The sequence below is a fragment of the Salmo trutta genome, chromosome 20 (assembly GCF_901001165.1).
Source record: "Salmo trutta chromosome 20, fSalTru1.1, whole genome shotgun sequence".
In the NCBI taxonomy this organism is placed as follows: Eukaryota; Metazoa; Chordata; class Actinopteri; order Salmoniformes; family Salmonidae; genus Salmo; species Salmo trutta.
This window is the reverse complement of record NC_042976.1, coordinates 25,568,329-25,712,507: the sequence shown is the minus strand read 5'-3', so window position 1 is coordinate 25,712,507 and position 144,179 is coordinate 25,568,329. Positions and strand designations below refer to the sequence as shown.

Here is a 144,179-nt window from a genome sequence, read left to right as displayed (position 1 = left end):
CTCAATGCAGTCGGAAATGAATCGTCACGCTTTAAAAATGACTGAATTAATGGGGTCTGTTTAGCCAACGCTGGGTTAGGAATTAATTTACCAGAGTTTAAAGTAAGATTTGATGTGAATCGATAGCACTTGGGAGATTAATTAGTACATGATGTCCCACTCGGATTAGATTAACCTAATTTAATATGGAGTAACATTCCTTATTTACAAATTCAGATCGTTTCCAAGGAAAATTCTGACATGTTTTAAATGTTACATGTTACACTTTTTAAATGTTACATCGTATATCGAAGGAGCTGAAGCACTGCAGTTAAAGTATATCTTTCAGTTTTCACCTTAAACATTATAAATTAATGTCTTTATAGGAGTCACATGAATGACACTAATTTGAGAGGGAGACCTGAATGACACTAATTAGTGTGAGACATCTGAATGACACTAATTAGAGTGAGACCTGAATGACACTAATTAGTGTGAAACCTGAATGACTGTGAATGATTGTCATGTCTGATTCTTTGTGTGCAGAACCTGAATGACTGAAGACATTTTCAGTCACCTGAATGCCACTTTATTATTTTTGTTGTACTGTGCGGTTTGCGTGGGTCACCCGTATGACAGCGATCATTTTGTTGTGCTGTGCAGTAGTGCCAACGCGGTGGTTTTATGACCGCGCTCTCTGTCTGGAACCTAAGTGTCATTGTAAACAGGTAGCGGTGCTGAAGGGGAGATGGACGCTGACGAAGCCTTGAGCTTTATGAGTTCTCACCACCGTCCTTCAGAGGGGGAGCACGACACGGCCGGGGGGCCTCAAAACACCCCCTTTAACACATCTCCCCTCCCTGGTCTTCCCCCTTCTCCACTCTCCCCGGGTGACAGTTGGATTAACAGCCCGTTGAGGTTGAGGTTATTACATAGGGAATCAGGCTGTGCTTGTGGTAGAACTTGGAAAGGTGCTCTCTGTATTAGTCTGACATGAATTTGGTGTTACAGCCTTGGTCTGAATGGTAGGCTATTTGAATTCAGGAATGTGTGCCATTACACACTCTTAGTGTTTGGTATTACTGTGCAAGATATCTGATGTGGTTTTGGCACAAGGCTGCTCTGGCAGTTCTGTGCAGTGTCTTTCTTTTTTTCGATCTCTCACTTTCTCTCTTTCTCTGGCTGATTCTCCCCTCTGTTTCTTCAGAACGCTGAGGTGTCTGTCTTCGAGGTCAACATCCGCTTCATCGGAGGACTGCTGGCCACCTACTACCTCTCTGGACAGGAGGTATCTGCTTGTCTGTCTGTCTGTCTGTCTGTCTGTCTGTCTGTCTGTCTGTCTGTCTGTCTGTCTGTCTGTCTGTCTGTCTGTGTCGAAGCTGACCTCATTTAGTTAACTGGTGGATTGTTTGGTCGACCGAGATTTCTTTAGTCGAGCAGTCGTAAATGGATTTTTCATGGTGCACAAGACACCGTTCTGATTGGCGCCTCTCTGTGGACTAATCCATTGTGGAGGCCACCGGAATGGCACAGTCCATCACTCTAAGACATGCTACTGTAATTGTATATGGTTATATTATGTAAGAATAATGGTGCAACACTAATAATTATAATATAATTTTATTACAAATGCGCTTTCTCCTGCGTTTGATAGCGGTCGCTGTCTGCTGTCCTGAAACATAATCTACAGTGCTGTTGAATTGGCGCCTTTCCCTATATGTTGCTATGTGCATAATAACAAAGTTAACCAGCATATTGGTGTTGAGAACAATGCAGCTGAGGCAGCTTTTTCTTTTACACGGCGTGGCCATCACGCTCCCTCTTGAGTCATTTGTGTCTCAATGATTTAATTAAACAGTGCGCTTAAAACACGTGTCAAACTCATTCCACAGAGAGCCGAGCGTCTGCAGGTTTTCACTAAACCGTTGTACTTGTTTGATGAATTAAGGTCACTAATTAGTAAGGAATTCTCCTCACCTAAGGAAAACTACCACGAATCTCTCTCTCTCTCTCTCTCTCTCTCTCTCTCTCTCTCTCTCTCTCTCTCTCTGTCAGTCTCTCTGTCTCTTTCTCTCTGTCTCTCTGTCTCTCTCTCTCTCTCTCTCTCTCTCTCTCTGTCACTCTCTCTGTCACTCTCTGTCACTCTTTCTCTCTGTCTCTCTCTCTCTCTCTGTCTCTCTCTCGAGCTCCCCTGCCATGCGGTATCAGTCATCCCCCTCTTCCTGCTCCTATTAAAGGAGTGTGAGTGGTGGAATTGAGCTCCAGACATGCGTCTCTGCCGGTCCCAGACTACTCAGCTGATGGGAGCAGATCCCTGGCCACGCTCCCTCTTAATGATCATCCCCCCCTTCTTCTCACTCTCACCGCCTCTCCCTCTCTCCCCCTCTGAATAAATGGTGATAATTCTGCAGAGGCTGGAGGAGTCGTGGGATAGAGAATCAGAAAGATGTTGAGTGGGGAATGGGAGGGGTGATATCGTTTGTGAGAGAGCTTTATTCCGTGTTCCCAGTAGAGGTCGACCGATTAATCGACATGTCCGATACATTAGGGCCGATTTCAAGTTTTCATAACAATCAGTAATCGGCATTTTTGGATGCCGATTATGGCCGATTACATTGCGCTGCACGAGGGGACTGCGTAGCAGGCTGACCACCTGTTACACGAGTGCAGCAAGGAGCCAAGGTAAGTTGTTAGCTATCATTAAACGTATCTTATAAAAAACAATCAATCTTCACATAATCACTAGTTAGCTATACATGGGTGATGATATTGCTAGTTTAACTAGCTTGTCCTGCGTTGCATAAAGTCAATGTGGTGGCTGTTAATTTATCATCGAATCACAGCCTACTTCAACTTCGCCAAACGGGTGATGATTTAACAAAAGCGCATTGCCGAAAAAAGCACAATCTTTGCACAAATGTACCTAAAATCCATTTAATCCATTAATCAAAATGGATTAAATAGATTTTTTTCTCACGCCAATCTACACAAAATACAAAAGTGACAAAGTGAAAACATGTTTTATGAAATGTTTACAAAGTTATAGAAAATTAAATGCTTAAATATCTCATTTACATAAGTATTCACACCCCTGAGTCAATACACGTTAGAATCCTTTTCAGCTGAGTCTTTCTGCGTAAGTCTCTAAGATCTTTGCACACCTAGATTGTATAATATTTGCACCTTATTCTGTTTAGAATTCTTCAAGTTGCTTGTTGATCATTGCCAAATAGCCATTTTCAAGCCAATTTAAGTCAAAACTGTAACTAGGCCATCCAGGAACATTGAATGTCATCTTATATTCAAATACTCACTGGTCTTTGCCGAAGACAAGCATACCCATAACATGATGCAGCCACCACCATGCTTGAAAATGTACTCCGTGATGTGTTGATGGATTTGCCCCAAATAACACTTTTATATTCGTAGCATAGTTATTTTTTTTGCCAAATTATTTTCATTCTGTCATTTAGGTTAGTATTTTGGAGTAACTACTCAGTTTTCTCCTATTACAGCCTTTACTCTGGACCCTGATCTCTCTTTTGACGAACATATCAAGAATATTTCAAGGGTAGCTTTTTTCCATCTTTGTAACATTGCAAAAACCAAACTTTTTGTCCAAAAATTAAGTTAGTACTAAACACATATTACTCCAGTGGTAGCCTCTCTACACTGTCTTTCTGTTAAGGATAGGGCTGATTTCAAGGTTTTACTGCTAACCTACAAAGCATTACATGGACTTGCTCCAACCTATCTCTCCGATTTGGTCCTGCTGTACGTACCTACGGGTTCGCTACGGTCACAAGACGCAGTCCTCCTAATTGTCCCTAGAATTTCAAAGCAAACAGCAGGAGGCAGGGCTTTCTCCTATGGAGCAAAATTTTTATGGAATGGTCTGCTTATCCATGTGGGAGACGCAGACTCGGTCTCGACCTTTAAGTCTTTATTGAAGACTCATCTCTTCAGTAGGTCCTATAGTTGAGTATAGTCTGCCCCAGGGGTGCAAAGGTGAACGGCAAGGCACTGGAGCGACGGACCACCCTGGCTCTCTCTGCCTGGTCTTTGTGGTTGAATATGTGTTTGAAATTCACTGCTCGACTGAGGGACCCTATAGATAATTGTACAGAGATGAGGTAGTCATTCAAAAATCATGTAAAACACTATTATTGCACACAGAGTGAGTTCATGCAACTTATTATGTGACTTATTAAGCAAATGTTTACTCCAGAACTTATTTAGCCTTGCCATAGCAAAGGGGTTGAATACTTTTCATGTTTTATTAATTTGAAAATAATAATTTAAAAAAATATCCACTTTGACATTATGAAGTATTGTGCGTAGGCCAGTGACACAATCTCAATTGAATCACTTCAGGCTGTAACACAACAAAATGTGTCAAAAGTCAAGGGGTGTGAGTACTTTCTGAAGGAAATGTAGAGTTTAGGTAAAAGGTGCTCATTTCTCTGGGATATGTAGTTGAGGTGAAATCAGCTTGCGCTCTGTCAACAGACTTTGTGCATAGTAATAACCTCTCCGCAGGGGGAGAGAGAACTAGGGAGGGAGAGAGAGGGAGAGACTGGGAGAGGGCGAGAGAGATAAACGAAGAGAGAGAGAAACACAGCCAGCTGATTGCAAAGAGAGGCTTGTAATGTAAGATAATGAGCTGAGAGTTAAAGAAAACTGCAGACACTGACAGCTAGACATGGCCTGCTGGAGTCACCCTCTTGAGGTAGGCAGATGGAGGGAGTAAGGGATGTTGTGATACACAGCAAAAGACCTAGACCGCTGTACAATTATTTTTGCTTCTCTCTAACCTGTCTCTGCGATACATGTTTTTCCTCCCTCCCTCCAGCTTCCTACTTTGCTATCCGTCTTTCAGTGAGTTGCTGTGAGCTGAGGCTATGGATCTGTCTGATTTGCTGGGGAGCGCTTGACTCCTTCTCATATTGTCAAACATGGAGCCCATCAAAGGCAGAACACGGCTTCCTCTGTCACACTTACTGACTGGCTGCAACTGCACCTGCAGGCGGGGGGGGGGTGTAATTGTGGGAGGTGAGTGAGGGAAGAGCGTGCAACATGGAAGGGTGCAAAGGAGGGGGTTGAGAGAGAAGGGGAGAGCAAGAGATGTGATTGCTACACTGCAGATGAACAGTATCCATGAATATGGACGTGAGAGATTCAACTATGTCTTACAGGCCATATAGACGATAATCATGCAATGACTGGCTGAGCTGGAGGGCCTACAATCCTCTTGTTTGGAAAGAATGGCCTGAGCCCAGGTAAAACCGCTGCTTAAATCCCCAAGAACACAGTCCCATGGATTTCCAAGCTTGTTTCAGTAAAGCACTTCGGACTGATACAATAGAATATAAAAGAGGACAAATAATAAAGGAACAACAAGTTAAACGATGAATAACTAGCATGATGAAGAACAAACGTAATAAGCCCCATGAAGGACGGACAGCGTTTGTTGACTTAATCCTGTCTCTTCCTGGGGTCCTTGAGGGCCTTTTTTTCCAAAACAGGCTCATTCACCAGATTTCACAGTATACCTTCTGATCCTTTTATGGGACTCCTTTACATGTACACAGTGACATCCTCCCCCGGAGAGAGAGATATGAGAGTGTGTGTGTGTGTGTGTGTGTGTGTGTGTGCGCGCGCGCCTCTGTATGTGTGTGTTCTCTCTGGCAGGACGAGTGGTCATGGGGTTCTATCTCAGGGAGAGCAAGGCTCATATCCTCCTATGTGTAATAACAGGATCCGCTCCTGAGTTAGAGGATCGGTTGGAGCAGCTGATTCCAGGCAGAACTACGACCAGCCAGCGCTACAAATCTGCAGTCTGGGAATACTGCCGACCTGGCCTCACAGCTAATCCTGATGGAGAGAGGGAGAGAGCTTGTTCAGCCCCAAATTGCCCTTGTTCCACGTTCGCCTGGTCTATGGGACTGAAAGGGACGGAGAGAGAGAAAGAGAGCAAGGGCGTTCAAGCGAAGGGGCATTGAGAGGGAGATAGTGGGTGCTCTCTCATTCAACTCAAACTCTGCCCTCGCCCCTTTATTTGGTCGGATACAGGTCAGGGCTAAAAGAGGCACTGAGAGAGAAAACATTGTTCAACCCAAGCTCTTCTCTCAGAGGCACATTAAAGAAAGGCACACTCAGGTAGGGCCTCCATTTTCAAAACATCTCTTTCAGATGAGTGAAGAGAGGGGAATGTTTGTGTGAAGTTGGTGCGTGTTGTGAGTGAATCAATAAGTGTGTGAGATGGAATAGCCTATATCCCTAAGTCATTGATTGGCGTGTGGCTACACGCCAATCGGAGGATTTGGGCGAGGAGAAAAGGTCTCTAGTTCTCCACTCTGGCCTACCCCTGTATTCATAGTACTATTTTCCTCCCTCGAGCTGGATGGCAGCTCACCACTTCGTCCATTGATACCACTGAGAAAATGGAGAACAAACTGTTTGCCAAAAACCTGTTCTAAAATGGTGTGTTAGTCAAGCACATAACCACTTATTTCATAGTTGGCGCCTTAACTAAAGCATCATTACGACGAAGGTAGCAACAGTGTTCTTCCGCCATTGCTGCGTGGTTGGAAACTAAAATAGCAGAGAGAGCTGTTCCGCTAATACCGTCCTTTACAGAAATATGTTCAACTGTTAAAGATTAGTAGGCCTATGTTAATTAATCAGTTGTTGATCTGCCCTCTTGGTATAGCTGTAGGCCTATGTTAATTAATCAGTTGTTGATCTGCCCTCTTGGTATAGCTGTAGGCCTATGTTAATTAATCAGTTGTTGATCTGCCCTCTTGGTATAGCTGTAGGCCTATGTTCATTAATCAGTTGTTGATCTGCCCTCTTGGTATAGCTGTAGGCCTATGTTAATTAATCAGTTGTTGATCTGCCCTCTTGGTATAGCTGTAGGCCTATGTTCATTAATCAGTTGTTGATCTGCCCTCTTGGTATAGCTGTAGGCCTATGTTAATTAATCAGTTGTTGATCTGCCCTCTTGGTATAGCTGTAGGCCTATGTTAATTAATCAGTTGTTGATCTGCCCTCTTGGTATAGCTGTAGGCCTATGTTCATTAATCAGTTGTTGATCTGCCCTCTTGGTATAGCTGTAGGCCTATGTTAATTAATCAGTTGTTGATCTGCCCTCTTGGTATAGCTGTAGGCCTATGTTCATTAATCAGTTGTTGATCTGCCCTCTTGGTATAGCTGTAGGCCTATGTTAATTAATCAGTTGTTGATCTGCCCTCTTGGTATAGCTGTAGGCCTATGTTAATTAATCAGTTGTTGATCTGCCCTCTTGGTATAGCTGTAGGCCTATGTTCATTAATCAGTTGTTGATCTGCCCTCTTGGTATAGCTGTAGGCCTATGTTCATTAATCAGTTGTTGATCTGCCCTCTTGGTATAGCTGTAGGCCTATGTCAACAGCAGGCTGCTGATGATGTGATAATAGTCAGTTCACCAATGACAACTAGGCATGTTGAATGAATGGTAGCTTAGTAAGACCTAACTTGATGGATTAGGTCAGTGATGGAGATGTGAAACAAGCTCCTAGAGGCCTAGTTTAGTTTCATATTCCAAATAGCCTACAGTAAGCTAGACTACTACAACATTAAGAAGCCAGTTTACATTTTCACTAGACTATCCACATAAAGACACATTAATTAGAATAATCATTACCCCTAAATTGAACATAGTGTCATTGAGACGACCTCAATTTAATTTAGGATCAAACATAAGACTTTTGTGTTGGCTACATTGTTTGATATAATTTAAGACTCTAGGTTTCAGGAAATTGCTGTTAAATGCTCTAACTTCCTGTGGGGGATTTTGGTGGGAGTGAAATGGGCTGCTGGGAGAGGAAAATGGTGTCCCTTGAGAGGGCAAGAACAAGATGTACAGTACCAGTCAAAAGTTTTGACACACCTACTCATTTCAGGGTTTTTCTTTATTTTTTACTATTTTCTACATTGTAGAATAATAGTGAAGACATCAACTATGAAATAACACATAATGCAATCATGTAGTAACCAAAAAAAGTGTTAAACAAATCAAAATATATTTTATATTTGAGATTCTTCAAACTCATCAAGGCGAAGGGTGGTTACTTAGAATAAATATAAAATATATTTTGATTTGTTTAACACTTTTTTTGGTTACTACATGATTGGGAGAGGAAGGTTGAGGGTTTCTAGGGTTAGAGTAGTGCAGAAGTTATCATATGCTGAGGCAGTGAAGAAAGTAGAGAAAGATGGGTCAAGGGGGAGGGATCCTGAGAGGAGTGATGTGGGTAGTAGATCTGTACCAGTAGAGGGATAGGCCAACAAGTGATACATGCTTCAGTAAGATTGGATTTTTAGCATTTATATCAATGGTTATCAACTGTACTGCAGGGATGGAATGTAAGTCCATGCTGACTGCAGGAATGTCCACCAGAGCTGTTGCCAGAGAACTGAATGTTAATTTCTCTACCATAACCCACCTCCAACGTCGTTTTAGAGAATTTGGTAGTACGTCCAACCGGTCTCACAACCGCAGACCACGTATAACCACGCCAGCCCAGGACCTCCACATCCGGCTTTTTCACTTGCGGGATCGTCTGAGACCAGCCACACAGACAGCTGATGAAACTGAGGAGTATTTCTGTCTGTAATAAAGCCCTTTTGTGGGGAAAAAAATAATTCTAATTGGCTGGGCCTGGCTCCTCAGTGGGGGGGCTTGGCTTCCAAGTGGGTGGGCCTGTGCCCTCACAGTGCACAGTCATGTGAAATCCATAGATTAGGGCCTATAAAATGTATTTATATTTAATTTGAAGTGTATGACGTTGACACTCGCAGCCCGTCTTTCTCTCATTCACTGCTGTGCTTTCTAATTCCAGCGTGTACACGCTCGTTCACGTGAGTTAAAAAAAATGCTTTTCATTTTATTTGGGTGTTACTCTGTGGGTAAGGGGCAGTAAGGGACACTAGCTTCTTACTGTAGGTTTCCATCCAATTGGCGACAGATTTTCATGCGAATATTCTAAAATCGCCATAAAAAAACAATATTCAAACTTTCCCACCAGAGATGTTTCCATCAAATTGCCTTGTTGCGGGTAAAAGGCTGTGCGTGACTTTCAACTCTACTGAAGGTTTGTCACAAAACAATGTGCATTATATGGTGAATGTGCTCACTCCGGTCTTGGCATGTGCGCTCTAGCAATCAGCTTGCAGATACAGTGCAGGTATAGCCTACATTACCAGATTATTATGGACAAAAGACCGAGATGTTAACTTTTATTTGTCAAACGGCAGCCAAGCATCGATCATCATGTCACCAGAATACGACCCTCAATATTTTTGGAAAGGATCATCAAGATCATCACCTTGCACTTTCATCCCTCTGTGAAGTTCATGATAGTTTATTAAATCTGTAGCCTAATAAACCTCATACTTTCCCGAGTCGTAGTAGGAGGACCACATGCGTCATCGCGTGACTCCAAGTTTACGATATGATGATTATTATATCAATATTTGCGCATGAAAGCATTTCCACCGACATTTCTCGCATAATTAATTTTACAGATACAAAAAGATCCCACCTTTTCTAGCGCATTTCTTTTTGTCGACATGTGGAACGTTTTTTCCCCCCGACGTGTACTTGACTTGCATAAAAAGGTTGGATGGAAACCTGGTTACTGACAGGTGTCTGGAGTATTGAATATTTTGTTTCAGTAACCTACCTCCTGAAATGAAGAGAGAAACCCAGTTTAGACTGTTGGGATGTGCGGGCTAATGTCCCACACCTCTTGATGACAGTGTGATAAAACAGTGTAGTCTATTATTTATTGCAGCTGTCAGACAGGCTTGGAATCAATGGATGCTGTATACACTGAGTGTACAAAACATTAAGAACACCTTCCTAATATTGAGTTGCACCCCCTCATGGACTCTACAAGGTGTCGAAAGCATTCCACAGGGATGCTGGCCCATGTTGACTAATGCTTCCCACAGTTGTCAACTTGGCTGGATGTCCTTTGGGTGGTGGATCATTCTTGATACACACGGGGAACTGTTGAGTATGAAAAACCCAGCAGCGTTGCAGTTCTTGACACAAACCGGTGCGCCTCATTCAAAGGCACTTAAATCTTTTTTCTTGCCCATTCACCCTCTCAATAGCACACACATACAATCCATGTCTCAATTGTCTCAAGACTTAAAAACCCTTCTTTAACCTGTCTCCTGCCCTTCATCTACACTGATTGAGGTGGATTTAACAAGTGATATCAATAAGGGATCATAGTTTTCACCTGGTCAGTCGATGTCATAAAAAGAGCAGGTTTCCTTTTAATGCTTTGTACACTCACTGTATATACACATTGACACACACCTGGGAAAGTGTGACTGTGTACTTGAGTGTGTGTACTCTGTTATGCTAATGTCGTTCAACTGTTATTCTAGTGGTCTTTGAAGGGGACTTTTGCCCTCCACCTCCGCAATATTCTCAGCCTCTCCTGTAAACCAGTTCAGATGCTTTGTCATGTTCATTTGGCCACTGTTTCTCTGTCCCGTGTAAACTCTTACCGTTTTTTTCGGCTGACTTGTTAAGTCTCTTGTAAAAAATATGTTCTCCATCACTGAAGCTTTTTCTCAGCTTTTCCTATAAAGCTTTCATTCATTCACTCTCTCTCTCTCTCCTCTCTCCTCTCTCTTCTCTCTCTCTCTGTCGATAGGTGTTTAAGGTGAAGGCGGTCCAGTTGGCTGAGAAGCTGCTCCCAGCCTTCAACACTCCCACAGGCATCCCCTGGGCCATGGTCAACCTCAAGAGGTCAGTCTCAGACCACAACGCAGCCATAGATTTACATCTGACCACAACCTAACCCTAGATCTACATCCATAACTGCAACAATGGCATGTCAGCAAGATTCTCTACTCAATGATTGAAAGTGAATCCTTTCTCCCTCCCTGTGTGTAGTGGAGTGGGTCGTAACTGGGGCTGGGCGTCAGCAGGGAGTAGTATCCTGGCAGAGTTTGGAACACTACACATGGAGTTTGTCCACCTCACTTACCTCACCGGGAACCCTGCCTACTACCAGAAGGTGAGACACCTCATTAGTACTGGTGTCTAAGTCTGTGTTCCCCTGGGTGAGAGATATATCCATGTCTCCTCTAACCCTGTTAGGTAATGCACATACGGAAGCTGCTGGCCAAAATGGACCGACCCAACGGGCTCTATCCCAACTATCTGAACCCTCGCACCGGTCGCTGGGGCCAACGTAAGTACCTCTCGTTTCTCTCAACTTCAGAGAATAACACTGACGTGTGTGTGGGTTGAGCTCAATTCTGAATTTTGGAATTGACTCCCATTCAGCTCATGAGTTGAAATTTGAATTGAATTGGCCACACCCCACAGGATGTAGAATTTGAGTGACAGGAAGTAGAATTTAATTCAGTGCAATTCAAAGAAATTCCACTCAGCCATAGAACATGAGAGTTTCATTGAATCAGACCGGTCACACTTCCAGCTACCAAAACATATATAACTTTTCTCTAGAAACAATGTTCATATACTTTTTTAACTTTGTGCTTAGAATAGCCAATTATATTTCCACCAACCTTTTCATTTGGCCTGAGGGTGAACTTGAGGTTTAAACTATTGCATTAATGGGGAATGTAGTATTTTCCCCATGTTGAACAATATGTATTAACTTATAATATTTGCATATAGGTTTTCATTTTTAAGAGATGGTCCTGAAAATAATTAGTTTAAACAATATTTTATATGCATGTATATAACAACATGTTTTATGTACAAGATGTATATTTGTATAGACTACACCTAATATAAAATAGAAGTGTTTGAATTTCATTTAAGTTTACTGAATTCAATTCTATTTCCTTTCATTCAAATGCAGGTGCAATGGGTGCTAGGTTATGTAAATGAATGTGTGTGAGTAGTGTGTTGTTTTTTTCTTTAATAAATATGTATAATTAGAAGCTGTTGGCAGGCGGCCTCTTAACTAACTCTGTTTATTATCCTGAATGAGAGAGAGGTTTAATTACTGTCTCTGCCTCTCACTGCTCAACCTGACCCCCCCCCCCCCCCCCCCCCCACACACACACACACACACACACACACACAGAGCCCTACAGTGTCTACCCCTCTCCAATGTTGTTTGCGTCGTTTTTTGTTATTTCTCTCAATCTCTCCATCCCTCCATATGAGAATGAATTATTCATTGCAACTTCTCTCTCTCTTTTGCCAGGGGAATGCCAATTTTGCATAGAAAACATTTGACTTTGTGTCTGTGAGTCTCTTCAGCTCATATCTCTCTCTCTCTCTGCACACTTTACTGTGAGTGTGTGTCTTTGCAGGAGACGGAAGGAGGATTGTCAGTCAAAGTAATGAGCAGTGTGTGACTATGGAAAATCCCTAAGTAATCGTGTGCCATAAATCTATACCTCTGTGTGTGAGACATGTGAATGTATGCGTTGTAGCCATATAGAAAGTGCCAGTGTAATATCAAAGAGATGTCTGTAGGTATTTGAAACCGACCCATAGAGTGACAGACATAAAGACAGACATACGAGTAGTGTTATCGTCATAAAGTCCCAGCTGTCAACTACTATAAAACTGTCTGTTCCAGCTGCACATTTGTTAGCATTAGCTCTCCCCTGACTAACATAACACACCGCTGAAACATCTGCTGAAGAGATGCCCATCTCACCACTACACGCCTCTCCCCAGTGCTGGACATGCTACAAGCCCAGCCAGCACATTTCACACAGCATTCATTTACCATTAGCCATAAGCATTTAGGCGTTAGCACAAGCACTAGCTGTGGACTAGGACCGCTAATGGCTCTAGCCCCACTGCTCTCAATGACTCCCTCAGCATTGGTTAGCATCGTTAGCTTCACTGTTGGTTAACACTGCTGAGTCATAAGCTGGCTAGCTCTGTTAGCATCAGAGCATGGCTTTAGCCAGAGGGAGGCAACTACACAATAGTAAGTCATTGCTGGCTAACAAATGAAGCTAAACAGGGTCAGGCCTCATGGGGAAAACACAATAGTCCTTCTGAGTGTCTTTACTCGACTTAAACTCTACCACATTGTTTTATACTGCGGATTCATGACTCGGTAGTCTGTGAGAGATTGTGCGTGCGTGCGTTTCGTGCGCGCGTGCCTACCCATCTGTGTCCTCTCACTGAGTGAGAGTTGGCACAGCCTCCAGCTCACTGTAATGTGGTGTCACTGTAACTAGGCCAGCTATAAAGGCTGAATCAACTTCTACTGGGACATTGGGGACATTAAGAAGGAGTACATCAGAGAGAGAGTAAACAACCACAATCTTCTCTGCATCACACTGTAAGGGGGACAAAGCGTCTCCATGTCGTTTTTTTTCTGTAAATGAAAAACCCCTCTGAAGAATAGTGCTGGCTCTGGTTAGGGTTTGGAAGAAAACATCCAATGAATAAATTATCATCTTCCCCCTTTTTGGCCCTCCAACTTTATTATATTTCTCTCCCTCACTTTGTCCCTTTTTTCCCACCCTCTCATCTTTCTCCCGCATCCCTCTCTTTCTCCTCTCTCTCTCTCCCCCCTTGTAGACCATACATCAGTAGGAGGTCTGGGGGACAGTTTCTATGAGTACCTGCTGAAGGCCTGGCTCATGTCAGACAAGACAGACACAGAGGCCCGCAAGACCTACGACGACGCCATTGAGGTACGCACCACCCTTACCTGGTCTCCATGGAGACAAGCCACCTTTTAACTGGTCTCCATGGAGATGGATCACCTTTACCTGGTCTCCATTAAGATGGCTTTGATTGACATACACACAGCTGTGTTTCAACTATTCTACCCTGAATTAGCAACTACCTTGCTCTATATCCTTATGACCAGATAGTTAGGATTGCTCCTCAACTCCTCAAAGTACTTTAACTGCAGTGTACTGGGCTCCATCTTTGCATTTTAATCAGTGGGCGATTTAGCAGGAAGTAGATGCCTGGACTCTGTTGCCAGTTATTGACGTTGATTGATCAAGTACATTATGTGCCAGGGAAGAGGATGGATAGAAGATTCTGCTGCTGCTCTCAAGGACTGAATCTGAGGACACTTAAACAGCTTTGTTCCTGTTCCCTCTACTGTGACAGGGACTAACTACCTGTCCTCTATCTCTCTCCTCCCTAAACCTACACACACCTACTCCTTCTACCATCACCACCACCCACACACCCTGCTCCCTAAACCCACACACACCTACTCCTTCTACCATCACCACCACCCACACACCCTGCTCCCTAAACCCACACACACCTACTCCTTCTACCATCACCACCACCCACACACCCTGCTCCCTAAACCCACACACACCTACTCCTTCTACCATCACCACCACCCACACACCCTGCTCCCTAAACCCACACAAACCTACTCCTTCTACCATCACCACCACCCACACACCCTGCTCCCTAAACCCACACACACCTACTCCTTCTACCATCACCACCACCCACACACCCTGCTCCCTAAACCCACACACACCTACTCCTTCTACCATCACCACCACCCACACACCCTGCTCCCTAAACCCACACACACCTACTCCTTCTACCATCACCACCACCCCACACACCCTGCTCCCTAAACTCACACACACCTACTCCTTCTACCATCACCACCACCCACACACCCTGCTCCCTAAACCCACACACACCTACTCCTTCTACCATCACCACCACCCACACACCCTGCTCCCTAAACTCACACACACCTACTCCTTCTACCATCACCACCACCCACACACCCTGCTCCCTAAACCCACACACACCTACTCCTTCTACCATCACCACCACCCACACACCCTGCTCCCTAAACCCACACACACCTACTCCTTCTACCATCACCACCACCCACACACCCTGCTCCCTAAACCCACACACACCTACTCCTTCTACCATCACCACCACCCACACACCCTGCTCCCTAAACCCACACAAACCTACTCCTTCTACCATCACCACCACCCACACACCCTGCTCCCTAAACCCACACACACCTACTCCTTCTACCATCACCACCACCCACACACCCTGCTCCCTAAACTCACACACACCTACTCCTTCTACCATCACCACCACCCACACACCCTGCTCCCTAAACCCACACACACCTACTCCTTCTACCATCACCACCACCCACACACCCTGCTCCCTAAACCCACACACACCTACTCCTTCTACCATCACCACCCATATCCTTTCCGCATCTCCTTCCAGGCCATCGAGCGCCACCTGATCCGTAAGTCCAACGGCGGCCTGACGTTCATCGGGGAGTGGAAGAATGGCCACCTGGAGAGGAAGATGGGTCACCTGACCTGCTTCGCCGGGGGGATGTTCGCTCTGGGGGCCGACGGCTCACCTGACGACAAGGCTGGACACTACCTACAGCTGGGGGCTGAGATCGCACACACCTGCCACGAGTCCTACGACCGCACTGGTGAGATGGAGAAACTCACACCTAAACTTATAGGGATATCAAATGAAGTTTAGGGATAAATGGTAACTTATTATAGGGTGGTTTGGTTGCCATGGATTTTAGTTGTCGCCAAATGAATATAAGCATGATGGTGAATCAGATTTTGTGAGCTTAAAATAATGATGTTGTTTTTTTTTAAGCAAGGTTACCATGGGAACTGGCTGATCTTCCTGAAAGTGAAGTTTTAAAGTGATGATATTTCCTAGTTTTATCCGGCAGTCTCTTTTTATGAACTTGTGTTCTGTTCCCACACACAGTGACAAGGCGTGCAGAACAAATCTGTCTGCTTCTTGATCATCGAAATCGCTTCCTATTACATTCTAACTCCAAACATTTCATTGGCAGGAAATGTGTTGTGTACTTATTGCTCAACCAGGAAAATCAATGGATATGGAATCTATTTTGTATATATATCTATCCATCTCCCTCCCTCCCTCTCTCCATAGTGTTGAAGCTGGGCCCAGAGGCCTTTAAGTTTGACAGTGGTCTTGAAGCAGTGGCGGTGCGTCAGAATGAGAAATACTACATCCTGAGGCCAGAGGTCATCGAGACCTACTGGTACATGTGGAGGTTCACCCACGACCCCAAGTACAGGCAGTGGGGCTGGGAGGCAGCACAGGTGAGCCACTGGAAAATCACTCACTAGCAATTACTACTACCATATGTGACCGACCGGCTTGATCCAGTCTTATATAGCAAAATTTGAAATGGTGTTTTTTACATTGAATAAAAGTAGAGACTCAGAGCTAGAAAATGAAATAGCATACACTACAGTTGAGGAACACTGGTAAAGTCATTCTGCTTTGGAAGTTGATTAACTTGTAACCTCACTTTTGAGCAAATGGTCCTTGAATATTTTGGTTAATCTACTGGAATGCTCTTCTTTGTCTTCACCCATTCAGAATCGTTCACACCCTCTTAAGCCTTATCCCCACCCATCTCTTTAAGGATTCACATGTGAGGCCATGTACTAAACAACCAAAGATTTCAAGACTAAAGACTGGTTTATACTACATCTATCGACAGTTGTCGCAGTGACATCATGAACATTCTATTGTCTTCCAACATCAAACTTGTCGTTATGAAAAAGAATGAACACAAAAACTACAGGCTGCATGACATCAGCAGCCTGGTGGTCCAAAACAGCATAACTAGTGTATTTTAACACCAATAAACCATCACACCTCCTCCTTCGTGCTTCACGGTGGGAACCACACATGCGGAGATCATCTGTTCACCTACTCCGCATCTCACAAAGACACAGCGGTTGGAACCAAAAATCTCGATTTTGAACTCAGACCAAAGGACAGATTTCCACTGGTCTAATGTCCATTGCTCGTGTTTCTTGGCCCAAGCAAGTCTCTTCTTATTATTGGTCCTTTAGGAGTTGTTTCTTTGCAGCAATTCGACCATGAATGCCTAATTCACGCAGTCTCCTCTGAACAGTTGATGTTGAGATGTTACTTGAACTCTGTGAAGCATTTATTTGGGCTGCAATTTCTGAGGCTGGTAACTCTAATGAACTTATCCTCTGCAGCAGAGGTAACTCTGGGTCTTCCTTTTCTTGTGGCGGTCCTCATGAGAGCCAGTTTCATCATAGCACTTGATGGTTTTTGCGACTGCACTTGAAGGAACTTTCAAAGTTCTTTACATTTTCCAGATTGACTGACCTTCATGTCTTAAAGTAATGATGGACTGTCGTTTCTCTTTGCTTATTTGAGCTGTTCTTGACATAATATGGACTTGGTCTTTTACCAAATAGGGCTATCTTCTGTATACCAACCCTATCTTGTCACAACACAACTGATTGGCTCAAACGCATGAAGAAGGAAAGAAATTCCACAAATTAACTTTTAACAACACAAACCTGTTAATTTAAATGCATTCCAGGTGACTACCTCATGTAGCTGGTTGAGTGTGCAAAGCTGTCATCAAGGCAAAGGGTGGCTACTTTGAAGAATCTCAAATCTATTTTGATTTGTTTTACACTTTTTTAGGTTATTACATTATTTCATAGTTTTTATGTCTTCACTATTCTTCTACAATGTAGAAAATTGTTTTTAAAAAATAAGAAAAACCCTTGAATGAGTAGGTGTGCACAAACTTTTGACTAGTACTGGATTTCAGTCTAGCAAACCAGGCAACTAAAAGCAACTTTCTAAACAATTTTTTGGTTAGTTTCTAGCTTGTTAGCTAGCTAGCTAATGTTAAGTGAGCTGGCTAGCCAGTTCAAATAATGACCATATCATATAGCTGACAATGTCTTCACTTTAGCTCATTTGTCTTCATTATTACAGGAAAATAAACTCACAACAAGATCATTATTTACAAGTTAATGGCGAGCCAATTATAGAAACTAACTTACGGTTGTGAGTGTGATGTAATAAAAGCAGGGCGTTCTTATGTAGAATTTTAGAACTTGGACACTGTCTCATTGGCCTAACGTTATATCCTAACTTGACTTTAGTGCAGGTCACGTTCCTTCACATTACCATCTCTGGTAAACACATACTATATCAAATAAAATCAAAGTTAACTTGTCACATGCACAGGATACAGAAGGTGTAGTGAAATGGTTACTTGCACAGTGGAGTCTTTTGTTTAGAGATGTAGCTAGCTAGCTAGCTAAACCATAATCCCACCGCATAACGTTACTACCCTGCATGAATCTGCAGGTAGCTAACCAACCAGGTTCAATGTTAGCTAGCTAGCTAACATTAGGCTATAAATAGCAATGCAAATGGCTCTGAGATTCAAATAATATTACTACACAGATTATACACGTGACGTTAGCTAGCGAGCCAGTCAGCTAAAGTTAGCTAGCGAGCCAGCAGGCTAAGCAGAAACTTAGTCTAGCTAGCTACATTTTCAGATATTCTGTCTTACCCATATATATGGATGGACACTTCTCCCTCTCTGTCACGGATGCCATGGTTGCCCTTAGTTTGAAGATGTAATCTGGAGACAGGTGTTTTATATAACAGCCTTCTGTGTGTTCTCTTTTCGACTCCCTCTTCATATTTGCAATCAAACAGCAGAATTTTCTCCATCTCTTTTGCTATTGTACTCTACTGCCACCGGGTATTCCACTGATTTGAAAACTCGATCCTCCAGAAAGTGGAGAGCAACACTTTTGCAGTTCTCCTACGTGATATCTTTCAAAAAAGCCGCGTTAGAAAGGATTACCTACACATACTGACCAGCTCATGTTATAGACAGACGCATGCTACATGGCAGACCAATCCAAACTCATCGTCTTTTTCTGTGGCTAAATCAACTAGACTCGAAATGTAACAATTGTATTTGTATTTACAGATGGCATACAAGTTTGTTATTAAGGCACATGAAAGTTCACATGTTCCAGAAGGCCTTTCTAGCCAAAAAAACACCTTTTGATTTAAAAAAAAATCTTACGTTCAAATGCCTCTCCTGTGAGGTAGTCACGTGCAACATACGCCTAGTTTCCTGAAACGAGTCACATGTTTCCATTATGCGTTTACCTATCCATCCATGCCCAATCCCTTATGAACCCGTAACACCTAGCAGTACCTTCTCTGCTTGTCAGACGACTCAAACTGAATACTTCCGCTGCTCTATGTTCGCTACATACTTCAGTCTGAGACTGCCATCGTTGAAGTCGTTTGTGGTAATGTCAAAATTAGGGGTGTTGTACAAACAAAAGTTAACAGCAACTGGATCATCTCTAACCAATCAGAGTAATCCAAGCCAATGACACATTTTGAAAAGGCCACTTTACCCACGTGTGTTCTGGCTCTGGCCCAACCCATCGGTTTCTAGGACCAATCATAATGGTTAGAATGTGTTTGTGTTCTAGAACTTGTCGGGGAGATACTCAGATCCAGACTAATTGCAGAGAAGAAACTAACGTCCGTGGGCCTGGCGTAACGTTTGGCCAGAGCAAGGAGTTTGGGTAGCCAGGCAACTTCTCTGCATCAGTGTAGATCTGAAAGAATTGGATAAGTGCGTCGACCCATTGCAACTGTAAAAGGAGAGCGGATCAGTGTGTGATCACACAACAGACTAATGCTACTTGAGAAAGGAGCATTTACTGTTCTCATCTTTTTTCTCTCTCAGTTATCATCCTGTTTTTGTCATATCTGTTCCCTACTGAGGCTTTTATTTTCAAAGGTCAGATTGAAACACTCTTCTGCCTCCTTTCTCTCAATCCTCCTCTCAACCACTTTCACTCTGCTCTCTAGGTCTCTCTTTCTCTGGCTTCCCTCCACTCCCCCTCTCCCCCTCCTTGCCACCACTCACCCATCGCATCTCTCTCCCTCTTTTCTTCTGTCCCTCTTTCTTCCCTTCTCCTTATCTCCTCCTTTTCCTCCTCTCTCTATCTATTCCTGTGTGTGGAGTGTGTGCGCTGCCCTCTGGCTTTTGGTAATGTGTGTTTGTGTTGGTGCTCTTGAGAGCTGTTGTGGGTCTGAATGCAGCCTCCCTCAGCCTGAGTGATTGAGTGGAGATAGAGGGAGTGCACTTCTTAATTCTTCCACTACTGCTCCTCTGTACCACACACTCCTCTTCCTTCGCTCTCCTCCTCTCTCTTACTCTTTCATTTTCACTTGCTCTCATTTTCTATTTGCTCTGTCTCTCTTTCTGCCTTCTTCTTTCTCTCTTTTGAACAGAACCTTAGCTTTGCTTTTCTTTGTGTCTATGGCACTCTCTCCCTCGCGCTCTGTTGCTTTCACCCTCTGTCATGCCCCTTTCTCTCCTTCTCTACCTCTCATAAAAAGCACCAGACAGGTTCTACACAGATTTTGATCTCCCTACCTTTCTCTTGTGCTACACTCTGCTCCTGGACGATCAGCTCATGTTTGATCACACACACACACACACACACACACACACACACACACACACATTTTCCGTAAGTACATGGAGTAGAAAACCTGGGCATGCCCCCTGGGATTTTTTGTTGTTGCAGAATGAGCTCTATTTTGGTGGCCTCTAGTACCTTCTAATGCCTTGATTCCATCCAAAATACACAGTTAAATTATTGAATACTTTACCTCCCAGATTGGTAATATTGCGTAGAAAGACATGACTTTACAATTAAAATTACTGAAAATGTATGAATTCAGTGTTTTAGTTTTGCATATTGTTGTGGCATAGGCCTATATAATCAGGACTATTTTCTCAGTAAGATAAACTTTTTTAACATTAAACCTCTCTTCTCTTTAGATTAAAGTCATATTTACAGTTTTGCTGCAAGATATAAATTGCCACATTGATGTTTGTTATTCAAATTATGCTCTGTGGACACTTAGGGTAAAGAAACCAATGTGTAATTTTGTAATTTGGGTGAATTATCCCTTTAACAGTTTGGCCTGTCAATCAATCACTGTGGGTAGGGTTGTCAGAGGAGGGGGCAGGATGTTTGTGAGTCACAGAGTTGGTAGGGTTTCAGACCTGTCAATCAAACACTGTGGGTGGGAATTTGAAGGAAGGCAGTAGATTAGTAATCTAGTCAGAAAAACGAGTCTAATCTACTAGCGGTGTAACGGTGCAGGTATATGTACCAAACTGTTTGGTATGGGGACCTCGGTTCGGTCCACACACTGAGCCCAAAATAATACAATACATAAATGTTAGAATAATTTGCATGTGTTAGAATATTGACTAAAGTGTTCCGTTGTGAAATGTTTGAGAATCATGAGAAGATAAAACCAAGATGTGGGTAGATCTGTTAGTATTGTAATACTATGATGTTATATCCTTTAGTAGGGATGTAAACAGAGTGAAGTTGTAGAGTAGATAATAGAAAATCATTAGAGGGTTTCAAACCAAGAGGGTCCCAACGGGGGAGGGGAGGTGAAAGCCTTGAAGTATGTGACAACATTTATTGTTCTTTGTGGTTAGTTTGTTTGAGCAGGGAGTGGTCTAAAGATAGGAATGTGTGTGTGTATGTTAAAAGGACTGGGTCCTCATTTTAGACTTTAGAGCTCTCATGAATAAAGATCTGTGAACCTTTTTTTATAAAATCTGAGACTTTGCCCAGTTATTAGTGAACCCAGGGTCTTACAAACCTCGGTGAATTGGTTAAAGATTAAATGCATTATTGGAATTGAAAATTCCCTTAACAAATATTTACAAAATAAAAACACTACACCTATATGCTATGTATTCGCTGCCTTATAGGCCTATGCCTCTTGAGTAAATCTGGGATGATGAAAAAAATAAAAAATAATTCTGCCTATTCCGTTAAAACAACTCGAGTCTATGCACATGTTGTAATCAAAATTCTAATCTTATTTGGTGCATTTCAAACTGTCCTTTTGTGAGGCGCAACCAGGAACTAGTTCTGTACGATGGCGAGTGGTGGATAAACCAGAATTGGAGGATCCTCCATCATTGTTTAAATCTCCAATTTGGGAACATTTTGGCTTCCAACTAGATTACAACGGCGATGGACAGAGTTGTGGATAAAACGTTAACATTATGTCTCCACACTCAACGAGAATAGCCTATGCAGCTGCCAACACCTCAAATATTTTGACACATTTACACTAACATCACCCCAGTATACTGGAGCAAGATGGAAATGCAAAGAAACAACACCACAACATCGCCTCTCCTCTGCATTTAAGCAGCCTTAGGCAACTGATTCTAACCAGGGCAAAGAAATTATGAAAGCGATAGGTAGGCTATCTTTATATATACAGTACCGATCAAACGTTTGGACACACCTACTCATTCAAGGGTTTTTCTTTATTTGTACTATTTTCTACATTGTAGAATAATAGTGAAGACATCAAAACTATGAAATAACACGCATAGAATCATGTAGTAACCAAAAAAGTGTTTAACAAATCAAATATATATTTTGATTCTTCGAAGTAGCCACCCTTTGCCTTGATGACAGCGTTGCACACTCTTGGCATTCTCTCAACCAGCTTCACCTGGAATGCTTTTCCAACAGTCTTGAAGGAGTTCCCACATATTCTAAGCACTTGTCGGCTTTTTCTTCACTCTGCGGTCCATCTCAATTGGGTTGAGGTCGGGTGATTGTGGAGGTCGGGTGATTGTGGAGGTCGGGTGATTGTGGAGGTCGGGTGATTGTGGAGGTCGGGTGATTGTGGAGGTCGGGTGATTGTGGAGGTCGGGTGATTGTGGTCTGAATACTTTCCGTGTGTGTGTATATATATATATATATATATATATATATATATATATATATATATTAGTCAGCAGCAGGTCACAGTGAAATCAATATCAGGCACTGAGCAGGCTGTTTCTGAGTGGGTGGGGAGGGTGAGGGCTGGAGAGTGAGTAGTGGGGAGGGCCGGAGGGGTTGGGTTTGTGTTGAGAGCACTAGTTGAGAGAGCTCTGCAGGGGGCTGCTAAGTCTCGTGAGTGCGAGGGGAGAGCAGCACAAGCACACATCGTGACAACTTTTTACCAGTTGTAGGTAGGCTATTTAGATTGTCATTATAGAGACATCTATTTCCAACCATTTTTCTATAAAACATATTAATGCATTAGAACTGATGCACATCAAGAAATGACGGAGACAAAGCACTGGAAACCTACTTTAGGTGCACTAGAGCACTTTAGATATATTTGCTTGGGGGTGGTTTTAAGTAAAAGGTATTCTAATGTCGACTTTGATTATGGCAAACCATATCAAGCGAAGGGTTTTACGCATGCTCAGTTCTTGGGTCTCGAGCTCTGCGTGAGAGGAAATTTGAAATGAAAAGTTATGGATATCCCTCGTGTGCTTCTGTTATGGGGGGAAAGTCCACAATGAAACTGACATTAAATGTGGAGAATGATACATTTGCATCTGTTGGCTATCAAGTAGCCTATTAATTTCTTTGCCATTGTAGGCTTCTGTAGCCTACCATTTGATACACTAAATATGTTGAAATTACAATATCGCTGGAGTCGTTGCATATCAGTTTGTGCCACTTGTGTAGGCTACCTGTAACTGGCAAGTGGATTTAATAAATAGCCTAGAACTTCTGTTTATTGTTGTTGAAGCCTTGTCTTAGTATGCTATTATTAATGGCCATGTTTAGTTAATTAAATTGGAAGTTATCAATTGTGATCATGGTCACAGCTCTATCACAAATGTATCATTCTCCACATTTAATGTCAGTTTCGTTGTGGACTTTTCCCTGAAAAGAGATTTAGGCCTATCAGGGGCTATTTAAGCTACCTGCATCTAGCTCAGAAAAGTTGAATTACAATCATAAACCCAGATTGTAGTCAGTAGCCTATGCCTTTTGAAATGACAAGTCAATCTTGCAAATAGGCCATTTATAATGGTTTTAGTCTTGATATCTGGCACATAATAACAGCACAATTGCCAGAAAATAGGCTAACATTTGTCAGTGTTTCTTGAACAGATATTTCGAGATCCTCTGTCCAACTTTAATCACTCAAACTATCCTATCGGATTTATTTATAGTTATGCAAATGCACAAACATTTTATTTACAATCATTGGAGAGTTTAATAAGGGCAAATATATATTTTCTCTTGCTACATATTCAAATTCCTTTAACCAGTGGTGTATTGTACTTAAGAAAAAATACTTTTTGGTACTACTTACGTAGTTTTTTGGGTTATCTGTACTTTACTATGTATATTTTTGTCAACTTTGACTTTTACTTCACTACATTCCTAAAGAAAATAATGTACTTTTTACTCCATACATTTTCCCTGACACCTAAAAGTACTCGTTACATTTTGAATGCTTAGCAGGACATGAAAATGGTCCAATTCACACACTTATCAAGAGAACATCCCTGGTCATCCTTACTGCCTCTGATCGGGCGGACTCACTAAACACACATGCTTCATTTGTAAATGATGTCTGAGTGCTGGAGTGTGCCTCTGGCTTGCCGTAAATGAAATAAAAACAAGAAAATGGTGCCATCTGGTTTGCTTAATATAAGGAATTTGATATGATTTGTAATTTGACTTTTGATGTTTAAGTATATTTTTGCTATTACATTTACTTTTGATACTTAAGTATATTTAAAACCAATACTTTTAGACTTTTTTACTCAGTAGAATTTTAAATTGGTGACTTTCACTTTTACTTGAGTCATTTTCTATTAAGGTATCTTTACTTTTACTCAAGATTGACAATTGGGTACTTTTTTCACCACTGCCTTTAACCTCACGTTAAGCTCGCAATAATTTATATTTTTATGGAAAACCGAATTTTGCCTCTACGTCATTACAAGCTAGGATGATATTCCCTCGATAATGTTATGGAAAAATGGTTTATTGGATAAATGTGGCAACTCCTTGCTTGCTGCGCACCCCAAAAAATTGGGCTAGTTTTCAGGCTTTGTGGACAGGTTTTGAATGGTCATTGGACTAGAAATTTCAGCTAGACCTGGCAACCCTGCTGACAAGTCACTTTAGCGGTCACTGGGAAGTCTCAACATGGGCTTTGAATCTTAGGAAAGTAAAAACAATATGTTTGGACATATAACTAGATTTATGAATAGCAAAGGGATATAGGAGATTGACTTTATTAAGTCAGTTTGACACCTTTTGTAAACTGGTCAACACTGCTGTTCGGTCATCAATCAAACCACAGTAAATAGCCGATGTGCACCGGCTCCGCAGCTGGCTATAGCATAAGCCTATGAAACATATGAAAGAAAATAAATGAATGTGCCACAGAACAATAATTATGTTGATTTCATCTCATCTTTACCACTTACATGGAATAAGTAAATTCACTCACAGGAGACGATGAAGAAGCATTATGCTCACCTTCTTCTGTGAAAAGAAATTTGATTGCAGCCAACCACAGCGCACAAAAATAAGAGGTACCGGGAGGTGGGACAGACAGCAGACTGACCAACCAGCATTGTTTCCTTGTCATCCCTCACTTTGTGACTGACAGGCGCATGTCTTATCAAATCAAAAGTGTATTTGTCACATGCACCGAATACAACAAGTTTAGACCTTACATTGAGATGCTTACTTACAAGCTCTTAACCAACAAAGCAGTTTTAAGAAACATAAATGTTAAGTAAAAATAGATAAGTAAAAAAAACTATAATAATTAAAGAGCAGCAGTAAAATAACAGTAGCGGGGCTATATACTGGGGGTACAGAGTCGATGTGCGGGGGCACCGGTTAGTCGAGATAATATGTACATGTAGGTAGAGTTAAAGTGATTATGCTTAGATAATAAACCGAGAGTAAGCCGTGTAAAAGAGGGGGGCAATGCAAATGGTCTGGGTAGCCATTTGATTAGCTGTTCAGGAGTCCTATGGCTTGGGGGTAGAAGCTGTTAAGAAGCCTTTTAGACCTAGACTTGAAGCTCCGGTACCGCTTCCCGTGCGGTAGTTGAGAGTAGCTGGAGTATTTGACAATTTTTAGGGCCTTCCTCTAACAACGCCTGTTATAGAGGTCCTGGATGGCAGGAAGCTTGGCCCCAGTGATGTACTGGGCCGTACGCACTACCCTCTGTAGTGCCTTGCGGTCAGAGGCCGAGCAGTTGCTATACCAGGCAGTGATGCAACCCGTCAGGATGCTCTCGATGGTGCAGCTTTGGAACTTTTTGAGGATCTGAGGACCCATGCAAAATCTTTTCAGTCTCCTGAGGGGGAATAGGCTTTGTTGTGCCCTCTTCACGACTGTCTTGGTGTGTTTGGACCATGAGTTTGGTGATGTGAACACCAAGGAACTTGAAGCTCTCAACCTGCTCCACTACAGCCCCGTCGATGAGAATGGGGGCGTGCTCTGTCCTCCTTTTCCTGTAGTTTACAATCATCTCCTTTGTTTTGATCACGTTGAGGGAGAGGTTATCTTGGCACCACACGGCCAGGTCTCTGACCTCCTCCCTATAGTCTGTCTCGTTGTTGGTGATCAGGCCTACCACTGTTGTGTCATCGGCAAACTTGATGATGGTGTTGGAGTCGTACCTGGCCATGCAGTCATGAGTGAACAGGGAGTACAGGAGGGGACTGAGCACGCACCCCTGAGGGGCCCCCGTGTTGAGGATCAGTGCAGCGGATGTGTTGTTACCTACCCTTACCACCTGGGGGCGGCCCATCAGGAAGTCCAGAATCCAGTTGCAGAGGGAGGTGTTTAATCCCAGGGTCCTTAGCTTAGTGATCACTAGAAGATGCATATTGTTCGTTCTAGCAGGAGACACCTATGTGGACTTTTATGACTAGCGAATGAAACCGTGAAACGTAAATGAAAAGAAGCCTAGTTCATTTATGAAATGAAAAAAGTAGTCGGATGACAATTAGTCTGTTATCGGCTGTCTAGCCGACAGACGGCGCTCATGGAAAACACTGACGCACACACATACACACATACTCTTTTACCTTAGACTCTGGGTAGTAGCTCCTAGGCACCTTACCTTTCTAATTCCTAAACTTGACCATTAGTGAAATAAAATCTTAGATCAGTGTCTAGGGGCTCCTTCATCCAACTTCCTATGAGCGTGTGTGAGTCATTTGTTTTGAGGTTAGTTGTGCCCAGCTGTTGTAGTGCACAGCCCTCAGAAATGAGCCCAGCAGAGAGAAGCTGTATACACACACACACACACACACACACATAGCCTTCTTCTCCAGGTAGAAGAGAAACCGACACAAACAATGCTTTATTAGCCCAGATGGTACTAGGAGTGGAGTCTAGTTCAGGTGTGCGTGTATGGATGGATAATTTTGGTGTGTGTGTGTATAGGTGGTCTAGCCCAGTCCTGAAGTACAGATGGAGGTCTGGGACGCTGCAGTGTGTCTTCAGGACACACACATCGGATGCAGTGTTCCATGAAAAATATAAGAGTTCCAACCAATGTTCCTTCGAAGATGCGCGCGGGTGCGCAGCTCCCCTGAAGCACAAGATTAAACTTCACTCAACGTGGGAACTGTGGGAATTGTGATCGAATCAACGCAATATTAGCCACTTTCACTGCAACATACAAACAAAACTAACGATGCAAGAGATTTTGTTGTAGGCAGAACGCATCAGAGTAGGATTCTATTGCATTGCCAGGCACGACTCTACACAGACCGGTAGGCCTATATGCAAATAGACCATTGCCACATATGGATATGTGCCATTCACTTTGAACTGGACTGTGTTTACAGCATGAGCGGTCGTGAGTAGATGTGCTTGTTTTGAGATCAAAGCGAGAGCTGCATGTAGTGACTTGTGCACATTTGTTAATATGCTTTACTAGTTAGTGAGTTATTAGTCCAGTTATAGCTCATTTGTAGTCAGCAATAGGGGAGATTTGCTTCCTACAAGAGCACACAGCGTTAACATTTCTAGCCATCTTTGAAAAGCAAGTCAGGTAAAGAGCTTTTTTTTGTCTTGAAGGGGCAGTGTTGAATTTTGAGACGGTCTTGAATAAGCTAAGTAGCCAATAGGCAGAGGGTAGCATCATTTGTCTCATTCTCTGTAATAATAGTATGGGAATAATAATGCATTTTATTTTGTAAAGTGGTTTCTTGCATCAAAAATCGGCCAGCTCCTTGTCTGAAGGACAAGTGGATAAACAGGTTAATGGCATGTTTTTTTCAATTGAAATGTAGGCCTACATTGAACACCACACATTTGCTGCTGCTGTAGGCTCAATGATAGAACAGCTACTTCAATGTAAAAATGTTATAGGATGCATTTTCTCCATTGTTTTGAATGGTAGGCCTACATTATCATTTAATAGCCACAGTAGCCTACTTGATCACTGTTAAAACTAACTCAAAGCAGTACAGCCTGTGTTCACAGTAAACACGCGCCGGAAGTTACAGAGTATTTTCACAACGCTCAAGTTTGCGCTCAGCAGACCTGAAAGTTGCTCAGTAATTAAAAACATTTGTGGGAACATTGGTTCCTACTCTTTCAGAGGGATTCTGCTGACAGCTACTGACTAATAGAGGGACATTTAATAGAGAACGAGACAAGGACAGATTCAGAGTGAGAGAGAGGAGCAAACTCATCGTACTCTGTTTTGATCCACCATATTTTACACTTCCTTGAATTAAGTGATAAGACGCAGCGGCGTGAAGAACAAGAGATTAAAAAGAAGATCGATAAAATCTGTCTGGCCACTTTAAAATAGAAATACCCGGTGCCTTGTAAAATCACAGCGCGTAATGCTTTGACTGAGGTCACAGACCCAGACATTAACTTAAAATCTAAATTAAAGGCATTGATTATATAGACTGGCATGGTGATGGATAGAAAATGTCTCCTCCAACCTTCCCTTAAACAAAAAACGGCAATGGAATAAACATCTACCCATATCCTGACTTAACTCTTTAAACTTGTGCTATTGGCCTATATGGGTAGGATTAAATTGAAATGTTTCTTACAGAAGAAATATGAAAGGCATATGCATAATCATGGTAGCAATTAAAAGGGAGCAGTTTGGATATTATGGAAAAAAATATTAGAATAAAGGTGGACACAACCGTTCACCTGACACAATCCTAACATTACACTGTTGATTGGATGTGCTTTTTACATTTACTGTACTTTTCGCCCCATTTGTTGACAATGAAATCTGTAAATACTCTGGATACATTCGTAAAATGATAGGGGCAGGTGAAACATTTTTTATTTAAAATTGGATTTCACCTTTATTTAATTTAACCAGGTAGGCCAGTTGAGAACAAGTTCTCATTTACAAATGCGACCTGGCCAAGATAAAGCAAAGCAGTGCAGATGATGATGTGCAAGTAGAAATACTGGGGTGCAAAAGAGCAAGAGGATAAGTAACAATATGGGGATGAGGTAGTTGGGTGTGATATCTACAGATTGGCTGTGTACAGGTACAGTGATCGGTAAGCTGCTCTGACAGCTGATGCTTAAAGTTAGAGAGGGAGATATAAGACTCCAGCTTCAGTGATTTTTGTAATTCGTTCCAGTCATTGGCAGCAGAGAACTGGAAGGAAAGGCGGTGAAATATACCTTCTGGAGCGCTTGCTACGGGTGGGTGTTGCTATGGTGACCAGTGAGCTGAGATAAGGCAGGGCTTTACCTAGAAAAGACTTATAGATGACCTGGAGCCAGTGGGTTTGGCGACGAATATGTAGTGAAGGCCAGCCAACAAGAGCATACAGGTCGCAGTGGTGGGTAGTATATGGGGCTTTGGTAACCAAACGGATGGCACTGGGTAGAGTGTTGGAGGCTATATTGTAAATGACATCTCCGAAGTCAAGGATCGGTAGGATAGTCAGTTTTACGAGGGTATGTTTGGCAGCATGAGTGAAGGAGGCTTTGTTGCGAAATTCGGAAGCCGATTCTAGATTTAAATTTGGATTGGAGATGCTTAATGTGAGTCTGGAAAGAGAGTTTACAGTCTAGAAACGTAGGTATTTGTAGTTGTCCACATATTCTAAGTCAGAACCGTCCAGAGTAGTGATGCTTGTCGGGCAGGAGGGTGCAGGCAGCAATCGGTTGAAGAGCATGCACTTAATTTTACTAGCATTTAAAAGCAGTTGGAGGCCACGGAAGGAGTGTTGTAGGGCATTGAAGCTCGTTTGGAGGTTTGTTAGCACAGTGTCCAAAGAAGGGCCAAATGTATACAGAATGGTGTTGTCTGCGTAGAGGTGGATCAGAGAATCACCAGCAGGAAGAGCGACATCATTGATATATACAGAGAAAAGAGTCGGCCCGAAAATTTAACCCTGTAGCACCCCCATAGAGACTGCCAGAGGTACGCACAACAGGCCCTCCGATTTGACACACTGAACTCTGTCTGAGAAGTAGTTGGTGAACCAGGCGAGGCAGTCATTTGAGAAGCCAAGGCTTTTGAATCTGCCGATAAGAATGCGGTGATTGACAGCCTTGGCCAGGTTGATGAAGACGGCTGCACAGTACTCTTTTATCGATGGCGGTTATGATATCGTTTAGGACCTTGAGCGTGGCTGAGGTGCACCCATGACCAGCTCGGAAACCAGATTGCATAGTGGAGAAGGTACGGTTGGATTCGAAATGGTCGATGATCTGTTTGTTAGCTTGGCTTTCGAAGATTTTAGAAAGGCAGGGCAGGATGGATATAGGTCTATAACAGTTTGGGTCTAGAGTGTCTCCCCCTTTTGAAGAGGGGGATGACCGCGGCAGCTTTCCAATTTTTGGGGATCTCAGACGATAGGAAAGAAAGGTTGAATAGGCTAGTAATAGGGGTTTCAACAATTTTGGCGGATAATTTTAGAAAGAGAAGGTCCAGATTGTCTAGCCCAGGTGATTTGTAGGGATCCAGATTTTGCAGCTCCTTCAGAACATCAGCTGTCTGGATTTGGGTGAAGGAGAAGCGTGGGTGGGGCTTGGGCATGTTGCTGCAGGGGGTGCTGAGATTTTGGCTGGGGTAGGAGTAGCCTGGTGGAAAGCATGGCCAGCCGTAGAAAAATGCTTATTGAAATGATCGATTATCGTAGATTTATCGGTGATGACAGTGTTTCCTATCCTCAGTGCAGTGGGCAGCTGGGAGGAGGTGCTCTTATTCTCCATGGACTTTACAGTGTCCCAAAACTTAATGGAATTACTGCTACAGGATGCAAATTTCTGTAGCAATATGCTGACTGAGTATAATGGTTCCTGACTTCCCTGAAAAGTTGCATATCGCGGGGGCTATACGATGCTAATGCAGAACGCCACAGGATGTTTTTGTGCTGGTCAAGAGCAGTCAAGTCTGGGGTGAACTAAGGCTATATCTGTTCTTCGTTCTACATGTTTTGAATGGGGCATGCTTATTTAAGATGGTGAGGAAAGCACTTTTAAAGAGTAACCAAGCATCCTCTACTGACGGAATGAGGTCAATATCCTTCCAGGATATCCGGGCCAGGTCGATTAGAAAGGCCTGCTCGCTGAAGTGTTTTAGGGAGCGTTTGACAGTGATGAGGGGTGGTCGTTTGACCGCGGACCCATGCAATGAGGTAGTGATCGCTAAGATCCTGGTTGAAGACAGCAGAGGCGTATTTAGTGGGCAAGTTGGTCAAGATGATATCTAAGAGGGTGCCCATGGTTACGGATTTAGGGTTGTACCTGGTAGGTTCCTTGATAATTTGTGTGAGATTGAGGGCATCTAGCTTAGATTCTAGGACGGCCGGGGTGTTAAGCATGTCCCAGTTTAGGTCACTTAACAGTATGAACTCTGAAGATAGATGGGGGCAATCAATTCACATATGGTGTCCAGGTCACAACTGGGGGCTGAAGGGGGTCTATAACAAGCGGCAACGGTGAGAGACTTTTTAAAAGTAGATGCTCGAATTGTTTGGGCACAGACCTGGATAGTATGACAGAACGCTGCAGGCTATCTCTGCAGTAGATTGCAACTCCACCCCCTTTGGCAGTTCTATCTTGTCGAAAAATGTTATAGTTAGCGCATGGGAATTTCAGGATTTTTGGTGGCCTTCCTAAGCCAGGATTCAGACACGGCTAGGACATCCGGGTTGGCCGAGTGTGCTAAAGCAGTGAATAAAACAAACTTAGGGAGGAGACTTCTAATGTTAACATGCACGAAACCAAGGCTTTTACGGTTACGGAAGTCAACAAATGAGAGCGCCTGGGGAATGGGAGTGGTGCTGGGGGCAGCGTGGGTTAACCTCTACATCACCAGAAGAACAGAGTAGGATAAGGGTTCGGCTTAAAGCTATAGGAACTGGTCATCTAGTGCATTCGGAACAGAGAGTAAAAGGAGCAGATTTCTGGGCGCGGAAGAATAGATTCAAGGCATAATGTACAGACAAGGGTATGGTAAGATGTGAGTACAGTGGATGTAAACCTAGGCATTGAGTGACGATGAGAGAGGTTTTGTCTCTAGAGACATTTAAACCAGGTGATGTCATCGCATGTGTGGGGGGGTGGAACAAAAGGGCTAGCTAAGGCATATTGAGCAGGGCTGGAGGATCTACAGTGAAATAAGACAGTCACTAACCAAAACAGCAATAGACAAGGCATATTGACATTAGGGAGAGGCATGTGTAGCCGAGTGATCATAGGGTCCAGTGAGTAGCTAGGCGAGCTGGAGATACGGCAATTCAGACAACTAGCAGGCCGGAGCTAGCAGGATAGCAGATGGGCCTCCTGGGGACGTCGCAACGGAAGAGCCTTTTATGTCGGCAGACCAGTCGTGATGGATCGGCGGGGCTCCGTGTCAGCAGTAAAAGGGTCCAGGCCAATTGGCAAAATAGGTATTGTAGCCCAAGAATTGGCTGATGGACCTCTTCAGCTAGCTGGGAGATGGGCTTAGCTCCAGGCTAGCTCCAGGCTAACTGGTGCTTGCTTCGGGACAGAGATGTTAGCCAGGAGTAGCCACTCGGATAGCAGCTAGCTAGCTGCAATGATCTGGTGTAAAGGTTCAGAGCTTGCGGTGGGAATTCGGAGATATGGTAGAGAAAAATCAGTCCGATATGCTCTGGGGTTATATTGCGCTGTGCAGACTGGCAGGTATTGACCGGGTTGAGGCTGGCTGATGTCCTAGTTAATGGTGACCGCTAGCTGTGGCTAACTGACTACTAGCTAGTAGCTAGTTAGCTGGCTTGCTTCTGATGGGGGTTCCGGTTCTAAAGTGTAGAAAATAGCAGATCCGTACCACATTGGGTGAGGCGGGTTGCAGGAGAGTTTGTTCAGTCCGTAGAAGGAAATTGAAATAAAAAATATATACGAAGAAAACGATATGTACACGGGATGGGACAAGACAAAACAGACGTCTGACTGCTACGCCATCTTGGAACATAAGACCGAGTTTGAGTCAGTGGACTAACTGGTGTCTCCAAGTGGCCACACACCTGTCCAAAGTGGGCACAGTTCCTAAGTCATTTCATTGCACTTTTATGACTCAAAGAAGAGTACAGTCTTTGTGTTTTCACAAGGCAATTCAGAGAAATTGTAGTTTTGGTGCCCATAGAAAGGAGTCAACAGTGCATTCAGGTACATGTTCCACAGCTAATTTTCTTCACAATAGACAAACATTAGGCTCATTCTGTTCAGAACAACCCAGGGTATGACGCCATGTTATCTTTTAACTGTGCATCAAACATAGCGATCATAAACGTTGACACTGTTTCTGACATAAGTTTTATGGTTTTATGATATGGAAATGTGAAATGCACATTTGGACCCATGAGTTCATGGCTTGCTTATATGACATCAAAGCGGTATTTATTATAAAAAAATCTAAATACATAGTCATCTTAATTTACAGCGTTTCCCTCACTCAGACAACAAAACATGTGCAAATGCTGCCCAATTAGCTGCAGGGATGGGGGCAACTTCTTGTCGTGTGCGGTGCTCAAGTTCAGAACGTTTGTCAGTCAAAACCCATACAGCGCTGTGAAGCACAGAGCCTGATGTAATTTATAGCATGTTACTGTACAGCCATTGTGTTCCAATTTAGGCACTTATCAGTGCCAAATCTGCCATTTTTAACCCATATATAGGTTAGAGTGTAAAGGGCTAATGTATGGTGATTAACAGTGCTGCTCTCTGTCACCCCCTCCAGGCTATAGATAAGTACTGCAGGGTCAGCGGGGGGTTCTCCGGGGTCAAGGACGTCTACTCATCCAACCCAACCTACGACGATGTTCAGCAGAGCTTCTTCCTGGCCGAGACGCTCAAGTAAGTCCTCAGCCATTTTGAATCAAGACTGCCCACCCAATAGCTCTCGGGTTGGCCAGCCCCTGTTCTAGGGTGATATTACACTGGTTGTTGTTTTAGGATGAGGTGGAGTGGATGGGGCAGGTCCCCTGTGTCCTGTTCATTCACTTCCAATTAGTTTGAGATGGGGATGCACTGGAACTGTGTGCTCTACTACCCTCTGCTGGTGACTGTTTATTGCTGTTCACATTGTCTCACCTGTACCATACAAATAGCACTGATGAACAGAATACAGCAGCTGAATATTGTCTGCTCTCTCCCTCCTCCTTGTCTTTCTACCTCGCCCTCCCTCTATCTTGTCCAGGTATCTGTACCTGTTGTTCTCCAGTGATGACCTGATGCCTTTGGAGAGCTGGGTGTTCAACACGGAGGCCCACCCTCTGCCGGTACTGCACCTGGCCAACCTCACCCTCCCAGGGAGCCAGGCCCAGCGGTAGAGACCAAGGGTCCTCCAGGGGACCAATGCCTCCCTGCCTCCATCTCTCCCTCTCACTACTACAGACTGCAGAAGGAGAGAGCTCAGACCATTGTAGAGTGGAGGGGACTGGAACAATAGCCTCTCTCTCGCTCCCTTTCTTATTCTTTAATTCTCTCGCTCTCACTTTCTATAGCTCTCTCTGGCTCTCTGCTGATCAGAAGGACGGTGGGTGCGTTCAGCTTTTGTGGTTGCCCTCGTAATGTGACTTTTTTGTCAGGAGGCTTGATTTGTTTTGACCAAACTGTCTCATAACGGACGCACACAGGGGCGAGAGAGGGTGTATGGAGTCTGAACGAACAAACAGACAGACTCTTCTCTGAAGGGATATGTAGATCCCAGACAGAGTCAGACTGACAGTAAAACTGAAGACTATGCGATCAGTGGGGTTTGTTGATTATTTTTTTCTTTCATTCTATCTTTTGGACGCTGATTGGCGGGGACACAACAATGTGACCCTCTTGGTCCGTCTGCCATTTTCTGTTTACTGTCTTGACCTGGAACTGTATCAGTGTTGCTTTGTGGATAGGAGCAACGGCTTAATGCGTCCCCCTCTGGCACCTTTCTAAAGTGGGCCGGTGAAATGGAATTGATATCCCTTGCGTTCTCTATGCTACATTCTGCCATTTCTGTTCTTTCTCTCTGTTTATCATTCTCTCTTTCCATCTCTCATCATTAGCAGGTGACATACTGTAGCTTAGCCTGGCCTCAAATCATTTTGTTGCTGCTATTCAACCGATGCTGCTTCTCTCTCTCCTCTCAACCTTGTCTTATCACTCCATTCCACCTCCATCTTCTCTTTCTTGTCATATTTCTTCACTTCTCCAGTCACTCCTCTCGCCTGGTCAATTTCTGTTCCTGTCTTTCCATAAATCACTAACACTCCACAGGCAAATTGGACAGGTCTTGATTTGGCCGTGATTCTTGTCTGCTGATAAAATGGCCCCCGTGGATAAATTGTTATGCACTTTGTTGTTTGGATTACCGAGAGGGAAAAGGGAGTGGAGTTACAGCACTGTAGGAGCTGAAGACACAAAGCCCTCCATTTATTATCTCTGTGTCTTTGACTCCTTTTTACTGACATGGAGCCATATTGTTGCTCTAACACTACTATAGCCTGGAGTTTTTCCTGTTCAGGAACAACTCCCCACCCTACTGATAGGGTTCTACCTAAACATATTATGACTTGGGCTCCATCACCTGTGCAGTGAGTATGTTGAATGTTATGCCATTCATTCTCTATGGGCTGTGTTCTTAATGGACCTTTTGTGTTTCATATGAATGTTGTTTCTGCAACAGTAGATGGAACAGAAGGAACTCTGCTGTGTTCAGTGAGGAATCTGTGATTGGTGCATTGGAGTGGATGGGGATATACTTTAGGTTTAGGAAACTGAAGGTAACACTGGGAAATAGAAATGTACCCTGGAAGAAATACCATTTTTGTTGGAAGTATCAATTCATTTAAAGCCTTATCAAGTGTTGCTATGTGTGATGCCTTTGGCCAATACTTTTTTTATTTATTTTTATTTTAAAAAATGTTATTCATACACAAGCTCATACACCACAAGCTCATACACCACAAGCTCATACACCAGTCTGCTAGAAACCCAGCTGTCGCTCTAGCAAACCCATGATGATGAAGGAATAGTGATGATGATAATGTTGGGGTTGGGCTGATTACAGAACCACTCACCTTGCCAATCCATAAAGCCATACTATATTTGTGTTGCTGCTTAGCTAATTGGTTGGTTTCAGTCACAATTTCTCATGTCTTGAATGAGTACCACCTCCTGTACAACACTTGTCTCACTCTATTCCTTTTTCCTCTGTCACACCCTTTCTACTCATTCCTATCCCTCCAGCTTCTATTCCTCTCTTTCTCCCCTGCTATTGCTCCCTCTGTCCCCATCTGTCAGCAGCTCAGTGTCTCCCTCCTCGTGGTGGTGGCAGTAGCAGCAGCCTACTGGTGTAGAATGGTATGAAGTATGTTTATCACCTCCACCTCACTCTCTGACATCCTCACTCTGACATCATCACTGCTTCCTGTCTGAGGAGAAAGCCCAGGCGTTCTTTGGCACTGTCAGTCGCCGGGAGGATGTTGATTTTGAAAAAAGTGTTCCGTATTTGTATTTTTACTGAACAAAAAAAGACCTGTAAATATGTTTAAAATGAGACAATAAAGATGTTATGAAAAGTGAACAGAATAACTAAAATGGTGTCTTGGTAATGTGTGTTTCCTGTTGTTCACTCTGTTTCCTTATCTAATGCATTTACTTGCAGGATTTAGCTTGCGGTGCTCAGCACCTTTTTACTATACCTTTTTATAGAATGTTTATAGAAGGTGAAGTCATCTTCTCTTTCAGCTCCTGACCTGAGGGGGGCAGTCTTGCTTAATATCCAAAATACAAACATCAATTCAACAGCTAGTAAGGCTTAACAATAACGTTTCATTGATTTTAAGATTCTATTCGAGACTTTGAACACCCAAACTGTGATCGGACACTTGGCAGGGATGATTTGTGTTATAATCCCAGTATCTAAAGACTAAAGTTTACTGTGCTGTCCCTCATATGTGGTACTGCCTGGGATGGGAATTACCGGAATTGCAAAGAGAACTCCTGCGCACTTTATCTTTGCATGTGTCGTTGATTGTCTGTTTACGTTTCAATCTAGGACCTTTATGCCCCAGTCAGTCTGCTGTGCCCTGCTCTCCATAATGTTATCTGAGTATGAAGCCGTTAACAGTTACAGGGAGCAGCAGGTCATAGTCCTGGCATGGAGCTTCTGCCCACAACACCACAGCATGGCACACTACGCTCTCTCCCTGTCATAACGCTGTTAATAGAAGACAAAACAGCATGTCAGTGCAGAGATATTCTTTTTTCACAGTTTTGTTTTTTGTTTCTGTTCATCTAAGTGATTTGATCAGTTCAGTAATGTTTCTTCCATCTGTCCAAATTGGGATGGCGGCCTCTCCTGCTCGCATCCACCCCTCATTTCTCAGTCTGTCATCAGTTGGCGTGACAATGGGCTGACAGGTCAGGATGGATAGGCAGAGAGCAGGGCCTGACCCTTGGACATCCATCTGACCTGAGGAGAACCCTTGTGTCATATGGTTTCCAGATAACGATCTTCAGACGTACAGGCCGCATCTTAATAGTCTAAAATGGTTTCCTCTTCATCTGCACGGATCTGAAAGCACAGGATAGGTGAAAGCACTCTGGTGTTTGCATACTGGTGATTTTCTTCCACCTGTCCAGGTCTTTCAGATCACTGCAGTTCAAGGAAAATAGATAAATAGAAGAAACAAGCCACTTGAGATGCACTGATGTACTGGTCCAGATGGCCAGAAAGAGAACTGGCAATAATGCAGCATAGCAAAACACATGAGTAAATTTAAGCCTTGTCTGTTTCTAGAAAGCCTTTCAATTACATTATAAGGATATATCTGACTGTGCTCTTGTAGAAGGGACTAGTTGGATGTGGGTAATAAAGAAGCTTAGGAAAATATTTGGGCATAGATTTCTATCGCTGGTTATGTGTGCACTGGTTGCTCCTCTAAATGTCATTATTAGTTGACTTCAAAAGTTGATGTTGTCTATGAACTGGCAAAATGTCCTGTTCCTGTTGGCTCATTCATCTGCACACACCCTGGAGTGGAACAGAGTTGAGTGTATATGTGTGTGTAGAGGAACAGGACAGGTGTGTCGAAGATGCAACTCTGCCAAGGTTACAGTGATCTGAATGGGTAAATACAGACTTGATGTCCCAAGCAAATAACTCTTTCACTTTTCACATACACAGTACCAAGGATTCGAGGCTCTTAGCTAGACAATGAAGCCTTGAAATAATGATGAAGATCCCTACTATCCCGGCCCTTATGGAGTGGCAGCACAAGAGCTGATTTCCGTACCTTTGGAATATTTCTTGGTAACAATGTTAAATAAAAAATGTGGGTTATTGAGCCAACAATAATGGGCGCTGCACGCGTAAGCAGACTAGGATCCAATTGGTCGGCCCCTGTGGATTTCTTGTCTATTGCTAGCACAGCATCCAGGACTTATTTTTATGTAAATAGCCTAAAAGAAAAGCTTAGACTATAATTTCTCTGATCATTCAGCACGTTTCCCCTATCATTATCCAGCCCAATATCATTGTGAATAGACTTAGAAGCATTTCACTGTAAGGTCTACACCTGTTGTATTCGGCGCATGTGACAAATAAAATTTGACTTGATTTGAAGTTATTTCAAAGAGATAGCCCGCTGAAATAAAATGGTGATTAAATGCATCAATGATATCATTTTTTTCCGTAATGAGGTCAGTGTCTGAATTAATTTGTCGTGGCAGAGAGGAGGAAGTAGAACCCTTCAGGGATCAGGGATAGCTGAAATACAATCCAAGGTCACAAAAATAAAGATAATGTCAAAAAGCCTGTTCACTGAAGTTCCTCTGTGATGACACGAGGCTTAGATTTTTGTATTCTCACATCTCTAACACAAACATCTGGGCAATGGTCACTCATGTCATGGGCAAATACACCAGCAGAAACTGGTGTATTCGTTAAAATAAGATCAATCAGATTTGACTTTGAAGGATCTCTAGGGTTGGGCCGTGTAGGCTTAGTCACCAGCTGGGTTAGATTTAGATCATTACACATGTTTTTTAGATTGTCTGAAGCCTGCATTTCCCAATCATAATTTAGGTCACCCAGGATAAATTCTGATTTAGTAAAAGAAGACAAACTAGTTAACTCCTAGAGTGCACCAAGGTTAGCTGAGGGAAGACAGTAGACCCCTATAACAGTTATGGTACATTTTTCCCCAGACAAAGTCTTAAAGATAGTAGCTCAAATTCTTTGTCAAGGGAAATGGATTTCAGTAAAGAGACAGAGAAATATTTTTGTATAAAAATGGCCATTCCACCACCTCTACCCTGTCTGTCAGCTCTGAACACATGATAACCCTCAATATTAATATCAGAGTACAGAATGATTCAAGCTTCAGTCAATACCAGAATAGCCAGATTTGTCTACATAGCCCAGATCTTGATGTAATCCAGTTTAGGAAGTAAGCTCCTAATGTTCAGATGAATCAACCAATTTTTTTTACGATTTTTAAAGTCACATGGAAACTCCAACTCAAACAAGCTACGTTCAATAGGTGGTTGCAGGCCCTGTCTGATGATTGATATAGTTGGTATGGCTATAAGATTGCATAGAACTGCACCATTTGGTCTATCCTTATTAGCAATAGAGGAAGGATAAGAAATTGGAATTACTTTTCCAAGGTTATCACCATAGGGCCTGAGGCCGCAGCCAATGTCAAAATTAGGAACACTCAGAGTAACCAATGATGGAATGATATAAACTGACTTACATGGGCTATCATGCAACAGCCCAAGCCCTCTCCGTGCTTTGAAACCGAGGGGATATTCAAGTTTAAGGAATTCATATTTGAACTAAAAGCACTGTGTGAGCAGACCACAGTGGGCTTCTCTTTTGAGCTAACAACAGGATATCTAAGGGTGCAGTTCAAACGAATGGGTACAAGGTTACAACTGACAACACCCCTGGCAGTATAGACAACAGTACGACGATAACACTTAGAGTGGATGGGAGATATTACCTGAGTAGGACATGGTCTGTCTCTGAGCCAATATCTTAACGCAGCCTTGAAATATGAAGAGAGGGTCCAGGCTCCTAGATGGTTTGGGTGGAGTCCATCATCTCTGTAGAGCATCTTTTGTTTCCAAAAAGTGTCTAAATTGTCAATAAAAGTTATGCCAATAGAGTGGCAGTAGTCTTTAAGCCAGATATGATGTGCTAAGAGCCTGCTGAACCTTTTGCAGCCGCAACCCATTGACCCCTTTCATTCTAATATTGTGTGTTTGGGGCATCTAAGCCCTGAACGCTGCCTATCAGGGCAGCCGTGTCTCCAAGTCTGTGTGCCACCCCCAAGACCACAGCCAATCACATGCAAGCAACTAACAAGACTACCTAGCTAACTAGCTAGCTCAAAAAACTAGCCAAGTTAGCTGCATTGTTCCTTGCATGCGATTGGCTGTAAGGGCGGCACACAGCCTGGGAGACAGTGCTGTCAGGCATCATTCAGGGCTTAAATGCCCCGCATACACTTTAGATGATGTTTCAATACACCCAGTCACTACAAAGACACAGGTGTCCTTCCTAACTCAGTTGCCAGGGAGAGGAAGGAAACCGCACAGGGATTTCAACATGAGGCCAATGGTGACTTTAAAACTGTTCCAGAGTTTATTGGCTGTGATAGGAGAAAATTTAGGATGGATCAAGAACATTGTAGTTACTGCACAATAATAACCCAATTGACAGAGTGAAAATAAGGAAGCTTGTACAGAATAAAAATATTCCAAAAATATGCTATGCAAATAAGCATTTTGTCCTGAATATAAAGTGTTACGTTTGTGGCAAATCCAATACAACACATTACTGAGTATCACTCTGCATATTTTCAAGCATAGTGGTGGCTGCATAATTTTATGGATATGCCTGTAATTGTTAAAACCTCTCTGGGATAGGTGGGACGCTAGCGGGACACACTATTCAACAGCCAGTGAAATAGCATGGCGCGAAATACAAAACAGCAAAAATCTCTTAATTTAATTTTCTCAAACAATCAACTATTTTACACCATTTTAAAGATACGACTCTCGTTAATCTAACCACATTGTCCGATTTCAAAAAGGCTTTACTGCGAAAGCATAAAATTACATTATGTTGGGACATAAACTTCACAAGAAAAACCACACAGCCATTTTCCGAGCAAAGACATGCATCACAAAAACCAAAAGTACAGCTAAAATATTCACTAACCTTTGATGATCTTCATCAGATGGCACTCATAGGACTTCATGTTATAAAATACATGTATGTTTTGCTCGATAAAGTTCATATTTATATCCAAAAACAGCATTTTACATTGGCGCGTGATGTTCAGAAAATGTATTCCCACCAAAACCCCTGGTGAATGAGCACATCAATTTACAAAAATACTCATCATAAACGTTGATAAAATTTACAACAGTTATTGAAAGAATTATAAATATACTTCTCCTTAATGCAACTGCTGTGTCAGATTTTAAAATAGCTTTACGGAGAAAGCACATTTTTCAATATTCTGAGTACAGACCTCAGCCATCAAAGCAAGCTATACAGATACCCGTCAAGTTCTGGGATCAACTAAACTCAGAATTAGTATTATAAATATTCTCTTATCTTTGCTGATCTTCGTCAGAATGCACTCCGAGGACTCCTACTTCCACAAGAAATGTTTGTTTTGTTCGAAATACTCCATATTTATGTCCAAATTCCTCCGTTTTGTTCGTGCGTTCAGTTCACTATCCAAAGGCATAACGCGCGAGCGTAAATCAGGACACGAAAAGTCAAAATGTTCCATTACCGGTCGTAGAAACATGTCAAACGTTTTTTACAATCAATCCTTAGGGTCTTTTTAACATAAATGTTGATAATATTCCAACCGGACAATAGCGTATTCATTCAAGAAGAAAAAGAAGGCACGGTGCACTCACAGGCTCGCTCGCGCATACCCAAGCCCTTTGTCCATAGGCAGTCCACTCATTGACTGAGCTACTATTCTCTGCCGTGTAACAGGAGAAGGAGGAAACAAGTTTCTAAAGGCTGTTGACAGCCTTAGGAAGTGCAACGTGACCCCACAGACACTGTAGTTTCGATAGGGATTCAAAAGAAGAACTACAATTCTCAGATTTCCCACTTCCTGGTTGGATTTTTCTCCAGTTTTTGCCTGCCATATGAGTTCTGTTATACTCACAGACATCATTCAAACAGTTTTAGAAACTTCAGAGTGTTTTCTAATATGCAAATATTTGACTCTGGGCCCGAGTATTAGGTAGTTTACTCTGGGCATGCTTTTCATCCGAAATCGAAAATACTGCCCCCTATACCCTAAAAAGTTAAGGACTCAGGAGTTTTTCAGGATCTAAAAGAAACGGAATGGAGCTAAGCACAGGCAAAATCCTAGAGGAAAACCTGGTTCAGTCTGCTTTCCACCAGACACTGGGAGATGAATTCCCCTTTCAGCAGGATAATAACCTAAAACACAAGGCCAAATCTACACTGGAGTTGCTTACCAAGAAGACAGTGAATGTTCCTGAGTAGCCAAGTTACTGTTTTCACTTAAATTTACTTGAAAATATATGGCAAAACCTGAAAAGGGTTGTCTAGCAATGAACAACAACCAATTTGACAGAGCTTGAAGAATTGTGAAAATAATAATGGTAAAATGTGCACAATCCAGGTGTGGAAAGCTCTCAGAAACCCAGAAACACTCACAGCTGTAATTGCTCCTAAAAGTGCTTCTACAAAATATTGACTATGCGGTTTGAATACTTAAGTTTGAATACAAAGGTTTGTACACACCTACTCATTCCAGAGTTTTTCTTTATTTTTACTATGTTCTACATTGTAGAGTAAAAATGAAGACATCAAAACTATGAAATAATAATATGGAATCATGTAGTAACCAAAAAAGTACTTAACCTCTCTAGGGTAGGTGGCACCAAATCGTCCCACCTACGTAACAGCCAGTTGAATCCTGTGGCGTGATATTCAAATACCTTAGAAATGCTATTACTTCAATTTCTCAAACATATGACTATTTTACAGCATTTTAAAGACAAGACTCTCGTTAATCTAACCACACTGTCCGATTTCAAAAAGGCTTTACAACGAAAGCAAAACATTAGATTATGTCAGCAGAGTACCCAGCCAGAAATAATCAGACACCCATTTTTCAAGCTAGCATATAATGTCACAAAAACCCAGAAGACAGCTAAATGCAGCACTAACCTTTGATGATCTTCATCAGATGACACACCTAGGACATTATGTTATACAATACATGCATGTTTTGTTCAATCAAGTTCATATTTATATCAAAAAACAGCTTTTTACATTAGCATGTGATGTTCAGAACTAGCATACCCCCCGCAAACTTCCGGCGAATTTACTAACAATTTACTAAATTACTCACGATAAACGTTCACAAAAAGCATAACAATTATTTTAAGAATTATAGATACAGAACTCCTCTATGCACTCGATATGTCCGATTTTAAAATAGCTTTTCGGTGAAAGCACATTTTGCAATATTCTAAGTAGATAGCCCGGCATCACAGGGCTAGCTATTTAGACACCCAGCAAGTTTAGCCTTCACCAAACTCCGATTTACTATTAGAAAAGTTTGATTACCTTTGGCGTTCTTCGTCAGAATGCACTCCCAGGACTTCTACTTCAATAACAAATGTTGGTTTGGTTCAAAATAATCCATAGTTATGTTCCAACAGCGGCGTTTTGTTCGTGCGTTCAAGACACTATCCGAATGGTAAATAAGGGTCACGAGCACGGCGCATTTCGTGACAAAAGATTTCTAAATATTTCATTACCGTACTTCGAAGCATGTCAACCGCTGTTTAAAATCAATTTTTATGCCATTTTTCTTGTAAAAAAGCGATAATATTCCGACCTGGAATCTGCAATTAGGTAAACAGACGAAAGAAAATAAAGCACGGGCTCAACTCGGGCACGCGCCTAAGCCCTTTGTCCTCTGATCGGCCACTTGTCAAAGGCGATAATGTGTTTCAGCCAGGGGCTGCCTCGATATCGTTCAGCTTTTTCCCGGGCTCTGAGAGCCTATGGGAGCCGTAGGAAGTGTCACGTTACAGCTAAGATCCTTAGTCTTCAATAAACAGAGGCAAGAACAACAACACCTTGTCAGACAGGCCACTTCCTGCATGAAATCTTCTCAGGTTTTCGCCTGCCATATGAGTTCTGTTATACTCACAGACACCATTCAAACAGTTTTAGAAACTTTAGGGTGTTTTCTATCCAAAGCCAATAATTATATGCATATTCTAGTTACTGGGCAGGAGTAGTAACCAGATTAAATCGGGTACGTTTTTTATCCGGCCGTGTAAATACTGCCCCCTAGCCCTAACAGGTTAAAAGTGTTAAACTTTTATATTTTAGATTCTTCAAAGTAGCCACCCTTTGCCTTGATAGCATTGCACACTCTTGGCATTCTCTCAACCAGCTTCATGAGGTAGTCACATGGAATGCATTTCAATTAACAGGTGTGGAATTTCTTTCCTTCTTATTGTGTTTGAGCCAATCAGTTGTGTTGTGACAAGGTAGGGTTGGTATACAGAAGATAGCCCTATTTTGTAAAAGACCAAATACTGTATGTAAATGATATGTTTCTGTATTTTCACCTTCTAAAAACATATTTTCACCTTGTCATTATGGGGTATTGTGTGTAGATAGGTGAAAGAAAACATCAATTTAATCAATTTTGAATTTGGGCTGTAACACAACAAAATGTGGAACAAGTCAAGGGGTTTGAATACTTTCTGAAGGCACTGTACGCCTTTAGTTTTCCATGTGGACCAATTCATCAGTGTATTCTGAAACGCTATCCAATGATTGTTCAATAGTGTTGTGTTTTTTGGGAGTGACATTGGTTCTTGTAGAATCTGTTTCATTTTCCTTCATATTGATATACTTTTCTGAACTATCAAGTTCTTAATGTTCTTAGCTTTACAGTATCCTTTGAAAAAAGACACATGAAAAGATTCTAGCGGTGAGCATGTACATCTTCAATATTTACCCATAGATCCACTTTAGTTCATTTAACACTATGTCTCAAGTAAAAGCCTTGGGTGGCAAGTTGATACAATTTAAAGTCTTGGAGTTTAAACTCACCTTCAGACTTAAGGAGATATAAAACTTCCCTTTTTATTTTGTGAGTTTTATTTGCCCATATAAAGTCTGTTATGGCAGAGTGTACCTTTTAAAGAATGTCTTCAGTGGGGTAATTGGTACTACCGAGAATAAATACAAAAACTTTGGGAGCCATGCCATTCTGAAGAGGTTTATTCTACCTGTAAGATTTATGGGAAGACAGTACCATTTAAATAGATCTGCTTTCATATTGTTGAGTAATGGGATAAAGTTATCTTTATATGTTTGTTGTCACTTATTAAGCTTCCTAAGTATTTGATATTTTTTTGTGGTCCACTTAAAGGATTTCTGTAGATCATTAATATTATTTTTATTTTTCCTATTGCCATTTCTGCATTTTTTTGTTGCAAGGGTGGCATTGAGTTTTCAATATTGGTCAGGATTATCAGGAGATCATCTGCAATTAAGTTTATATTTGTATTAAATGTATTATTTCAGCTGGAAAGTTGAAGGCGTCCAAAGTTTTGAATTGGAAAGGCCATTCAAGACGGTCGAAAGCCTTTTCGGAAACTACAGGCATTATTTATAAAACTATATTGTGTTTTTTTAGCGTATTGTATTATACTGAAACATGTTATTTTATTTGTTTGTAAATGTCTATTTTTAATAACCTTTGTTTGGTTCATATGTATTAAGACTTGTTAAATAAAATTCTATGGGAAAGCTATCTGTACCTGCTGTTTTTCTCACCATAAATGTTTTAACAGTGTCTAATATTTCTTTGGGTGATTTCCATTTTTAGTGATGATTTATTTTGTCTGCTGATAGTTGCTTCAGGGTTGTTGAGTCTAAGAAGACTGTAGGATCAGTACAACTGTTTAATTGATATCGATTTTCATAGAAGCTTGAAAAATAGTCATTAATAACGTTGTTATTTCTAATTAAAGCATTTGTATCTTTATCTTTTAAAATTATAACTGGTTTGGCGTGTAAGGGCTGCGAGATGTTTACCAGGTTTATTTGCCATTAAATAGTATGCTTTATTTGAGTTTAACCTGTAGTTGTTGGCTCTCTTAAAAGTAAAAGATCATATTCCTGCTAAAGTTCAGACATTTTATAGCTTGTAAAGACTTTTTACAGGCTTTTTCTAAGATAGTGATTTATTTATTTATTTATATTTCAAATTCAAATGTAATTTTTGACCGAGTATGAGATGATAATTTCCTTAATGTCCGCCTTAAATGCATCAAAAATTATGTCTGGGCTGGCTTTTCTCTGTCTACATTTGTAATGGTAAAGGTTGTTATTTGCGTACAATGCATTTGGAAAGTATTCAAACCCCTTGACTTTTTCCACATTTGAACTACAGCCTTATTCTAAAATGGATGAAAAGTTTTTGTTCCCTCAATCTACACACAATACCCCATAAAGACAAAGCAAAAACAGGCTTTTAGACATTTTTTCTAATGTATTACAAATAAAAAACTGAAATATTACATATTCATAAGTATTCAAACCCTTTAGTCAGTACCTTGTTGAAGCACCTTTGGCAGCGATTTCAGCCTTGAGTCTATTTGGGGAGTTTCTCCCATTCTTCTCTGCAGATCCTCTCAAGTTCTGTCAGGTTGGACGAGGAGCTTTGCTGCACAGCTATTTTCAGGTCTGTCCAGAGATGTTCGATTGGGTTCAAGTCCGGGCTCTGGTTGGGCCACTCAAGGACATTCAGAGACTTGTCCCGAAGCCACTCCTGCATTGTCTTGGCTGTGTGCTTAGGGTCATTGTCCTGTTGGAAGGTGAACCTTCGCCCCAGTCTGAGGTCCATGAGAAGGTTTTCATCAAGGATCTCTCTGTACTTTGCTCTGTTCATCTTTCCCTCGATCCTGACTAATCTCCCTGCCGCTGAAAAACATCCCCACAGCATGATGCTGCCACCACCATGCTTCACCGTAGGGATGGTGCCAGGTTTCCTCCAGACGTGACACTTGACATTCAGGCCAAATAGTTCAATCTTGGTTTCATCAGACCAGAGAATCTTGTTTCTCATGGTCTGAAAGTCTTTAGGTGCCTTTTGGCAAACTTCAAGCGGGCTGTCATGTGCCTTTTAATGAGGAGTGGTTTCCGTCTGGCCACTCTACCATAAAGGCCTGATTGGTGGAGTGTTGCAGAGATGGTTGTCCTTCTGGAAGGTTCTCCCATCTCCACAGATGAACTCTGGAGCTCTATCAGAGTGACCATCAGGTTCTTGGTCACCTCCTTGATCAAGTCCCTTCTCCCCCGGTTGCTCAGTTTGGACGGGCGGACAGTTCTAGGAAGAGTTTTAGTGGTTCTAAACTTCTTCCATTTACGAATGATGGAGCCCACTGTGTTCTTAGGGACATTCAATGCTCCAGAAAAGTACCCTTCTCCAGATCTGTGCCTCGACACAATCCTGTCTCGGAGTTCTACAGACAATTTCTTCGACCTCATGGCTTGGTTTTTGCTCTGACATGCACTGTCAACTGTGGGACCTTATATAGACAGGTGTGCGCCTTTCCAAATCATGTCCAATCAATTGAATTTACCACAGGTAGACCCCAATCAAGTTGTAGATCAATGGAAACAGGATGCACCTGAGCTTAATTTTGAGTCTCATAGCAAAGGTTCTGAATACTTATATAAATAAGTTATTTCTGTTTTTTTATTTTAATACATTTACAAAAAAATCTAAAAAACAGTTTTCACTTTGTCTTTATGGGGTATTGCGTTCAGATTGTTTAGATTTTTTTAATCAATTTAAGAATAAGGCTGTACTGTAACAAAATGTGGAAAAAGGGAAGGGGTCTGATACTTTCCTAATGCACTGTATATAATACATTTAGGGTATTCTGTCACTAAGTGCATTTTCTGTTGGTGTAATTAAGCATGATACAGGAGAATGATCCGATATCACTATGTCCTAGATTTTTTTAACCTAGTAAATTGTTGAGTGCATTTTTGGAAATAAAAATGTAGACAATTATTGAATAGCTTTTCTTACTTTGAGAAAAAAAGGAGTAGTCTTTTGTAGTTGGGAATAGTAATCTCCAGGTTTCTTGTAAATTATTTGCTTCTTTGGAGGCTCCTTGAATTTGCCTTTTTTTAATACTATGTCTGTCTAACTTGTCGAATGTGTGATTTAGGTTGCCTGCTAAAATAATAGTTCCTGTCTGGATTTGATCTAATATAGCTTGAATTATATCTAAAAACACCAAAATTGCCCCTGGGGCGATATCCAATGAAATCAATTTGTATTTTTGCATTATGTAAATTACAATTTAACATTAGAAAACTGCATTTTTGGTCTGTGTGCTGGGCTATAAGGGAAAAGGTGTATTGTTATTTATCAGGATACCTACCCGTCTGCTGTTACTACAGTAGTTAGCAGCATAGGCCTCTCCAAACCAGTTCTTCTTTAAATATTCAATTTCTCCTTTTTTGAAATGTAACTCTTGCAGGAAACCACATCTGCTGACAATCTCTTTAAATGTTCAAGAACAGTATGTTTTCTTTTGACATCATGGAGCCTGTGCACATTCCATGTAATTGGATTTTGTTGGTCTTTACTTGTATAGAATCTAATTTAACCTTGTCTGTTCCATCTATTGTTGAAGAACCAGATAAAACATTTTAGCAGACATGTCATATAAGACTGTGGGCGTTCCATGTAATGGGAGAGTCATAGTATTGTTCATATATTTTTTTAAGATCACACTGACTATCACCTGTTTCACTCAATGCAATGCCCCCAGCTTGTTCAGAGGATGGAGGATAGTGCTACTCTCTCTGTTGCAATACCACTGAATGGAAAACATACTATTGCGCTACATCAAGTATGTGCAACTCCAGTCCTTGGGGGCCTGATTGGTGTCACACTTTTGCCTCAGACACAGCTAACACACCTGACTCCAATAATCAACTAATCATGATCTTAATTTTAGACCGCAATTAGTTGAATCAGCTGTACTTGCTAGGGATGGGGAAAAGTGTGACACCAGTCCAGCCCCCGAGGACTAAAGTTGCCCATCCCTGTGCTATATGATGGACAACTACCAAGCTGATTTGTATGAAAAGTTCAGTAACGATTTGCTCTTCTGCTGCGCTGTTACTGTATAGACATGTTTACAATTAATATTATTCATGCCTAGTAATGTCTTCCATCCTTAACATGTGGGCTGTCTAAAACATGTTAAGTGTTTTAGTGTCTGAGAGATATTTGGGAAACACTGATGGATTGGGCATGTAGTTCCTGCTGTGTTTATGTTATTAGTCATCCTAGTGTTTCATCTGGCCTCAGTCTCCTACAAAAACGTCTGGTTATGTTAGGAAAGGGGATCCAAAATGAAGGAGAGCAGGAGGGAGAGAGGGATATAGTGAGAAAATGTGGTAGAAAAGAACAGGGATAAGATGGATGGGAGATGGAGGCAAAGGGTATATGGGCAGGGAGAAAGAAACGGAAGGGATAAAGATCAAGGATGGAGCATCTTTCTCTCATGTGGAAAAACGGACCCTCTCTCTTTTAAACAGCTTGGTGAGGTTACTGGAAAACGAGATAATCCAATAGGTCTAGTAACACACAGACGCGTCCTCATAAAGTTGTTAACACTCAAATGAAGTCCCCATAAAGTTGGTAACACTCAAATGAAGTCCCCATAAAGTTGGTAACACTCAAATGAAGTCCCCATAAAGGTGGTAACACTCAAATGAAGTCCCCATAAAGGTGGTAACACTCAAATGAAGTCCCCATAAAATTGGTAACACTCAAATGAAGTCCCCATAAAGTTGGTAACACTCAAATGAAGTCCCCATAAAGGTGGTAACACTCAAATGAAGTCCCCATAAAGTTGGTAACACTCAAATGAAGTCCCCATAAAATTGGTAACACTCAAATGAAGTCCCCATAAAGTTGGTAACACTCAAATGAAGTCCCCATAAAGGTGGTAACACTCAAATTAAGTCCCCATAAAGGTGGTAACACTCAAATGAAGTCCCCATAAAATTGGTAACACTCAAATGAAGTCCCCATAAAGTTGGTAACACTCAAATGAAGTCCCCATAAAGGTGGTAACACTCAAATGAAGTCCCCATAAAATTGGTAACACTCAAATGAAGTCCCCATAAAATTGGTAACACTCAAATGAAGTCCCCATAAAGTTGGTAACACTCAAATGAAGTCCCCATAAAATTGGTAACACTCAAATGAAGTCCCCATAAAGTTGGTAACACTCAAATGAAGTCCCCATAAAGTTGGTAACACTCAAATGAAGTCCCCATAAGGCAAAAGTTTATGGGACCATGTTTGCTTTGTGATTATCATTTAGAAAGTGTCAACCTCTGCTCTCCCAAATGAAGAGTCGGGACTGGGGACTGATCCCTTTTCAGTTGTGGCTTAAGTTAGGTTAAAACGGGTTTTGCTAGAAAGTCTGATTTTCTTTACGTCATGGGTCAGAAAAATAACTTCAAAATATTTACATGGGTCCCTCCCAATGCAACGGGGATTGGAAACCACTGTCATCGCAGACAAATGAACATTGAGGCTCGCGTTAGGTGACTTTTCACACCAGTGATAACAAGAGGATCCTTTCAGTAAAAGACAACATTCACCCACAAACGGATGCACCACTTTCAAGTCAGCCCCTTCCCAACAGACCAATGCACCTCTTTCAACTCAGACCCCTCACTTTCATTCAACACCCCATTAAGTTCAGTTCAGGGGGAAGCCTTACAGCCTACACTCAGCTCAGCCCTGCAATTGCACAGCACTGTAAGTATGTTGACCACTGGATTACCTCATGGCTCTGTAACCTCAGCCTCTGCACTTTCTTAACTTGGCTCCGTCTTCATGGAGAGTGACAGACACATTTATTTTCAGCTGTGCTCTATTAAACAGTAATTGCTGAGCAAGGAGAGGGTCTATAGCAGTCAGAAGGCACTTCAGCGGAGCCTGATGAACATGTTGTCTCTGACCTAGTCAGTGTTAAATGTCACTGAGGGATCCCACTACAGAATGTCCTATACTGTATGTTCCATTAGAAAACCAAGAGAGTAGTATTATTAACACATAGAATTAGTTAGTTCCAGAATCCAGATCAACTAATTCAAAATACAGCACTTCTTCTCAGGTCAAGCTTTATTTGAAAGCACTTTATCTCAATGCACTGTACTTAGAGAAGATGAAAGTGAAAATTCCTGCCCTCTTCAACAAGACCCGTTCTGAATCCGTAGCCCATAACCCGCCGGCTTTAGATCTGAAACGCGGCCCAGGGCTTTTTCCATTATGCAGATTGGAGTCCTCAGGAAGAGGCTCCCTGCGTCACGCCTGTGTGTCTGTGGGAGGATCCTCTCCAGAGGGCTACCTGAAGATGTTTTTTTTTTTTACTGCCACTGAGAATCAATAGGACCTGGGGGTTGCTGATGATGTCAGAGGAAGTGCTGAGTTATCAATGTGATACTGCATGAGTCATGCTGCAGAGAGAGACAACATTTGCATGGACATCGGCAAACGTACTGGAGTGTTTAATGTGTTAATGGCAGGTGTGTGTGTGTGTGTGTGTGTGTGTGTGTGTGTGTGTGTGTGTGTGTGTGTGTGTGTGTGTGTGTGTGTGTGTGTGTGTGTGTGTGTGTGTGTGTGTGTGTGTGTGTGTGTGTGTGTGTGTGTGTGTGTGTGTGTGTGTGTGTATACTTACTGGTTTGATTCCCACCGTAATAAACAGTGTGTGTACTGTGCAGCAGAGTGTTTGTGTGGGTTTAATTGCTGCTGTGCGTGTCTGTTCATGTGTGTACATGCGTGCGTGTGTTTAATGTGTTAATGGCCCCTGCCTACCCATCCGTGGCATGGACAGTGAGTCACATCCCCTTGGCACAGGACCCAACAGCAGCAGGTGGCACTGCTTCTACCTCTCAACACTGTTTCTATCTCTCAGAACTGTTTCTACCTCTCAGCACTGTTTCTATCTCTCAGAACTGTTTCTACCTCTCAGCACTGTTTCTATCTCTCAGCACTGTTTCTATCTCTCAGCACTGTTTCTATCTCTCAGCACTGTTTCTATCTCTCAGCACTGTTTCTATCTCTCAGCACTATTTCTATCTCTCAAGACTGTTTCTACCTCTCAGCACTGTTTCTACCTCTCAGCACTGTTTCTACCTCTCAGCACTGCTTCTACCTCTCAACACTGTTTCTATCTCTCAGCACTGTTTCTATCTCTCAACACTGTTTCTACCTCTCAGCACTGTTTCTACCTCTCAGCACTGTTTCTACCTCTCAGCACTGTGTCTACCTCTCAGCACTGTTTCTGCCTCTCAGCACTGTTTCTATCTCTCAGCACTGTTTCTACCTCTCAGCACTGTATCTATCTCTCAGCACTGTGTCTACCTCTCAGCACTGTTTCTATCTCTCAGCACTGTTTCTATCTCTCAGCACTGTTTCTACCTCTCAGCACTGTATCTATCTCTCAGCACTGTTTCTACCTCTCAGCACTGTTTCTACCTCTCAGCACTGTTTCTACCTCTCAACACTGTTTCTATCTCTCAGCACTGTTTCTATCTCTCAACACTGTTTCTACCTCTCAGCACTGTTTCTACCTCTCAGCACTGTTTCTACCTCTCAGCACTGTTTCTATCTCTCTGCACTGTATCTATCTCTCAGCACTGTTTCTATCTCTCAGCACTGTTTCTACCTCTCAGCACTGTTTCTATCTCTCAGCACTGTTTCTATCTCTCAGCACTGTTCTACCTCTCAGCACTGTTTCTATCTCTCAGCACTGTATCTATCTCTCAGCACTGTTTCTACCTCTCACCACTGTTTCTATCTCTCAGCACTGTTTCTATCTCTCAGCACTGTTTCTACCTCTCAGCACTGTTTCTACCTCTCAGCACTGTTTCTATCTCTCAGCACTGTTTCTACCTCTCAGCACTGTTTCTAACTCTCAGCACTGTTTCTATCTCTCAGCACTGTTTCTACCTCTCACCACTGTTTCTATCTCTCAGCACTGTTTCTATCTCTCAGCACTGTTTCTACCTCTCAGCACTGTTTCTACCTCTCAGCACTGTTTCTATCTCTCAGCACTGCTTCTACCTCTCAGCACTGTTTCTATCTCTCAGCACTGCTTCTATCTCTCAGCACTGTTTCTACCTCTCAGCACTGTTTCTATCTCTCAGCACTGTTTCTACCTCTCAGCACTGTTTCTACCTCTCAGCACTGTTTCTACCTCTCAGCACTGTTTCTATCTCAGCACTGTTTCTACCTCTCAGCACTGTTTCTACCTCAACACACACTCACGTCTCTTGCCCCACACAAACCTCTTGCTATACACACAATCCTCTCGTCACACACTCCTGCTACATACACTCCTCATGCCATACACACACATTCATCCTGCTACACACACTCCTGCGCTGCTTGTGTGTGTATATGTAGGGCTCCCAATTGGGGCAGCGGTCTAAGGCACTGTGCTAGAGGCGTCACTACAGACCCTGGTTCGATTCCAGGCTGAATCACAACCAGCCGTGGTTGGGAGTCCCATAGGGCGGCGCACAATTGTCCCAGCGTTGTCTGGGTTAGGCCGTCATTGTAAATAAGAATTTGTTCTTAACTGACTTTCCTAGTTAAATAAAGGTGTGTGTGTGTGTGAGTGTGTGTGTGTGAGTGTGAGTGTGAGTGTGTGTGTGTGTGAGTGTGAGTGTGAGTGTGTGTGTGTGTGTGTGTGTGTGTGTGTGTGTGTGTGTGTGTGTGTGTGTGTGTGTGTGTGTGTCTGTGTGTGTTTGTGGTCCCAAGTGAAAAGAACCCGGTGCAAAATTGATGTCGAACTCCAGAGAGAAAAGAAACACAAATCTTAAGCTGCGGGGAACAACACTGTTACTTACAGCACCTCACCCTCAAGCTGCTGCACAATGTGAAGATCCTGCTTCAGAGAAACTACACTTTAAGAAACCACTTAGCACTGCCAGTACCTGCAGAGAAAGTGTGTAGATGTAGGCCTACTGTATAGTAGAATTCATTTTCCTATTGGGCAACAATTCAAATCAAATGGTAAGAAGATAAGAAAGAAAAACAGAGGAATAGACAGTAGGATATCTTATTAGTCACTTTGTGTTACCACTTTTTCCAGTAACAAAGAGATAAATGCGTCAGTGTGTGTGCAACCCATGCATTACTGAAATGTACTGTAGTCATACCATAGACGAGTAATGATAGTGTACATCTATTTTTGTATTTTTTCAGTTGAGTCTTTCCCTTAGTCTTTCCTTCAGTTGAGTCTTTCCTTTAGTCTTTCCTTCAGTTGAGTCTTTCCCTTAGTCTTTCCTTCAGTTGAGTCTTTCCCTTAGTCTTTCCTTCAGTTGAGTCTTTCCCTTAGTCTTTCCTTCAGTTGAGTCTTTCCCTTAGTCTTTCCTTCAGTTGAGTCTTTCTCTTAGTCTTTCCTTCAGTTGAGTCTTTCCCTTAGTCTTTCCTTCAGTTGAGTCTTTCTCTTAGTCGTTCCTTCAGTTGAGTCTTTCCCTTAGTCTTTCCTTCAGTTGAGTCTTTCCCTTAGTCTTTCCTTCAGTTGAGTCTTTCCCTTAGTCTTTCCTTCAGTTGAGTCTTTCCCTTAGTCTTTCCTTCAGTTGAGTCTTTCTCTTAGTCTTTCCTTCAGTTGAGTCTTTCCCTTAGTCTTTCCTTCAGTTGAGTCTTTCCCTTAGTCTTTCCTTCAGTTGAGTCTCTCTCTTAGTCTTTCCTTCAGTTGAGTCTTTCTCTTAGTCTTTCCTCAGTTGAGTCTTTCCCTTAGTCTTTCCTTCAGTTGAGTCTTTCTCTTAGTCTTTCCTTCAGTTGAGTCTTTCCCTTAGTCTTTCCTTCAGTTGAGTCTTTCCCTTAGTCGTTCCTTCAGTTGAGTCTTTCCCTTAGTCTTTCCTTCAGTTGAGTCTTTCCCTTAGTCTTTCCTTCAGTTGAGTCTTTCTCTTAGTCTTTCCTTCAGTTGAGTCTTTCCCTTAGTCTTTCCTTCAGTTGAGTCTTTCCCTTAGTCTTTCCTTCAGTTGAGTCTTTCCCTTAGTCTTTCCTTCAGTTGAGTTTTTCTCTTAGTCTTTCCTTCAGTTGAGTCTTTCTCTTAGTCTTTCCTCAGTTGAGTCTTTTCCTTAAATGTTTTTGTACAGCTCATGTGCCACGTTTGACTGTGTGTAATAGCTCTGTTCTGTTCTGTCGTGAGTCACTCCTACTGTCAAACAGATTTCAGTATAATATCAAGCGTGGCTGTGAGCCCTTGGCTGCCGTCTTCAGCACATAATCGCCTCATTCGCTTTCTTTGGAAGTTTCTCTCAGTTGTAACATTAATGCTTTGGTAAAATGTACTCAATGTTTGTCTCTTCTCTCTCTCTTCCTCTATCTGTCTCTCTCTATATATATTTTCTCTCATTCCCTCTGTCCCCCCTGAAACTCCTTGTAAGAGAGAGGAAAAGAGAGGAAGAGAGAGCAAGAGCGAGAGCGAGAGAGAGAGAGAGAGAGAGAGAGAGAGAGAGAGAGAGAGAGAGACGGGAATTCCCCTGGTTTCACATCTCATGGCCCATCAGTTCTCCTTCTGACTGTTGGCTGTGAGTCTGCAGATTCACCAGATGAGGGGGACTGTTCTACTCCATTGACTAATGTTCTACTCCGTTTCCCACCCCGAAGGTTAACCCCTGCATTAGCCCAATCTCACCCACACACACACACACACAACTGAAAACCAAGTTTATCATTTGTTTCCTTACGTTGAATTTCCCCTCCCCTGTCACACATTATGATGTATCAAAACCAAAAGTTCTATGGAAAGTGCATCATGAGAGGAGTATGTTAAGTTGGAACCTACCCTGAAGCAGGCTCCTACATACAGCTTTTCTCAGAGGTCTTTCTATTGACCTAGAAGGGCCAATAGCTATCCAGCTGCAGCTTGAGGTCACGTTTCCTGCAAAACACAACAGGCTGTTCTTTGTGGCTTAAAGTTGAACCTGCCCTTTTCACAGGATTCCAACTCTTCCATGAAAAATTAAAGGATGCAGCTGTTAATTTTTTTGATACATGCTGTTTTCAAAATACATAGTTACCAGTTATGAAAAAGTAAGTTTGGTGGCTAGGCTTGCAGCGTTGGGGGGGTAGATTATGCAGAAGAACAAGCTATATTTGAAAGCCCATACAGAGCTTTCGGAAAGTATTTAGACTCCTTGACTTTTTCCACATGTTGTTGCGTTACAGCCTTATTCTAATGTGGATTCAAATGTTTTGTTTTTTTCTCATAATTTTTCTGATCTACACACTATACCCCATAATGGCAGAGAAAAAACTGTTTTTGTGGAAATGTTTGCAAATGTATTCCAAATAAAAAAACTTAAATACACATTTACATAAGAATTAATACTTTGTTGAAGCACCTTTGGCAGCGATTACAGCCTCCAGTCTTCTTGGGTATGACGCTACAAGCTTGGCACACCTGTATTTGGGGAGTTTCTTTCATTCTTCTCTGCAGATCCTCTCAAGCTCTGTCAGGTTGGATGGGGAGCATTGCTGCTATTTTCAGGTCTCTCCAGAGATGTTCGCTATAGGGTTCAAGTCCGGGCTCTGGCTGGGCCCCTCAGGGACATTCAGAAACTTGTCCAGAAGACACTCCTGTGTTGTCTTGGCTGTGTGCTTAGGGTCGTTGTCCCTTTGGAAGGTGAACCTTCGCCGCAGTCTGAGGTCTTGAGCGCTCTGGAGCAGGTTTTCATCAAGGATCTCTCTGTACTTTGCTCCATTCATCTTTCCCTCAATCTTGACTAGTCTCCCAGTCCCTGCCGCTGAAAAACATCCCCACAGCATGATGCTGCCACCACCATGCTTCACCGTAGGGATGGTGCCAGGTTTCCTCCAGACGTGACGCTTGGCATCCGGCTAAAGAGTTCAATCTTGGATTCATCAGACCAGAGACTCTTGTTTCTCATGGTTTGAGAGTCCTTTAGGTGCCTTTTGGCAAACTCCAAGCGGGCTGTCATGTGCATTTTACTGAGGAGTGTCTTCTGTCTGGCCACTCTACCATAAAGGCCTGATTGGTGGAGTGCTGCAGAGATGGTTGTCCTTCTGGAAGGTTCTCCCATCTGTACAGAGGAACTCTGGAGCTCTGTCAGAGTGACCATTGGGTTCTTGGTCACCTCCCTGACCAAGGACCTTCTCCCCGATTCCTCAGCTTGGCCGGGCAGCCAGCTCTAGGAAGAGTTGTACACACATGAACGTCTTCCATTTAAGAATGATGGAGGCCACTGTGTTTTTGGGGACCTTTAATGCTGCATACATTTTTTGGTACCCTACCCCAGATCTGTGCCTCAACACAATCCTGTCTCGGTGCTCTACGGACAATTCCTTTGACCTCATGGCTTGGTTTTTGCTCTGACATACACTGCCAACTGTGGGACCTTATATAGACAGATGTATGCCTTTCCAAATCATGTCCAATCTATTGAATTTACCACAGGTGGACTCCAATCAAGTTGTAGAAACGTCTCAAGGATGATCAATGGAAACAGGATGAACCTGAGCTCAATTTCGAGTCGCATAGCAAAGGGTCTGAATACTTATGTAAATAAGGTATTTCTAAAAACCTGTTTTCGCTTTGTCATTATGGGATATTGTGTGTAGATTGATGAGGAAAACGATGTATTTAATCCATTTTAGTATAAGGCTGTAACTTTTCAAATAGATTGCCAACGCAACAAGGTTTGAGAGTCTTCACTAATTGCAAATCCATGCCCTGCTAATCATTTCCGTAAAACATAACAGTTCAAAAAGCAAAAACTTAGTTGTGTTTAGGAGATTAGATTGCAGCAAAAGTATCACATCTCTGCTAAATGTGTTAAATTTGTTTGTCAACCGGGAAACCACATCATCCAACCACAGCATTCGAATGAAGGCAGGCAGCAGACGCTTCTGGTAACCTGGCAACACAAAAACCTCTCTAGCCAATCAATGGCTTCGCTCAGCGCATTAATATAATGAAATAGAAAGACTAGCTATCTAGTTGTTAGAAAATTCCAAGTCTGTCAGTGCTGTAGAATTAAGAAGTTCGATTAAAGGTAAATATTTTGTATTCACATTTTTATTGACTCATCTGAATCTCGTTAGGTTTTTGTGAATAGAGAACGTGTTTTCAAGTGCTGGGCTGGGGATGGTGTAGTGCGACGTGGAGGGCTGTTCAGCCAGTTGCTCTTCGGCATATAAGAAGGCGTTTGTTCTAGTAGATGCGCACTTACAGGCACTGACATTTTAGTGTAAGTCTCACGAGTGGATTTATGGCTGTGTCTGCACGTTTCCTCCGCTAACATTTTCTAATTGTGCAATTTGAATGCCTTGAGAGGATACCTTCATAACCGTATGTATAATTTTCATATCAGCTCATTCTGTGTGCACTTTTGACTACAACCCTTTTCATCTAGGTAGTTGATGCGATTTACCAAACGTTTTGATTTGCCTGTTTGTGAGATGTAAACTTTAGCTAGGCTCGCCAGCAGTTCACTTCTTACCTGTTTAAAAAAAGCAAGCAAACAAAAAAACAATTTTGGTTTAGGTATCAATTTTACACGCTGTAGTTTCCTATCTTGTGTAACCCTTTCGCGTCGTTTGCTGTGGCCATCTAACGAATTGGTGAAGTGCTTTTTAGAAATAGTTACTGTACTTGCACGAACTTGTTCTGTCGGCTTCCACATTCAACCAGTTACACGGGCACGTGCTGTAAAATGTGGAATTAGCCAGTTAGCTAGGCCGATTTAATTGAAGTGTTGCTGTTATTCATGCCTGTGTTATTTCCCCAAATGTAAATGTTTCACACATGTATAACAAAAAAATCATCTTCCCCCTTGAAATGTTAAGTTGTTAGGTAGCTAGTTAAAATCTCTTTTTTTTTAAGTATTGTTTGATTAGGAAAAAAATAAAAAATTTAGAGCACGATGTTTGACATCCAAATGATTGCTCTCGAGCGCCTTTCTATTTTACTCTGCTGCTTAGTTCTCGATTGAAAACGTTCTCACTCTGTTCTAGAAGTTCAGGAGGCATCATAGTAGCTAGTCATCAAAGGCTGGAATTCCAGTGCATTCTGTTTTGGCATCTCCTCACAGACATGCCATGCATGTTCTGTGGGGTCAGAAACGACTGTTATTTTTGGTACTCATAAACTAATATTTAATTTGTTTCTGTCCTAGTTAATTTGAAAGACAATTAGAAGATGGCTAACAAGGCAGAGTCCACAATGAGCACTACCACTAGTGAGAGTGTGTCCCACAGTGTGCTGAGCTGGGACCAGGTGAGCCGTCTCAATGAGGTCCTGACAGCAGTGGTGCCGGTCCACGGCCGAGGGAACTTCCCAACCCTGGAGGTGCGGCTGAAAGACATTGTTCAGATGGTGCGCACCCGTCTGGAGCTAAGGGGAATTAAAGTGAAAGACGTTCGTCTGAACGGCTCTACAGCCAGCCATGTGCTGGTGCAGGACATTGGCTGGAGCTACAAGGACCTGGACATCATCTTCAGGGTGGACCTGCCCCTGGAGTCAGGGTTCCAGTTGGTCAAAGATGTGGTGCTGGGCACTCTGCTAGACTTCCTCCCTGAGGGGGTGAACAAGGAGAAGATCACCCCCATGACCCTAAAGGAGGTTTATGTTCAGAAGCTGGTCAAGGTGTATACAGAGCAGGACCGCTGGAGCCTCATCTCCCTCTCCAACAACAACGGGCGCAATGTGGAGCTGAAGTTTGTGGACTCTATCCGCCGGCAGTTTGAGTTCAGCGTGGATTCGTTCCAGATCGTGTTGGACTCGCTGCTCTCCTTTTACGACTTCTCGCCGGAGAACCCTATGTCTAGCCACTTCCACCCCACCGTGGTGGGTGAGAGCGTGTACGGGGACTTTGGCGCGTCTCTGGACCACCTCATGAACAAACTGATTGCCACCAAGCGGCCGGAGGAGATCCGTGGCGGTGGCCTTCTCAAGTACTGCAACCTACTGGTGAGAGACTTCCGACCCACCTCGGAGGAGGAGTTCAAGGGCCTGGAGCGTTATATGTGCTCCCGCTTCTTCATCGACTTCCCCGATATTGGTGAGCAGCAACGGAAGCTGGAGGCCTACCTGCAGAGCCACTTTGTGGGTGAGGAAAAGAGCAAGTATGACTACCTCATGATCCTGCGGCGCGTGGTCAACGAGAGCACGGTGTGCCTCATGGGCCACGAGAGGCGGCAGACCCTCAACCTCATCTCGCTGACTGCCTTCAGGGTGCTGGCTGAGCAGAACGCCATCCCAGACGCCTCCAGTGTCACCTGCTACTACCAGCCGGCGCCCTACGTCCGAGACCACAACTTCAGCAACTACTACGTTGCCTCGTGTAACCAGAATATTCCAACATGGCTGCCATGTAACTGAGAGACCCATATAACACGAAGACTGCTGCTTTGAGAAAAGGGGGGGAAGTCAGATGTGCCAAAAAAATAGAAATTAGGCCATAACTGGCATTTCGCTCTGTAGTCATAAAGGATATATTTAAATGGCCAAGTGTTTTAGTTTTGATTTTGGTCTCCTTTCTCATTCCTTATCTACAGAGGTGTCAAGATCATTGGATCCAAAGTGATATTTTTTTAAGTGTTTATTTTCATTATATTTTTTTGCCTTTTCTCAGATTGTAACGTTTTTGTTTGTTTCCCCTAATGAGAAAATTGGTTTCAAATTAACGTCCTGATTCAAGAATGAGTTCTACTTGGTGCCCACATGTTAAGTGTATTTGGTCCATCTTCAAAGAAAGGGAAACAAATATTTAGAAGTTTATTTGGGTTTTGCTCCTGTGTGTATTGAAGGAAAAAAAAAAAAAAAAAACGTAGACAATTGTCGTTAAAAAAAAGATATAAAAAGTGTGTAAAAATAAAAAATATGGTTAACTAAAGAGATGTGAAGCACAAGGTGTAAAAGGTAATCCTGAGATGACATAAATGTTTAGTTCACTGATGAGCAGTATGGGTTTGCTCATCAGTGTTTTGAGGAATTTTCTATTAGTGAGATGAGATGACTGTCCCCATCTTTAGAAGGCATCCAAGTTAAAAGGGAGGCAGAGGAATGGCTCATTTTGTTTTTAAATCAAAGGTGTAAAAAAGGAAAGGTAATCTGACCGACTATCACTAGCACAGTGCTGCCAGAGTGCCTGTGCTGTGTAGACTTTGTAGAGAAAAATGTGTTTTATTTTCTGCTGTGACTAGCCTCCTTCCTAAATCTGTTCAGCCAATACTATGTATAAACAATTGTTCATACTATGTAGGGTGCATCTCAATAGTGTTGAGTGGCTTCCTCTCCTTAGTATCCTCTCCTCCATGCAACAGGTCAAATAGAAATGTAGACTGCCTATCCAAACCTTTCACCTGTTTGTGGTAATGCTTGAAAGGAGCCTAGCAAAGGAAGCCATGAACGAGTATTGAAACGCGCACCATACAGTAACTCTTTGGGCCTTTTTGCTCACCGATCGTGGCTAATGTATGTTGTGGGGAGTTGCTTTTCTTTTAAACCTCTTCCAAAACATTGGTGCAGCAGTGACCACTCAGATGTCAGAGTTTACAGTCCATGTGGTGGGGTCTGTACTGTAAGCTCATTCGGAGAACAGGACAGGGCCTTCACCTCCCTCTTTCTGGAGTCTAGTCTGAGAGTCAGGGAGAGACTGTCCTTTCCCTTAAAAGGAGCCCCACTTGGCGAGGCCCTGGAACCCCTTGCAGGCCTTCCTTTGCAGGCAGTGGCCTGAAATGGGATCCCAGTCTGGTGCAGGCCAGCCAATGATTAAAGTGGGGAGGGAGTGTTAAGGTAGAGGGTGGCGGGGTTGTGCCAGTGTGTGACGGCAACCTTATGCGTGGGGGCTGACTCACTTCCCTCTCCACCACCCCCTAAGGGTTTGCAGGGGGCAGATGTGAACCCTTTTCTGGTCATGGGAGGCTAGGGGAGCACTGCTGCCTGCCTGGCACATTCAACGAAATGTAAGTGTCTGGAATTCCGTTCCCATTTTGGACCTCACGTGTCTTGATTTACGTGGCAGAAGTTGTACTCTGATCTATGACAGGCATCCGAGTACCCCCTCCCACCCTAATTTAAACTTTTTAAAACCCATTTAGAAATTGCACCCCCCATCTCCCTTTCTACTGACCTGACAATTTTAATTTCCAGTCTAGTGAGCCAACTGTTCGCCTTAAGTATTTCTGTCCAACCAAACCCAGGGACTTTTATTTTTGGACCTAGAAGGCAACACGGCTTTCACTGATGGATGAGCAGCAGTGACTCAACCGTTTGCCCTCCTGCCCCCCCCCCCCCCCCCCCCCAAGTGGGGTTGGCTCTCCAACACAGAAATGCTAAATTGCTCTTGAACTCCCTGTGTAAGTGCCAGCAGCCTGCTCCCTGTCCCTCTACTCTGCTTACACTCCCTAGGTGCCAGCTGCTGCTCGATCAACTTGTGCAAACTAACATGCACATCCAGATAAGAGCTAGGATGTGGTTATCTGCCCCGTTCACAGGCCTGGGGGGGGAGGGGGGTCGGCATGGTCTCTTGAGCGGGTCACACCCATGGGTCGGGGCACGTTGAGCTGGCTCAGCAGCCCAAACTAAACGTGGACACTGCTTTTAGTCCAAGGGCCACCCACTAATAAAGGCTTCAGAAAAGGCATTATGTGACCCAGGAAACAAAACTGCTAAGTTTCAACATCATCATGTAGACAATTATATGAACACATTCATTAAATATTATAAATCAATGGTACAATTTCAATCAGCTCATTATGATTAATTTCCCCTAGCAACAGAGGTTGCCATGTTAGTAGTTACATACTTTCTGTTGCTTGCAGAAAGCAATGTACGGACCTGAGGAATCACAAAATAATACGAGAAACTCTTCTAAGGTGTTTAAATTGCTTTATGTAGCTGTTGGGACCTTGAATGTTTTGAGAGCTGTGTTGGCTTGCAAATGTGCTGTCTTTAGTTTGGCAGGCAGGCAAAAACAATGATGGCCCTTGTAAGCTGTACATCTTACATTAACTGAGAACCACTGTACATGGTTAAAACACATTTCCTAGTTTTGGGGTTCATCTGGATCAGTGAAGGACCGGTAACATGTTGCTTGAGCCTATGCAAGGACAAACACTGAACTCATGAATAGTTCTGTGTGCCAGTGTGCAACAAAAGTAACCAACGTGCTTTTTATTTTATTTTTTATAAATAAATGAATGCAAGTTTTGAACCGGTGTTCATATTCATAACATTATCTACGTAATGGTTTTTTTTTCGCCATCTTGTGTGCTGGGTCACGGAACAGCAATTTATTTTGTGGGTGGCAATGGGACAATTTTAACCTGGGTTAGCTTCAGCTTAGCCACCATGTGGGCACATTCGGTGTGGACCAAAGTCTGAACCAGCAACTAAGCACTTAAGTGCCTTTACATTTGGTGGGATATTTTTTTTTTTGTGGGTGGGAGAGAAGAGAGAATAAGTTAAGAGCTGAATAGTTGCTACTAGTTACCCTCATTGTTTGTCATTTGCGTTTGGTTGAATTCTATATTGCGTTTATGGTTTGAGACACCGCCATTAAATTATGTATGTAGACTTTTTTTTTTTTTTTGGTGTGTGTTTTCCTTCCTAAGCCCAACCCCAAACCATACTTTGAAACTTAGCTGTCTAGTCATTCCAGTAATTATTTGTCATGCTCTGTCTGCATTTCTTTATTTTTTTGCCCCCACCTCCCTCCCCTTCAATTTATCCAAACCAAAGCCACACCCGCAGCTAGTGCAATGACAAGCCATACCTAATAACTGTCTGACGTCAAATGACTTGTACACCCCACTCAATGGAAGCACTTTAGAGGCCTTGTCTTACTCCATACCCAGTTAGCGGAGAGTGTACATGTACATAAGCTATGGAGGAGACTATGTTGGAGGTGAGCTGGTTCTCAGGGAGGTTAAATGTGTTGAAGGGCTGTTTCAGACTTTTGAAGGCTGGGGTGTAAACTTTTTGAACCTTGGAACGTTTTTGTTTTTGAATTGTGCTCCCATCTTGGCCACCAGATTCCTATACTTGGTATTTGTCTCCCTCTCTGGTGTATGTTAGAGAAGACTTCTCATCTGTCTCTGCGCTGAGACCATTTCCGAGACCATTTTTAATTTGTGAACTTAACTTGTTGCGTTTGGAGCCCATGGTCTTTAATCTTGGTTCTGATGAGTCACTTTTTTCCCCCACAGCATTACTTCATAATTCAGGTGAATTATTCAGGTGGAGAGAAGCTGTCAGTCATTCCCACAAATGTTTACCACCATGCAAAGTGATGACTCAATTGAGCTTTGAGCCAGAACCAGCAGCTCAGTAGCTCTCCAGAACCAGGGTTGTAGACCCACTGATATTGAATTTGTGTAAATTCTGTGTCTTTGTGTCCCTTACCCTGCCTGAATGTGTTATGGTTTTTGTGGTCTCTATCCTAACTGGGAATGTGTGCCTATTTATCAATTGTAAACAGAGATGAGTGTTATGTATGATCCCCTAGATAAGAATGGGTGTGACCAGGCTTGGCTATATGATATATCGCTGCCCGTATTTGGGGTCGTATGTTTCATGGATGGTGCAAGTGATGTTTCCCCCATTTTTTTTATTTTTTTTTATTTTTTATTTGTCCTATTTTTGCCCCTCTTTTGTCTGCTGTAATTCCATGTGATTTTGTGTTATGGTCCCCTCCATTGTCAATTGTCTGGATTTCGGGGGGGTTTGGGTGGTTTTTTGTTGTTGTTTTTTTTCCCAAAAGAGCAAGTCTTTTTGGAAAGTGACGATCCCTTTTTGAAGCTCTTTGCTATTTTTGCATTAAGAGTTGTGGAATTTTACAGCAGATATGGTTTTTTGTGTGTACGAGGATGCCTGTGTGGATGTGAGTTAAGTTAAAAATATGAAATTCTTGCACATTTTATTTTTTGAAATGGTTAATGGCAAAGAGCTGTCAGCGTTCTGATTATGACATTGACGATATCATTATACTATTTCATTTCAGCACTTTTTACCTTTTTAGTTTTCCTTTTGGATAGAAATGTACATCAGGAAAATGTGTTTGAAGAGGGAAAAACAACATTTAAATAAAGTATTGAATCCCAAATGTTGTCAAGAGTAATGGTGTTGCTATTCTGTTAATTCTTACCATTTTTAAATGTGTTTAGGTTTTAAAACATTTGGCTGCAGGTGTGTCAGTGGGTACTTTGTGTGCATGGCTTTGCCTTAGTGAGCACTAGTACAATAGTTAAGCTAATTTGTTCCTCAACTTAATGTGTAGTAAATCTGTCTTTAAAAAAAAGTTTAGACTAAAGCAACTTGGTCAATAACCTCAAGCCTGTTTTTTTTTTTATTATTTCGATCACAATAAGGAAATGGTTACAAACACTCGGTTCAGCAATTACAGGCTTAGGTCTTATTCCCAACTCATTTTGATGCGGTCTGTTCCATGTAATGAAAATATTGACCCTGCCAAGTGTTCTAATGGGTGGTACATTGTTTTCCCAACATGCTGCATTGGACCACTTGGAAGCATCGGGGCCTACCTAGGGTCCAATGGTTAACTATCCATTAGAATTCACTTCACTGTTCTCTCTGAGCAGATCAGCCAAAAATCTGGATGCTGGTGAGATTTTGGTATTCTAGTGCTTTCATATCTTGAAGTGTAAACCTGATCAATCACACACTTACCTTTTTTTTTGAGGTTGAAGAACTGGGTAAAAAGTGTTCTATCTATCCATACGTAATGCTGGAAACCTCAAGCATAGACACTGAATCACACCCTGCTGCCATTAATAAAAAGGTGACTTATCTGCTGGGAATTACTCATGGTGTAACTTAAGGGATGCTGCTGTGTCCCCCGCACAATCTCTTAACCACTTTTTCCACCTCCGTCAATGTGCAGTCATTGCTGTTAACCCAAGGCACTCACACTGTCTTTCTGTATAATTTAAACTGTCTTCCTCTGACTTTATTGAATTGATGGCATAACCGTCTCCCGTACATCATTCAAGTCTAGGTTGAAAACGAAAGGTGACCGGGAATCTGCCATTCGGGCTCCTAGACTTTAGAATGGTCAGCCAGAGGACATCATGCTTGCAGATTCAGTGCCTCTTAATTCCCTGCTGGACACTTTTTTTTTTTTTTTTATATATAAATATGCTTTTAATGTATGATCTTAATTACTAATCTTTTTATTCTCCCACCTGTCTTTGCTTCTTTATAATGTGATGCGCTTTGTTACTTGTATTGAAAGCTCTATGCAAATAGTTAAATGTAACTCAGACTCCACTTGCATATGATATCTATCAATATGCTGATGGCACTGTGTCATCCCTGCCGTGCGATCTGAGCAATACAGAATAGTCTTACTTAGCCATTAAAGCCATGTGGGGGACCGATTTTAAATGGCCTCTACTGTCACTGAATTCCAAAGCACACTTCTGTCAGATGTGGCCCTTTCTGGGTGTAGATCGTGGCTTCTCACTCTCTCCTACACCCAGGTACTGTTATCTCAGGTTGTAAATTCCTGGCAGAGACTCTCCCCCTTTTCATGCAGAGAGAGCGACCACAGAGTGAACAAGGGATTTCACTTGGCTCCTAAATCCCCAAAATGGGAGTTTTAAACTATGTCCACCTTTGAGTGTGTGGGAAAGGTCCGTGGACACTTAAGGGACAGTTATGTTGAGTGTTTCATTTTGTGACCACATGAAGGACAGGAAACACACAACTATATCTCTGAATGTGTACATTTCTCAATTTTGCATCTAATTCTTGTATAAAATGAATGAGTAAAGATGAAAATATTTGTTAAATAATGTGATCTTAACCTTTAATTTTGAGAGAATTATATTCCCTGTAAAGTTTAACTAGTCAGCGGCCACGCCCCCAGACATGATCTGGCGTCATAGAACCGCCTTTTCTATTGTTATGAATAAAACCCCCTCCTGAGGAAATCCTCTTCAGACCACGCATACCTCGGTGTAAGCTGAGGTGGCACAGATTTTAGTACCAAGACTAATGAAACCCACAGCGGGAGCTGTGATTGCAAATAGTTGAGTACCAAAACTATACCACGTGGAGCATTGGCTACACGGCTGGAAATGGTTAAACTCTGAGACTATCAATCCCTACAGCATAAGAGCAAATCTTAGATATGAAGTATTAGTCTGCAGCTAGAAATTACGTAAATCGAGGACGAGAATACAGACAACCGCCGAAACATCTATTCTATGAGAACATTTCTGAATGGTACTCTGAAGTATCCATTCTAACCACGAAATACTTTGATCTTCAGGGAAACAGAAAGACAGACTCGAACTGACTCTCCAGCAGACGGACTGACAATTCCAACAGAAAAGACAATATATGGGCGTAAATATATTGATTGCAATTATTCCCGAATGAGTGAGCGTTCATGTGCAAAGGATTAGCATTTCAATGAATATAATTATCCACTGTGTAGTGAAGCCATTTTGTCTTTCCCACTTCTTTCTCAGTCCACACCCCCTTCCCTTTATCCACCAAGCCGTAATATTGGTTTAGCCCACTAGGGGATCTTCCCTATCATTGTTAGTAACCAATATATACTGTTTGTTTGTTTATGCATTACTGTGATTATTTAGTTAGTAAATAAATGATTAAGCCAATTGGTGTACGGATGATTTATAGTAAAGTCTGGGTTTGTGCAGATAACCAACAGTTTACGACGTTCAGATGAGACTGACGTGAAGTAAAGAATAATTCATTAATAAAAGACCAATTGATTAGATATTAAAATATCTGAAGTTTTATATTTGGAAAATTATAACTTTGTAATCTGAAGATTTTCCGTGGTGCCCCGACTTCCTAGTTAATTAAATTTACATGATTAGTTTAATCACATAATAATTACAGAGAATTGATTTGGTAAAATAACAGTCTTCACCTTTAATGATGCCAAAGACACGACACTTCACTCTGTCGGTGTCCTCAGTATAACAGCATGCTCTAAAGGCTTCCTCGGCTACAGGATGGTAAATCTCTCGTTTCCTGTGGGCATCAGTGGCCACATGGAGGGTGGGCACAATGCATCCCTCCCAGGTCCCTGTCCAGCCCAATAGACAATCACCATCTGAAACCCACACACAAAAACAGCCCAGTGTATGGCCAGGCCAAACAATGCTTGATTTCTGGAATACTGCAGATAGAAATATGCAGAGAGACAATGAAAATGCAGCATGCAGCAGAATGCTTAGAGAGGGAGGAAAGGGGTGAGAGAGAGACCCCATCGGGACAAGGCCACAATGAACCCGACTGTCCTCTCTCGCACACACATACCGTTGTGGTAATTTATCCTAAAAGATACAGAAGGGTTCCCCAACTGGTGTCCGGTGGGTGGTTTTATTTGGCCACCCCAAATTTTCGGAACAAAAAATACACAAAATGTTTTCAAATATTACAATTTTACTGTTGAACATAAGACTTTAAAAACACCAGGAAATCAGTTTCAAATTATTTTAATTTTAGAAATCTGTCCCCAAGTATTCCCATAAAGATGTGATCGTATACAAATATAAGCAAATTTTGAAATTAATGTTTTAGTCAAATATCAGTTCGGGCTTCTGTGGTCAATTTGACTTTTTAAAATTATGTTCCGTCCCCCAGACCATCCGCTCAAGAAAATCGGCCCACAGCTGAATCAAGTTGATCTCTACAATATCTCCCCCTTCTCTGCTCTACTTGGTTTGTATCTGAGGTCTCTGGGCCAAATGCCACTAATTAGCTCTGTGGTTGATTAAGGTTGATGTAACTCACATGTACAACCCAAAAATGTGTTGATCAAGGTGATCTATAGCACCGATCACATCTGTTTTAAAGGGTGTGATGACATGACTGATTGTGTGTTTGTTGTGCTTGATACAGACTGGGACCACATGTTAGTGAACCCTCCACTCCTGGGCCTGTCCACGTAGTAGGCTCAAAGTCAGGAGAAGTTCAGAGAAGGGGGAAGAGTTTCTGGGTAACACAGCTTCAGCTCCACAAGCAGGGCTGGGGGCAATGTAATAACTAGTCAATTGTACAACTGAATGCATTCAACTGAAATGTGTTGTCTTCTCTATAAAGCAGTGTAAAACAGAGATCCACTCAGTGTTTTAGTCTGTGTAAAACGGGGAAGAAATAAAGCGTGACACCTCATTGCAATGAGTCCTGGGTCAGCATGACTGCAACACCCTGAGGCATCCTCCTGACTCTGCAGGCCTGAGTCGTGGCATGTGGCACTAACTTCTGAGAAATGTAGCAGTTTGAGCAAACTGTCCCTCCCGCTCAGGAAATAGATAAGCTGCACAAACATCCCCCATTTCCCCCCAGCAACAGCCCTAAAGCAAGGAGTGCCATTTATAACAGGAGACATACTCAAGGTCCTGAGAAAGAGGTGTGGGGAGGGGGGGTTCGCCGGAGGCAGATACCAATGTGGTTGAAACGGAGAGAGCAAGACAGAGAGTGAGAGAATAGAGTGGCCTGCATGCACTACTGCATGTTTCCGGTGGAGGCATTTCTCAGAAGCACCTCTATATCACCATTTCACCCCCTTCCCTAACTTCCAGTTATGTGTGTGAACTTCCAGTTATGAAATATTGAAGTCAGATTAGATACTTTTGAAAAACTAGATATTACTTATTGGATTACTTTGAAATCCAGAAAAGATGTAAAAAATACATTGACACCTTTGTGTTTTCTCAATGGAATTCAATTCAGCATTGAAAAAGGTGCAAGTTTAAGTTTGTTCCACCTGAGTGAGTCTGACCACAAGACAGAGACCACTGATAACACACCAAATGCTTTTGATGGATCCTTTATGTCTTCTAATGCCACTTAAGGGAAAAGTCATCCAAAAGTAACAAAGTAATCAGATTACATTACTGAGTTTGGATAATCCAAAAGTTACATTTTTGGACAGGTAACTAGTAACTGTAATGGATTACATTTAGAAAGTAACCTACCCAACCCTGAAACTCAGCATATGTCAGCTCAATCGGAAATGACTTAAAAATATCTATTGCCCAATCTGTAACACTTCAGCGATACAGATTGAATAGAGCCCTAAAACCATAATAATTTGGAGAGACTGTATTAATAATGTAGGCATTAGCTGTGCAGCTCCCAGAGGCCAATTCTAGAAGACTCCAGGATTGACCCTTTTGACTCATAACATACTGTTTTCATCTGCTGTTGCAGATTTATCCCTACCTATAGTATGAGTACATATCTACCTCAATTACTTCGTACCTCTGCACATCGCCTCGGTACTGGTACCCAGTGTAGCCTTAGGCTACATGTTTTACAATCACATGCAGGGTCACTCGTAGGTCTTATGTGTTCTGTGTACTAAAGAAGTGTGGTTTGATGGTGATCTGTTCAGACTATTTTCCTAAGTGTGTGTAACTGTAAGTAATTACTGATATGGACAGTATATATATATATATATATATATATATATATACTGCTCAAAAAAATAAAGGGAACACTTAAACAACACAATGTAACTCCAAGTCAATCACACTTCTGTGAAATCAAACTGTCCACTTAGGAAGCAACACTGATTGACAATAAATTTCACATGCTGTTGTGCAAATGGAATAGACAACAGGTGGAAATTATAGGCAATAAGCATGACACCCCCAATAAAGGAGTGGTTCTACAGGTGGAGACCACAGACCACTTCTCAGTTCCTATGCTTCCTGGCTGATGTTTTGGTCACTTTTGAATGCTGGCGGTGCTTTCACTCTAGTGGTAGCATGAGACGGAGTCTACAACCCACACAAGTGGCTCAGGTAGTGCAGCTCATCCAGGATGGCACATCAATGCGAGCTGTGGCAAGAAGGTTTGCTGTGTCTGTCAGTGTAGTGTCCAGAGCATGGAGGCGCTACCAGGAGACAGGCCAGTACATCAGGAGACGTGGAGGAGGCCGTAGGAGGGCAACAACCCAGTAGCAGGACCGCTACCTCCGCCTTTGTGCAAGGAGGAGCAGGAGGAGCACTGCCAGAGCCCTGCAAAATGACCTCCAGCAGGCCACAAATGTGCATGTGTCTACTCAAACGGTCAGAAACAGACTCCATGAGGGTGGTATGAGGGCCCAACGTCCACAGGTGGGGGTTGTTCTTACAGCCCAACACCGTGCAGGACGTTTGGCACTTGCCAGAGAACACCAAGATTGGCAAATTCGCCACTGGCGCCCTGTGCTCTTCACAGATGAAAGCAGGTTCACACTGAGCACGTGACAGAGTCTGGAGACGCCATGGAGAACGTTCTGCTGCCTGCAACATCCTCCAGCATGACCGGTTTGGCGGTGGGTCAGTCATGGTGTGGGGTGGCATTTCTTTGGGGGGCCGCACAGCCCTCCATGTGCTCACCAGAGGTAGCCTGACTGCCATTAGGTACCGAGATGAGATCCTCAGACCCCTTGTGAGACCATATGCTGGTGTGGTTGGCCCTGGGCTCCTCCTAATGCAAGACAATGCTTGACCTCATATGGCTGGAGTGTGTCAGCAGTTCCTGCAAGAGGAAGGCATTGATGCTATGGACTGGCCCGCCCGTTCCCCAGACCTGAATCCAATTGAGCACATCTGGGACATCATGTCTTGCTCCATCCACCAACGCCACGTTGCACCACAGACTGTCCAGGAGTTGGCGGATGCTTTAGTCCAGGTCCAGGTCTGGGAGGAGATCCCTCAGGAGACCATCCGCCACCTCATCAGGAGCATGCCCAGGCGTTGTAGGGAGGTCATACAGGCACGTGGAGGCCACACACACTACTGAGCCTCATTTTGACTTGTTTTAAGGACATTACATCAAAGTTGGATCAGCCTGAAGTGTGTTTTTCCACTTTAATTTTGAGTGTGACTCCAAATCCAGACCTCCATGGGTTGATAAATTGGATTTCCATTGATTATTTTTGTGTGATTTTGTTGTCAGCACATTCAACTATGTAAAGAAAAAAGTATTAAATAAGATTATTTCTTTCATTCAGATCTAGGATGTGTTGTTTAAGTGTTCCCTTTATTTTTTTGAGCAGTGTATATCATCTGGAAGTCAGGTTTCTGTGGAGGAGTCCTCATTAATTCCACACCAAAGGAAGAGATGTAAGATGTATTGAACTCAAGCACATGGTGATCATTGACAACCTTGAAATCATCCACATAAGAGAGTGCCCATTGGGACTGAAGTCCTTTACTACTCAACAGCTACATAGAAAATGAAATGGGCAGCACTCCAAAGGACGCCTTCTTCAACCTCCAGTGTATCAAAATCAGTGGAACTGAAAGCCAGAAACAGAACACACTAAAAGAGCGTGTCTCTCTTAATTGCTGTTAGTGTAACAGTGTTGATCCTTCTGCCTAACCTCTTTCTCACCCATTCCTCTGTGGAGAGCAGAGCGAAAGGTGGCCAGGTGTGTGTGTTGCTTTGTCCACCACACCATTGTACCCAACTAATCCCTCCTTCACAACAGGAAGTCCGTGAATGATGGATTTACCCCGCTCTTCATCCCATCCCATCCCTCGCTCATTTCAGCTTTGTCCAGAGTTTTAATCCGGCTTTGATTAATAAATGGATAACAAAAAAAAAGACAAGATAAAGGTGATGGATGGATGGAGGGTTAGGGACAGGGCAGGTGGAGGGAAAGGGGAAAGGGAGAAAAGAGGAAAATAGAGTAGCACAGACAGGTTTGAGTCAGTGAGACCACTTCACAGCTTCCTGGAAGAGATGGCTCTTCTGTGGAAGACAAGTGTAATGGAAAAAACGATTCTGTGTGAAACACCTGCTGTTTATCCCTCCACTGCTTATCTGTTGTTTTCTCCCGCCCTTACAGTAATGTTGGGCCATGGCACAGATGTTTCCATATGTTCAACGTGGACTTTAATCATTACAATTCATATATTAGAGTACAGTATGTTCATACATGTACATATTCTCAAACTGGATTAGACGAAACAACAATCCTACACTGAAAAAACAATCATGGCAAAGTCTTTTGAATTTTCCTTATGATTAATGTGATTTGTTAGTGAGCTTACAAGTTAGGGTGAGATAAGAAGTGGTAATAAAAGTTCACAAAAACAATGTAAAACAAAAACACACCCTCACAATATCGGTAAGCAGCAGATACAATTTCAAACAGCACAAGATCAGCATAAATCAGAATGGTACGACTGTTTATTTGCATGTCTACCTCAAAATGAAAAACTCTACATCATTAACATGGCACGGAATGTATTGGGATGCAGCTCAAATCTCTGATTACATCTTCTCTCTAATAGACCACTAAAACAACACTAACTACAGCTGATACATGTCTCAGGAAAGCTTGTGCGGTAATTGACAGAAGAGCAAGGCTGGCATACAGTGAAAACAATCACAACGTAATAGAGGAGGTAACAAAGGAGAAATCAAGTTAAACACACTTATAAACTGACCGCATGGTAAAGTTAAACATACTTAAAGAAACTGACCACATGGTAAAGTTAAACATACTTATGAAGAAACTGACCACATGGTGAACACAATCATTAGTTCATTTTGGTATTCAGAAATCCAAAATCATGCATTGACGTCACTAGGAGATTTGTGCAAAATAAATTCTAGATACAAGATGTTTAAAGGTAGGATGCTGCACTATTATTGCATTCCTAACATCTGACGTATAACTTTAACTGATAATGAGGATTGGAAGATGCAGCATCCCATGGTATAAATTCAATGTAAAGAAAAATAGGAACCGTTTGGTTCTTCATGAAAAAAACATTCTTACACACAGTACTGCGCTAAGTACACTCCAGAAACAAACTATCTGCCTGTGTTTTCAAAAGAATGCTAGTATTTCATATTTTATCAAACGCTCTTAATCAGTTCAACAATTAACTTCTATGGTATTTAATGAATGTTCTTTGACAGAAGCAGTTGAACTGTGTTTATGGTTTCATTGTTTCAAGTGACACACACACCCCTCTGCCATTAACACATTAAACACTACAGTACGTTTACCTAAAAACAGATTCACATTTAAACAGCTTGTGAACATATCCAAACTCCAAAACCTACCACTCGGTGAAGTTTTGCAAAAATAAAAAATGTGAAACATAACATGAGCGATATCACTCTCACGCACACAGGAGGGCAGGTTTTTAAGATAGGCCAGCGGAGTGTCCTGGGATAGGTTGGCGAGTTCACACAGGCTTCGTCACAAAGAGATCCATCCTTCTATCCGTCTGTCATCTGATTGCATCACACTGCTAAAAAAACACAATCTTAGGTTCATCAGTATCCAGGTTTTTCAGTGTCAGCATCCAGTATACTGTCCTTGTGAGGTCCCAGACAAAGCCCACTAAGGCCCTGGGTGGCTTATAGTCTGGTCAGGGAGCTAAACCACAGAGGTCCTGCTGGTCAGAACATGGAAGTGGAGCCAGTCATGTGACTGTAGATGTAGTTATGCTGCGTTCATAACCAAGTGTGAAAGTGTTAATTACCAGTTGGATGCACTCACATGCTTTGAACTCAAGTCTTATTAATGAATATATTCTTTCTACAGCTTATCAGTGTACACCCCATATATTCACCTTGTTGATGATGCTTATTATGCATCATGGTTGACCAAAAGATTACATGTAACAAACATTTCATTAAAATTGGAAACAATTAAATATATACAGTACCAGTCAAGAATTTGGACACACCTACTCATTCAAGGGTTTTTCTACATTTGTACTATTTTCTACATAGTAGAATAATAGTGAAGACAAACTATGAAATAACAAATGGAATCGGGTAGTAACCAAAGAAAGTGTTAAACAAATCAAAACAGATGCTATTTTAGATTCTTCAAAATAGCCACCCTTTGCCTTGATAACAACTTTGCACACTTTTGGCATTCTTTCAACCAGCTTCACCTGGAATGCTTTTCCAACAGTCTTGAAGGAGTTCCCACATATGCTGAGCACTTGTTGGCTGCTTTTCCTTCACTCTGCAGTCCAACTCATCCCAAACCATCTCAATTGGGTTGAGGTCGGGTGATTGTGGAGGCCAGGTCGTCTGATGCAGCACACCATCACTCCCCTTGGTCAAATAGCCCTTACACAGCCTGGAGGTGTGTTGGGTCATTGTCCTGTTGAAAAACAAATGATAGTCCCACTAAGTGCAAACCAGATGGGATGGCGTATCGCTGCAGAATGCTGTGGTAGCCATGCTGGTTAAGTGTGCCTTGAATTCTAAATAAATCACCGAGTGTCACCGGCAAAGCACCATCACACCTCCTCCTCCATGGTTCACGGTGGGAAATACACATGTGGAGATCACCCGTTCACCTACTTTGCATCTCACATAGACACTGCGGTTGGAACCAACCATTTGGACTCATCAGACCAAAGGACGTATTTCCACCGGTCTAATGTCCATTGCTTGTGTTTTTTGGCCCAAGCAAGTCTTCTTATTGGTGTCCTTTAGTAGTGGTTTCTTTGCAGCAATTTGACCACGAAGGCCTGATTTCACGCAGTCTCCTCTAAACAGTTGATGTTGAGATGTCTGTTACTTGAACTCTATGAAGCATTTATTTGGGCTGAAATCTGAGGTGCAGTTAATTGCCAATTTCTGAGGCTGGTAACTAATGAACTTATCCTCTGCAGCAGAGGTAACTCTGGGTCTTCCTTTCCTGTGGCGTTCCTCATGAGAGCCTGTTTCATAACGCTTGGTAGTTTTTGCGACTGCACTTTAAGAAACTTTCAAAGTTCATGAAATTTTCCGTATTGACTGACATTCATGGTCTTTAAAGTAATGATGGACTATTGTTTCTCTTTGCTTATTTTAGCTGTTCTTGGCATAATATGGACTTGGTCTTCTGTATACCAACCCTACTGTACCTTGTCATAACACAACTGATTGGCTCAAATGCATTAAACTTTTAACAAGGCACACCTGTTAATTGAAATGCATTCTAGGTGACTACCTCATGAAGCTGTTTGAGAGAATGCCAAGTGTTTGCAAAGCTGTCATCAAGGCAAAGGGTTGCTACTTTGAAGAATCTCAAATATATTTTGATTTGTTTAACACTTTTTTGGTTACTACATGATTCCGTGTGTTATTTCATAGTTTTGATGTCTCCACTATTATTCTACAATGTAGAAAATAGTTTAAAAAAAATTAAAATTAAAAATGGAACGAGTGTGTCCAAACTTTTGACTGTTACTGTGAAATTAATTTAAACATTGTATGTTGATGCTAATATTATGTACAATATCTAATTATGTTGGCATATGATAACAATAGCCTAATATATTCATGCTGTAAACTATCATCTTAACAGTTTCACTCAATTCAAATCAACCTAATAATCATGACACACCCCTCACTGTTGTCATTGGGTGCACCGTTTGTCGACATAAGGGAAATGTCATGAATGCTTGAACCAGGTTAAGGCGGCACAGGGATGCCGAAACATTGGTGGTTTACCCAATAAATTACTGGGAGTTCATAGAGTGTGCAAGTCTATTTTTATAGCAAACTAGCTGCATCAACCATAAATGAAAAGTACAGCTATTATGCTCGTAAACAAATGATAGTGTTAACAAACCATATTAATATATTGCTTTATTGTTGCATTTATCTATTGAAAATGATGTGGTTGGAGCGCAGGGGTGATAGACAAGGTTCCCACTAGTAATTACCAGTTGGAGGGTCGTTCAAGTGGATTTTTCCCAGTCGTATGTGGTAAAAACCTCCTTCCCACTTGGATATGAACACAGAATGAGTCTCAGGGTGTTTCTCAATATGCATACTACCGTGCTCCACACTCTCACTGAGTACGTTCGTGAGGACGAGAGTGTGGAGTATGCATAAAACATCACATCTGAGAAGCACTCGCACTCCCCCTACTGTATTACCTCACGCTTAACCTCCCCAGTCACTAAACCTTCTTCCAGCCACAATGGCAACAAGACAAAACAAGATATTCACAAAGCAAACATTTACTTCATAATTATCAGCTAGATATGAGAATCGTAAATGTAGCTAACCAGATAGGTCATTTTTGCCTGTTAAACTAAAACTAATATTTTGCAAGATGTAAATTATTCGTCGCGATCTGGCTGGCTAACAGTGGTAGCTAGCCAGTTAGCCCTATTGACTTATGTGCTTGTGATCTACGGTACGTAGGCAGTTAAACATGCCAAAATTAAACACAGCATGTATTTATTAACATATAATGATAAAGTATTGTAGTCAGGAAACATTTGAGATGTGAATAGGCAACATTTCATGCCTTAGTGTATTTTCTCTGCTTCAGCTAAAATAATGGCCACCAATGATTTCAGGAAATTCTCAATTTCTAACGTTCTTGCATCATATTTCCTTGCATACTTTCCATTGAAGCTAGCATCGATGCATACTTCAAAATATGTACAAAACGGAGTGTGCATTCAAGAAGTGCCCCCAGTGCGCTGTTTCGCATACTTTGATTTGGACTTCGACCCTCCCGTGCGCCTATTTGCGTACTCGGAATATGGAAGTATGCATTTTGAGAAACACCCTCTGAGTCTCTCTCTGTCGGAGTTCTGATTGGTTCACACCTAAAAAACACACACACGGACAAACACATACAGGTCGTGTCATTACAATGAGGCTATAAACATTGCTTGACATTTTACTATCAGGTTACACACTGCACTGTGTGTATATAGTAGTAGTCAGTGGAGAGCATTTTTACTGCGAAAATCCAGAGATGTTACCAAAAAAGGCAATGAAAGCAGAAGTGAAAGATCAAATGAAAGATATTAAAGAGTGATTGTATAATTCTCTCATTCATTTGTAGGCCTGGTTTGCCTCTGAGTTGAGTTTGAATTGAGTAGAGCACACAAACCTGAGTGTATGTACAGTTGAAGTCGGAAGTTTACACATACCTTAGCCAAATACATTTAAACTCAGTTTGTCACAATTCCTGACATTTAATCCTAGTAAAAATTCACTGTCTTAGGTCAGTTAGGATCACCACTTTATTTTAAGAATAATTGTAGAGAGAATGATTTATTCCAGTTTTTATTTCTATCATCACATTCCCAGTAGGTCAGAAGTTTACATACACTCAATTAGTATTTGGTAGCATTGCCTTTAAATTGTTGAACTTGGGTCAAACATTTTGGGTAGCCTTCCACAAGCTTCCCACAATAAGTTGGGGGAATATTGGCCCATTCCTCCTGACAGAGCTGGTGTAACCAAGTCAGGTTTCTAGGCCTCCTTGCTCAAACATGCTTTTTCAGTTCTGCCCAGAAATGTTCTATAGAATTGAGGTCAGGGCTTTGTGATGGCCACTCCAATACCTTGACTTTGTTGTCCTTAAGCCATTTTGCCACAACTTTGGAAGTATGCTAGGGTCATTGTCCATTTGGAAGACCCATTTGCGACAAAGCTTTAACTTCTTGACTGATGTCTTGAGATGTTGCTTCAATATATCCACATAATTTCCATCCTCATGAAATTTCCATCCTATTTTGTGAAGTGCACCTGTCCCTCCTGCAGCAAAGCACCCCAACAACATGATGCTGCCACCCCTGTGCTTCACGGTTGGGATGGTGTTCTTCGGCTTGCAAGTCTCCCCATTTTTCCTCCAAACATAATTATGGGCAAACAGTTCTATTTTTGATTCATCAGACCAGAGGACATTTCTCCAAAAAGTACGATCTTTGTCCCCATGCGCAGTTGCAAACCGTAGTCTGGCTTTTACATGGCGGTTTTGGAGCAGTGGCTTCTTCCTTGCTGAGAGGCCTTTCAGGTTATGGCGATATAGGACTTGTTTCACTGTGGATATAGATGCTTTTGTACCCATTTCCTCCAGCGTCTTCACAAGGTCCTTTGCTGTTGTTCTGGGATTGATTTGCACTTTTCGCACCAAAGTACGTTCATCTCTAGGAGACAGAACGCTTCCTGAGCGGTATGACGGCTGCGTGGTCCCATGAGGTTTATACTTGCGTACTATTGTTTGTACAGATGAACATGGTACCTTCAGGCATTTGGAAATTGCTCCCAAGGAGGAGCCAGACTTGTGGAGGTCTACAATTTTTTTTGAGGTCTTGGCTGATTTCACAATGTCACGCAAAGAGGCACCGAGTTTGAAGGTAGGCCTTGAAATACATCCACAGGTACACCTCCAATTGACTCAATTGATGTCAATTAGCCTATCAGAAGCTTCTAAAGCCATGACATTTTCTGGAATTTTCCAAGCTGTTTAAAGGCACAGTCAACTTAGTGTATGTAAACTTCTGACCCAGTGGAATTGTAATACAGTGAATTGTAAGTGAAATAATCTGTCTGTGAACAATTATTGGAAAAATGACTTGTGTCATGCACAAAGTAGATGTGCTAACCGACTTGCCAAAACTATAGTGTGTTAACAAGAAATTTGTGGAGTGGTTGAAAAACGAGTTTTAATGACTCCAACCTAAGTGTAGGTAAACTTCCGACTTCAACTGTACACAAACTGGCATATTTCAAGTAAATGTCTCTGGATAGGAATGCCTACTGAGTAGACAACCCTGAAGTCATTAAAAATGGCAGCGTTTGCTGGTACATTATTGTAATGTCCAATGTTTTGGATGCAACTCAGTACATCTCACTATTCCAGTTTTTCCCCATAGAAAGTGGTAAGCAGGCCAGCGTACAGTAATACTCATGACTTCTTCTGGGCAGTTCAATTCGCTGTGTCGACTATTTCCTCATGAGGTAATTTCTCTCTGTTCACAGCCTTGTGGCTAAACCCTCATGGGACCAACGCTTGGACTGAAAATTGAAAGATTATTTAAAACTAATGTTCTGCATGGAAAGCTACCGCTCTGCAGGGAAAGCTAACGGGCTAGGGCTAACACCAGCCGCTCTGCAGGGAAAGCTACCACTCTGCAGGGAAAGCTAACAGTCTTGGGCTAACAAGTAATCACCTCCCAGTCTTAGAAACATTACAAATAAAACGCATCCAGCTTCTAGAATTGTCGTTTCTACAGGTGATCCTAGCAAGTGTTTGTTCATAAGATGCTACCTCCAACATTGATTCGATCTGCTCTTTCAGAGTAGGAGTGGCATGAACCTTCCAAATTCTAAGGATCACTCTAGCTGCTGTAACGATACCAACAGTGATCAGTGCAAATTCCTAATTTGTTACATTCGGTAACTCTGTTCTATTGCCGAAGATACATTCTCGGGGGAAACTGGAATTGTTAACCCCAACCATTCCTCCAGATATTTCAAAACATCCTTCCAGAAAGGTAGAACTAATGTTCATTCCCATATTGCGTGTAAAAATGTTCCAGTGTCTTTGACATTTCCAACACAGAGAATTGTTGGTCAGCCCCATCTTATGAAGCCTTGTTGGGGTCTAATAAAACCTATGTAGTATCTTACATTGAGTAAGTTTCCCCCTGGCTTCCCTTATGTTCCTCCCTGAGCTGGACAAGATCTTCAACCAAGTATAATCCTCAATTTCACACTTTAGGTCAATTTGATATATTGTTCTGAGGTGTTTACAGTCTTTACTCTGCAGATGACTAAATATTGAGTAGAAAATGGCTGCTTTATGTTTGGGTAATTCCAAATTCTCAGCTATTGGGTTCTTTCCTGGATTTCATTGATAGCCGGTTAACAAACATTCTCTCAATTGTAAATATTTCCAGAAATGTCCCTCATCTCCAACATCCTATTTTTGTACCAAAATCGGAGTAGGACATTGAAACATCTTCACTGTACAGATCACCTATAGTATGAATTCCGTTCATTAGCCACTGTTTCCAGTTCACAGCCTTCTTTCCTATCCATAGCCTAGGATTGTGCCACAATGATGAGTATCCTTGTTTTGGATGTGAAATTCCACATATCTTGTGTACTGTTCCTACACCTCTGAGTGTAACAAAATTGGGTTGAGAGTTTCAATAGACCTCTCCCCTCTAAGACTATGTGACAGAGTATCAACAGAAGTGAAGGGATAACTTAGAACAGGAACTATTGTTATCCAATCCAGCATCCTTTTGCCCCAAAGCGTCGCCAATTTAGCCATTTCAAATGATAAATTGTACAATTTAACATCTGGTAAAGCCAAGCCTCCTACATCCCTTGGTGAGCATATTTTCTTCATATTAATCCTGTGTTTTTCCCTATCCCACAAAGTATTTAGTTAATTTGTCATGTTGTTCGGTCTGGAATATTCATAGGTAACATTGCAGAGATATAATACAATTGTGGGACCCAAACCATTTTAATCACGTTGATCTTTCCCCATAAAGAAAGTTACCTTTACCCATTTTTCTAAATTGGTCTTAATCTTGAATCGTAGTGGCTCAAAATGTTTGTCTCTTCACTTGGTCCAAATTTGAGCTCAACTTCATGCCCAAATATTTAATCCCAGTAGGAACCCATTTGAAATTAAATAGGGTAATGGTTCCAGAGTAACATATGGCATTAATTGGCATTGCTTCCGACTAACTGCAAGATGGTGCTGTCCGAGATGGTCGCCTCGCTTTGAGTCCTTAGGAAATTATACAGCATTTTTTTTTTTATGTATTATTTTTTACATTGTTACTCCAATAAGTCTTATTACTACATACAGACAAACTGAGCAACAGCGCCTCTTCAACCTCAGGAGGCTGAAGAAATGTGGCTTGTCACCCAAAACCCTGACAAACTTTTACAGATGCACAATCGAGAACATCCTGTCGGGCTGTATCACAGCCTGGTACGGCAACTGCACCGCCCTCAACCGCAAGGCTCTCCAGAGGGTGGTGCGGTCTGCACAACGCATCACCGGGGGCAAACTACCTGTCCTCCATGACACCTACAGCACCCGATGTCACAGGAAGGCCAAAAAGATCATCAAGGACAGCCATCCAAGCCACTGCCTGTTCACACCGCTATCATCCAGGAGGCGAGTTCAGTACAGGTGCATCAAAGCTGGGACCGAGGGACTGAAAAACAGCTTCTATCTCATGGCCATCAGACTGTTAAACAGCCATCACTAACACAGAGAGGCTGCTCCCTACATTGAGACCCAATCAGTGGCCACTTTAATAAATGGATCACTAGTCACTTTAAACAATGCCACTTTAATAATGATGTTCACATATCTTACCTTACTCATATCCTATGTATATACTGTATTTTATACCATCTATTGCACTTGCATATGCCGCTCGGCCATCGCTCATCCATATATTTCTATGTACATATTCGCATTCACCCCTTTAGATTTGTGTGTATTAGGTAGTTGTTGGGAAATTGTTAGATATTACTGCACTGTCGGAACTAGAAGCACAAGCATTTCGCTACTCTCGCATTAACCTCTGCTAACCATGTGTATGTGGTCGATAAAATTAGATTTGATTTATTCCAATTGATTTTGTAGCCTGCCATACTAGAATATGATTCAATACAAGTAAGTAATTGTGGTACAGACTGAAGTGGATCAGAGACCAGCAGTAGAATATCATCTGCATACATAAGCAGCTTGTATTCTTTTCCTCCTCAATGTACACCCCTTATTTCTGGATCTGTTCTTATCATTGTCACAAGAGGCTCTAAAACTATGGTGAGCAGGAGAGGGGAGAGCGAGCAACACTGCCTTGTGCCTCTAGAAAGACAAAAAAAGGAGACATAATTCCATTTGTAAGTACTGATGCTTTAGGATTAGAATAGAGGACCCTATCCATTTACAAGTCAGGTCCAGAACCACATTTTTCTAGGGTTCTTAAGAGAAAAGCCCACTCTACCCTAAAAAATGCCTTCTCAGAATCTAAGGAGACAGCAGCGATAAGAACTATATTTGATCGGTTTAACCAAATGAGATTTAAGAGCCTCCTCATATTATCAATTGAGGTCCGGTTCTTGATAAATCCTACTTGGTCACTATGTATAATATTAGGTAGTGCCTTCTCTAAGCGTATCGCAAGGGTCTTCGTAAGAATCTTACAATTTACATTAAGGAGGCTGATAGCTCTAAAATTCCCAGGTTCTGTAGTATCTCTATCCTTTTTAGGAATCAGCGATATCAAAGCCTCATTAAAGGTGTCCGGAAGGGAGAAATTTTTAAATGCCTCCTAGAAAAACCACTATCAATACAGGTTTAAGAACGTCAATATACTTTTTATAATATTCTACAGGAATGCCGTCCAGACCCGGTGATTTCCCTGCATTCATAGATAAAAATGTCAGCTCTAACATCCTGTTATCGAACAAATTATGCTTTATTACCAAAGCAGTATTGAAAACACATTGTTCGTGGCCAGTGTTTGCTTGTTTGCAGACTTTTATACAGCTTTGACAATGCTACTGTATCTTTTTTGACAAGCAAAGACCCAAATGGCATTCCATAGTATGTATGTCGTGAAGCTAATAGCAGTGGCGCTATTGCTGTGTAACTCCGGTAGGGCAACATCTGAAAAATAGTGCACTTGGTAGTGTGTACCGGCGTTCGACCAGTTGGCAAAAGCCAACATCACCCACGACAGAACGATTGATTGTCAAGGGAAATTAACTCCATTATCTTGGCTTTAATGGATTTCGGCCTTTGAGTTGTCGTCTCGCTGAAATGTTCTTACCCTTTCAAATGACTGCTCGATCCACACAGCAGACATTGTGGGCTAAGTTAGGAACGCTGTGTTGCACATGTAGCGCAACAGTTTAGGTGGCGTCATTACGTCATGTACCTACGTTATATAAGTGTGCATGTCAGCTTTGACATCTGTTTTGCACATCGGCGTTAAACTAGACATCGGCCGATACCGATGTTGGCATTTTTAGTTAATATTGTCCGATATGTTCACCGATATATCGTGCATCCCTAATATAAATCTTCATAAAAACATTGAAATACACTGTTTCTCTCTTTGGATGAGGTCACCATCTTATTGCCCTTCTTAATTGATGGAATTATGGTAGAAGTGTTCAGCATTTTTAGTTGTCTTACTAGTAGCCTGCCTATCGTCTCACCTCCCTCATAAAAACTTGTTAAAAAAGTATAAAAACAGTACATATTCTGCCTTTCTGTTATCCATTTCATGCAACTGCAATTTAAATTTGAGCATCTAATATATGCTTTATAGGTTTCCCATACTGTGAAACTCTTTTCAGTTGAGCCTATGTTGATCTAAAAAAAAAAAAAAAAGGATTTAGTGATTGGATACATATCTCATCTTGTAATAGCATGGTGTATATCAATATGTAACTCTACTACAGCATCATCTATGAGGGCAATGGGCCCAATCTTGCAATGAATCACGTTATTAACCATGAAATTAGATAAAGAAATCTATTCTCGTGTGTGTCTTATGACAGTGGGAGAAAAATAGGTATATTCTCTATCATTAGGATGGACTAATCTCCATATGTCTGTAAGGCCCATATCTTCTTGCATATGTATTGCAAGTCTATCCTTTTGCATGGAGTTACTTGTAAATGTACTTCTATCAATCATATTGTCCATCACTTGGTTGAAGTCTCCAGCAAGGACGATCTGCCCCCCCATATTTCCCAGTATAACGTTGACCTCGTATCAGTGTCCTCATTGTTGGGAGCATATATGCTGCATAACACTACATTAATCCCATTTATAAAGAGACTCAACGCAGATAAGCCTACCAAACTCGTCAGTGTTGCTTCAATTTTAAGTATTTTGTTTATCAGAATAATCACCCCATTGTGTTTGGAATTAAATGAGCTATGATAAACTTCTGCAACTCAGCCTCCTCTAAATTTCAGTGCCTCTGTTAAATGTGATTCCTGTATGAATACAATATTTGCCTGTTTCGATTTTAAAATGTCAATCTTTTTCCTCTTCACTTGGTTACCACAACCATTTATATTCCAATAGATTATGTTTACATAACCATTAGCCATATTTGTGCTGAGTAGTTATAGCCTGTGAGTGTGAAGTGTCCCATTTAACACACGTATATAAAACATTTCACAATATATGCTCCAGCTGTACAATAAAACAGTGTAAATAAACGTAGAAAACCAATCCCAAAATAAAACATAGCAACTAGGAACGTAACGTTGCTTCTTGATGATAGATAAGATAACCTGCAGTCTCAACTCAAAATTCCTTATGGTCCGTGAGGCGCTTGAAAGGCTAAATTAGCAACACTCCCCAGAGTCCCGCAAACACATAGGCTACCTTAATTTGTATAGTAAACAGCATACAATTCAACTTGTATTTTACTTCGTCTCGTCTTCTTTATCTAGGCTAAACACCTTGCTCTAGCAAGAATCTCTGCCTCCACGTTGTCCTTGAAAATTATTTTCTTTCCCTTTCCAAGAAAAGAGCAGGGTCGCTGGGAATGCCAGTGTGTGCCTGACGTTCTTCTCATGGTTGTTTCTTTACCATTGCAAACGTCTTCCTCTTTATTGCCAGTTCCTTGGACAAGTCCGGGTAAATAAGACAGCCGGCGACCTACACACTGAAAGCCACCCTTTTTTCCCGCCGCTTTAAGTACCTTGTCCCGGGCTGTAAATCGTAGGAAGCGGATGAGAACCATTCTCGGGGGCCTATTCTCGTCAGGCATGGTTAAACTGCGATGGGTTCTTTCAAGTCATCAAGTCCAAATCATTCTGCGATGATTTTCTGCACACACAAGATTAGTCCACCGCCAACCTCACTCCCCTCTTTCAGATTAACCAACATCACCGTATTTCTCCTACTTCTGTTCAAGTTCTTCGACACAATTCCACAATATATCCAGCTTTTTCTCGTGATTCTCACTACCCTTCTCCAGACGGGAGATGGCATCCTCCACTGTCAAAATCCATCCCTCTGCCCCATCCATCCTCTTGAATCGCATCAACTTTTTCCTCTAGCTCGGAAGTTGTTTTTATCGTGTGTTTATCCATGTCTTGGTGGGGGGATTCGGGAGGACTTGCTGTTTGTTTGCTAGCGGATGTGGCCTTCTGTGAATAGGCTTGAGGTTTTTAGCGTGTATTGACATTCCAATAACGCCACCTTAGCGAGATGTTTCAAAATGTGAATTATCTTCATATTAAACTGTACTTCAAGTCAATATATTAAGACAAAAATTAAAGTCTATGCCGTTAAATTTCAGTATTTACATGCGGGTATTAGGAGCGCTCTAATGTACTGCCTTCTTTTTTGGCGGTCTTACATGACTCCTGCCTCCATCATTCTTAAATGGAAGAAGTTTGGAACCACCAAGACTCTTCCTAGAGCTGGCTGCCCAGCAAAACTGAACAATCGGGGAAGAAGGGCCTTGGTCAGGAAGGTGACCAAGAATCAGATGGTCACAGTGACAGAGCTCCAGAGTTCCTCTGTGGAGATGGGGGAATCATCCAGAAGGACAACCATCTCTGCAGCACTCTACCAACCAGACGGAAGCCACTCCTCAGTAAAAAGCACATGACCTCCCGCTTCGAGTTTGCCAAAAAGGCCCCTAAAGGACTCAGACCATGATAAAATGATTCTCTAGTCTGATGAAACCAATATTGAACGCTTTGGCCTGAATGCCAAGCAGTCACGTCTGGAGGAAACCTGGCACCATCCCTACGGTGAAGCATGGGTGATAGCATCATGCTGTGGGGATATTTTTCAGCTGCAGGGACTGGGAGACTAGATTAGTCAGGATCGGGGGAAAGATGAAAGGAGCAAAGTACACAGAGATCCTTGATAAAGTCCTGAGCGCTCTGGAGCAGGTTATCAGACTGGGTCGAAGGTTCACCTTCCAAAAGGACAACGACCCTAAGCACACAGTCAAGACAACGCACGAGTGGCTTTGGGACAAGCCTCTGAATGTCCTTGAGTGGCCCAGCCAGAGCCCGGACTTGAACCTGTTCGAACATCTCTGGAGAGACCTGAAAATAGATGTGCAGAGATGCTCCCCATCCAACCTGACACAGCTTGAGAGGATCTGCAGAGAAGAATGAAAGAAACTCCCCAAATACAGGTGTGCCAAGCTTGTTGCGTCATACCCAAGAAACTCAAGGCTGAAATCACTGCCAAAGTACTGAGTAAAAGGTCTGAATACTTATGTAAATGTAATATTTTAGTAAAATAATAAATATATATATATATATATAAATAAAATATATATATATAAATAAAATATATATATATAAATAAAATATATATATATATTTTCTAAAATTTATAGAAACCAATTTTTGCTTCGTCATTATTGGGTATTTTGTGTAGATTAGTGAGGGAAAACAAATATTTAATCCATTTTAGAATAAGGCTGTAATGTAACAAAATGTGGAGTCAAGGGGTTTGAATACTTTCCGAATGTATATGCCATATCAATTAATAAGGCTGATAGAACAGATCAGAATGTTTAGCTTGAAATGTTGCTAAACTATTATTTCTTCACATTTTAGGCGCAGCAATGAACACATAGCAGTAGGCCTACGCATGAATGTTCCAAAATTCAATTGCGGGAAAACACCATTCTAAAATACGCACCGCACATGCGAGCGGTTTCATGGCCAGAGATAGAAATATCAGCTAGAAATTTTGAAAGAAGGGGGATTTAAAGATGCAACAACTATCGTGGGTTGCTAATATGACTAGGATAATGCCTTTGGCTGCTAGACAATGAAAGTTTAAAGAAAACCAATAGAACAGGAGAACACATGAGTAAGTCTAAAAAAAAAAATATTGCTACTTTGAAGCAAGGTAATGCCTCATAATATGAAGTAAAATGTCCAGGTGTCAAACAATGAAGCAACAGGAAAAATACAGGGATGCTAATAATAGGCCTATATGTCTTCTGGTAGATGGAAAGGCTTTCCCAAAAACCTTCTCTATTAAAATATTAACTAGCTACAAAGTAGACTATGGCTATCTGCCAGAATATTATGATAATTAGCATCAATCCAGTGGCCATTTCATTTGCAAACTTATCTCATGTACAACAGAAATACTGCTAACCAAACAGTGCAATGTGCCTGCACACAGAGTTAAAAGGCAACTACACTCAAATCAACATTAGATTTTTTTCCCCAGAGACCTCAAATGTGGTCTCCTGATGTGGTTCAAGCATTGTTATGGCATTAGAACATACAATTATATTGTATTTATGTTTTTTTTTTTAAAGCGACTTTCAGAGCGAAATCTGAAACCTGTACATTTCTGACTCAGTTGACAGTCTCATTTATCAGTTTCAATAGTAGGCCAACCATTAGCCTACTTGCCCAGTACAGCTTGGTTTGGCCTGACTGAAAGACCAATATGGAATTTATGATTTTAGGTCATTCAGTGTATAAATCACCATTTCTCATAGAATTTTTCACATAGGGCACCTTTCCTTCACTGGGCGGGCCGTTTTAGCAATTTTTTAGCATAATTAGAGTATACCCACTTCTCCAGGAACCACTATCAGCGCAAAAGCTTACAAATGAACCAACTCCACAAACTAACGAGTCACCCAGAGCCAGTAAGGAGTTATTGCATCATTTCCCCTCTCTCTGCTTCATCTCAATACAAGATAAAAAAATATATATATTTAAAGAGCTATTGTGTAACGCTCATTCCTTTTCAGTTCTGCTTTTCCTTTCCATCTGATTTAGGGTGATAACTCCAGCTGACAAATTGACTTTTAAAGTAGAACACAGACTTGTGTAAGTTTTCTAAACAGGCATATCAAGTGTTTACATCAGCGGAGGTATTTTAGCGACTGTGACCAGTAACTTTGAAATAACCCAGAATAAATGACTAAAATAAAGAAATCGCTTCACCATTTCCTGGTTGCTATAATTTTTGTAGTTTGCCTAATTTCAGTTTGTGACAAACCAGCAAGTATAGTGTAGAGAATCATTGTGCCATCTAAACCGCTGTGAAATATACAGTACCAGTCAATAGTTTGAAACACCTACTCATTCAACAGTTTTTCTTTATATTTACTATTTTCTACATTGTAGAATAATAGTTAAGACGTCAAAATTATGAAAGAACACATATGGAATCACATAGTAACCAAATAACTTAAACAAATAAAAATATATTTGAGATTCTTCAAAGTAGCAACCCTTTGCTTTGTGGTCAGCTTTGGACACTCTTTGGTAAAAGACCAAGTCTATATTATTTTGGCAAGAACAGCTCAAATAAGCAAAGAGAAATTACAGTCCATCATTACTTTAAGACGAAGGTCAGTCAATCCGGAAAATTTCAAGAACTTTGAAAGCTGTGCAGTTGCAAAAACCATCAAGCGCTATGATGAAACTGGCTCTCATGAGGACCGCCACAGGAAAGGAGACCCAGAGTTTCCTATGCTGCAGAGGACAAGTTCATTAGAGTTACCAGCCTCAGAAATTGCAGCCCAAAATAAATGCTTCAGAGATCAAGTAACAGACAAATCTCAACATCAACTGTTCAGAGGAGAGTGCGTGAATCAGGCCTTCATGGTTGAATTGCTCCAACGAAACCACTACTAAAGGACACCAATACAGTGAGGGAAAAAAGTATTTGATCCCCTGCTGATTTTGTACATTTGCCCACTGACGAAGAAATGATCAGTCTATAATTTTAATAGTAGGTTTATTTGAACAGTGAGAGACAGAACAACAACAAAAAAATCCAGAAAAACACGTCAAAAATGTTATAAAATGATTTGCATTTTAATGAGGGAAATAAGTATTTGACCCCCTCTCAATCAGAAAGATTTCTGGCTTCCAGGTGTCTTTTATACAGGTAACGAGCTGAGATTAGGAGCACACTCTTAAAGGGAGTGCTCCTAATCTCACCTTGTTACCTGTATAAAAGACACCTGTCCAAAGAAGCAATCAATCGGATTCCAAACTCTCCACCATGGCCAAGACCAAAGAGGCTGGAATGGGCTACAAGACCATCGCCAAGCAGCTTGGTGAGAAGGTGACAACAGTTGGTGCGATTATTCGCAAATGGAAGAAACACAAAAGAACTGTCAATCTCCCTCGGCTTGGGGCTCCATGCAAGATCTCACCTCGTGGAGTTGCAATGATCATGAGAACGGTGAGGAATCAGCCCAGAACTACATGGGAGGATCTTGTCAATGATCCCAAGGCAGCTGGGACCATAGTCACCAAGAAAACAATTGGTAACACACTACGCCGTGAAGGACTGAAATCCTGCAGCGCCCGTAATGTCCCCCTGCTCAAGAAAGCACATATACATGCCCGTCTGAAGTTTGCCAATGAACATCTGAATGATTCAGAGGACAACTGGGTGAAAATGTTGTGGTCAGATGAGACCAAAATGAAGCCCTTTGGCATCAACTCAACTTGCCATGTTTGGATGAGGAGGAATGCTGCCTATGAACCCAAGAACACCATCCCCAAGAACACCATCCCCACCATCAAACATTATGCTTTGTGGGTGTTTTTCTGCTAAGGGGACAGGACAACTTCACCGCATCAAAGGGACGATGGACGGGGCCATGTACCGTCAAATCTTGGGTGAGAACCTCCTTCCCTCAGCCAGGGCATTGAAAATGGGTCGTGGATGGGTATTCCAGCATGACAATGGCCCAAAACACACGGCCAAGGCAACAAAGGAGTGGCTCAAGAAGAAGCACATTAAGGTCCTGGAGTGGCCTAGCCAGTCTCCAGACCTTAATCCCATAGAAAATCTGTGGAGGGAGCTGAAGGTTCGAGTTGCCAAACGTCAGCCTCGAAACCTTAATGACTTGGAGAAGATCATGTTTTGCAGAGGGGTCAAATACTTATTTCACTCATTAAAATGCAAATCATTTTATAACATTTTTGACATGCGTTTTTCTGGATTTTTTTGTTGTTATTCCATCTCGCACTGTTCAAATAAACCTACCATTAAAATTATAGACTGATCATTTCTTTGTCAGTGGGCAAACTTACAAAATCAGCAGGGGATCAAGTACTTTTTTCCCCCTCACTGTAATAAGAAGAGACTTGCTTGGGCCAAAAGACATGAGCAGTGGAAATCAGTCCTTTGGTCTGATGAGTTCAAATGTGAGATTTTTGGTTCCAACCGCTGTGTCTTTGTGAGACGCAAAGTAGGTGAACGGATGATCTCCGCATGCGTGGTTCCCACCGTGAAGCATGGAGGTGTGAAGGTGCTGTGCTGGTGACACTGTCTGTGATTTACTTAACCAGCATGGCTATCACAGCATTCTGCAGCGATACGCCATCCCATCTGGTTTGCGCTTAATGGGACCATCATTTGTTTTTCAACAGAACAATGACCCAACACACCTCCAGGCTGTGTTAGGGCTATTTGACCAAGAAGGAGAGCTGCATCAGATGCCCTGGCCTCCACAATCACCTCAACCCAGTTGAGATGGTTTGGACTGCAGAGTGAAGGAAAAGCAGCTAACAAGTGCTCAGCAAGACTCCTTCAAGACTGTTGGAAAAGTATTCCAGGTGAAGCTGGTTGAGAGAATGCCAAGCTGTCATCAAGGCAAAGGGTGGCTATCTGAAGAACCTCAAATATATTTTGATTTCTCACTTTTATGGTTACTACATGATTCCATATGTGTTATTTCATAGATTTGATGTCTTCACTATTATTCTACAATGTAGAAAATAGTAAAAAAGAAAAGAAAAACCATTGAATGAGTAGGTGTCCAAACTTTTGACTGGTACTGTATTTTCCAAAACCAAAAATATTGTATTTTCAGCTGGTGTACAAAACCGAAAGTAGAAGAAGGAAAAATGAAACTTAAAACACGGGAAGCATAGAAATAGCGCAAATAGAACAGATCTACCGCTTCCTAGACTTGCTTTTGATGAGAATGACAGTTCTATAACTCACATTTCTATGTGAAATTGGTTGGGTCGCGCAAAAAGTGACATATTGCCGCTTTAACATTCAACTACATAACAATTCCGGTTTTATCAAGTTCATCAAATGTCTTGGTATTTGCTGAACAGTTTGCTGGTTATTTTTCGTTTTGCAGACAATTCGGTCCTTTGAACAAACCAACAAAAATAGTCTGAAGATAAGGTACATGTTACATTTTAAAACCGTAACACACACACGCAACACTTATAATCTGATACAATGTGGGAATATACCCACAGCTCAATGCATGAGAGAGTGTGTGTGTAGCCCTGCAGATGTAGGTCAGCAAGGTTGGTAAACTAGACAGAGAGAATGGTGTGTGTAGGGCCTCACCCGTGCATCGTACTCCAGGACAAAGGGAGGGATGTCTATCTGTTCAGGCAGGATACAAGTGAACAGCTGCTGGAGGGTCTCTACATGATGGACCTTCTGCTTCATCCCTGACACACTGAACGTAGTGAAGAACCAGGTGGACACCTGACACACAAGAGAAATTAACATGATACGATACATTGAGAAAAACTGGTGAAAGTGGGAGGGATTACAATTTAACCTGCCCTGAAGGTTCAATTGTAATACTTGTTTATAACACAGATGTGTTTTGGCTGAAGCCTTCCACTGTGTTTAAGTGGTAATCTATTGAGAGGAATTTACTTCTCCCTAAAATCCACTTATTAGGTTTGATTGAGTAAGGCCAATAGACTTCACTCTCCTCTTCAGTATGCAAGTGTGTGCTTTGCTTCCCATTCCAAACCATTTAAATCCATTTTCAGCATTCATTCTAATGACCCCCAGCACAATGCCAGGCCCGTCTCTCATACACACCTCAGAGTCAAGTTACCTCGGAGCTCATGATCCTTTAAATTGACCAATTAGTATATTGCTAAACTGTGAGCCTTCTCCCATCTAAAGGGCTGATTCAACTCAGTAACTATGCAGATGAGACCAGAGGTTGAAGCTTGAACAGGGTAATGTGTCAGGGAGGCTCACAGCCAAAAGAAGTCTTGGTGAAACTGCAGAACAGTAGTGGGGTGGTGCGCGTGTGAAAAGAGCCCTGCTGATCTTGGTCAGAAAAGGTTGTAAACTAAGAGGGCATAAAACAGTCAATTCAGAAAGTAAACCAAATTCCAAGTCCAAATTTTCCTAATTGAAAATAATTTTTATTTCAGTGTACCTGAATTCACTGGAATTGACCCCAACCCTGGTATATACTGTACATATCCTAATAATGCCTAGTAGTAGAAATACACCTAACAAGTGTTTGGGAAGCAGTAAAACAGGGGTACTGTTGACTTTACCTTGGAGCGAAAAGAGGGGTGTACAAAGTAGAAAGCCCTCAAGTTATTCTTAAACCTGGAATACAAAACAAAGCAAAAGCCATTTACTGACATGTCACTATATGTTAGCATATTTAATATTTATAATTATTATAATGATTTTTTATTGCCCTTGAGAAAAAAAAACAGAAATATCAAAAATATGCCTGGAAAGAAGACTTAAGCACAGGAAGCATAGAAATAGCACACATAGAACATATCTACTGCTTCTTAGACTTGCTTGCAATGAGAATGACAGATCTATAAGTCACATTTCTATGTGAAATTGGTTTGGTCGCCCAAAACGTTACGCATTGCAGGTTTAACATTCAACTACATAGCAATTCCAGTTTCATTTCCAGTGATGGATCACCCATTTTAACTGCCATCAAGTTCTTCAAGCGGCTTAGGTTTACTCAAAACTATTTCCAGAACAGTTTGCTGGTTATTTTTCTTTTTGCAGACAATTGGGTCCTTTGAACAAACCAAAGAGAGATTTTTTTTTAAATGACCACATATATGGTGTTATGTGGGCAAGTGGTTTGCTGATGTCAACGTTGTGAACAGAGTGCCCTATGGTGGCTTTGGGGCATAAGCTACAGACAATGAACATAATTGCAATTTCAATGCACAGAGATACCGTGACAAGATCCTGAGGCCCATTATCATGCCATTCATCCGCCGCCATCACCTCATGTTTCAGCATTATAATGCACCGCCCCATGTCGCAAGGATCTGGAAGCTGAAAATGTCCCAGTTCTTCTATGGCCTGCATACTCACCAGACATGTCACCCATTGAGCCTGTTTGGGATGCTCTGGATCGACGTGTAGAACAGCATGTTCCAGTTCTCGCCAATATCCAGCAACTTCACACAGCCATTGAAGAGGCGTGGGACAACATTCCACAGGCCACAATCAACAGCAGGGGGTTGACAGCACACCCGGTTGTAAATCAAGGACAGAACATTCAGCATCTCCCTCTCCAATGTTCACCACAGGAATGTGCCTTTGTTTCACAGATATTTTCCCGCCAAAACTCTAACACGTTCTAAAGCGAATACTGGAACAATATTTTTAACATAGAACGTGGGGAATGGTCGAAGGTGACCTAAAAGAACACGGATGTCGGTTTGTTTGTTATTTTGTTATGTCATGAAAAATGTTAAAGGAAATACTGTAACAAAGTATACACACGATGTGTGAAGTGTCCTTCCGATGCGTTGTGCACGAAATATGAAAAATTATGAAAGTGTTTTTGTTAAGAGAGGTTTGTGATTTTAGAAACTATAAGAGGATTTTTTTTATAACTTTGTACAAGTAAGTAGTCACTTCCCCCTTGAGTGAGGTCAGAGAGCGTAAGTTGAGGCAGAGTTGCCAAAAAAAAAGCCATATCTCAGACTGGCCAATAAAAAGAAAAGATTAAGATGGGCAAAAGAACAGACACTGAACAGAGGAACTCTGCCTAGAAGGCCAGCATCCCAGAGTCGCCTCTTCACTGTTGACGTTGAGACTGGTGTTTTGCGGGTACTATTTAATGAAGCTGCCAGTTGAGGACGTGTGAGGCGTCTGTTTCTAAAACTATACACTGATGTACTTGTCCTCTTGCTCCGTTGTGCACCGGGGCCTCCCACTAATCTTTCTATTCTGGTTAGAGCCAGATAATTTTTTTTTAAAAAGATAGTCGGTTGTAGAATCTCTCAATGACTACAACAACAACTAGCTTCAAAGACTAGAATCTCACATTGTTCACGAAAGAGGAAGTTGTGTAGTACGACCACTGCTGAGAAGTTAGAGTACAGTGGGTGGTGTTGCCTTATCTATGGCTGTGGGGTTGAGGTGAGAAGGCTTCTGGTTTTCATTTGCAGGATGTGGTTTTCAGCTCTAGAGCAGTGTGAATGTGTCAGACGGGAAAAAGTATTTAGTAGTTGACCTCGTCTTAGACTGTAATAGATGTACTAAAGCAGAGGGTACGCATGGTTATGGTATATAGTGTTGACATTGGCACTGCTAAGTTAAAATGTATGGTGCTTTGTGACATCTTGAAACAGAAGAGGGGAGATTAGAAGTCACAGAACCTGATGCCGTTTTCTTCAATTGCACATGAAGTTCATTCATGGCCGATTGTTGTCAGCAACAAGCTGTTTGATCAGTGAAGTTTGTAGAGTTGGCCAGAAATGCAAATGTTTTTGTAATGTTAGTGTCTTTGATTTGGACTGTGTCACCGCCAATATATCATTTTCTGGGAACCTTCTCAGAGCGTTGGGAAGCCGTTCCAAAACAGACTCCAGGTTTCCAAAACGTACGTGTACCCAAAAGCTATCCCGTTTCAGTTATCGGAAAATGAGCAATGTCTCCTTGGTCTCATGGTAGCTTGAACAATATGTTTGGATCAAATTTTATACGGCACATGGGCTGAATACAACAGTGAAATGCTTACTTACAAGCCCTTAACCAACAACGCAGTTAAGAAAATAAAATAGAGTTAAGTTTTTTTAAAGTAACACAATAACGAGGCTATATACAGGGGGTACCGGTACCGAGTCAATGTGTGGGTTAGTCAAGGTAATATGTACATGTAGGTAGGGGTAAAGTGACTATGTATAAAAAATAAACAGCGAGTAGCAGCAGTGTAAAAACAAGGGGGGGGGGGGGGTCAATGCAAATAGATGCTATACAAAAAGGTGAACTGTTCAGTGAAAATCAACTATTACTGGAGGATGAGCCAACTGTACACTCTAAAGAACAAACTACAGCTGATAGTTCATAGGGGTTAAAGACCCCAGAACAATTTCACGGTAAATCCCCATTCACAGGGAGAACGGTTTCATCTTACGCATTCAGATTTGATTCACTTGTCGTATCTGGTAACCAACAGTCTGTAATATACTCTTTCTCCCTCCCTCTCTCCTAAAATCAGTAAAATGTGTGGTGTGCGTCTTACTTGGTGTCTACAATCTCATGAAGCTTCTTAAGGAATTCAGAGTCCAGATGGTTGTGTTCTCCGGTCAGAGTGTGAAAGTAAACCATCACATACTCCTTCACTGTGATGTGGTCCATGACATGGATGAAGTACAGCAGGGCCTGTAGTGGAGTAATACACACATGGTGGAGAGGTCAAGGCTTGTTCACAGAGCAACAATATTGATTTATTTTCTATTGTGCCACTAAAACGGTGATGTTCATGATGTTGCCTCCAAATGAAGCCTGGTACCTTTTCCATGTCGATGAGGGTGACTGGAATATTTCTGCCTACAAGAACCATCACTGTCCTGCCACACATGTCAACACCTGTGGAAACACACACACACACCACTTAAAGATAAGCCCAGCAGCCCGCCAGTGTTACGACACTGCCTCCTAGAGGAGACATGGAACAATTACACTCTGAAATAGGAGGGTGTCACAAGCCTCACTATATTATATCTATGGCTGAAAAATAAGTATAAAAAGAGATCCAAAGAACTAAATGAAACTAAATTAACGAGTTTGAGGAAAAAGAAAGCAACAGAAAGAGGGGGAGTAAGAGAATGAGGGAAAGAAAGATGTCCTGCCATGACAGAGGCCGTTTCATTACTGGCCATTTTTTATCCTGAGAAGGAAAAATTATAAACCTGATTATTTCACCCCCGGATGCTGTGTTCAATGAGCTGGAAAAAGGATTTCACATACAGACACACACTGAACTCACCAGTTTGATATAATGCTTTCAGTGCTGCTATGTCAGACAAGTCCTCTGCTCTGGCTCGACATAACCAGCGGTTATAACTGCAACAACAGGAGAGGTTATAACACATTACGGAAACACTGTACTGGCTTAGGGTGTACTGTAAATGTTGGTAAAACTAGGGTATAGGATGCATGGTAGGGAAGTAGTGTACAAGTTGTGTAACACACTTTCTCTGGTGCTGTTTCTGCATGGTTGCATCAGACAGCTGGCCCTGCAGGATTAGTTTGCGCTGTTTGTCCACGTCTCCCTCCATCCGGGAAAACGCATGAGTCCCCACCTGGCCCAGGTCTGAGTCCAGAGTCTCCGCCTCAGAGTCAACTAAACAGCACACACACACACACACACACACACACACACACACACACACAACAATCTATGAAAATGACTTTCAACTCTAAAAGAAAATACTCTTCCTAAATGTTATATCAACAAATATCATATTTTTAAACCATTGCTGTGAAATGTGTGTGTGTGTGTTTATTGTCGTTGGGCCTGACTCACACCTCTAGGTCTGGAGTTTATAATCTAGGGCTGAGCCCCATATGGACAACAGTCATCCAAGGAGAAGCAATATTAAGGCATTAAAGCGTACACATGGCTAAAGTGAGTAACTAAATATAATATACCAGTCCAGTATATTCATATACAGTGGGGAGAACAAGTATTTGATAACCTGCAAAATCGGCAGTGTTTCCTACTTACAAAGCATGTAGAGGTCTGTAATTTATCATAGGTACACTTCAACTGTGAGAGACGGAATATAAAACAAAAATCCAGAAAATCACATTGTATTAAGTAAGTAATTTGCATTTTATTGCATGACATAAGTATTTGATCACCTACCAACCAGTAAGAATTACGGCTCTCACAGACATGTTAGTTTTTCTTTAAGAAGCCCTCCTGTTCTCCACTCATTACCTGTATTAACTGCCCCTGTTTGAACTCTTTATCTGTATAAAAGACACCTGTCCACACACTCAAACAGACTCCAACCTCTCCACAATGGCCAAGACCAGAGAGCTGTGTAAGGACATCAGGGATAAAATTGTAGACCTGCACAAGGCTGGGATGGGCTACAGGACAATAGGCAAGCAGCTTGGTGAGAAGGCAACAACTGTTGTCGCAATTATTAGAAAATGGAAGAAGTTCAAGTTGACGGTCAATCACCCTCGGTCTGGTGCTCCATGCAAGATCTCACCTCGTGGGGCATCAATGATCATGAGGAAGGTGAGGGATCAGCCCAGAACTACACGGCAGGACCTGGTCAATGACCTGAAGAGAGCTGGGACCACAGTCTCAAAGAAAACCATTAGTAACACACTACGCCGTCATGGATTAAAATCCTGCAGCGCACGCAAGGTCCCCCTGCTCAAGCCAGCGCATGTCCAGGCCCATCTGAAGTTTGCCAATTACCATCTGGATGATCCAGAGGAGGAATGGGAGAAGGTCATGGGGTCTGATGAGACAAAAATAGAGCTTTTTGGTCTAAACTCCACTCGCCGTGTTTGGAGGAAGGATGAGTACAACCCCAAGAACACCATCCCAACCGTGGAGCATGGAGGTGGAAACATCACTCTTTGGGGATGCTTTTCTGCAAAGGGGACAGGACAACTGCACCGTATTGAGGGGAGGATGGATGGGGCCATGTATCGCGAGATCTTGGCCAACAACCTCCTTCCCTCAGTAAGAGCATTGAAGATGGGTCGTGGATGGGTCTTCCAGCATGACAATGACCCGAAACACTCAGCCAGGGCAACTAAGGAGTGGCTCCGTAAGAAGCATCTCAAGGTCCTGGAGTGGCCTAGCCAGTCTCCAGACTTGAACCCAATAGAAAATATTTGGAGGGAGCTGAAAGTCCGTATTGCCCAGCGATAGCCCCGAAACCTGAAGGATCTGGAGAAGGTCTGTATGGAGGAGTGGGTCAAAATCCCTGCTGCAGTGTGTGCAAACCTGGTCAAGAACTACAGGAAACGTATGATCTCTGTAATTGCAAACAAAGGTTTCTGTACCAAATATTAAGTTCTGCTTTTCTGATGTATCAAATACTTATGTCATGCAATAAAATGCAAATTAATTACTTAAAAATCATACAATGTGATTTTCTGGATTTTTGTTTTAGATTCCGTCTCACAGTTGAAGTGTACCTATGATAGAAATTACAGACCTCTACATGCTTTGTAAGTAGGAAAACCTGCAAAATCGGCAGTGTATCAAATACTTGTTCTCCCCACTGTACATCAACACATCTAGACAAAACTACAACACAACCTTACAGGACGAGAAACCTTTTCAACACTCAGGAAAATATCTGAACACAGGAGGGAGGCCATATTGCATTCCTTTATTGAAGACATACAGGTAACTGCCAAAATGAGGGAAACACCAACATAAAGTGTCTTAACAAGGCATTGGTCCACCACAAGCCAGAACAGCTTCAATGCACCTTGGCATAGATTCTACAAGCATCTGGAACTATATTAGAGGGATGTGACACGGTTTTTCCATGAGATATTCCATCATTTGGTGTTTTGTTGATGGTGGTGGAAAACGCTGTCTCAGTTGCTGCTCCAGAATCTCCCATAAGTGTTCAATTGGGTTGACATCTGGTGACAGATGGCCATGGCATGTGGTTTACATCGTTTTCATGCTCATCAAACCATTCAGTGACTACTCAGGCCCTGTGTATAGGGGCGTTGTCATCCTATGGGGGCATAGCCATGGTAGCCAAAATAATGGCCTGCCCAGCATTTTCATACCCTAAATATGATGGGATGTTAATTTCTCCAGAACCACACCTGTGTGGAAGCACCTGCTTTCAATATACTTTGTATCCCTCATTTACTTAAGTGTTTTCATTATTTTTTCAGTTACCTGTACATCCTCTTCTCTGCCATCAGAGCACCTGTCAGGGCAGCGCTCAGTGGAAAAGATGAACCAACAGAAAGACATGTTTCATTTAACAATTAGGCTCCTAATCCCTTCCACACTGATGTAAGGTCTGTCTGTGTCTGTCTGTCTGTCGTGTGTGGGTGTGTGTTCCACCACTGGCCGAGGGTATGACTGAGATGTTCCACTAACTCGACTATGAAAGATCATCCTGCATTCTTCTCCCATGTCCACTGAGTGCGTATCCATGGATACAAATGACCTGGTTTTAAACCAGGCAGTACTGGCCAGGACTGTGCTGTTCAGACTCCAGGAAATACAGCTGCTGCTTAGAGATGAAGAACTGCCGGTGGAGGCAGGTCTATTATCACCATGTATTCATACAATGTATCACCTACATGGAATGTAGGTTGTTCAGGGCCTAAAATGAACACCCGCCAAATGCGGCTAGATTTTGCAATTGGCGGGTAAGATGTTTATTTCACCAGCCACGTTGGCGGGTGGTCAGGGCTCCACAGTGTGCATTTCACTTGCATTTGAAAATAAAAAGAGTTAGAAGTCAAGCATGAGCACATTTAGAGCTAAAAACAAAATTCTACAGTAGCTTTTTTTGAAGTGTTTATCTTTTTGTTTCATAGCTGGTACCTAATCACACAAAGACCTATGAATCCTATTATACACTGCTCAAAAAAATAAAGGGAACACTTAAACACCACAATGTAACTCCAAGTCAATCACACTTCTGTGAAATCAAACTGTCCACTTAGGAAGCAACACTGATTGACAATAAATTTCACATGCTGTTGTGCAAATGGAATAGACAACAGGTGGAAATTAGACAATTAGCAAGACACCCCCAATAAAGGAGTGGTTTTGCAGGTGGTGGCCTGCTGGAGGTCCTGCCACAGTGGCTGGTGGATCAAAAAGTTTGTTTCAGGTCCTGATGTTGTTGCTATGGTAACCATATTGAAGCCACAATGCACTACAGCTCAGAGATGGGTCACATCTAGGGGGTCGTGGGAAATGTATTCTTACCTTCCAGACAGCCTGGTTTCTCGGCGATGCGGATCTGTCTCTCTGGGACTACAGGCTCGCCTTCTGAGTTCCCGATGTCAGCCGGGATTAGGGGCAGGCTGGCACGCTCCTCTTCCTCAGAACGAGGGTAGTAGAGAGGCAGCAGCTTCCTGTATGTGGGCTGAGACACACACAAAACTATGTTAACCACACAGATATTAGATGCCACACACTCACGCATGCTTTCTAACACAAAAACCGTCACACACATCCTCCGTTTCCAATCACTATGCGCATTTTCCCTCTTATCGGTGAAATACACAGTGTGTTTGCCATCTTAGACATGAATAATTACCTCAAACTGAAACATTCATGTTATATTAGAAATATTTAATGTTCTATGAAAAGCAAATTAGTGAGGAATCACAAAAAAACACAGCTTCGAAACACAGCTTAAATATTTCATACTCCAAACATTCCCCTTAAGTTGAATTTCACGCCAGAAAAAAAATGTCCTTAGAACAAGCCAGTGCAATTATGTGCATGTAATCCTAAGCATGTGTACACATCACAGGAACTCCTGACCATGCAGAAGAGAAGAGAACATACCTCCTCCATGTCTGTCACAGCGAACACCACTGTCTCTATGCTCTCTCCATAGTTCTCCAGAAACCTGCGGACCGTTCCTGCAAACACACACACAGTGATATACACCGTAACAGACAACAGATATGCTAGCTGATGTGTAGTGAGCATTCCGGCAGAAAATGGTTGCTTTGTATCACCCAAGTGGGTGCTATACATTGGTGGTGGGATAGGGGAGTTTCCCCCTTACAATGTAAAGCGCTTTTAGCACCTACTGTATTTGTAAAGGTGCTATATAAACGCAATAAATTATTATTATTGCACACACCTTCATATGTTTCATATAGGTCAGGGGTCATGGATGAGTTATTGAACATCATGCCAGGGTGAATAGTTGACAGCCACATGTTAACTACATGAAATTGTGACAGTGTACTGTACGCTAATGTATAAGAGATCATTAACTTAGTGAATGTGTGCTGTGCGTGTCTTACTGAAGGCAATGTGTGTAGCGTCCTCCAGTGGGTATCCTCTCCTAGTTGTGCTGACCACACAGACGGCCACAGACGCCATAGCCTGCTCTCTGCAGAGACACACAAACAGCTCACAGAAAAACATACTAACAGTAGCCACACCACAAACCCCATTCAATTCACAGTGCAGTACACACCACAAACAGAGTAAAGTGGTTTATGTACATATTACCTCGCCTGTACCCCTGCACATTGACTCTGTACTGGTAACCTCCTGTATATAGCTGCGTTGTTATTGTGTGTAACTTCTGCATTTAAAAAAATTATAAATGTCAAATATTTTCTTACTTTAAAAAAAAATGCATTGTTGGTTAAGTAAGCATTTCACCTGCTGTATTCAGTGCATGTGACAAAAAAGTGATTTGAGAAAGATGGTGACTGAGATGGCCATGGCATATGGTTTACCTTGTTTTCATGATCATCAAACCACTCAGTGACTACTCAGGCCCTGTGTATAGAGGCATGAGGCTGTAAGGGAGCACCTCACGCTACACACAGACCTGTGCGGTATTGTGGGGAGAGAACACTTCTCTCGTATGTAAACAAGCTGTGATCTAATCAACATGCCTGCCGTCCCAGTCACACCTAGCGGACTGCAGTTAGCCAAATGAACACGAGGTGGAGCAGGCCTCGTCGAACAATGTGTTGTACTTATGCATCAGTCAAACTGATGTGGACAAATGAATTAAAGCTGCAATATGCAACTATTTGGGTGACCTGAACAAATTCACATAGAAAAGTGTATGATAGATCTGTCATTCTCATTGAAAGCACGTCTAAGAAGTCGTAGATCTGTTCTATGTGCACTATTCTATGCTTCCCGTTCTCATGTTTCGTTTTTGCGTCTTACTTTTGGTTTTGTACACCAGCTTCAAACAGCTGAAAATACAATATTTTTGGCTATGGAAAATATATTGCAGTGGTTTAGATGGTACAATGATTCTCTACACTATACTTGCTTGTTTTGTAGCAAACTGAAATTGGGCAAACTATTCAAATTTTTTCAACCAGGAAACGGCAGAACTATTTCTGCATAGTGCATCTTTAATGTCTTACCTGGCGAGCTGCATGACGTTCCTATAGCAGTTGTACAGCGAGTTCTCTGCAGCCGTCCTGTACTTGGTTTTGTACTTGGGGCCCACCGTGTGGATGATAAAGCGCGCCGCCAGGTTAAAGCCTTTGGTCATCTTTGCCTCGCCTGTCCGACATCCTGTGGATAAACACATACATACCGGTAATCTGGATAAGAGTGTCTGCTAAATGACGTAAATGTAAAATGGTAATACAAGAGTATATCAAGATCCCACAAAGAACACAGCCTTGAAGGGGATTTACATAGCAACAAGACCCAATGGACACAAACCAACACTTTTTCCTTTTCTAAAATATGCATTTTGTATAAAAACCTGTCTGTAATGTGTTTGCCTCCACAGTGCTCACATTATGTTAACACATGACATTCACTTTCCCAGCTTAACACAAGGTCATGATCAGTAGACACAAACCAACAGAAGTTTTACTTGGACAACAAAAATAAGCATTCTGATTGATCAAGTTGAGATAGTGTTTTGAAACGGATGCGGTACTATCTCATGTTTCGTGCCCACTGAGTGCAAACCAGGCATGTTGTCATTAACCTGATGAGTTAGTGGTGCCCCCTACCTTTCAGTTTGAGCATCTCGTCTCGAAGTTCAGGCCCAGCGTATGTGTGGATGCTCTCAGAGATAGGGTTCTTGTCCGTCAGAGTCTCATTACTTGTGTTGACGATCGCTGTGCAGTTCAGCAGGGCAACATCGCCATTACTGAGAGATGACAGCAGAATGAAAGAGGGTCAGATGTCTTAACTCTGTATTGGCCATACTCAAGCTCCATCTCATATCTCCCTTTGACATCAAAAAGAAGAAGATACTGTACTATGAAACAAAGATAAGTTATATAAACAATGAAAGCTTTGGATTACCTTCAATACAATTTTGGGCAAAAAGGCAAACTTTGATCCATATTCCCTCTGATATTGCCAACTACTTGAATTACTTTTTCATTGGCAAGATTGGCAAACGTAGGCATGACATGCCAAAAACAAACTCTGTTCCTTCAAATTCATGTATAACTGACCAAAAAATTAAAAGACAAGCATTGTAATTTGGAATTCTTTAAAGGGAGTGTGGAAGAGGTGAGAAATTGCTGTCCAGGAGATAGAGATAGATATCTATAAAAAGTATCTCTATATACACACACTAAAACATTTTATGTAATACATTTAGGAATGAAAAACACTTTCAGTGAAAACGTAAACCTCTAAAACCAGATACAAAGTACGTAGAAAAGATAATGGACACATTTTTTATAACAATCTTTGAGAAATAATAATCATCCCAAAAATAATAATATGTTTGAGCAAAAGAACACAGCATTAGCCATTGCATAATGCATAGAAATTAAGAAGAAGATTGTGGGAGCTGTTTTGTTAGACTTAAGTGCAGCTTTTGACATTATCAAAACTGCTGGAAAAGCATACAGTACCAGTCAAAAATGTGGACACACCTACTCATTCAAGCATTTTTCTTTATTTTACCATTTTCTACATTGTAGAATTCAAATCATAGTTGCACACCTCATGTAGCCTAGCCCATAGGCCTATATGTTTTGTTAAGGTTTGTTAAAGTGGACAAATAACTTCTTAAAACTAAGCACATTAATCCGCTTTACAACGGGTGCAGAGCCTAACTGCCATACATAAGCAGCGCGTGAGTTTTAAGTTTGGGGAAGATCATTTTCACTATAAAAATTCACCTTCATAACAAAATCACATTTACAGTCACTTTTGAGAATGGTGTTTTCCCGCTAATGGAACATTCACGCTAATAGCCTACTGCCATGTGAGCATTGCTGCAGTTATAATGTAAAGAAATAGCCTTATAGTTTATCAAATTTTAAGCTAAACGTTCTGATCGGTTGTGTCAGCCTCATTTTTTATTTTTTTTATGCTAGTGGTTGTATTAATTTTGGCGCCATCTCATCCCACAACCAGACTATGTTTGGAATATTTCTTTCTAGATAGAATAAGACAACTTTTGTACTATGGGGGATAGTAGACCGACATATTCTAGTGCTTTAGCTGTTCGTTAGGCCTACTCATCTTGTTGGCTGACAAAGTACATTTGGACAGTTCTTCCAATATCTTTAATATGTGCCTCGGAATTGGTTAAGGACGTGAGCAGTTGCGTAGCAGATATGTTGGTCTTCACTTGTAGCCTGTGAAAAAGACCTGATCATGTGACGGAGAGCCATGTGAGTGAGGTGCTTCGGAGCATGTAGCTGGGAGAAGGGAATTTTAATGATTATATTCAGCCCAAGGGCACAATGGCCGCAAGAGGCATTATCAAGTGCATGTCAAATATTGTGGATGAGAAATTGATGAAGTGTGTACAGCCTGCACAAAGAAAACAAAGCAGAGCTCATACCTTTCATGCAACTTTTTTCAAATCACCGTTAGAGTCGCATCATGCAGCTCTAGAATGTATTCAAAATATATAGCCCTAAAGTTACATAAATAACTAAATTAAGCATATAGGAGTACCTGTTTCTTTGTTAAGCACTCAACACAGAATGTGCACTCCCTCAAATCGTTTAAAGAAAATATCTTTACTATTTAGCTATGTTCAATTGTATTCTTCATACTATAAAATTACACAGAATTCTAAGCAAATCTTCTATACTAAATCAACTAGTGTAGCCCATAGCCATATGACATAGCCAGATCAGGGCTTAACATAAGGACTGAGTATGCTATTCTGTTCTTCTGAAATAGACTACATTTTCTTCATACCATGTTTCTTTATTACTGTCTAATAAAAAAGATGAGCTGGCGCACACCCAGAAAAATGATTTTGTGTGGAGGTGTTGACTAAAGGCGAATAAACTATAAAGATAAAGAGAGTTGCACACTCCATATATAAACTCCCGGTAATTTATTTACCCAATAAATTACTGGGAGTTTATATATGAGTGTGCGACTCTGTCTAAAATAAATAATGGATTTATTGTGAAAGTGTAATAGGCTATATTACATGGATTTATTACACTTTTTAAAATGTAGATGTTCCAAAGGTCTGCATCAGTGGCTTGTAGGCTGTGTGTGGAAGCCAGGAGATGCTAAATCTGTGTATGTTAATTAACGGTCAATTACCATAAGACCGGAAGTTATTTGCTTGAAAATCACCGGCTGACAAAATGTCATGACCGCCACAGCCCTAAGTGTTCCATATCAAGAGATTGACTGCATCACTTCTTGTCTTTGTGAGAGGTATTGACATGTTGAAAGCACTGAACTCATGCTAGCATTAAAATCTGATTTAAAAAAAAACACCACCTCACAGAACACGGACTGTGACGAGACACACACACATTCCAACAAACTCTACACACACTGTAATATTGTACATTTTATATTGTATGATGTATTGTTATATTTAGGATGTAGGCTATTGTTTTAAAATGATGTATTGCTTTATTCCTGTTTGGACCCCAGGAAGAGTAGCCGCTCCCATGGCAGCAGCTAATGGGGAACCTAATAAATACATAAATGGCTGTGTTTTCACAGGCAGCCCAATTCTGATATTTTTCCCCCACTAATTCATCTTTTGACCAATCACATCAGATATTTTTCAGAGCTGATCTGATTGGTAAAAAGACCAATTACTAAAAAAATATCAGAATTGGTCTGCCTGTGTAAACGCAGCCTATGTAATACAACAGTTTAAGTTAGCCTACATGTGTGTTTAAAGTTGGGATCCTGCCCATAGGGCTTTGTCCAGCTGTAGAAGGGTAACTACTCAAGCAGCGTGACGGTACTGGGTCATATGACATCCTAAGGCAGGGCTAGCCAACCCTGTTCCTGAAGAGCTACAGTCCTGTAGGTTCACTCCAACCCTAATCTAGCACACCTGATTCTAATGATTAGCTTGTTGATAAGCTGAATCAGGTTAGTTAAAATTGGTCTGGAGCAAAAACCTACAAGCCTGTAGCTCTCTAGGAACTGGGTTGGAAAGACTCTCTCAATGACTATGAAAAAGAATACAACTTCAAAAACCTTTATTTTGGATGTCAAATCAGTAGGCAGCTGGGCTACTTAAGTTTATGTATTCACAAGCAAAGCACACACGATCAAGTTTACGTTGAAACACGTCGGTTTCACTTCACTAAAATGCTTGAGGTAGCAAAACAAGCTATGGAAAAATAATAATTGCGTCCTCACTTCCTTGGCAAATTACTGCAGTGCTACTTCAAAAAGGTTGGATGTGAATGAGCTAAGTTTCTTAGGGCTTGTTGTACACACTTGTGGTTAAAGGAGAAGTGCACAGCCTCGTTTTTCCATCAACGCCCTCTGTCAACTCACAGTTATGCCAAGACAGCAAGAATCACTGTCTGGAATGTGTTTCATATGACACTCGTTCTACAACACCTTGCTAGCTACATTATTTGATCATGCTAGCGAGTAGCTAGTGTAACCAACTATCAGCAACAACACCAGGCACAGTCTCACGTTTGACAGCCCGCAGTACTTGTAGCTAGCGTTGGATGTAATCCATATCCTGGCCATCTGATTGTTAAACAGAAGCCCATTTTCACTAGAGTAGCTATTTCCCAAGCAATATGTGCAGCGCACATCAAGCTACAGTGTCGTCTGGGAAATTCGTTTTGCTCATTTTCAACTATTCAATTAGTCCTCCTAAGACACGTCTCCACCCACCCAGGGCACTGGGCCACGCAAAACTAACTCGCCCAGTCTTTTCCGTGAAAACAGTGCCACCACGTGTTAATAGGCAAAAGGGGGCACTCATTTTGTAATCCAATCCCTCAAGTAAGTAATGATGCAGTCAATTACCAAACTCTTGTTTTGGACAAGTGACTTTATGACCATAATTATTCTATTTACACTTTGTAGTCTATTGAGACACTATAATACATGTTACTGACTTATCGATTCAGACTCATATCGATGCCACATAGGCCATTTTCAAAAGGCCATTTTCAAAAGGAGAAGTTGGTTTTCAAGGGCAGTTGACCTTTAACGTTTTAAGCAGGTGACACTTGTGGTGATCCTTGCTCAAAGGGAGTGCAAGTCAATCAAGACACTGTGTCAACTCCTGAAAACTAAGACAAAACTGGAGCAGAAAATAGCTTTTCCTAAGACCTGTGTAAAAAGGCCCAAGTTCAGTCCAGGGATCTGTTCCTTTAACTGCAGCAGGAATGTGAGGAGGGATTGGGGCAGCCTGGGTACAAATGTCTTACTGAGAGACTCCTACCAGTGGAACTTCTGAACACGTGCTCAGCCTCCACAACAAAGAGGATTTATAAGGTAAGGGCTAGAATGATGGGGTGGGAGAGAGAAAGAGAGTGTTTATTGAGGGGGGTGATCCACAGTGGTGCAAGAACAGGATAACAAGGCACAAGAAGCCAGGGCTACAACTTGAGAGACCTTATAGCCGTCAACAAACGCATTTGATATGAGTTTGACAATAACGATTGTGAGAGAAAAGGAGAGAAACCCCAAGAGGGAAAAAGAAAGAGAGCAAAAGAGACCAAGAGATAGAGAAGTGGTATTAGAGGTCCAGTGTGTATGTGTGTGACTCACTAGAGCACTATTTTCCTGTTGATGTCCTCTCTGTAGGGGAAGGGGGATAGGAAGGCCTGCTGGCTGACCAGGCTGTCGTTGTACTCCTCCTTCTCTCCCTCAGGGTCCGTCTGCCGCTCCCAGGTGGAGAGAGTCTGGACCTCCACAAACTGAGAGCGTGCTCCCAGAGGATCCATTCCTGCACTGCACCTCAATGCTCGACACTGCAAACAAAGCCAGAGAAAGACTTTAAAGTGTATTTTCAGTGTCCACATCCAGGAGCCAAATAGGAAGGGAGATACCTAGTCAGTTGTACAAGTGGCGCAGCAGTCTAAGGCACTGCATCTTATTGCTAGATACGTCACTTAAGACACCCTGGTTCGAATCCAGGCTGTATCACAACCGGCTGTGACTTCGAGTTCCATAGGGCGGCGCACAATTGGCCCGGGTTTGGCCGGCGTAGGCCGTCATTGTAAATAAGTGTTCTTAACGGACTTGCCTAGTTAAATAAAAAGGTTCAATTTAAACGGGTTTTTTTTTTTAAACTTTAAATCAGCATCTATGACAAGGACCAACAGACAGTCACAATTGGTGATTACATGTGTGTTTCAGTGTTCATAATTAAGTAGGCTTGGAAATATAAAAACCCATTTTGTTAAGCAAAAGCATTTTAGCACAATCAAAGAAAGGCTTTGACTGACAGTTTAAAAATAACTTCCAGTGTCTAGTCAAGACAGTAACAAACCATCCAGTTTTCAGTACTTCTAACCTCTAGTATACAGCCTGAATATTAAGCCTCACATAATGAATGCACTTGTGTGAGGTTAGGTGGCAGTTAAAGAAAATTGGGTGAAACAGGCAAGCAAGGTCTGGCTCCGTTTTTTCCAGACACTACAGCTATTTAAGATTGTGTTCGAGACTACCAGCTAACTAAATACCATGTCAACACCTATGACTGAGGGCCTCTGTCGAACATTAGAGTGGCCGCTTTCTAGAACTGTTCCGTTTTGGAGCGTATGGCACGAGAGGGGAGGACATTACTGTGAAGTGAACCTAAACAGACAGGGAATTCAAAAGCACCACAAGGACGTATTGAAATGCAGAATGAAGATAAACATATAACAAGTTAGTCTGGATTTTTGTTGACTGCAGTATGGTCAAATACACTTGACGAACAATACTTGTCCTCCCACATTTCCCACCGCGTTTTTGCTTTTTCGACTACTCATATTATGGTATTACCATTTGTATGGTTAAATATGGGAAAACATCAAATTATGAAAAAACTAAATGTCATAGTCACCAACCATGGAGCTCGAGCTCAGCTGACCATCACATTCCCAGTGTAGCGTTTGCTTTCTTATTACTTTGATTCGCAAATGATCTGCTAACACGGCAGAAAATAGTAGCATGCCGGAAAGGAATGTAAAGATGTGTATATATATATATATATATATATATATATATCAGGAAGCTACAGGAGAAAATGTTACACCTACCCGTTTTCCTTTGTCCACGAATATATTAGTTGTCGACTCCGAGCAGGACGGAATTACAAAAAGCGAAGAATACAGGGGGTGTTCGTGATGTTTTTACCATCACAAACATGCCAAAATTCGATTTGATAAAGCCAATTCCCATCGTACTGTCACGTTTACTACAGTTCGGTGAGTTCCTGATCAGCTGATTCGCGACAGAGAGGAAGCGAGAGGGTTCACTCTGCCCAAAATCTGTTCACTAAAACAAGACCGCGAAGTAGTGATTGACGCACGTCGGATGAATCGTGTGGTGAATGAAGAAAAAGTGAAGTCCATCTGTGCTTTTGTTTTTTGAGCCCGAGTGGCGCAACGGTCTAAGGCACTACATCTCAGTGCTAGAAGCGTCAATACAGACACCCTGGTTCGAATCCAGGCTGTATCACAACTGGCCGTGATTGGGAGTTCCATAGGATGGTGCACAATTGGCCCAACGTCGTCTGGGTTTGGCCAGTCATTGGAAATAAGAATTTGTTCTTAACTGACTTGCCTAGTTAAATAAGGTTTAAAAAAATATATATTTGTAAAGCTTTTGATCATGTTTCAAGTGTTTGCAGAAGGGAGAAGACGAGATGTCCAAGTTGTGGAAAAGATCATATAATGTGTTATTAAAGTGATGAAAATGTGACATGTTGCAATTGTGGTGGGAACCATGAAGCCACATCATTCGAATGCCCTAACCCATCTGGACAAGAGGAATACCTATGTAAGAATGCCGTTCGTCTACTACAGATCAGCATTTAACATCATAGTACCCTCCAAACTCGTCATTAAGCTCTCGACCCTGGGTCTTGACCCCGCCCTCTGCAACTGGGTCATGGACTTTCTGACAGGACGCCCCAGGTGGTGAGGGTAGGAAACAATCTCCACCCCGCTGATACTCAACACTGGGGCCCGACAAGGGTGTGTTCTCAGCCCTCTCAGCCCTCTCAACCCTCCCTGTTCACCCATGACTGCGTGGCCATGCACGCCTCCAACTCAATCATCAAGTTTGCAGACGACACTACAGTGGTAGGCTTGATTACCAACAACGACGAGAAGACCTACAGGGAGGAGGTGAGGGCCCTCGGAGTGTGGTCTCAGGAAAATAACCTCACACTCAAAGTCAACAAAGCAAAGGAGATGATCGTGGACTTCAGGAAACAGCAGAGGGAGCACCCCCCCTATCCACATCAATAGGACAGTAGTGGAGAAGGTGGAAAGTTTTAAGTTCCTCGGCGTACACACCACAGACAAACTGAAATGGTCCACCCACACAGACAGCGTGGTGAAGAAGGCGCAACAGCACCTCTTCAACCTCAGCAGGCTGAAGAAATTTGGCTAGTCACCAAAAACACTCACAAACTTTTCCAGATGCACAATCGAGAGCATCCTGTCGGGCTGTATCACCGCCTGGTACGGCAACTGCTCCGCCCACAAACGTAAAGCTCTCCAGAGGGTAGTGAGGTCTGCACAACGCATCACCGGGGGCAAACTACCTGCCCTCCAGGACACCTACACCACTGATGTCACAAGAAGGCCAAAAAGATCATCAAGGACAACAACCACCCGAGCTACTGCCTGTTCACCCCGCTATCATCCAGAAGGCGAGGTCAGTACAGGTGCATCAAAGCTGGGACCGAGTGACTGAAAAACAGCTTCTATCTCAAGGCCATCAGACTGTTAAACAGCCATCACTAACATTGAGTGGCTGCTGCCAACATAATGACTCAAATCTCTAGCCACTTTAATAATAAAAAATTGGATGTAATAAATGTATCACTCGTCACTTTAAACAATGCCACTTTATATAATGTTTACATACCCTACCTTACTCATCTCATATGCATATACTGTACTCTATACCATCTACTGCATCTTGCCTATGCCGTTCGGCCATCGCTCATCCATATATTTATATGTACATATTCTTATTCATTCCTTTGTTGTTGTGAAATTGTTAGATTACTTGTTAGATATTACTGCATGGTCGGAAGTAGAAGCACAAGCATTTCGCTACACTCGCATTAACATCTGCTAACCATGTGTATGTGACCAATAACATTTGATTTGATTTGAAGGGCGAAAGAAAATGAGGTGGCCAAAGTCAGGTATGTCCAGAGCATTTCATATGCAGCAGCTGTTAAAAGGGTTGAGGGTTTGAATGGTTAACCTGAAGAGCCCATGGTGGTGGATAGATCTTCACTGCAGGCTGCAGGGGTTGCCTTTCACCAGCAGGATTCTGACATTTTAAAGGTTAAGAAGGTGGACTTGGTGGCCTTTATAGCTATGGTGATAAATGGAACTGCCAAGGTGGAGAGAAGGTCCAGGAAGATAGAAATCATTGTGGATGAGGCGGAGCGGTTTCTGGGTCTGAAAGATTTCTCGGCGAAGGAGTTACATGGAATATTGTCACAAGCCGTACCACCCTCTCAGGCCCTAGAGCCTGAGAAGAGAGATATGGAGATTTGAAAGAAGGAAGTAGTGAGAGTTTTGTTTAGTTTTGTCAATGTACTATTTTTATTTGGGTGGATTATGTTAATTTCCCTATTACGTATGGATTTTCTTTTTACCTTGTTTTAGTTTCAACCTGTCCAATTGGTAGCGGCAATACACATTTTTTGGGTTATAGTCCGCCATAAAACCCACAGAAGAAGAAGATCGCGAGGTGAGGAATTTTTCTATGGAGGTCAATGAGAGAATGTCGAATTTGGTTTAAAAAAAGATGTATCGCTTATTTGCTACATGAGGCTTACTTGATTGAATAGAAGTTTCGTAATGGTTAGGTTGTCATGAATACATTGATAAACATGGATGCACGTGGCATTTTCTCAACTTTACTTTTTCCACATTTTGTTGTGTTACAGCCTGAATTCAAAATGGAATAAATATTTTGTTTCCTCACCCATCTACACACAATACCCTATAATGACAAAGTGAAAACATGTTTTTAGAAATTTGTGCAAATTTGTTGAAAATTAAATAAAAAATTATCTCATTTATATAAGTATTCACACCCCTGAGTCAATACTTTGTAGAAGCACTTTTGGCAGCAATTACAGATGTGAGTCTTTCTGGGTAAGTGTCTCAGGGCTTTCCACACCTGGATTCTACAACCTTTCCCAATTATTATTTTCAAAATTCTTCAAGCTCTGTCAAATTGATTATTGATCATTGCTAGACAACCATTTTGAGGTATTGCCATAGATTTTCAAGTATATTTAATTAATCCTATCACGTTCAACTATGTAACCATTGGCCTCATGGTGAAATCCCTAGTGGTTTCCCTCCTCTCCGGCAACTAAGTTAGGAAGGATGCCTGTATCTTTGTAGTCACTGCGAGGCATTGGAAAAAAGAAAACCTCCCTGGTCTTTGTGATTGAATCTGTATATGAAATTCACTGCTTGACTGAGGGACCTTACAGATAATTGTATGTGTGGGGTATAGACATTATGTAGTCATTCAAAAATCATGTTAAACATTAGTGTGAGTCTATGCAACTTATTATGTGATTTTTTTTTTTTAGCATATTTTTACTCCTGAACTTATTTAGGCTTGCCATAACAAAAGGGTTGAATACTTATTGACTCAAGACATTTCATCTTTTCGTTTTTAGTTAATTTGTAAAATTCAAGTGGTGTGAATACTTTCTGAAGGCATTGTATTTCTGCCCCCTCACTGGCTAGAATCACAGAGTTTCTAAACCCAGAGGTGCATCATTGCGAGACTAAAAGCCAATTTATACTTGATCCGAAATGTGTTTGGAGGCTCTGTATGGAGGGTGTGAAGCAATTGTGGAGTCTCAGTAGGCACACAGAGGCCAATTTATGCTTGATTTGAAAATATGGAATGGAGGGTGTGACGCAATTGCGGAGCCGCCGGGGAAATGCAGAGGCCAAAATGAGGTCCATACCGCATTTTGTAACAATGCGCAGGGCTCCGTATAGCTCTGCATTGACATGATTGGTTGACGGTAGGTGGGGTCAGGAGATCCTGTATAAACACAAACTAACTTCCTTGACAACTTCCTTCACAACAGTGTGATCTGAGGGCCCATGACAAATATTTTCAGCCTCCTGAAGGGGAAGAAGCATTGTTGTGTCATCTTCACTAATTTATTGATGTGTGTGAACCATGATACTGTAGATCCTTAGTGATGTGGACACCGAGGAACTTGAAGCTCTCGACCCGCTCCACTAGAGCCCCGTCGATGTGAATGGGGGCATGCTCGCCCCTCTGTTTTCTGTAGTCCACGTTCAGCTCCTTTGTCTTGCTGACGTTGAAGGAGAGGTTGTTATCCTGGCACCACATTGCCAGGTCTCTGACCTCCTCCCTATAGGCTGTCTCATCTCAGGCCTACCACCGTTGTGTCGTCGGCAAACTTAATGATGGTGTTGGAATCGTGAGCCGCCACGCAGTGGTGGGTGAACAGGGAGTACAGGAGGGGACTAAGCATGCACTCCTGAGGGGTCCCCGTGTTAAGAGTCAGTGTGGCAGATGTGTTGTTGCCTACCCTCACCATCAGGAAGTCCAGGATCTAGTTGCAGAGGGAGGGGTTCAGTCCCAGGGTCCTTAGCTTAGTGATGAGCTTGGAGGACACTATGGTGTTGAACACTGAGCTGTAGTCAATGAACAGCATTCTCACATAGGTGTTCCTCTTGTCCAGGTGGGAAAGGGCAGTGTGGAGTGCAATAGAGATTGCGTCATCTGTGAATCTGTTGGGGCGGGATGCGAGTTGGAGTGGGCCCAGGGTGTCTGGGATGATGGTGTTGATGTGAGCCATGACCAACCTTTCAAAGCATTTCATGGCTACAGATGTTGTAGGATTAGCTGTAACTGCAATTTTTTCTCTCTGCCCCATGGCAAAATGTGTAGAATTGTAGAAAACCTGCTATAAACTCTATGGAAGCACAATAGTCCATCCCACCAAAACAGGCTGAAATTTCAAACAGCTCTTACACTGAACGTAATATTCACAATTTCACCACTTTATTCCAACCTCATAGTGTGTAAATATAAAACACAGGAGCATCACGTTTTTGATTACACTGGGCCTTTAAAACTGCAACATTTTCACTATTCCCCATTACAAAATGTGTAGAATTGTAGGACATTTACTTTAAAACTTTTCTCACCACCGTCACGGGGGGGGCACTGAAATGTTTTGCCGCGAGTTGAGAGGACCCCAAACCAAATCTTGCTTCATACTGTACTGTCTTTGCTAGAATTGTCCCACCAGATCTCGCCTCCTCCCGCCTGTCTTCCATCTTTGAGGACATGTATTTCCATTGTTAGAGCGGTCACTCGACTGTCTTGTCAATATGAAATAAAATCTTTGTTCACGACAAATAACACACCTATCCCTCCGTAGAAGACACACAAAGATAAAACACAACATTTGTGTAATATGCATAGGCCAATGCCACTCAGAGGAGCGGTTGGAATTGTATGTAAATCCTCGAGAGTTTTATATATTGTCGGTAAATTTAGGCATTCAGACATGGTCAAATATATGGCTGAGGAGATATTTTCTGTAAATCAACAACACAATACCCATTATACAGACTAAAGTAATGGATACATATAAAAATCCATGTAATTGATCGTTAGTTTTATATATTGCAATTGAACACAACCATAAGTACAATACTCAGGTAACATTTTTTATTTTAATATACGCATTCTCGTATCTGTCTTTCTGAAATTTGAGAGACATCAATGTGTGCGTATGTGTTTGTGTTCGACCAACTGTGTTTGATTAGTAGGGTCTTCCTCGTGTGCCTGGAAGTCAGAAAACATCACTGGCTGGATGCCTCAATCTAGGAATTAGCAACTTTATTCAAGTAAGATAAACAATTGGGAAAAGTATACATCATACATTTGTAAACGAAATGTTTATCAATCAGTCACAAAACATGTTTTGCTTGTTTTACTGTGTAATTTAGTTGGTTTAACGATGCTGTGGAACACCACGTGGGCCTAACGTTAAAGCTAGCGACATAGCGAAGGTTAGCCAGCTACTGCAGCGGAACTTGGCTATGGTCACTGGATCTCACTAAGTGTTCGAACAAATGTCGTTTTCAGAATTGACTTAGCTAACTATTACAGTAGTACTAGTAACTGTTGTATACATTGTTTTGTAGCTATAATGTAGCCTGGTCCCAGATCTGTGTGTGCTCTTGCCTAACGGTAACGTTACTCATTTGCTGTCCTTGGCAATGGTCTCACATGGTCACTGGATCTCACCAGGTCTTCTAACAAATGTAGTTGTCAGAATTGACTTAGCTTGCTAGCTATTACAGTGCTACTAGTAACTGTTGTATCCATTGTTTTGTAGCTATAATGTAGCCTGGTCCCAGATCTGTTTGTGCTCTTGCCTAACGTTACTCCTTGTCAAGCCAAACAGGACAATTCCATAAGGAGTTTTTAGCAAGGGGCAGAAACAGATTGGCACCCAGGCTTGCTATAATGCACATTGTACACTTGTCTCAGCGTTTAGCCTACATAATGCTGATACACTTGCCCTTCTGTAATGCATTGAAGCCAGAAGAGCTAGCTGATGCTCCAGTTGTCATTCCATTTCTGTTCACCAGTCCATCATCATATGATATTCATCATCACTGTCTCATCCTCCCTAGCCTGTGATATTGCCCTGATCTTGTGACCATGGGGTTGACCAAGCAGTACCTGCGCTATGCTGCCAGCGCCGTGTTCGGAGTAATTGGGAGCCAGAAGGCCAACGTGGCCTTTGTCACCATGCGAGGAGGGGAGAGAGGACGCTTTGTGGCTGTGGCTGCCTGCGAGCATGTCTTCATATGGGACGTGCGTAAAGCAGAGAAGGTGAGAGACTTGGGAGGATCTTTTCATGTAGGGTTGACTCAGTGGATTTGTCAGTAAGCTACTGCTGCTGTCATAGCCGATATCAGGGTCATCATTGCTGACAGTGCTCTTATAATTGGGTCTGAAATGTCCTAACCATGGCTGTCGATAACTCAAATAAGATGACTTGGCCAGTGATACCAAGTTGTAACTGTATATATCACCAGTATTTCCTCATAGTGAGAGATGACATATTAGGTCAGCTGTCTTCCTTAGAAACTGTCCTCTCGTCTGTCCCAGGTTCTGATTCTCAAGGGGAACAAGCACGAGGTGACGTACCTCTGCCCCTCCCCCGATGGCATCCATGTTGCCGTGGGTTACGAGGACGGGGCTGTGCGCATCTTCAGCCTATTGAACGGCGAGAGCAACGTGTCCTTCAACGGGCACAAGTCCGCAGTCACTGTGATCCGCTACGACACTCTCGGTTCTCGGCTGGTGACCGGATCCAAGGTAAGAACAGAATTATGCTGCCGTAGAGATGGCAGAGTCCCCAGGGATGTCGACTGTCCTGACGTCATGGTCAAGCTAAGGCGTTTGCATTTAAAATATGGTTAGTAATATGCCTATTATTATCTCTTTTCTTTTCAGGACACGGATGTGATTGTGTGGGATGTGATCAACGAGTGTGGTCTGTACCGACTGAAAGGACACAAAGACGCTGTCACACAGGCCCTGTTCCTCAAAGACAAGAACCTCCTGGTCACCAGGTAGTACATCACTCATATGTAGGGCTCTGACTTTCTGTCTTGGCCCTTGGTACTGTTAAGGCGTCGGCATACTCCCTTAAAGGTGCTGAACAGTCATTCTGAAAAGTACTTTTTCTCCCATGGCTAACTACCAGGAAGTTTGAAAAGGCAGGCTGATTGGGCAGGGAGCTTATAGTCATGAGCTCACCTTGACTAACAGCTCTTTGAAACGCCTATGTCGAGGAACTTGGATGCAGTGTTGCAGTAAAATCATCTCAAGCTAATTTGGTGATACATAAAGCAACTCAAACAACATTGAAATTGCATCAATGATATCACTTATTTTTTTATATACATCTCCCATTTGGCATGTCTCTTGTAATGCGGTTCACAGCAGCGCTGATGGATGTGTTGACATGACAACTGCTTCAGAGTTGTGAATTACCTTTTGTTCCATGCTGGCTGAATATCATGTTACCATTGGTGTATTCAAATGAGAGTTAAGGTGATGTCACCTTGTCCCCTTAATAATGAATCCAAGTTTTTGACATGGGGGAGGGGACCAGTAACTTTATGATCTAACTTTATCAATGAAGAAGCAAGTCATGTTTCATACTTTGGTTAGGTTTCCTTCAAATATCTTCAAATGTAATGAAACATTTTTTTTGGACTGTTCATGACCTTAAAAGACCGCCGCTTGAAATTTTTATGACGTTTTTGCAGAGGAGATCTTAGTTGCGTAATTTTACGTCTAACTAAGATGTTTGGTGCAGTATTTCTCAAGTGAAAAAATGTGCATGAGAATCCCTACTGTTGACCAATCACCAACGAAGGGGCGTAGCCTTCGGCTACCGACTTTGCCTTGCCCCGAGAAAAAAATGTTGTTCGCTCGAACAGCTGAAAAAACCCTTGCCGAAGACCAAAACTAACAAAAACTTCCCAAAATGTCAGAATATGTGCACGAACTGTTTTGGGAAGCATTCGGACGCCTTTAGTGTTCTAGCGTTGAAAGACGAGGAGCGCAGGTTGGATACCAGCTAGGGAAAGTTACACCCCCCCGATGTCTGAATGGTCTTTGTGATGTTTTCTCCAGCTCCAAGGACAGCTTTGTGAAGTGGTGGGACCTTGACACCCAGCACTGCTTTAAGACCATGCTGGGACATCGCAGTGAGGTGAGTGCTTCCTGCCTATCTTAACATTTGATTGTCACGTGTTGTTGACATTGGATGGTGTACTAAGAGGTGATTGGATCTCTTGTCTGATTAGTTAGTCATTTTGAGGGAGACTTATCTGATTGGATCACCTTGGTTGTGTGTGTGTCAGGTGTGGGGCATGGCACTGCTGAACCAAGAGAGTAGATTGATAACAGGCTCAGCCGACAGTGAGCTCCGGGCCTGGGACATCAACTACCTAGAGGAGGTAAGCACAGAGGAGCTACAATGAGCCTTCTAAACACACAACTACATATTTTGGACAATAATGAAAAAGTCTAAAATAGCTTATCTGAATAAAATGCTAGTTGAGTCCTTCATTCTCTCTCTCGGTTTGTCCGTCGTTCAGGGCAGAGAGGCTGGTGAACCGAAGGAGAAGAAAGGCAAAAGCCTACTTGATGATGATGATGATGATGATGAGGAGGAAGTTGTGGACGAGAGCCCTGAGGAGGTAGGACAGACCATGATCCTACATGATCCTACTGATTCTACTGTATTTTTGACTGTATGTTGTTTACTCCATGTGTAACTCTGTGTTGTTGCATGTTGTCGAACTGCTTTGCTTTATCTTGGCCAGGTCGCAATTGTAAATGAGAACTTGTTCTCAACTTGCCTACCTGGTTAAATAAAGGTGAAATAAAAAAAATTTTAAAAAAAATCCTCTACAGGGCAAAACACCACAATTGGTTACCTGCAGCACAAGTTAATCAGTTCATCTATAAAATAACTCTGAAGAAGTATAGTAGCTAGTAATGAATGGCATATGTAACGGTAGCTAACACTGTTCCGTACAGATTTTGTGTACCGCTGCATTCAAACGAGGCTGTGATGAAACTAATGGGACTGAGTGACTGTTGGCATCAAAATCCGGGGTTTAAACTACGTTTCTATTCAAGCGTTGATTGACATGGTAATAGACCAATAGTTTTTGAGAAAAGTTGAAAAAAACGGACCCCTCTGATGCTGTAGGATACATTGTGACGTATGACGATGTATTGTACCACACGCATTAAGCAACACGTGTGCCATACAGCCTTTCCACCAGGGGTAGCACTTCTCTCGCAGATTAAAACAACAAAGTGTAAGGGACAGGGAAAGGGGGATGGATACCTAGTCAATTGTACAACTGAATGTATTCATTGTTTGCGTCATCACTGCAAGCCATCATGACTCAAAAGCCGTGACAGCCGCTGTTTACTTCTGAAGATAACTTTAGCGTCGCTCTGAAAATCCGATTCAAATTCGTCATAAACCTTCAAATAGGTATGTGATGACACATTATATAAATTCTTTATAGTGTTTTAATACAATTTTAGAGGTGATCAGTTGGACAAATCGGGTGAAAAAAGCCGTTTCCCCATAAAACATATTTCCCCCTTTCACTATTACTCAGTAGCCTTCACTTCCCCACCCGCCATTTTTAAAAAGCCCCGACGGAGCTCCATTGCCTTCTTCAATCCTTCAATCATGCAGAGACGGGCAGCATAAAGATCTCGTCTTTGATTTGGCTGGAAAGAGGAGGAATTGTGCCTTACAATGGTATTCATATTACAGTTGACCTGTAAGTATATACATTTTTTGGGGCGCTAAAATACGGTCACGTGTACGGACCACTGTCAAGTACGGAAGTTTAATTGTTGCTGTCTAATAGCATGTGTATCTGAAATCTGTATGTGTTTCATACTTTTCCCTCTTGCCCTCTTTCCCTTGCCCTCTCTCTCTCTCACACACACAGAGGATCCTGAGTTGTAAGAAAGCTGGCTCTTTGCTGAGAGAGGCCAGGGACAGGGTGGTCTCCATGACTACCGATGCCAAGGCCAAGGTCCTGGCGTGCCATGTAAGTGTTGACCTTTGACTTTTTAATGTTGGTACAGTCTTACTGACCCTCCAGTCATATTGATTTATTGTCCTACATTTCTCAGATCACTAATGTAATGTGTATTCTCCCCTCTGATCTTTCTTCCTTTTCCTCATCCTTCTCTCGCAGGGCTCAGACACAGTGCTGGAGGTGTTCAGTGTGCTGCCGGAGGACGAGGTGGAGAGGGTGATGGCCAAGAAGCTGAAGAGAGCCAAGAAGAAGGCCAGGTATGTTGCACACAGTAGAGATCACACTGTCACTTCAGCCACGGCAGGGACCAGTCGGCAGATAGCCCAAGTTGGGCCAGACAGATACTGCAAAGCCTTCAGAGATGATTTGAAAGAATAAAACGTGTGGAATCTAATTCCAATCAAACAAAATACTTCCAATGTTTATGAATACAGTTATGTTGATGAAATTGGTGAAATGTAAAGATGAGGTGCTGCTGCCCCCTGGTGTAGAGATGCGCAGCATGCAGAGGACGCCCCAGAGCCTGTGGTGGAGAGGAATCTGGCAAATGAGATTGTGAGACTAACCAACATCAAGGCCTCCGCCAATATCAGGTACACAGCAACACACACACGCGCACTCTCTCACAAACACACTCAATCAATCAACCAACCAACATTTTGTGTCACGTATATCCCAGATGGGTGGACTGCCTGATGTGTGCGGGTGGGGAGTTGAAGATAGCCATGCTGCTCCAGAACAACACAGTGGAGACCTACAGCCTCAAGATGACTGACAAGAACCCCACGGGCACTAAGACCTCACGGCTCACCCTGGGAGGCCACCGCACCGATGCCCGCACGCTGGCCTTCAGCTCAGACAACATCGCTATCCTCTCCGCCTCCGGGGACACCGTCAAAGTCTGGAACAGGTGGGAAAGTCAGGTCACACAGGACTGACCTGACTGTGGATCACTGTACAAATTAAATCTAGTTCACTAAGCTGACTTTCCAGCAACTTTTAAAGGTGACACCTAGACACATACTATATTATGAGCAGTTTTATACATTCTGATTGGGTGTCTAACGGGAAGTCTCTCCCACGTCACAGGTCTACCCTGCAGGTGATTCGCACCATGGCGTGTGAGTACGCCCTCTGCTCCCTGTTTGTCCCTGGAGACAGGCAGATTATCCTAGGAACCAAGGTAACACGCACGCACACACTAACGTACACCAAACTACTGTAGATGTGTGTTATCCAGTATTAAACTATTGTGTGTAACCCAGGCTAACCTTCTCTCTATCAGTGTGGTAAGATTCAGATCTTTGACCTGGCATCAGGAACCCTTATGGAGACTGTCGATGCCCATAACGGAGCTCTGTGGTCCCTCTGTCTGTCTCCTGATCAGGTACTGTCTGTATCTGCCTCTCTCTGTCCATGTTCAACATCATCCACAATACATGTAGTGTTTTCATGGGTCTCAGCTTCTAAAGTGCCAATCTCCATTACAACTCCATAGGCCCCTTATCTGTAGACAAAAGACCATAAAATAGTATAATATATATATTTTTTTTAAACATTCCCATTTGCTCTGACTGTTTATTTGACTGTAATTATGTGATTTCCTCAGAGGGGGATAGTGACTGGCGGGACTGACAAGAGAGTGAAGTTCTGGGAGTTTGAGCTGATTATGGACAAAGACGCTGCACAGAAGTAAGCCAAGCTTTATTCCTTCTGTTTCACATAGTGTCAATAACACTTAGAATGCGGTTTCATACCAGAGGCAACTAGTTTTATGCCCAGTCAGGCTGCACGCTTTTATCAAGTGAGCACTTGACTGGAGTTTCTGTTTACTCTGCTCTAATTGTTTGTGTTGCAGGAGGCTGACGGTGAAACACATGCGGACACTGCAGCTGGATGAGGATGTGTTGTGTGTGAAATATTCTCCTGACCAGAGACTGTTGGCTGTCTCCCTGCTGGACTGCACCGTCAAGGTCTTCTACACAGACACACTCAAGTTCTTCTTGTCTCTGTATGGACACAAGCTGCCTGTGCTCTGCCTGGACATCTCTCATGTGAGTACCGGTACTCATCCTAGCGACCCCAAACGAAAAGCGAATGTAATGAGTGACAGTAGATGAATATGGAATGTGCATACTTGAGTGTGTGTTGGTTAAAGTTGCTGCGTGTATGTTTTCAATCTGTCTTGTCTCTGAGTGTTACTTGTCCATCTCTCAGGACAGCGCCTTGATAGCAACTGGCTCTGCAGACAGAAACGTCAAGATCTGGGGTCTGGACTTTGGGGACTGTCACAGATCTATGTTTGCCCACGATGACAGGTACAGAAAAAATACAACATATATTATATACACACACACAGTGGCAAGAAGAAGTATGTGAACCCTTTGGAATTACCTGGATTTCTACATAAATTTGTCAAAATAATTTGATCTGATCTTCCTCTTAGGTCACAACAATAGACAAACACAGTGTGCTTCAACAAATACCACACCAATTATTGTATTTTTCTTGTCTATATTGAATACATCACTTAAACATTAGGTTGGAAAAAGTATTTGAACCCATTGGCTAATGACCAAAAAGCTAATTGGAGTCAGGACCTGGAGTCCAATCAATGAGACAAGATTCGAGTTGTTGGTTAGAGCTGCCCTGCAATATAAAAAACACTCACAAAATCGTGAGTTTGCTATTCACGTGAAGCATTGCCTGAGGTGAACCATGTCTTGAACAAAAGAGATCTCAGAAGACCTACGATTAAGAATTGTTGACTTGCATAAAGCTGGAAAGGGTTACAAAAGTATCTCTAAAAGCCTTGATGTTCATCAGTCCACAGTAAGATAAATTGAGAAAGTTCAGCACTGTTGCTGCTCTCCCTAGGAGTGGCTGTCCTGCAAAGATGGCTGCAAGAGCACAGCACAGAATGCTCAATGAGGTTAAGAAGAATCCTAGAGTGTCAGCTAAAGACTTACAGAAATCTCTGGAACATGCTAACATCTCTTTGACGAGTCTATGATACGTAAAAACACTAAACAAGAATGGTGCTCATGGGAGTGCACCACTGAAGAAGCCACTGCTGTCCAAAAAAACATTGCTGCACGTCTGAAGTTTGCAAAAGAGCACCTGGATGTTCCATAGCACTACTGGCAAAATATTCTGTGGACGAATGAATCTACAGTTGAGTTGTTTGGAAGGAACACACAACACTGTGTGGAGAAAAAAAGGCACAGCACACCAACATCAAAACCTCATCCCAACTGTGAAGTATGGTGGAGGGAGCATCATGGTTTGGGGCTGCTTTGCTGTCTCAGGGCCTGAACAGCTTGCTATCATTGACGGAAAAGTGAATTCCCATGTTTATCAAGACATTTTGCCGGAGAATGTAAGGCGATCTGTCCGCCAATTGAACAGAAGTTGGGTGATGCAACAGGACACTGACCCAAAACACAGAAGTAAATCAACAACAGAATGGCTTCAACAGAAGAAAAAACACCTTCTGGAGTTGCCCAGTCAGAGTCCTGACCTCAACCCGATTGAATGCTGTGGCATGACCTCGAGCGGTTCACACCAGACATCCCAAGAATATTGCTGAACTGAAACAGTTTTGTAAAGAAGAATGGTCCTCCTGACCGTTGTGCAGATCTGATACGCAACTACAGAAAACGTTTGGTTGAGGTTATTGCTGCCAAAGGAGGGCACACCTGTTATTAAATCCAAGGGTTCACATACTTTTCCCACCCTGCACTAGGAATGTTTACACGGTGTGTTCAATAAAGACATGAAAACGTATTGTTTGTGTGTTACTGGTTTAAACAGAATGTGTTTGTCTATTGTTGTGATGAAGATCAGGTCAAATGTTATGAACAATTTATGCAGAAATCCAGGTAATTCCAAAGGGTTCACATACTTTTTCTTGTGTGTGTGTATATACATACATGCATGCATGCATGCATACATACATACATACATACATACATACATACATACATACATACATACATACATACATACATACATACATACATACATACAGTGGAAGTCGGAAGTTTACATACACCTTAGCCAAATACATTTAAACTCAGTTTTTCACAATTCCTGACATTTAATCCTAGTAAAAATTCCCTGTCTTAGATCATTTAGGATCACCACTTTATTTTAAGAATGTGAAATGTCAATAATAGTAGCGAGAATTATTTATTTCAGCTTTTATTTATTTCATCACATTCCCAGTGTGTCAGAAGTTTACATGCACTCAATTAGTATTTGGTAGCATTGCCTTAAACATTTTAAACTTGGGTCAAACGTTTCGGGTAGCCTTCCACAAGCTTCCCACAATAAATTGGGTGAATTTTGCCCAATTGCTCCTGACAGAGCTGGTGTAACTGAGTCAGGTTTGTAGGCCTCCTTGCTCGCACACGCTTTTTCAGTTCTGCCCAGAAATGTTCTATAGAATTGAGGTCAGGGCTTTGTGATGGCCACTCCAATACCTTGACTTTGTTGTCCTTAAGCCATTTTGCCACAACTTTGGAAGTATGTTTGGGTCATTGTCCATTTGGAAGACCCATTTGCGACCAAGCTTTAACTTCCTGACTGATGTCTTGAGATGTTGCTTCAATATATCCACATCATTTTCCATCCTCATGATGCCATATATTTTGTGAAGTGCACCTGTCCCTCCTGCAGCAAGCACCCCAACAACATGATGCTGCCACCCCCGTGCTTCACGGTTGGGATGGTGTTCTTGCAAGCCTCCCCCTTTTTCCTCCAAACATAACGATGGTCATTATGGCCAAACAGTTCTATTTTTGTTTTATCAGACCAGAGGACATTTCTCAAAAAAGTATGATCTTTGTCCCCATGTGCAGTTGCAAACCATAGTCTGGCTTTTTTATGGCGGTTTTTGAGCAGTGGCTTCTTCCTTGCTGAGTGGCCTTTCAGGTTATGTCGATATAGGACTCGTTTAACTGTGGATATAGATACTTTTGTACCAGTTTCCTCCAGCATCTTCACAAGGTCCTTTGCTGTTGTTCTGGGATTGATTTGCACTTTTCGCACCAAAGTACGTTCATCTCTAGGAGACAGAACGCGTCTCCTTCTTGAGCGGTATGACGGCTGTGTGGTCCCATGGTGTTTATACTTGCGTACTATTGTTTGTACAGATGAACGTGGTACCTTCAGGCATTTGGAAATTGCTCCCAAGGATGAACCAGACTTGTGGAGGTCTACAATGTTTTTTCTGAGGTCTAGGCTGATTTCTTTTGGTTTCCCATGATGTCAAGCAGAGAGGCACTGAGTTTGAAGGTAGGCCTTGAAATACATCCACAGGTACACCTCCAATGGACTCAAATGATGTCAAGTGATGCCAATTAGCCTATCAGAAGCTTCTAAAGCCATTACATCTTTTCTGGAACTTTCCAAGCTGTTTAAAGGCACAGTCAACTTAGCGTATGTAAACTTCCGACCCACTGGAATTGTGATACAGTGAAATAATCTGTCTGTAAACAACTGTTGTAAAAAGTACTTGTGTCATGCACAAAGCAGATGTCCTAACCAACTTGCCAAAGCTATAGTTTAACAAAAAATTTGGAGTGGTTGAAAAATGAGTTTTAATGACTCCAACCTAAGTGTATGTAAACTTCCGACTTAAACTGTATAAGTGTATGTAAACTTCCGACTTCAACTGTATATGTGTATGTAATAAACTCAGGAAAAAAATAAACGTCCTCTCACTGTCAACTGCGTTTATTTTCAGCAAACTTAATATTTGTATGAACATAACAAAATTCAACAACTGAGACATAAACTGAACAAGTTCCACAGACATGTGACTAACATAAATGGAATAATGTCTCCCTGAACAAAGGGAAAAGTAACAGTCAGTATCTGCTGTGGCCACCAGCTGCATTAAGTACTGCAGTGCGTCTCCTCATGGACTGCACCAGATTTGCCAGTTCTTGCTGTGAGATGTTACCCCACTCTTCCACCAAGTCACCTGCAAGTTCCCGGATATTTCTGGGGGGGAATGGCCCTAGCCCTCCGATCCAAAAGGTCCCAAACGTGCTCAATGGGATTGAGATATGGGCTCTTCGCTAGCCATGGCAGCACACTGACATTCCTGTCTTGCAGGAAATCACGAACAGAACGAGCAGTATGGCTGGTGGCATTGTGATGCTGGAAGGTCATGTCAGGATGAGCCTGCAGGAAGGGTACCACATGAGGGAGGAGGATGTCTTCCCTGTAACGCACAGCGTTGAGATTTCCTGCAATGACAACAAGCTCAGTCCGATGATGCTGTGACACACCGCCCAGACCATGACGGACCCTCCACCTCCAAATCGATCCCGCTCCAGAGTACATGCCTCGGTGTAACGCTCATTCCTTCGACGATAAACCCGAATCCGATGATAAACCCGAATCCAACCATCACCCCTGGTGAGACAAAACTGCGACTCGTCAGTGAAGAGCACTTTTTGCCAGTCCTGTCTGGTCCAGCGACGGTGGGTTTGTGCCCATCGGCGACGTTGTTGCCGATGATGTCTAGTGAGGACCTGCCTTACAACAGGCCTACAAGCCCTCAGTCCAGCCTCTCTCAGCCTATTGGGGACAGTCTGAGCACTGATGGAGGGATTGTGCGTTCCTGGTGTAACTCAGGCAGTTGTTGTTGCCATCCTGTACCTGTCCCACAGGTGTGATGCTCAGATGTACCGATCCTATGCAGGTGTTACATGTGGTCTGCCACTGCGAGGACGATCAGCTGTCCGTCCTGTCTCCCTGTAGTGCTGTCTTAGATGTCTCACGGTACGGACATTGCAATTTATTGCCCTGGCCACATCTGCAGTTCTCATGCCTCCTTGCAGCATGCCTAAGGCACATTCACACAGTTGAGCAGGGACCCTGGGCATCTTTCTTTTGGTGTTTTTCAGAGTCAGTAGAAAGGCCTCTTTAGTGTCCTAAGTTTTCATAACTGTGACCTTAATTGCCTACCATCTGTAAGCTGTTAGTGTCTTAACGTCCGTTCCACAGGTGTATGTTCATTAATTGTTTATGGTTCATTGAACAGGAAACAGTGTTTTAAACCCTTTACAATGAAGATCTGTGAAGTTATTTGGATTTTTACAAATTATCTTTAAAAGACAGGGTCCTGAATAAGGGCCGTTTTCTTTTTGTTGTTGAGTTTATATATATTAAATGAATATAGAATATACTGCAAGAACACATCATCCTAAGCTGTCAGCCATATGGTCAGTGTGGAAGCTTGACCAACGGTCTTGAATGATATAATTTAATAGATGTTGGCTCCACTCTCCCCATTTCCAGTAAAATATTTAATTTTATCTCCAGTTTCAGAAACACTGTCCTTGTTAGCTGCCTCTGACCGATGACATCACCCCATCTGCTCTTTCATGTCACCATTTTTTTCTCTCTCTTTTCTCAGCGTCATGTTCCTTCAGTTTGTCCCCAAAACCCATCTGTTCTTCACAGCGGGGAAGGACAAGAAGATAAAACAGTGGGACGCAGACAAGTTTGAGCACATCCAGACCTTAGAGGTGACATTCACTCCCATGCTGTTAGCTACATTTCCCATATAGAGATGAGGCCTGGAATTCATGATAACATTTTGGGGAATATTGATAAGTGACATAACCAATTACCTAAATGCTCTTTCTTTCCCATTGGAGGAATTACATTTCCCTTCCTTAATTGACTAAATTGAAAATGGATTTGACCCCACCCCTAGTGTTGACCTTTAACCGCTGACCCATGTGTGTGACGTGCTATCCTCAGGGTCACCATCGGGAGGTTTGGTGTCTGGCCATCAGTCCTAACGGGGACCACATTGTGTCCTCGTCCCACGACAAGTCCCTGAGGCTCTGGGAGAGGACCAGAGAACCCATCATCCTGGAGGAAGAGAGGGAGATGGTGGGTAGTGGTACCCCAGAAACATGCTTTCTCTGTGGGTAAAAGGGAAGGGAGATAGTGGACACCAATCAGGTTTTATCTTGAACTTTTTCACCCTCTCAAATGTTTTTCTTTAGGAGAGAGAGGCTGAGTTTGAGGAGGGCATGGCCAAAGGGGATGAGCCTGTGGTAAGTGCTGACTTTATTTCAAACCAGTGGAAATGAAATTGTTTGTTTTCTCAGTGTCGTTCAGTCTCGTTGATGTCTCGTGTGTCTCACAGGTTCCAGGAGAGATCAAAGATGCAGAGGCAGCACCAGCGGCGAAGAAAACCATAGAGACAGTCAAAGCTGTGAGTCTCCATGTCAAGTAACTAGACTGCAGAGATGGAGAGGTTGTGTGTGTGTGTGTGCACGTTTGGATAGGTACGTGTGTGTGTAGTTTGTAATGGCCGGTGTGTGTGTCTCTTCAGGCTGAGCGTGTCATGGAGGCTCTGGAGCTGTTCAGATCAGAGAGCAGGAAAATGGAGGAGCATCAGATAGCCTGCCAGTCAGCTGGAAAACAGTTGCCTCCACCTAAGGCCAATCCTATCCTTGTGGCCTTTGGAAACGTTTCTGTAAGTTTTTTTTAATTCCATCTGAAATGATCATAATACATACATAGCCCAGGGTACTAGTTCTGATCCTCACTAATCTATCATGTTAACTTAGTAACCACGTCTCCTGCCTCTCTTGCAGCCGTCTCGCTACGTCTTGGACGTAATAAAGAAGGTCCGGTCCAGTGAGCTGGAGGTGTCTCTGCTGGTCCTGCCGTTCCCCTACATTCCAGACCTGCTGTCTCTCTTCAACTGCTATGTCCAGGACGGCCTGGAGGTGGAGCTAGTGTGCCGTTGTCTCTTCTTCCTGCTCAGGTATGCTAGCCTCTGACGCCAGGCTTCTCAAGTAGTGTGAAAACCTGGAGAAGTTGTTCTCAGGAAGAGGTGGAGTCTAGATTCAAACTAGTGATGCGTTGCCACTTATCAAACCAATCAACTATTTTGAATGGGTGGAGCTCCAAAAATATGTGCTGTTTCTGAATAATTTTCTGGCTTGCAACAAGCTAGCTACCATTAAGATAAAAAAAATGGCACTGCATAGGGTAATAAATCTTTGTCTGACACACGGTAGGAAAAGAGGCACAAACAAAATGGGGAAAACAAGGAAATGTCTCTCCTGAAAAGAAACGTAATTTCTACTCTGAGCCAATAAAATGTGAGCGTTAACAACCAGCGCTTCCTTTCAATCGCAAAATCCAATTCTAAAGTTCTCCAGACTTACAATAGTCGAGTCAACACGACGAGATTTGGAAGGATGACCCCTTGAGACTTATGGTTATGCTAACAAACAACCTCACACCAATCATAAGTGTTTGTTACTCAGTTTGTGTGTTTCTCACATATGCAAACAACCTCACACAAGTGTGTGTCTGGTGTCTCTAAGGTACCTGAAGTGTGAGCGTGAGTAGATGAGCCTAAAGTAGTGTGTCAGTCTTCACTGTGCTTGTCCTTGTCTCTCCAGAATCCACTTTGGTCAGATTTCCAGTAACCAGATGCTGCTGACCGTCATAGACGAGCTGAGAATCAACACCATCTCTAAAGTCCGAGAGATCAGGGTGAGTCTAATCAGAAAATATAGAAAATGTACTCTAAAGGCTAATGATCCTCAAGTCATATAAAACTGTATCTCTTCTTCTGCTCCAGGATGTTCTGGGATTCAACAGTGCTGGTCTCCAGTTCCTCCAGAGGGAGGTCGAGAGCAAAGAGGAGGTCATGTTTTTCGCAGACGCCACCGGTCTCCTTAAAGAGAAGAGGAGGAAGAGGAAGAAGAGAGAGAGAGCTATTCTCACTATTGCCTGAATCACCACAGGATTTTATATATATATATATATATATATATATATATATATATATATACCCCACATCATGACCAGTAGGCTACTGCAGGGGTGGCCTTAAGCAGAGAGATTTACGCTGTTAGTTTTATATCTGAACTGTTATAGGATCCTGATAGGACATAACACTGTGTTATTCAATGACATGCTTCATTTCCCAAATAAACTGTGTCTGAGTTACTCATGTTGAGCCTCACTCCCTCAGGTTTTACAGAAGGCCTGTGAATGAATAAATCCACTGCTCCCTAACTCAAGTCAGGACGTACTGTATGTATACACAGCAGATCCCTCTGCAACCACAGGCTCGTATAAAACACATTCATATAAAACTCCTTCTTTAATAGTTACATTTCGAGTTGGACTTTTCCCTCCCTGGTTGGTCTTAGCTTCCTGTCACATGGGGTTTGGACAGGTATGATTTAGGCCTGTTTCTCTGGGTCTTCCTGTAACACAGCCTAGGGGAGTGATTCATGGCTGGATCAGGGCCAAACCGGACTGAAGTGGGCTTCAGGGGGGGGGGGTGTCAGATCAGTCACAGGCCACCAAGACTACTGCTCCCAAAGAGCACACAGGACAGAACTAGATTGTCAGCTACTGGGAACCCCTCCCTCTCCTCTCCACAGTTATTTTATACTGCCATCAGTGGGAGAAAGAAGCAGATTCAGCTTTATTTCACTGCTTTTGTAACCCAGGCTGAATTTACGGGGTCTATACCTCGTGTACGTAGACTGCATATTTCAAGGAGACTAGCAAGACTAGAGTATAGTACCCAGATCTGCCATCTCAGTTTTCAGCGCCAAATTTTGCTGAAAGATGGACTGCTTCCGTTTTCCCACCCAACCCTGAATGTTAATCCTGTAACAGCAGTGTTTCACACCTACATCAAACACGTTTTGTGTGTTTATATCCTGACCGCAGGGGGCCATGAATTAATGAAATGGACACCTTAAAAAACCTCCCTCTGTTCACTTTTTAATCTCACGTCAGACAAAAAACAAATTTACTCTGTATTTATAAGGCTGTAAAAAGGGACGGCAACTCTTTACGAGGCTGGATTTGGCTCTTTAAGCCATAAATGTCACACCTACCAAAATTAAAAATTCTTCAGAAAAAACCTGACTCAGACACACACACACACTGTTACAACCCAACAGCAATAGATTCCAAAAATTAATCTAAAATCTAAATGGCATTCGAATGCATCATTTATTATCAAAACAGAATGAACACTTTTAGATACAGTATTTAGCAAACATGACCCCAAAATTACCCCAAGTTACTTTTCAGTAAAACTATGAACTCAATTTAACCGTGCCTTATTCAGTACATCCTCCAGCACACTTTAACAGTTTAATGTGTGTAAAGTCTTTCTCTGCCTCAAACAATATCTAAAAGTGAGGGATTTCATAGCAATATTTCCCTGGTGTTTTGTCAACATGTCATATTCTGGCTGTTAACCGAACACACAGTGAGTGAAATGTTTATGATGTTTCCTCCCTCCATCTCAGTCATCTGCACTGTGGCTACAGCTACTCATGGACCCCGAGTTTATTATTCATTTCAGCTTCATAGCTTTTCACAGACAACAGGCCAGTGTACCTGGGAGAAATGGTGGTGGGTTCCATAGCTGTGACTGTTCCTGAAAATGACAGACTCTTGGCTCTTCAGATGAGTAAACTGTCAAGAGAGAAATTTAGAATAAGCGCGTACCTCTAGTAGTCCTATTTTAAAAGGTGTTCCTGGATAAATTACTATGGATTGACAAATCCAGTTTCAAGATTAGTGTTTATAAGAGAATGGAATAACTATCAAAAAGTAAGCTATAAGTACACAGGTCAGGTAGAAAGCAGATATGTATCTATTGTAATTGCTGCGTTCATGCAGAAGACCCCTCCTATATGTACAAAGGTGTTGAGGCTGTACAGATAATATGATGACATGCTGTATCAGGTGTGCCAAGTACAATGTTTTCCAAAATAGTCAGCCGTGGCACACTGATGGATTGGAGCGAGAGAAAATAGTAGTTTTTTTCTTCAGTAGTGTATTGGCTTAGACAGTCAACAAGCTCCCGCAGTCTCACGTCAGAATTAAACGTTCATTCATGTTTCTCAAATTTCGAAGGTGTTCCAAATGTCAAATTTCAAATTGTTTAAGGTTAAGTTTAGGCATTAATGCTGAAATCTTAAGGTTAGGCATTAAATCCGAAGGGTTAAGATTTGGGATAGGCTTAATCCAAAAATCTCAAAAACAACATATCATTGGATTCGAACATGCAACCTTTTGCACGCCATATGGTGAGGCTGACACTCACTGTTGGCCCTAGTGGCTGGTTTCTACGAGATCTCCTGACCATCTCCCAATGTCTAATACTGACTTGTGTCATGGGTGACCTAGCTGAGACAGTAGGCTGCACTACTGAACTTGACCACTGGGTGGAAGGCTTACCTTTCCCAAAACACTTGGCGGCAGCCACATATGGCGTCCATGTGAATCTAAAGGCCCCTATCCAAGTGTAGATTACAGCCCTAGCACCTGTTCTGCTGTTCAGCTCATAATGGTTAAGGTTAGGACAGGGTCCAACACTGACTGACCACTGATCCAAACCCTACGTCAATACAGCATCGTCATCACATTAGTTGCATACCACAGCATGGAGGTGACCGACCCCAAATAATCCATTATCTATAGTGTTCAAGTTCAAACAGAACATGACCCATATCTTTCACATAGATTTATATGTCTTCTAGTATTACAGTGTCAGTGTGACATTTCTTTGGCCTCTGTTTGGATGCTTTTGCTTAGCAACCGCAAACAAGTCTGAGAAGTTGTTCAGATGAGCTATGAGCAACACCTGCTGAACTAGAGGACGTGTTCAACTTTTCGAACAGATTGAAACAGTGAACAGTAAGTTAACAATTAGTCAGTCAGTGAGTGAATCATTTCAAAAGTCATTCCTCTAGTGAGCCATGTGTTAGGTTAAATCTGCATCCAGCACTCTAGCTGAATAAGCCTGCAGCTACCTGAGTAAGATATGGGGTGGCATGATCGGTCCGAGGAGACCCTGAGTCATAACCTGGTTGCTATGGGAGCGTGGCAAGAGACGGCGAGGGTTTGGTGGTCGTCCAGTCAGGGTCTAAGTGATGAGGTGGCAGAACGCTCAGTCATGCCCAGCTCTGACCACCTCTCTCTGGGGTAGTTACCATATGAACGCTCCCTTTATCTGCCTCTGCCCTTCTACTCTATTTACCTCTTCTTTTTATTTTGTTTCTATTTGAATTTTTTATTCACTGTGGCGTTATTTTTCTGAATAACCCCGTATGGTTAGTGTGTCTTGCATTCTTTCTGTTCTATCTCCCACCACATTCATAAAGCTACAGCAGTCATGTGGATGAACCATGATTTCCATCTAATTATTTCAACATTTAAAAAAGTAGATGGAAATATTTTATAATAGGATTCCCATTTCCTCATTATCCATTCCAGCAGTGTTCCATAGAGAGTTATGGCTGTTATACTGCAGCCCGAGGAGGTGAAAGTGGTGGCGCTCCCTCCACAGCGGCAGTCAGTCACACATGTCGAGTGGGTCAGCAGCACGCCTCCACTCATCTGGGCGGAAGAGAGGAACATGGTTTAATAGTCTGGAGAGATCAGGGGAGAGGAAACCATTTCTCCCCCTGCCCCACACCGGGGTCAACCCTCCCTGGGCCCTTATGAAGCCCCCCATACGGACACGGACATGGACACGCACACACAAACAAATACAGAAACAGACACACATCCATCCCATTATCTGAAAACAGACATACAAACGCACACACACTTTCACCTTTCAAGAGCTCTCCCCAGAAATCCACATAGCTGATGTAATTAGTCATTTTAGAGCCCTGCACTTCATATTACTACCCATAAACAGACATTCAATACTTTCCTTTGAGAGCCCTGTTTATCCTAGAGTTTTATAGTCCATGCTGGACCTCTCCGTGTTTATTCTCTAGAACAATAATGCCACTATACTCCACTGCTGGAATGCAATTAATTTGTCCAATTAAACACAGAAAATAAATACAAACCCATTAGACTAGCTCTGCTCCGAAAACACTTGAACAACGGCACTCTGCCTGAGGTTTTATGGAGTAGGTTTTAAAGCAGTAGGGCTGATGGATGAAATGACATGGAATGAGATGTTTGTCAAAGGTTTAATCAGTTATTATCTAAATATACTTTGACATAAATCTGGATTACACACAAGTAGTGGGGACTTAGTTTGTGAAAGGAAAAACACTGTGGAAACTAATGGAATATATACACTTTCACAAAGTAGCTACTGAGCACAATATCTTTGTCAAATGGATAAATGGAAATAGTAGACCGTATTATGCTACAAACCATGAAGTAGCTTAAATACACAAAGCATGTATTGCAATGAGCATCATTAAAGCTAACATTAGGAGGGGGCATACAGTGCCTTTTCGGAAGGTATTCAGACCCCTTGACTTTTTCCACATTTTGGTAGATTACAGCCTTATTCTAAAATTGACAATAATGACAAAGAAAAAACAGGATTTTAGAAATATTTGCTAATTTATTAAAAATAAAAAACAGAAATATCACATTTACATAAGTATTCAGACCCTTTACTCAGTACTTTGTTGAATAACCTTTGGCAGCGATTACAGCCTCAAATCTTATTGGTTATGACGCTACAAGCCTGGCACACCTATATTTGGGGAGTTTCTTTTATTCTTCTCTGAAGATCCTCTCAAGCTCTGTCAGGTTGGATTGGGAGCGTTGCTGCACAGCTATTTTCAGGTCTATCCAGAGATGTTCGATCAGTTCTGAGCTCTGGCCAGGCCACTCAAGGACATTCAGAGACTTGTCCCAAAGTCACTCCTGCGTTGTCTTGGCTGTGTGCTTAGGGTCGTTGTCCTGTTGGAAGGTGAACTTTCATCCCAATCTGAGGTCATGAGCGCTCTGGAGCAGGTATTCATCAAGGATCTCTCTGTACTTTTCTCTGTTCATCTTTGCCTCGATCCGGACTAGTCTCCCAGTCCCTGCCGCTGAAAAACATCCCCACAGCATGATGCTGCCACCACCATGCTTCACCGTAGGGATAGTGCCAAGTTTCCTCCAGATGTGACGCGTGGCATTCATGCCAAAGAGTTTAGTCTTGGTTTCATCAGACCAGAAAATCTTGTTTCTCATGGTCTGAGAGTCTTTAGGTGCCTTTTGGCAAATTCCAAGTGGACTGTAATTTGCCAGTCAACAGGTGGACTACAGTCAATTTGTAGAAACATCTCAAGGGTGATCAATGGAAATAGGATGTATCTGAGGTCAATTTAGAGTCACATAGTAAAGGTTCTGAATACTTATGTAAATAAGCTATTTCTATTGCAAAAATGTCTAAAAACCTGCTTTCACTTTGTCATTATGTGGTATAGTGTGTAGATTGCTGAGTATTTAAAAAAATGTTATCCATTTTAGAATATGACTAACGTAACAAAATGTGGATAAAGTCAAGTGGTCTGAATGCATTCCGAAAGCACTGTATTTCACAGAAATGATACTCATTTAAATGTAAATGGTCTCAACAAACAATGTATTTCCTACATAGAACTATGTACAAAGTAATGCAAACAACTGTGCTAGAAATTCCAATGTCCAAACAAATAATCAATCTAAGCTCTAAAAAGGCTGAAACTAATTTGTGGGATGTTTTCCTGGGGAGTAGAGTGCAGTGCGTCTGTCATTGTGATGAAGTTGCTACCGTCACATTGGGAGTGAATCTCATAGGAGGCTGGACAGAGGGCCCACAATCCCCCAGACAGACAGACAATTTCCTGTGTTAGAAAAGCCTGGCTGCATAGCTCTATAAACGCAGCGCGCCAGGAACCAGTACGTATAGGACCAAACCACAAACACATAGCAACGATGACATACTGGTTTATATAGAGTTTACATCAAAGAATCCCTAAAACCTGTACCCACATCATAAATATTGCACTGTACAGACTCACACTCACAAACACACTGTTGTGCACCCTGCTGTCCTTACCTCGTAGGTCAAAAGTTTCATTTTGAGTTGCATGATTGAGTCAGCCTGAATACTGGAATGTTTCTCTATAGTACATGTACGTAGTTCTTCCCTTACCTTAATTTGACCAATTGGTCCCGAGTGGCGCAGCGGTCTAAGACACTACATCTCAGTGCAAGAGGCGTCACTACAGACCCTGGTTTGATTCCAGGCTGTATCACAACTGGCTTTGATTGGGAGTCCCATAGGGCAGCGCACAATTGGCCCAGCGTCATCCGTTTTAGTGTTTGGCCAGGGTAGGCAGTCATTGTAAATAAGAATTTGTCCTTAACTGACTGGCCTAGTTAAATAAATGTTAATTAAAAATATATATACTGTAAGGCCTAACTGCAGGTGTGTTGAACATATTGTATGGACTAGGAGAAGATAACTACCCACATCAGTTAATGTCAGCAGCATAGGAGGACTGGAGAGATAATTGGTGATCTACCCCTCGACACACAAACAATTAACACACATTGAGGATGTCTAACTACCCAAACATCCTGTAGCGAGAGAGATGGCATGGATGCTCTATTCCAGTGGGCATGTCTCGGTTTGACCTACCATTGAATCAAGGTGTCAAAACTAGCTACAAAGTCGAGGAAACATGGAATAATCAGACGGAATCAGAAGCTATTCCAAAAATGCCTGTGAGTAATGAGTGCAGAGTGAACCATGTCAAAGTGTGTCAAAATAGCCCAAGAGGGAGAAGGGGTTGAATCTTTAAAGGGAAAGAGTGGCTCATTTAAAGGGGAACATGTGGAATCTGTGTCTAACATGTCAGGATAGCCTTTAGGGATGAGAAATTGAAGCCTGACGTGGGCACGGCTATTCCCTTTAAAGCTTATTTCCTAAAAAAGAGAGAGGAAAATAAAATAAAGGAGGGTAAGGATGGCCTGTCAAAGATCCCCACCCCCCCAGACCACCCAGAAACAGGGTCGAACTGTCAGTCAACCAGGAACAAACATGCTCTTTAGTCCTTTATTACCACCGTGAAACTGATAAATACAATATAGTAATTATCTGGGAAAGCCGATGCATTAGTTTAATATGGGGCAAAGTTAACAGATATTTTCATGAGCTAGTGAGACTCATACGAAACACTGTGTATTAAAGCACTTTAGTAACAATGCATCGTAAAACCATTGGAATCGAGTTGTTTTACATCTTTGCTATGTTATACATTGGGTAGATTCAGACTCTCTAGCAGGTCTACTGTCAGCAAAGGTAAATGTAGGCAGATTGCATGTAGAGGGGACAATAAAGCTAGTATATTCACTCTTTCCATATTTCAGAGTTGAATAGCTAATATTTATCCTAATGTACGGTTAGACTGGCTGCCAGCCTGTTGGATTATTGCCCGCTCACTACGATCACTGATCCAAACAAACACACACATAATGCACACAAGCACACAGACACACTCGTATCCAGAGGTCAGATGAGGGTGCAAAGTGTATGTCCCCTGTGTGTGTGTTGGACCCAGTCATCTGTCAGCAGGCAGGTTTGGGCTCTGAGCTTAGGGTAATCCTGGTGTCAGTGACCAGACCTCTGACCGGACCGGGCAGCCAACACCAGCTTGGTCACACGCACACACACACGCACACACACACCACCAAAACACGCAGTCTAATCCTCGTCTAATCCCCCCCCCACCTCACCTCATGCTGGACACCACGATTCACAAAGGTCGAGATTTCAGCCCCCCTCCTTCCAAAGCCCCCCCAGAACAAAGAGGGAGAGTCACTGACTGCTTCATATTAGTGTTTAATTAAGTTAAAAGACCTCTCCTTTCTCTGCCGCACTGGTCTCTCCACAGACCAATAACCCAATTGAAGTCGTCTATTCTTTCATGGCTCTGAGCAGGCATTCCAATGGGCTGGGATCACCGCCCTGCTGTCCACCCCGTCGTGTAGCTCCAGCTACACAGCTAGGGCCTTGTGGTTGCCTCTGGCCATGGCTGATCTCTCACTCGTGATTAATTCAATAAAACCATTAAGCGGTTCACTCCCTCCCTCTCTCCCTCCCCTCCTCTCTAACCTCGCACTCCATCCCTGACTAGCCCCCAGGCGTGCTCACACTGACAGATCTCTGCTTAGCACCTTCATACATTGCAGATAACCTTTTTAGCACCGGCCGGCTAAACAGAGTCAGGCCTGATCTCCAGAGGTTGGTGCTAGCTGTAGAGGGATGGATGGAGGGGAGGGAAGGAAGGAAAACAGATTAAATCTCTTTGAAAGTACTCTCCCTTTGGATGTTTTATCGATGGTGGAGCAAAAAATGGTGTTTTCAGCTGTTCGGAAGATAAGTGCCATGTGTGAGATCATTAGATATGTGTGATCCTGGTCTTTAAGCTTTCTTTAGGCTTTTCCCTTCTTCTCCTCTCTATTCCTCTGTTCATTTTACTAACATTTTCAGCTGCTCTCAAGTAACATTTTATCTGGCTAACTTGTGGCAGGGCCATAAATCTATCTAAAGCACACAGTGACTCCCACGCTTCGATTACACCGCTTTGGCAGCACTTTTTATTTCATACCCAAATTACTGTGACAAAAAAATCTGTAAAACGATATAAATCCTTCATTTATCATGCACTACTACTGTTATAGTCCATTCAAAGTCTATGTTGATTTAAGTTCTTCGTATTTCATCTGGGTTTAGCCAAGTAGTTAAGAAGAATTATTAACACATAACCACACCTTTGAAGGTTATGTTTGTCCCTTCTATCATTTTTGTATAATTTTTATTTATTTTTACAAATAAATGAGTTTCCCTTCTATTTAGCAAAGGTTAAATCAAAGGTTGGAAATGAGGTGATCATAGATAAGACAGGTCTTGAATAGAGTTGGTCTGGGGTGTTAAGGACTGCTCTCTCTCTCTCTCTCCCTCTCTCTGGTGAGGTTTTCAGAGTGTTGGTGAAGTGAGGGCAGAGAGGTCTGGTCTGGGCAGAGTGCCACAAAGCAGTGGGGGCCTCATTCTGAAGCTGCCTCACACACTGCCTGAGTAGAATATAAATTACACCCGAGGTGAATAACAGCCCATATCATATGAGAGCGTTGTGTTCGAATTGTAAAAATTAAGTGTGGGTGACACCACCGCTGCTTTCGGTTCCTCTCGCTGCACACTTGTGGCATTCCCATTTTTTGGGGGGTAAGAGTATCTTTTAACACTCCAGAGACTCTAGCAACTCTAGCAATCCACCCACCATCACATCAATGATAGTAGGGAGAGAGACATAGAGAGATAGAAAGAGAGAGGGAGTAGAAGACAGGTTGTCCAGCCATAATGAGCGACAGTAACTCATGTCAGAGCTGGGCTGTGAGTTATGACCTTTTTAGTCAGGATGGGGTTAATGTTTTTACTTCCAATGGCCTGACACCCTACCTAAGGAGCGCGTGGACAGCTTGATGCGTCTGCGCCAGAATTTATAACCGCGATCATTGTCTCTGTTATTTTTGCCCTCTGAACTCTCCGCCCTGACACTCGTCTGCCTTTGCAGCCGTCTCTCGCATGGTGTACTCTGAAAGTGCCAGATCCCTTTAGCCATGTTTCAGCGTGGCGGTAGATCTGGAAGGCTGGCAGGCTGGAGCCATAGTTGCCAGAGTGGGAGGACAGGGGGAGAATGGAGATGGGGTAAGGGTGGTAGGATATATGGAGGGGGAGACGAGGTGAGAGTGGTAGGACAGGGGAGCGTGGAGATGAGGTGAGGGTGGTAGGACGGGGGAGAGTGGAGACGAGGTGAGGGTGGTAGGACGGGGGAGAGTGGAGACGAGGTGAGGGGGGTAGGACGGGGAGAGTGGAGACGAGGTGAGGGTGGTAGGACGGGGGAGAGTGGAGACGAGGTGAGGGTGGTAGGATGGGGGAGAGTGGAGACGAGGTGAGGGTGGTAGGACGGGGGAGAGTGGAGACGAGGTGAGGGTGGGAGGACAGGGGGAGAGTGCAGATGAGGTGAGGGTGGGAGGACAGGGGGAGAGTGGAGACGAGGTGAGGGTGGTAGGACGGGGGAGAGTAGAGACGAGGTGAGGGTGGGAGGACAGGGGGAGAGTGCAGATGAGGTGAGGGTGGGAGGACAGGGGGAGAGTGCAGACGAGGTGAGGGTGGGAGGACAGGGGGAGAGTGCAGATGAGGTGAGGGTGGGAGGACAGGGGGAGAGTGGAGACGAGGTGAGGGTGGGAGGACAGGGGGAGAGTGGTGACGAGGTGAGGGTGGGAGGACAGGGGGAGAGTGCAGACGAGGTGAGGGTGGGAGGACAGGGGGAGAGTGCAGACGAGGTGAGGGTGGGAGGACAGGGGGAGAGTGGAGACGAGGTGAGGGGGGTAGGACGGGGGAGAGTGGAGACGAGGTGAGGGTGGGAGGACAGGGGGAGAGTGCAGATGAGGTGAGGGTGGGAGGACAGGGGGAGAGTGCAGACGAGGTGAGGGTGGGAGGACAGGGGGAGAGTGGTGACGAGGTGAGGGTGGGAGGACAGGGGGAGAGTGGTGACGAGGTGAGGGTGGGAGGACAGGGGGAGAGTGGTGACGAGGTGAGGGTGGGAGGACAGGGGGAGAGTGGTGACGAGGTGAGGGTGGGAGGACAGGGGGAGAGTGGTGACGAGGTGAGGGTGGGAGGACAGGGGGAGAGTGGTGACGAGGTGAGGGTGGGAGGACAGGGGGAGAGTGGAGATGAGGTGAGGGTGGGAGGACAGGGGGAGAGTGCAGACGAGGTGAGGGTGGGAGGACAGGGGGAGAGTGCAGATGAGGTGAGGGTGGGAGGACAGGGGGAGAGTGGAGACGAGGTGAGGGTGGGAGGACAGGGGGAGAGTGGTGACGGGGTGACCACGGGTGGTCCTTGGCTGACCTTTGGGTTTTGAGTGGCAGACAACCCTCTGACTCCTGCTCTTGTCACCAGGTGTGAGTTTCTGCATTTCAGTTGACGTGAGGAGCTGAATAGTCAGTAATTTCAGCTTTGACTAATTACTTGCCCGTGTGTCTTTTTGGACTTGTTTTTGTCACCCACAGTCACAAGCCTCAGTGTCGGACATTTTGTTTCAGAGACATTTTCCATTAGTTGTCAGCCTGTCAACGTGGCTTGGAACTCAACAGCCTTCCAAATTTAGACAGAAATGCTGATCTCCCCACCCAAGTAAATAAGATCAGTGATGTCATGATATGTTGTTGACTACTGTCTGCAGTATTATTCTTGGTTGTTCAGATCCTCAATGTGAGTCCAATCTCCCAGTGTAGTGTGTGTAGTATTTTGCAGTTGCTATGTGTGCCAAATGTGTGTGCGTGCTTGTGTGTGTGTGGTGCTGGGGGACCCACAGTGCTGCCTGTGCTGTGGTCTCATGGTGTGGATAGGTCCCTCAGGGCCTCTAAACTCCCAGACCCCAGCAACCCGAATCCCAGCACACATGTTCGGCCCAAGCCTATAAAACACACATATTAAGCACCTGATAATTCAGAGAAAAGTGAGGGAAAAGCATAGGAATGCGCATCGAAGGCCCTGTCTTGTTTATACACACCACTTTACAAGAGCCTGTCGCTACTGCTGAGTCGGCAGGCCAAGAGAGGTACACTGAGGTAAAAAGGTTCAAGGAGACTGCCTTCTGTCATGACTCTCCCTTCTCTCTCTGCTTCTCTTCATCCCTTCATTCCTCTGAGGGTGAAAGGGCAGTTCTCTAGGTGCCCAGTGCTGAGCCCATAAATTGATGTTGGTGTGCCTTGACCAGCCTGCCAGGCCGATGTGTCAGCAAAGGACAGGGCTACTACGTGTTGATGTGTGTGTATGTAAGGTGTGTGTGTGTTTGTGTGTAACGAGGGCAAAGGAACACTGAGAAATAAGTAGGGCAGGAGAGAGGAACATGGAGGAGAGAAGAGGGGAGAGTGAGAGAGGGAGGAGGACAGGGAGGACTGGAGAAGTGAGGAGAGGGTCATAAATTAATCAAGAGGTCGTGGTGTGGTGGAGTGGTTTTGAAGAGAGGGGAGAAAAAAAGCCTTGGAAATTCGCTGACAAGATTAATATGCAGTTGATGGGAAGGTTTTCACGACAGGGTGCCAACAAATAAACACAATTCAGGGATGCCACGTCCCTCATGGGGTGGGCTCTATGAACGGACACCACCGTTCCCCAAATTCCAGGAAGGCGATCCGGTGTCAGGTGGTCCCAGCCGCTCGCCCTCAAGGGACGGAAAGGTTATCCTGTTCTCCGAGAAACCGGGAGATCTCGGCACGATAAGGTTCACTGAGACAGCTGTGGACTAATCTCCAATCCATGGTACAGATCACACTCGGCTATCCGATAGCAGTGTGAAAATGAGCCAACTCATTTAAGATACGTTTTAATACATTTTCTTACCGCAACTTGTGTGTTACAACATCACAATGTTTTCACACCCAGAACCACTATGCTGGAATAGATGTATTTCTGTCAACTTTAATTTGATTTGACTTTTGGTCTTTAAAGAAGGGTGAAGTGGCATGCGTAGGCCTCAGAGGGTTCACTGCGGCTGTGTTTCTGTTTCAGTTGGTGTTTTGGGTCACTTTAATGATGTGGTAGTCATCGCTGGGCTCATGGCAGGACCCTGATCAGAGGCTGGCTAACTGGGGCCGTGCTGGATCCCTGCACCGGGCTCTATGAAAAGTCAGAAATGGGATCATTCCTGTGCCATTTTTTACTACCCAGAAGCCACCAGACTGAGTGAGGTGTGTTCCTCTCCGGATCCCTAACTGAGCCACTTTTAAAACCTAGTAGCCACCGCTAAGCTCAACCATCCAGAGCCCCAAAGCCAGGATGCCAACTAATTTAGCACGAAATCACAATGTGAAATCACCCTTCCTTTGGCAAGAAGGAATGATGACATCTGAATGTGACACCCTGATTCTCCAAAGTAGCCTTATAGTACCTATGACAGTGGATCTCTAACAGCGCTGTTGGTGAGAATAAATACATCCTAAGTAACAAATGGTTCCTGCCCTTTACAGGAAGTGGATTGAGGAAGTGGATTGAGAGAGATATTTTAGGGTTGTTCCAAACCAACTGGAGGCTCTAATTTGAGAAACAGAGGTAGCAGAACTTGACCCTGGCAAAGTTTCCTCCAGAGACCTTGAGTACCCTGCTGGATCAGTTCTTACTGTTCTCCACGTTGGAAAGGTTTATCGTCCCGTCCTAGCTATTAGTATCTCTGCATGGGCTGGGCTTACTTGGAATTCATAATTGAAATAGCATGTAACAGATTGTGAATGACGTGTAACAAATGACTAGTAACATGTAACAAATTATTATTGACATGTAACACATGTTTAAATCTCTTCTATCTCTATCAATTCTGATGAGACGATGGCTGCTGAGTCATTAGCCTCACAGCAGCACTCTGAGAAA

At 42.5% G+C, this 144,179-nt stretch overlaps 4 protein-coding genes across 12 annotated transcripts in view; 3 read left to right on the top strand and 1 right to left on the bottom strand.

Moving 5' to 3' along the window:
- The window catches only part of LOC115155774 (mannosyl-oligosaccharide 1,2-alpha-mannosidase IB), a 145,725-nt gene extending 108,930 nt beyond the window's left edge, over nt 1–36,795 (top strand). Inside the window, exons 7-15 of the mRNA XM_029702713.1 lie at nt 1,187–1,267; nt 10,695–10,789; nt 10,937–11,060; nt 11,144–11,237; nt 13,571–13,686; nt 15,242–15,461; nt 15,947–16,119; nt 33,953–34,068; nt 34,412–36,795. Coding sequence (XP_029558573.1) covers nt 1,187–1,267; nt 10,695–10,789; nt 10,937–11,060; nt 11,144–11,237; nt 13,571–13,686; nt 15,242–15,461; nt 15,947–16,119; nt 33,953–34,068; nt 34,412–34,544 — 1,152 coding nt within the window. The 3' untranslated portion in view covers nt 34,545–36,795. The remainder of the gene's footprint in view (nt 1–1,186; nt 1,268–10,694; nt 10,790–10,936; nt 11,061–11,143; nt 11,238–13,570; nt 13,687–15,241; nt 15,462–15,946; nt 16,120–33,952; nt 34,069–34,411) is intronic.
- A 21,557-nt stretch (nt 36,796–58,352) lies between these two features.
- On the top strand, nt 58,353–61,427 carry LOC115155773 (terminal nucleotidyltransferase 5C). 2 transcript variants are annotated; one of them, XM_029702712.1, is made up of 2 exons: nt 58,353–58,390; nt 59,513–61,427. In XM_029702712.1, exon 2 carries the CDS (start codon nt 59,536–59,538, stop codon nt 60,715–60,717), a length of 1,182 nt encoding a protein of 393 aa, XP_029558572.1. In that variant the 5' UTR covers nt 58,353–58,390; nt 59,513–59,535; the 3' UTR covers nt 60,718–61,427. The 2 variants fall into 2 exon arrangements, with proteins under 2 accessions (XP_029558572.1, XP_029558571.1); XM_029702711.1 differs by lacking the exon at nt 58,353–58,390 and adding an exon at nt 58,530–58,686.
- A 6,813-nt stretch (nt 61,428–68,240) lies between these two features.
- Nucleotides 68,241–110,541, bottom strand: LOC115155771 (ganglioside-induced differentiation-associated protein 2). Of its 8 annotated transcripts, none has more exons than XR_003868127.1 (15): nt 110,117–110,233; nt 108,831–109,033; nt 103,856–103,995; nt 103,250–103,403; nt 102,155–102,243; nt 101,685–101,761; nt 101,097–101,256; nt 97,343–97,493; nt 97,137–97,213; nt 96,660–96,736; nt 96,390–96,529; nt 93,430–93,484; nt 92,465–92,608; nt 77,031–77,930; nt 73,214–74,606 (listed from the first exon to the last, which is right to left on the bottom strand). XR_003868127.1 is itself a non-coding variant. In XM_029702710.1 (14 exons), exons 2-14 carry the CDS (start codon nt 109,004–109,006, stop codon nt 68,342–68,344), a joined length of 1,548 nt encoding a protein of 515 aa, XP_029558570.1. In that variant the 5' UTR covers nt 109,007–109,033; nt 110,309–110,541; the 3' UTR covers nt 68,241–68,341. The 8 variants fall into 8 exon arrangements, 5 of the variants coding, with proteins under 5 accessions (XP_029558570.1, XP_029558566.1, XP_029558567.1 ...); XR_003868128.1 differs by having other exon boundaries at nt 73,214–74,603; XR_003868129.1 differs by having other exon boundaries at nt 77,815–77,930.
- A 5,523-nt stretch (nt 110,542–116,064) lies between these two features.
- On the top strand, nt 116,065–130,931 carry wdr3 (WD repeat domain 3). Its single transcript, XM_029702705.1, has 24 exons — nt 116,065–116,167; nt 116,963–117,164; nt 117,444–117,653; nt 117,792–117,910; nt 118,983–119,061; nt 119,213–119,308; nt 119,450–119,551; nt 120,836–120,937; nt 121,088–121,185; nt 121,420–121,521; nt 121,608–121,838; nt 122,018–122,111; nt 122,214–122,315; nt 122,538–122,620; nt 122,787–122,982; nt 123,146–123,246; nt 128,361–128,472; nt 128,711–128,845; nt 128,962–129,012; nt 129,105–129,173; nt 129,294–129,437; nt 129,559–129,731; nt 130,378–130,471; nt 130,560–130,931. Exons 2-24 carry the CDS (start codon nt 116,991–116,993, stop codon nt 130,713–130,715), a joined length of 2,823 nt encoding a protein of 940 aa, XP_029558565.1. The 5' UTR covers nt 116,065–116,167; nt 116,963–116,990; the 3' UTR covers nt 130,716–130,931.
- Nucleotides 130,932–144,179: the final 13,248 nt, after the last annotated feature.

Excerpts from the sequence above, each read along its gene's own strand:
- LOC115155773 (XM_029702712.1), top strand. The coding sequence starts at position 59,536 with ATGGCTAACAAGGCAGAGTCCACAATGAGCACTACCACTAGTGAGAGT.
- LOC115155771 (XM_029702706.1), bottom strand. The coding sequence starts at position 110,221 with ATGCTACTATTTTCTGCCGTGTTAGCAGATCATTTGCGAATCAAAGTA. Across the intron at positions 102,244-103,249 it reads AACGTCATGCAGCTCGCCAG|AGAGCAGGCTATGGCGTCTG; the intron begins GTAAGACATTAA and ends GTGTCTCTGCAG. Across the intron at positions 93,485-96,389 it reads CATGAGATTGTAGACACCAA|GTTTAAGAATAACTTGAGGG; the intron begins GTAAGACGCACA and ends TTTGTATTCCAG.
- wdr3 (XM_029702705.1), top strand. The coding sequence starts at position 116,991 with ATGGGGTTGACCAAGCAGTACCTGCGCTATGCTGCCAGCGCCGTGTTC. Across the intron at positions 122,983-123,145 it reads TCTGCCTGGACATCTCTCAT|GACAGCGCCTTGATAGCAAC; the intron begins GTGAGTACCGGT and ends TCCATCTCTCAG. Across the intron at positions 129,174-129,293 it reads CCATAGAGACAGTCAAAGCT|GCTGAGCGTGTCATGGAGGC; the intron begins GTGAGTCTCCAT and ends GTGTCTCTTCAG.